The sequence below is a fragment of the Dendrobates tinctorius genome, unplaced genomic scaffold (assembly GCF_039654945.1).
Source record: "Dendrobates tinctorius isolate UK_male_01 unplaced genomic scaffold, ASM3965494v1 ptg000116l, whole genome shotgun sequence".
Lineage (NCBI taxonomy): Eukaryota > Metazoa > Chordata > Amphibia > Anura > Dendrobatidae > Dendrobates > Dendrobates tinctorius.
The window spans coordinates 10,081,965-10,226,143 of NW_027361784.1; the positions used below are offsets into that span (position 1 = coordinate 10,081,965).

At 44.1% G+C, this 144,179-nt stretch overlaps 1 protein-coding gene across 1 annotated transcript; it reads left to right on the forward strand.

Moving 5' to 3' along the window:
* Positions 1-44,349: 44,349 nt before the first annotated feature.
* TRHR (thyrotropin releasing hormone receptor) lies at positions 44,350-100,376 on the forward strand. Its single transcript, XM_073590190.1, has 2 exons — positions 44,350-45,212; positions 99,705-100,376. Exons 1-2 carry the CDS (start codon positions 44,424-44,426, stop codon positions 100,128-100,130), a joined length of 1,215 nt encoding a protein of 404 aa, XP_073446291.1. The 5' UTR covers positions 44,350-44,423; the 3' UTR covers positions 100,131-100,376.
* Positions 100,377-144,179: the final 43,803 nt, after the last annotated feature.

The window sequence follows — 144,179 nt, forward strand, 5'->3', positions numbered from 1 at the left end:
CTGTTTTGCACACACTGTGACCGACTTCTGCAATAGCTTCTCTCCTCTCCTGCCTCCCAAGTTATACAGATAAGTGCAAATTCTCATTTACAGCAGTGCTATATTCAAGAGGGGGAGCCTTCCATTTCACAAACTGTGTTGCTGTCTAATTGTGCATTTCTTCAAGTTACAGTGTCGTCCTTATACTTAAAGAGACAGTACCGGTATTAACACCAAAATGTCTGACCCTCTTCATAATGACCAGGCAGGGTCCACTAACTCTACACCATCATCGTCATCAGCTAGTGTTCCAGTTTCAGAGTCTAATGCTGACAACCGGTTCCAGCCCCTGTCATGGCCACTGAAATGCCATTCTTCACAGGAACCTCTAGTCTCCCAATCTACAGAGGAGATCCCCATACACTTGCTGGGTTCAAAGAAAAACTAATGTACACTCTTGAACTCTTCTCACTTTCTCCCCATCAGTGGGTACAACTTCTCCTGGGTCAGCTTGAAGGTCCAGCGGCTGAAGAAGTCAGTTCCTGGCCATCTACTGAAAAGATCAGCGTAGAACAGATCCTCACCCGCCTGAGAAAAAAATTTGAGCACCAGTCGCCTACCGAGGTTCGTCTAAAATTTTACAACCTACGTCAGGAACCAGGTGAGATCCTCTGGGACTAAGCATTAGCCCTTCAGTCTGCATACAGGGCTTTACAGCCAATAGACAAACTAGATCCTGCTGTTACAGAAAACATAATCACTGACAGATTCATAGAAGGTGTGGATTCCAGACTCGGACAAAGTCAACTCCGCATGCTAGCAGCACAAAACACCAGCATGACTTTCTTAGACTTTAAAGCTCTAGCCTTGCGGGTAGTGGGTAATGACTCACCTTGTCCCAGCTATGCTCCTGCTCCTTGTTCTCTAGAGCTGACTGCTGGAATATCCACTGTATCTCCACCTTCACCTCCTCCATTTATGCAGGCCCCACAGACGGTGCACAGAAACCGCATGACGTTATGTACAAAAGAGAATCCACGGGCGATGTCCTCACCTCCTCCACAAATCATGCCTTTTTACGCACCAAATCCTACCTTGGAGCCACCACCCAGACAACCCACGGCAGAAGAGTCTCCTTTCCACTATCAATTTATCCTCCCGTGCTATCAATATGTCCCCATCTCAATTCCTGCTCCAGTTGTTACTCCTTTGCCAATCCCACCTGAACCAGCAGACTGTTTCATTCCTGCTCAAGAGGAAGATGAAAGGTTGAGGCATTCAGAGCGAAGCACAAAGGGAACACTTCCAGCCCGCTACAGAGACTAAAAAAAAAATAATATCTTGTTTCATATGTATATTTAGTTAGCTAGCCAGTTTAGTAATGTTTACGCCTCTTCACCTAGATAATACCATGCACTTTGCTTATTGTTTGCATTATTTAGCTATGCAGCCGTGGACTTATTAGGGACTGGTGGTTGCCACTAAATTGCCTTTCCAGAGCCTTTCATATGGATGATAGTATATTGCGGAAAGAGACTCTTTCACACTGGCACTTCCACCTTCATGCTTTGCAGATGTTTATTGCATATTGTTCTCCCATATATCTGAGCATGCTTGCCTTGGTGTTGCTTTACATTACCTGTATATTTCCTACTTTAGTAGTCCACCACTCGCACAGTCGCCAAGAACGGCTTATCTTCAGAGTAGAAGTATGTTGTGACCCAGTTCAGAGTGTGTCTGTCCCTAAAAGTAACACTGAATTGTGAGTATCTTCTGTACTCTACTGCTCACTCTCTAACTGGCCCTCTACATTATTTGTGAGCTGTAATTCTCCATTTCTAGTCACCTTCATTTTAGATGCAATGCATTTCTCATTTGCTGTGTTCTATTGCCATCTAATGGTGAAAGTGTACAATGACTGAATTATTGTTTTGTAAGGATCTGAGATGGGAATTCAGTCTCCTATTGTCCAGCTCCTAGTTACATGGTCAATAGGAGGAGCTGATTTCCAGGCAAGTCTAGAATGTTCTTTAGTCTGAGGGATGCCCTCAGGGAGAGCAGAACACACGTGGAGGAGGTTTTTACCTCAAGATCTCCTTCAGGCGTAAAAGCCTAAGTTCCTTCTAACCTGTACAGACATCATTCTATTTCTGACAGGATTCACCACATGTAAAGTATTGCTGACAGGATTCACCACATCTAAAGAATTGCTGACAGGATTCACCACATCTAAAGTCTTTGTGACAGGATTCACCACAGTTTCTACATTCACCTATAAGTACTTGTGTACATGCCATGACACACTGTGGAGCTAACCTCAAGTACAGGCCTGTAACCTCTAATTGCTGCATCTACCTCCCTCTGTAAAATACCAAAAGACACTGTCCATTGCTCTTAAAGCTCTAGACCCCAATCACATCTCAGCATCTAAGGCCTGTTTCACACATCCGTATTTTACCATCAGTCAAAATCCGCCGTTTTGCAAAAAAAACGGATCCGCCATTTTGCTTGGCGGATCCGTTTTTTTTTCCCATTGAGTTGCATTACTGGCGGATCTTGACGGATGGCCATCCGTTGGATCCGTTTTCTGCGGATCCGCCAAAATTTTGGCGTCCGCCGACATGCCTGGACGGACAATGCAACGTTTTTTCGGGTGGCCGGATCCGCATTTTACATTGCAGAGCAGCCAATAATAAGGTCGCAGTGAAAATACAGCTATAACCAAGTGGGTGCTACACCCAGGATCATACCCCACGAGTATCGCCGCAACCCATGCGGCTTCATCAGGGGAGGTACCTTATTATTGGTTGCTCTGGAGTAATTTTTGTGTGGTACAATTGAATATTGGATTGTGGGCATTGGCCATATTGCTGTTCGCTTATTATGGCCTGTGTGCCCTAACCAGTGAATATTTAGGGACACATGCATGGAATTATTTCATGCAGTGATTGTGCAATATTAGGGCCCTTGGTCTCCATGAGCAGGTTTATGGGGTGGTTGTTGTGATTAATTGCAGTGAGGTTGGACCACATGGTTGATATACAGGTTATTACAGCATAATCTATAATTGTGATATGCCATACTTCACTGTTATATATTGTGGGATGCTTCATATATTTTTATTATGTTTTTAATTGTATTGCTGCATCAATAAAACATTGTTTGTGTACTGGTTCAGTGTACGCTATTTGCAGTGGTTCTTTTTCTTCTCTTCTCATGTTTATTATTCCACTGTTGCTGCACCTAAACCTTCATTTATATATTTGTGATTGGTACAGTTGGTGCGCCCCATTTTTGTTATAGATACTAAATATGTGTACTTTTATTGTTTATTTTTTATTTACATAAATAAATGTATTGGAAAAATATTTATTCGTTTTTTTTCTTTATTTACGGATTTTAAAAAAAATATTTTTACACTTTTTAATTTTTTTTGTTTTAACTTTTTTACATTGTCCCAGGATGTGACATCACTGAATTAAATCAGATCACTGATCTGATACGGGTGATCTCCGAGTATTTTGGCGTGCTTGGAGATTTAGTGTTTGTTGATGCAGCTGCATGATTTGTGGCTGCTAGACAGCCTGAATACATGTGAGGAATGCCTGTTTGTTAGGAATTTCACACATGCATTTAGGCTGTCTAGCAGCCACAAATCATGCAGCTGTGTCGACAAACATTAAATCTCTAAGCACGCCAAAATACTTGGAGATCACCCTAACATGCTCGGGAAAACCCGAGCAACGAGTATACTCGCTCATCACTAATCAGGATCTGACAGGCAGGGAAGGATGCCTGTCTGTGTCTGCTCTCAGCAGGCACTCACAAGCCACCTTTCCTGCAGGACACGGAAGGACCCCTCGGCCATCTTGGGGCCAGGTGTCTCCATGGAGACCATCCGGACAACGCGATTGCATCGGGTTGTCCTGATGGAAGTACGCAGGAACTGGTTCCCTGCACGATGCTCCTCTAAACAGCAGGGCTAGAGACGATCGAGGGCACTTCTGAGAGGTGTCAGCCATGCCGGGCATATACTGTGTATATATATATTGTTTGTGTGAACGTAGCTCCCGCAGAGCAGTATATGTTCGCAGCATGACGGGAAGGGGTTTAAAATGCTCACTGCATCACTAGATGAATTCCTCAAGACTTGCAGTTTCCAAAATAGGGTCACCTGTGGGGTGTTTCCGTTCCTTAAGTGGGTCGCCCGCCAGGGCCGTGGGGTACTCGGTACCGGGCCGGTATCTCAGAGGGAAGAGTCACAGTAGCGGTGACCCGGTCCGCGGCCCTGGGCGTCCATGTAAAAGGGGTTAAGAGTGGCTGGTTAAAGTTTATAAGTGGATGATACGTGACGCCACCTGTGGTGCTCGGCAATGAAGGGGTTAAGGCGACGCTGCAGGCAGATCCTCTAGGACAGATGGTATAAGGCAGCAAGATGTAATAGCTCCCCACAGGTAGAGCTGTGGTCCCAGGGCAGTGGTAATAGGTGTTGAGGAAGAGGGTGTAGTGTCTGGCACAGAGATGTAGCAGTGCTGGAGGGTTTGCAGGAAGAATGCAATGACACAACAGGGTGCAGTTTCCGTTACCTTTACTGTGCTTTCTAAGTGCAGTCCAGGGTCCAGATTACAGATGTAACAGAGGCTTTCCAGCTTGGAAGCAACTTAGGAATCTCTCTATGCAGATGGGTTGTGTAGTCTCCTTTCTAGCTCTTTCTGAGGTACTTGCAGTACTGTGTTACACTGAAGTTCCACTTGCATGTTCTCTTTTAGAACTCCTTCATGGCAGACAGCTGTAGCCTCCTTCTTCTGGCTCACACGTTGCTGTTGTGCCTCCGAGTCTTATGTGGGAACAGAGCGTTTACAGCTTTCTATTCCTCCGGTTTCTGCTGCAGGAACATCAGTATCTGTACGACCTTGGAGACCGGACTCCAGACCATGCGCTACAGCTTGAAGTAAGCCTGAACTCTGCTCAATCTTCCAGCTCTTCTCCACACATCAACACATGTTTCCCTCCTCACACAAACTGACTAATTTCCCCTTCCTGGCCCCCAGGGAGCAGCCCTTCCCCAAGTTTTGGTTCAGAGCTCCCTCTGCTGGCCTGGAGTGGGAACTGTGCTGTGTGTAGTATTTAACTGATAGAGAGACCCTTCATTGCTTCTAAGCATGACATCACACTCCCTAGGAGGAAGGTAATGCTACTGTGGCGACCATACTATTGGGGGCGCCATATTCCCCCCTAGTGCAATTCAGTACTCCCGGACTAAAGAAAACATGCAAACATATTAATAAATGAACAATTGTAACTGTTACAAGATTTCAAAAAAATGACGATTAGTCCTTGCGTCAATGTCCATGGTCCATTTCCTGAGCAGTTGGTAACTATGTACAAGATAGTTTTGGCCACACAAAGTCCGATGGCCCAATTGTCCATCAAAAACAAAATAAGATCTTCAAAAAGGGTTCTTACAGAGTCTCTGTAGGCACATAAATTTGAAAAGTTGCATATTTACATGTACAGTTTACATTTTCTATTTGCACTTTACTCTCTATATCTAACTGGGATCTCACCTTTTGTACTACGGGTAGATCTGCGTAGCATGGGTACTTCTAATGGCCTATTTAGGTTTAGTGGGCCTGTTACTGCTGTGGGTAAACTGAGTAGTAGCCGTCTACGAACTCTTAGACTCACTGTGGGCATGACAGATTCACCACTGGCAGGGCGAGGATTCTCTGGCTCCACTGCTGGTGTGGCATCCGCTGCCTGAGCTTCCTGATTTTCAGGGTTCTCTTAAGTCTCTGCTACTTCACTTGCAGTAGGCTGGGGAAAGATCAGGACAGGAACTACGATGGCTTGATCCATTCTTGTCCAGTTTGCAGGAAATTCTCTGAGTACAGTGCTGACCTTTTCTTCTTCTTCTAGGGGTTGAAGGTTGTTTTGATCTCCCATTCTTTCCTTTAGCTGGTCAGGGCACAGTTTCAGATGATCCCTCGGTACTGCTGATGAGGTTTCTCCTCCATCCTTACTGATAAGGCACACTTTGGTGTTGTCAAAGTTTGATGGTAGGACAGTGTAGGGTTCAGCTTCCCATTGGTCATCCAATTTATGCATCCTCCTTTTCCTCTTTAGGACCTGTTCTCCTGGTGACAAGGGGACTGCAGGTACATGTTGATTGTAGTTCTTCTTCTGTTTTTGTCTCACCTGAGCTAGACTCTTTTCTACGCACTCTTGCGCTCTACGGTACTGCTGCTGTTGTTCTGTATCCGTCACAAATAAAAAGCACAGGTAACCATTTTTTTTCCTTAAGCTGTGTGCTTAAGTTTGGTTTTGCCCCCGTGCCCATTAGGATTATTACAAAGTGATGTCTTTTGTTCTAGTTTGCCCCCGGTGGTGGTGAGCGTTATTGCACATGATTATAAAGCGGGTGTGATTGCTCTGGCTCTGCTATAAAAGAGTGTTAGGTGTTGCAATCACTGTTGGTGATAGTGTTCATTTCAACCATCCTTGGTGGAGGAAGGAGCTAGAGAGAGTTCCTTGCAGCACAGTCAGAGTCCTGGTTGGAAGGAGTCACTGAGGGGATTTCCTTGCAGCTCTGACAGAGCTTGGTGGCAGCTATTCAGGAGGAAAGCTGCATTCTGGTGGTGGACTCTGTTGCTGGGAGCAAGAGCAACAGAGCAAAGCTAAGTGGTGTTTCCCGGTTTGTATTTTTCCCTGGTGTGTATTAGTACACCAGTGGGGCCAGTGCCTGCACCACCCAGCTCCCTAGCAAAGGATAGGTGTAGGGAGTGCTAGGGTGACAGGTATCCTGATCGGCGCCAGGTGCGGAATTGGCCTAGGAAACGTTAGGAGTGTGAGGGACACTGACTCAGGGGAGTGCAGGAGGTCTCCACATCCCGGCTCCCTATCGCAGGGCCCACCGTTGTAACTGTTTCCCCTTCCCCCGTGTCTTGTCGTTTTAGTTACCGGCCTGCGGGTCATGTCACACAGGACAGTTTCACGTGCCTTGTCTTGTTGTCTTAGTGACTGGCCTGCGGGTCTTGTCACACAGGACGGGTCCACGTGACATTATCACCAACCTAACTTTTTTTCTGCTGAGCCATGGACCCAATGCAGCCCTTTGCCCAAATGCTGCAGATTCTTACTGATGAGATTAGGGGGCTGTGCAGAGGGTTGGTGCAGCAGCTGCGGCTGTTGGTGGGCTTTAGGAGCTTGGTTCAGGAACAGGCTCAGCCAGAACCCAAGATATCCCTCCCTGACAGGTTTTCTGGAGGGAGAGATCAATTCTTGGTATTTCAGCAAGCCTGTAAACTATACTTCAGGCTATGCCCTCGTTCATCAGGGAGTGAAGAGCAACGGGTGGGAATCATTATGTCTCTTCTTAAGGGAGATCCCCAATCCTGGGCCTTCTCCCTGCCGGACGATTCACCATCATTAGAGTCCGTGGACGAGTTTTTTGTGGCTTTGGCGCTAGTGTATGGGGATCCTGATGGCGTCGCCCTGGCGGAATTCCGACTCCATAGGTGTAAACAGGGAGCCTGGGTTGCTGAGGAGTACTACCCAGAGTTTAGGAGGTGGGCCACTAACACTCAGTGGAATGACCATGCACTTAGAGGTCAATTTGTGCAGGGTCTGTCTCCAAAGTTGCAGGATACTCTGGTGCAGTGCGCCACCCCCAGGTCACTGGAGGCCGCCATGTCTCTTGCCATCCGGGTGGATAGACGCCTTAGGGAGAGACATACACAAAATATGCCCCCTGATGTCCTCGCTAGGGAGGAGGACCCACCAGTGCGGATGGAGGAACCCAAACAGCCCAGTGTTGTTGATACAAAAAAGGGGGTGTCTGCGGCTCGCCGTGGTAGGGGGGTATGCTTTTCCTGTGGGAAGCTGGGCCATTTTATGAGAGCCTGCCCAGTTCGTGCCAAGTCTCCAGACGAACCTATGCAAGTAGGAGGAGCTAGTGTGTGTTCAGGCCTGCCTACGGTTCAGGGAGTGGTGTCGGCATGTTTTTACTGTGGGCAGACTGGTCATGTCCTTAAGGCTTGCCCAATGCGCGCCAAATTATCCGTGTCATCTCAGAAGCCGCCTTCTCCTGGTCGTTTGGAGGGAGACGACCAGGGAGTGTATATTTCCTCCATTTTGCCCTCCCAAGGTAGTATGTCAGCAAAGGTGTTGGCTGGCAGGGTACCGGAGGTGATATCGGTGCTTGTGGACAGCGGAGCAGGAGTCAGTCTGGTGGATGCTCGCTTTGTCCAGACTCATGGTCTTAGGTGTAGGACGCTAGCCCAACCTATAAGCATCCAGGCCATAAACTCTGTTCCACTGAGCCAGGGGAGCTTGACCCAAGTCGCAGAGAATATCCATCTACGTATAGGACATCATGAGGAGTCCTTGTCATGCTACGTCTTGGAGGGAATGCCAGTACCTATCGTTTTAGGCCTCCCTTGGCTGAAAAGACACAACCCGGTAATTGATTGGCAGGCGAAGGATGTAGTCAGCTGGGGGCAGTCCTGTGAGGGCTGCTGCCTAGGGACTACTGTCTCTGCTGTCTTTCATCAACCGACCCCTTCCTCTCTAATGAGAGCAGCAGATGTGCTGCAGGAGAGTAGGGGCAAGTCACAACCCTCGCCATTAGCCAACCCTGGGAGGCGCAGACCTCGTGGTGGAAAGGGTTGGAGGGTGGTGTACCCCTTGGTGAAGTGCGGGGGTGTGAGTGTGGTGACACATGGGGACGCCTCTGTTGTCAATCCCAGAAAGAGTTCAACAAATTGTGACAAACGAATGTGTGGCAATAAGCGTTCAGGTCCGGACCTGTGTGTGAACGAGCATGTATGGGTGGCCACCAAAAAACTTCCAGTGGAAGGGTGTTGCGGAGTCTTACCAACTCGAGTTACCCCCAAACATACACATACACAACTCGTTACCCAGGTCGGCACTTTGGAGATGTGTGGTGCCTCCAGAACATACATTGCCAATACCAGCTTTGCTCGTTTGTCATAACCTGAAGTGCAGGTAGTTACTGGGGTGAACTCTGGACCTGGGCGTCCCCGCTGTAGGTGGTTCCCTGATGAGGAGCGGTCTTGAGGGTCCACAGGCCACTCATTAAGGGGAGGGTACTGTCATGATCCATGCTGTCTTTTGTTCTAGTTTTCCCCCCGGTGGTGGTGAGCGTTATTGCACATGATTATAAAGCAGGTGTGATTGCTCTGGCTCTGCTATAAAAAAGTGTCAGGTGTTGCAATCACTGTTGGTGATAGTGTTCATTTCAACCATCCTTGGTGGAAGAAGGAGCTAGAGAGAGTTCCTTGCAGCACAGTCAGAGTCCTGGTTGGAAGGAGTCACTGAGGGGATTTCCTTGCAGCTCTGACAGAGCTTGGTGGCAGCTATTCAGGAGGAAAGCTGCATTCTGGTGGTGGACTCTTGCTGGGAGCAAGAGCAACAGGGCAAAGCTAAGTGGTGTTTCCCTGTTTGTATTTTTCCCTGGTGTGTATTAGTACAGCGGTGGGGCCAGTGCCTGCACCACCCAGCTCCCTAGCAAGGGATAGGTGTAGGGTGTGCTAGGGTGACAGGTATCCTGATCGGCGCCCAGTGCGGAATCGGCCTAGGGAACGTTAGGAGTGTGAGGGACACTGACTCAGGGGAGTTCAGCAGGTTTCCACATCCCCGTTCCCTATCGCAGGGCCCACTGTTGGAACTATTTCCCCTTCCCCTGTGTCTTGTCGTTTTAGTTACCGGCCTTCGGGTCGTGTCACACAGGACAGTTTCACGTGCCGTGTCTTGTTTCAGTTACTGGCCTGCGGGTCTTGTCACACAGGACGGGTCCACGTGACAGTATCCCAGTCAGCATCTGGTGATGTTACCTCAGGTGTCAGGACTCCCATATCCAAATTGATAGGCAGCTTGCCAGGCCTCGCTCTCATTAGGTAGGCTGGAGTGCAGTTGGTGGAATTCACAGGAATGTGATTGTAGAGGTCTACCAGATCTAGCAACTTCTCTGGCCACAGATTCCTCTCTTCCAAATGCAAGGTCTTCAGTAGATCGATCACCACCTGATTCATCTTTTCACACATGCCATTGGTCTGTGGATGGTACGGTGTTGTCCTGATCTTCTTGCAACCATATAAGTTACAGAATTCCTGGAACACTTCTGCCTTAAAGGCTGGACCTTGATCTGTAAGCACTCGCTCGGGATATCCGTGTGGTCGACAAAAGTGCTGTTGGAATGCTCTGGCTGCTGTCCTGGCTGTTTGATCCTTGACAGGCACGACTACCAGGAATCTCGAGTAGTGGTCAACGATGGTAAGAGCATAAACGTAGCCTGAACGGCTTGGGACCAGCTTCACATGGTCCAGGGCGACCAACTCAAGAGGTTGTTTGGTTATTATTGGTTGCAAAGGAGCTCGCTGGCTGTTACGGTCCTTCCTGCGCAGGTTGCATTGTCCACACTCCCGGCACCAATTTTCAATGGCCTTCCTCATACCAGCCCAATAGAATCTCTCCCGGAGCAAGGCCTCCAACTTCTTCCATCCGAAGTGCCCAGCTGGATTGTGGTAAGCTTCCAAGACCATTGATGCCTCCCTCTTTGGGACTACCACCTGCCAGACCAGCTCATGAGTGCGGGCATTGATACTCCTCCGACACAGCTTTCCCTCATAGATGAACAGCCGGCCTCTTTCCTTCCACAACTGCTGGGTTTCTTCAGGTGCATCTGGAGTAGGGCGTGAGTCAGCTTGTGACAGTAGCTCCTTTACCAGGCGGACTGCAGGGTCGTTATCCTGCATTTCTGCCCAGTCATGATGAGGCAATGGACTTAGGGTGGCCTCTTTCATGATAGACCGTCTGTTTCTCACTCCTTGAGCACGTTGGGCCGCAATTGGCCGGTGGAAGGCAGGTAACTCTATTTCTTTGAGTGCCTCAGGGTCTTCTCCTGCATCTGGCAGATTGGGCATTCTGGACAGCGCATCAGCATTGGCATTCTTGTGCCCCGCTTGGTACTTGATGGTAAATTCATAGTTAGACAGCCGGGCCATCCATCGCTGCTCCAGTGCACCTAGTTTTGCAGTTTCCAAGTGAGTCAACGGGTTGTTGTTCGTGAAGATGGTAAACTTGGCTGAAGCTAGGTAATGCTTGAATCGTTCAGTCACAGCCCAGACTATGGCGAGGAACTCCAGCTTGAAGGAACTGTAGTTGTCAGGGTTCCTTTCAGTGGGACAAAGCTTTCTGCTGGTGTAGGAGATCACTCTTTCTTTGCCATTCTGTACCTGTGACAGTACTGCTCCCAGTCCCACGTTGCTGGCATCAGTATACAAAACAAATGGTTGGTCATAATCTGGGTAGGCCAGAACTTCATCTCCTGTGAGAGCCATCTTCAGTCAAGTGAAGGACCTCTCCAGTTCCTCATTCCATTCAAATGTAGGACTCTTCTTCCTGGCTTTCGTGGGCTGGCCCACCAGAAGATTTTGCATAGGCGTGGCTATCTCAGTGAAGCCTTTGATGAACCTTCGGTAGTAGCCTACCAACCCGAGGAATTGACGTACCTCATGGAGGTTGCTGGGCTTCTGCCAGACCCGGATGACAGTGACTTTGTCAGGATCCGGTGCCACACCCTCTGCACTCACTACATGACCGAGGTACTGCAACTTGGGCTTCAGGAGGTGGCATTTGGATGGCTTCACCTTCAGGCCAAAGTTGGACAAGGCTTCAAACACCACAGCCAGGTGCTTAAGATGGTCTTCATAAGTCTTGGAAAAAACAATGACATCATCAAGGTATAACAGAACTGTCTCGAAGTTCTGGTGTCCAAGACAGCACTCCATTAGCCGTTGAAATGTCCAGGGGCGGTGCAGAGCCCGAACGGCATGTAGTTGAACTTGCAGAGACCCATTGGTGTAGTAAACGCTGCTTTCTCCTTGTCTGCCTCTGCCACGGGAACCTGCCAATACCCACTAGTGAGATCTAAGGTGGAAAAATAGTTCGCAGTTTTAAGTGCGGTTAATGACTCCTCAATTCTGGGTAATGGGTAGGCATCCTTATGTGTAATGCTGTTAATTTTTCTGTAATCAACACACATTCTCATGGTACCATCTTTCTTTTTCACAAAGACTATTGGGGCTGCCCAGGGGCTACAACTGTCTCTGATCACCCCAGCTTCCTTCATTTCCCGCAACATACTTTTGGCACATTGATATTGTGTTGGGGTTATAGGCCGGTACCTTTCTTTAATTGGTTGATGATCTCCAGTGGGGATATGGTGTTGAACCCCCTTTGCCTTCCCAAAGTCTAGAGGGTGTTTACTGAATACCCGCTCATACTCCTGAGTCACTCTGTAAACCCCACTCTTTTGGTATGAAGGGGTGGAGTCAGTTCCCACATGCAGCTGCTGACACCACTCCTCTAGCTGCTTTACAGAGCCATTGTCCTCCACCTAGTCGGATGAGACCAAGGCCTCTGCTGCCTGTATTGCGTTGTTACTGACAGTAAGCAGCTTAGCAACTGTGGCATACTGAGGTATTATGGCCTCCCTCTCCCCACAATTCAAGAGATGTACAGGTACTCTCCCTTTGCGGACATCAACTACCCCTCTTGCTGTCAGGACAGTGGGCCAACTATCAGAGTACACTGGCTCTACCAATGCTTGGTAATCTTTTCCTCTGAGGCCTATGGCTGCTCGACACCAAATTAACATTTCACATCTGGGGGTATCGCAATGGGGAAAGAATCACTCACTCTGACGCTGTCAATTTCTCCGCCAGACAGTTCTACCTGCTGTCTTCGCATCAGGGCCTTGATCTCCTTCTGCAGGACTTGTTGTTCACTGGAACCAGCAGTCTCGGCCACCTGTTGCAACAAAACAATAACCTCGGCAAGACAATTTTCAATCACATTAGTACCTAAGGTCATCATTGGATTACATTCTCGTCGATCAACTATCAGACCTTGAGATTTTAACTCAACTCGCCCCACTTTAATGGTAATCTCTTTACATCCTACTTGCGGCAAAGACTGACCATTGCTGGCAACTACTGTCAGTTCATCAATTGGGCCGTAAGTTCAGAGTCAGCCCAATACCGCATGTAAAGGATATATGGCATAGTTGTCACCTGAGAGCCAGTGTCCAGCAAAGCGTTCATGGGGATGCCGTCAATCACCACTGGGAGGACCGGTCACCCTCCAACATACTTGGCTCGCCAGTTCTTTGGGCCTTGTGGTCCTACTCCTGGGGGTTGGCCCTCTGCCCCATGGGTTGCTCATTTAAATAACAGAATCTTGCGATGTGGCCTGCCTTGCAGCAGCAACGACAGATGGGACGTCCGTCCTGGTCATAGCGATTGTTGTCTCTCCCACGGTGTGGCGGGATCCTCTTCTTCCGTAGCCACGGGACATCCTCTGGACTGGAGGCCAGCTGGATCTTCTCCTTTGAGGACACCTGCATGGACTGCACAGTTTTAGCAAGTGCAGCTATACTTTTGGTCAGCTCTTGGACCTGAAGGCGCAGTTCTGTAGATGGATCATTATGCAGAGTCTGTGCATCAGCCTCCAAAGGGCTGGGAGGGAAAGATGCTGCTTCTTGGTGGTATGTGATTGCTGGGTGCCTATGGGACACTGGACGGCTGACATTTCGTTCATGCAGCACCCGGATAGCCCTGTCTTTGAAGTCTGCAAAGTCTAGGTCAGGGTTTTGTAGGGCTATGATGCACAGCTGTGCTCTGTGGGTACTGGATAGGAGTCCATCAATAAATTGCTCCTTTAACAGTCTGTCTCCATCTTTCACACTGTCTGGGTCAATCTGCTTTATGGCTCACAGCGCCTCCTGCAGGTTAAGAGCATAGTCCCGTAACCTGTCCTGTGCTCTCTGCTTACACCCAAAGAATCTCATTTTTATTTCAGCTGCAGGGCGGGTGTCAAAGGTGATTCTTAGCTTAGCCAGGATGTTTTTAACAGTCTCTTTATCAGTGTCCTGCCAGGCTTTTACTTCCCTTTGCGCTGCACCAGTTAGCTGTCCAATAAGGATGTTCACTTTTTGGTTTTCAGACAGAGGATACACCTCAAACAAACTGCACAATCTCTCTTTAAATTCACTCAGGGTATGTGACTCCCCTGACTACTGCGGTAGCCAGGCTGCTCCCGGTATATAGGGCATGGACAGCGGCATTATGGGGACTACTGCGGTGGGCGCTGATTCTTGCGGTGCTCTGGAGACAGCGCTGGCTGCTGTATTCTGTGGTGCCATTGGAGCCTCAGCTGCGCTGGCCCCTGCATCTTGCGGCACGGTGGGGGTGCGGTGGCGTCCACCGCTGCATCTGCTCTTGCCTCAGACATTCTCCTCCCCCCCAGTTAACGTTTGGCCAGACCCTGGGTTGCGCTGGCTTACCGGCTGCCGCTCTGCAGGCTGGATGATCGGGTGACGCTGGGACTGCAGGCCTCTGCTCCTCATTTCCCAATGCGCTGGCCTCTTCCTGCGCAGCACTTCACTTTTTCGAGGGTTTTTGGCTGGCTCCGCCCATGACGGCCCTTCCCTTTGGCTTCCCGCGTGGTGGCTGACTATATACTTTTTTCCCCACTGTATGTAAAATGAAGAAGAAAAAAAACACAAAGCGCATAAATGAAAATTGTCTGCGTCATTAAAGGGTTAAAATAAGAAAAGATGTTTCTTTCACTTAATTTGTTGGTCCTTCTCACCTTTCCAGGAGCACTTCTTTCTCTTCAAGTTGTACTGATCTCTAACGAAAGGTGTCTCAACTCATAGTCTACATTTTCTTGTATAAATATAATCCCAAGGACACATTATATATAGTCAGGAAGCAGACAGCCATAAAAACAGACATAATGTATATGAATGATTCCAAATATTTCTCTAAAATACAAAACACAGTAACTAGGAAAGTGGTGAACAAGATATACTTATAAAAATATATTTACTATACATAAAAAACCACCAGAAACCAAATGGAATGGAAAAAAATGGTAGACCCTATTATAAATCAAGGGGATCCATCAGGATTTATGAAGATCCATCATAGCTATAAACACTCGTAACGCTAATGTAAACATTAACTCCAATTTCTATGTTTTTTAAGTCCTTTGACTAAACCAAACCACTTACTATTCTTCCTTCTCAGCCATTGATATTATACATGATTTTGTACGAAAGAAAAAAAAAAGTGATGGCACTCACCATTCTGTTGTGACAATTCTTTATTAATTAAAAGGCATTGGCATGGGAGGAACGTACAGAGAGTGGACAACGGCGGTTTCACGCACTTGCGCTTCAACGGGTCATGAGGCTGGAATACAGGCAGGTGGGAATTTAGAAGCACACACATGTGGACACCTCCTGATTTCAAACTTATACTCCCCCAATGGAGTGAAACATGTGAACAAATTAGTCAAACACAGAATTAAAAACAAGGGTTAAAAAATCTCTATCATAATAAAATGTGGAAATACAAACACTGAGCAGTTCCTACAAAAACACCGCCATATCTATTTTCTCATTTAACCCTAAAGGTCCTGTGGCATTCATTCGTAGAATCCACTTAGATTCTCTTTGTAAGAGAATTCTATGATGGTTTCCCCCTTGGGTTGGCTGTGATACTTTTTCTACACCTGCGAACCGCAGCGACTCTGCATTACCCCCATGCACTTTTTTACATATGCTCTATCAGACGAGGGACCCCTTTTCCTGTGGAAATACACTGAAAATGCTCTCTAAATCTAACATACAATGGACGAATAGTTTTTCCTAAATAATAAAAACCACAGGGACAGAAGATGACATACGCAACGTGGGTTGTTTTACAAGAAATAAAGTTCTGGACCTCATGCTGAATTGTTCCGAATTTGTGAGATTTTCCTGTCAATTTAAAGGGGCAGAAGGGGCAGTTCTTGCACTTATAATTGCCTACAGGACTGTTCAGACCTAGCCAGTTTTATTATCACTTTTATATCTGTTGCAGACCAGAAGGTCTTTTAAGTTTTTACTTCGGCGACTCGCAAATAGAGGACCTCTCTTGACAATATCAGTTAAATCCTTGTCCCTCTCTAATAAATGCCAATTCTTTCTGATGACACTCCTGATGTAATTGTCCATTGGACTGAAAGAGAACGAAAAAGTGAAAAGTTTTTTATTTTTTTCTGCAGCAAGGTTTTTATCTGCAACTATTTGAGAGGCATTAAGTTATCAACACAGCGTTTTCTAGAACTGCACTAGGATAACCCCTATTCTCAAAGCGTTTTTTCAAAGCCTGCGCTTGCTTCTGATAACCAGCATATGTGCTGTTAAATCTCTTCAATCTCAGGAATTGTGCATATGGGAGGGAGTTTTTCACATAATATGGATGTGCAAAATGCAAGAGACCATTAGTGGCAGACGGTTTCTGGTAAATTTCCGTGTGCAAGGACCCATCCTGTACCCACAAATTAATGTCTAAAAATTCCAGACATGTGCCCACGAACTGTGTTTGACTAATTTGTTCACATGTTTCTCTCCATTGGGGGAGTATGAGTCGGAAATGAGGAGGTGTGTCCACATGTGTGTGCTCATAAATTCCCACCTGCCTGTATTCCAGCCTCAGGACCCGTTGAAGCGCAAGTGTGTGAAACGGCCGTTGTCCACTCTCTGTACGTTCCTCCCGTGCCAATGCCTTTTAATCAATAAAGAATTTTCACGACAGAACGGAGAGTGCCATCCCTTTTTTTGTCTTTCATACAAAATCAGATTACATGTTTGCTTTTCTGGATTGAGCACCCGTTCTGACAGTATTTTGGCAGTCGGTCCAGGTGTGTGATTTTCGACTTGAATAGCAGTCATGGAACTGCTTTGGGGTTAAGGAGCAGTGCCGAATCTTCTGTCTCTCTTAGATGTCTCTCTTAGATGTCTGGACAGACATCTGACTGGGATGATTTAGTGAATCCTGCTTTGAGCAGGGGGTTGGACCAGATGGCCCAGGAGGTCCCTTCCAACTCTACGATTCTATGATTCTATGTATTTTGTTTTATAGACATGATTTTGCATTTGGGTGGATCTTACTGCATTACCCAAATACTTTTAGCTGAAACACATGCCTGGATACTCTTCAAACAATACACACCATAAAATTACAGATCTTCTCTTGATGAAGAGAGATGGAACTTTCTTATAATTTCTCCAAAGGATTATAATTAACTATTAAACAAATTGTATCACCTTTAGAATCACCAGTTTAGACTTAGAAGACTAGTTGGGTGGAATAACTTCTTTTAAGTCCTAATCATTTTTTGTAAAGGAATAGGACTACATGGCCAATTCTGAAAATAAAATACCCATTCAGACTTTCTTATTCTCATTGAGCTTTTTATTCAGATGTTTTTTTAGGAGTCAGATTGATAGATGTCCTTCATCTAAATGATGTTATATATCTATAAAACAGAACAGAGATCACTGGCCATGTTTTTAGCAAAACAAATTGGACTATGGTGGTGACCATAAGAACCGCTGCTTTGAATTTTCATGGCTTTCCTTTTATAAGGGCTCATTCAAACAGTTATTTTTCTCATATGCAAAAAACTGACATTTGGATCAGATTTTCTATCAGTTTCATCTGTTTTTCTCGTATCCCCCCAAAAAATTGATGTATTTAAAGGCTTCTCTTATGAGACAGTCTGTGAAAACTGAGAGTACGTGGATAGGACATGGATGGCATCCAAGTACTGTCCATATGAACAGCCCCTAGAGTCTATTCGGCACAGGTTCTATCCACAAAAAGGTCTGAATGAGCCCTTAGAACAATCATAATGGATAGATGAATGTCACTTTTGAGAATGTGACTTTCACTTCTAGCCAAAGTGACCATTAATGGATTATTCTGATGTTAGACATTTTTTACAATTCCAGCCACATATATATCTATTGAATGTAAAATCCATGTTTTACATTCAATAGAATAGAAAAGTGAAGTGCCTGCACTGCTTGCATTCTTTCTTCCATAGCTTACCTAGAATTCAATAGAGAGAACCATAGTCACCTCTTCATTAAAGGGTATGGAGAATGTGGCTATTAGGTTCACCTAGCAAGGTGGTTTCACAAGGCCACACAGTGGACATACAGATCCAGAGAATTGACACAGCAGGCTGTAAATCACGTGGAACTACGAGGACTTGGACAACAGGCTATGCTGGATAGCAAACAAACAAGGAAGGCAAAACACACCAGAAGCCACAGAGACAGGAGTGCAAATGTAAAAGACATCGGCAGGTCTGAAGCATCACATAGATGAATGTGACTAGATCCATAGTACATTGCAACATAACATGAACAATCTGTAATAACAGAATGAGATGCTTATGGCAAATGATGGGTTAGCGAGGTTGTCTGAGGGTTAGTAGAATTTACAGAAGCTTGCAAAGCTGAATAGTATCAGTTTAAGATGTTTACAGTAGAGTTGAGCGACTTTGGTCGGATTGGGTTTCGTGAAACCCGAATGAAACTAAATTTGAGTCAGATGAAACTGGTCCAACTAGGGCAAAAAAATGTCGGAGTTTCGTCTGAAACCCGACCCCAATGCAAGTCAACGGGAAATAAAAGTCGGCATTGAGCGGATGACATTCACGAAACCCGATCCTACCAAAGTCGCTCAGCTCTAGTTTACAGAAAATGAGGAGGAGCCGTAGGTGCTAGTTGTAGAAAACACAGAGGCTGAAAAGATAACAAACCCAAAGAAGCTGGGTGCTGACAAAGTCCAGAAACATGGCTGCTGAACACAGTACGGTCTTAACACTCAGACACAAGGGTGTGTCTATATCATCCTTAAAAGGCCTAGGGAGATGAGGCCACTAAGGCACATTGGGTAGCTTGCAAAACTCAATGTGCAGCACAGCAAAGGACATCGGCCATAATGGAGAGAGGTGGAGCCCTGCCCAGCCAAGACAGGTGCATAACAGTGACAGTCAGGAATCAGCATACAGGGGCTATCTAGGAAAAGGTCAAGAATATGAATATGGTACAAATGCCTAACAAAATATTATGGTTAACTACACTCATAAACACATTCAGTAATGTAGAGGTCTTGGATCTTGGGTGGTCTGTCCAGTACATGGGATTTTTACAAATTCATTAATAAAAAAATGAATTTGTGTTTTCTATGAATGCCATTTAAGCCATATAAATGACCTTGTTTTCCTTTGGAAGAGATTAAAGAGTGCTGACGACCCAGAAGTAAAGCCGGTACATGCGCACTACAGTACTTTGCTCTGACCTCAGCAGGGCAGATAGAAGTGGACCTTCGCATGAGTGCGATGGGGGACACTGTGTGGATGACCTAGTATGGGGCATCCACATGAAGCAGGGTCCGGAGGACGGCGATCATGAGGAGAGGAGGCTCTGAAGCAAGGCCAGCAATGCCCATCGTACTGGATCGCGCCGTCTGTGACCTTAATAAAAGGTATGTTTTGGGGTTATGTAGAGATTGCGTGAACCTACAGCTTGTTAGACTCCTGTAAAAGAGGCAGAAAAGGTGGTGGCTGAAGTTGATATTGGGAAAATCTGGAAACAAGTTCCCTTTAAACAGTCCTATCTGTCACCATACTGTATCATGGGTATCACACTCCAAATCATACATTGAAAATACTTAAAAAAACATATTCTCTTTCATTAGATTGTAATATACGATGTGCAGAATGAATAGATTAGCTCAGTGTAAGCAGCTTAGAGAACTGACAGCTACAAGACAGCAGAGACAGGCTGTCTACTTCTGAACACGAACATGACACGGTGACCTGCCAGATGGATGAAGCATGGTTTAATTAATGTGTCATCAGAAAATGACCTATTGTGTATGTCAATGTTTATGTTAAATTACTTTTTTAGTTTAGTTTCTTTGTTTTTAATTTTCTAAAAATCCTGATATATTGCAATTTTCACCCGGGCCACTGAGCCTATTATTAAACTTACAGTGGGTGAAATAAGTATTGAACACATCAACAATTTTCTAAGCCACAATATTTCTAAAGGTGCTATTGACATGAAATTCTCACCAGATGTTGGTAACAACTCATCCAATCCACACAGGCAAAGAAATCCAAACCACAGATGTTCATAAGTTAAGATATGTTTAATTAAGAGAAATGACATATTGAAAAAGTATTGAGCACGCTTACTGAAATTTAAACAATACTTTGTACCAAAGCCTTTGTTGGTGATGACAGCTTCAAGACGCTTCATGTATGGAGCAACTAGTCCCATGCATTGCTCAGGTGTGATTTTGGCCCATTCTTCCACACAAACACTCGTCAAAGCCTTAGGGTTCTGTGGGCTCTTTCTATGAACTCTGAGCTTTAGCTCCTTCCATAAATTTTCTATTGTCTTCAGGTCAGGTCAGATTTTTATCAAAAACGTTTCGGTATATTTGTTCATTCAGAAACTAGTTGCACGCATTGTTGAGTTGTGATTTTGGCCCATTCTTCCACATAAACACTCTTCAAAGCCGTAAGGTTTCATGGGCTCCTTCTGTGAACTCTAAGGTTTAGCGTCTTCCATAAATTTTCTATTGGATTCAGACCTGCTTATTGGCTGGGCCATTCTAGCAGCTTTATTTTCTTTCTCTGAAACCAACTGCTAGTTTCCTTGACTGTTTGTTTGGGATCATTATCCTGCTGAATGTCCACCCTAGTTTCATCTTCATCATTCTGGTAGATGGAAGTAGATTTTTATCAAGATTGTCTCGGTACATTTGTCCATTCATCCTTCCATCAATTTTATGTTCATCAGGCAGGAGAACTGAGCATGCAGCAACAGGTCACTGGATCAAATCCTCAAACAGAGCCATAACATTTATCTGCTCAAACCCGTCAGGCACAAATCTCTTCACAGTTCAATGATCACGTCTAAGGTTTTTTAAAATATCTAATGTTTTCACACCTTATCCAATGCATTTCGCTATCTGATGCTTTTCAGTAGCAGAGTGATCCTTTTTATTTCCCATATTGCTTGAAACCTGTGGCTGATTAATAACATGGAATGTCCTTCTTATGTAGATTTCTTTGACTTGAGCTCACCTAATTATCACAGCTGTTTGAGAATGATTTCAGTGATCCAAAGAGCTTTGAGATACAAAGCATCCATGTGTCTATTTGAAAAACAAAGAATTATGTTACATCTTTATGACATTTAAATCTAATTTGCACAATAATTTGGAATGCGGTGTATATAGTGATGGGCAAAACCCCCAATGTTCGGGATCGGCGAGTTCGCCTGAGTTTTTTTGTAAAGTTCGAGTTTTGGGCCGGATATGACATGAATTTGCGTCCGAACCCCGAACTTGAACTTTACAGATATGGGATGGGGCGGGGGGCTGTTAAAAAAGCAGAAAATTAATAATAAACATTATAATTATACTGACCTTTCCAGCGACGCATCCTCCCATCCCGCTGTCTCCCGGCCGCATCTGCTTCCGGTGCCGCTCATTAGCTTCCAGTAGTATTCACTGTACTCGGCAGTCTTTGGCTTTTCCCGCAGTGTTTTTGCGGTGACGTCACCACATGAGCACTGCAGGAAAAAGCCAAAGACTCCGAGTGCAGTGAATACCACCAGAAGCTAATGAGCGGCACCGGAAGCAGATGCGGCCGGGAGACAGCAGGATGGGAGGATGCGTCGCTGGACCGGTCAGTATAATTATAATGTTTACTAGATGATGGCCCAATTCTAATGCATCGGGTATTCTAGAATATGTATGTTGTTTATTTATGAAGATTTAATAATAATGCAATAATGCACCCCCCTATCCTGGTATGCATGGTCCCCTCAGCCCCCAATCCTGATATGTATGGTCCCCCTCACCCTCCAATCCTGGAATGCATGGTCCTCTCACCCCCCAATCCTGGTATGCATGGTCCTCTCACCACTCTTTCCTGGTAAGCATGGTCCCCTCAGCCCCCTTTCCTGGTATGCATAGTCCCGTCACCCCCCTTTCCTGGTATGCATGGTCCCGTCACCCCCCTTTGCTGGTATGTATGGTCACCCTCACCTCCCTTTCCTGGTATGCATGGTCACCCTCACCCCCCTTTCCTGGTATGCATGGTCCCCCTCACCTCCCCCATTTGCTGGTATGTATGGTCACCCTCACCCCCCTTTCCTGGTATGCATGGTCCCCCTCACCCCCCTTTCCTGGTATGCATAGTCCCACTCACCCCCCCATCCTGGTATGCATGGTCCTCCTAACCCCCTTTCCTGGTATGCATGGTCCCCTCACTCCCCTTTCCTGTTATGCATGGTCCCTCTCACCCCCCTTTCCTGGTATGCATGGTCCCGTCACCCCCCTTTCCTGGTATGCTTGGTCCCGTCACCCCCCTTTCCTGATATGCATGGTCCCCTCACCCCTAGGAAACTGCACATATGCAAAAAAAACATTTATACTCACCCATCTTATCTGTGGTCCAGCGCTGTCCCGTTCTGCCGGAGGCTGGGGAAGCCGGGAGGAGTGTGGCACTGCCGCCGGAGTACGCGCATGCCCATACCACGCTGTCTAGCGCCAGTTTCCTGGAGACACACTGCAAATGTGTCTTCAGGAAAATGGCGCCGGATAGCGCTATGCGCATGCATGATTCTCACGCGCACTCCTGCCCCGACATCCTCCGGTCCCAGTAAGGCTCAGTGCGAAGGACCGAAGATGACGTCACTCTCGTGAGAGCGCGACGTTGTCAACTGTCTTTGGCGCAAAGCCTTACTGGGACAGGAAGATGCCAGGCACGTGGTGAGAGGATGGAAAGAGTCCGGGGGCCGTCTGAAGGTGAGTATATCACTATTTTTTATTTTAATTCTATTTTTCACAGATTTATGGTACCCAGGGTTCAGAGGAGTCTCCTTTCCTCCGGACCCTGGCTACCATCCGCACATTAGGCCGCGACCAATCTGCGACGCGGGATTTCCGTTACAGACAGACAGAATAAGACGATTATATGCATAGATTATTAATTTTCTGCTTTTTTTTTTACAGCCGTCCATGTACCTGAATTGGACCCGAGCTGTAACATGGGTTTCCCAAGGAAACCCGTGTTCGGGACCTTGTGACCGAACACTATGTGCTCGGTATGGTCCCGAACTTTACAGTTCGGGTTCGCCCATCCCTAGGTGTATACTCTCCATATCGTTGTATAAGCAAAAATCAAGAGATCGATAGCTTTTGAAATCCCGATCACTTGATTTTCCCATTTCAATGTGGATTTACAGTAAAACTAATCCACAAAAAACCTTGCTTACATAATTTTATACCGCAAACCGAGATCATTTCTCTACAACGAAGCGTGAAAGGACAGATGTCTTTAATAAAGCTGCCATACTGTATATTTAGGAGCTGAATTTGTTATAACACGGTTATTGCATTGTTATATTTAGTATTTTTTAAAGCTGCAGTTTTTACATAAAAATAGATAAATGACAATGTTGTTTCAGTGTGTGCAAAAGTCCAATCATATAACAATAACAACTCTAATTTAGTCGTAATAAAACCTACCTCTTGTCCCTTAGTACATATTTAGGTAATTTACACCAATATATTTCTTTTTGAATATTGCACACTGTTACTATGGAAATAGGTTTTTCCCAAACATTGCAGATTGTAATAATATATTAAGAAATACCGGTACATATAATGTTTCTAACACCAATTAAAGTGCAATGTTGAAGACGCTGCTTTATAAACTCCTCAACATTTAGATTGCAACATAAAGAGATGAAAATTTGAAGAATTATTGAAAACAGAGAATAGATAGGCATGTTAACGATATGCAAATGATGAAAAAGCGGAAAGAAAATTTTTAAACATCTTGATTTATTCAGTACTGAATATGAGCGCACACACAGAAATCACCACACTTAACCATCTTGGTTGCTATAACTGAGATTATTAACAGTCGGTTGTGTAAGGAATGTTCTTCCACTGAATGCATTTGAGCAAATCATCAAAATCCACTGCTGGCAGCTTCCACTGCAGTTGCCGACCAATGATGTCCCAGTTATGCTCAATGGGAGACAAGTGCAGAGAGGCTGCAGATAATGCTAGCAAGTTTAGACCATGTAGGCTGCTTACAGTAACATGAACAATATGTGATCTGGAGTTGTTGTGTTGAAAAATGTCTCCCTGTACACTTTTGGAGAAGTGACTGTCCCAATGGTTCCACCACATAATCAATGTAACGCTGAGCTATTGGTGTACTTGCAATGAAGACCTTAGGGGTCTGGCTACTGTACATTATGCCACCCCACACTATAATCCAGGGAGTAGGACTGGTGTGACTTCCCTCATGAAAGCCTTTTCATTGTGTGTTCGCTTAGTCTCCTGGCCAATCTCTAGATATCACTGTCTCAGAGACAAAAGTGGGACTTATTGCTAGATAGGATAGACCTCTATTCCAGCCATTTTGTGTTGCACAGGATAGCCTTTTAGAGCGGCGAGTGTGAGGTCAATGGAACATCTGTAGCTGGATGTCTGGTATGGCCCTTTCTTCAAAGTGTCTCAGGATCTACTTTTTAACATGACAAAGTCAATCTATATCTTGCTGTTGCTACTGCAAATAGCATGCAGATTGTCTTCCATCTAGCATATCTGATCACTTGTCTCCCATCAACTATGTCATTAGCAATTGCAAAGGAAGCTGCCAGCAATGGATCTTGATTATTCGCATGGACAAGTACATTCAGCATTACAAAACATTCCTCAGACAACCATAAATAACATCATTAATAGCAGCTAAGTAGTGTAAGTGTGAGGATTTTGTACATGTCCAGCAGTACCATCAGCTCAGAAATGACAGCAATCAGCAGGAAACAGCTACACCGATTTACTGTTTGTAGAAATCTGGCCAGAAGTCGTCATCTTGGTAGAATTGTGGCCAAAAAGCATACCTTCGACATGGAAACAAGACAAAGAGACTCAACAGTGCCCAAGCATTGAAGCTAGGATGCTGAGAAATGGCAGCAGATGCTCTGGACTGATGAGTCAAAAAATGTGAAATATTTGCTGCAAAGGATTGCAGTTGGACAGCGGTACAATTAGTGTCTGCAGGAATAGTGAAGCATGTTGAAGGTTTCTTGCAACTTTGGAGCTGCATGAAAGGTATTTAGCACTTTGATCAAGATTAATGGTGTCCTCAATGCTGAGAAATAGAGGCAGACACTAAAGGAGCATTTACACTGCAATATAATCATGAATTAGTGTTGTTAATAATGTTCTATTTGCGACTAAACAGGTTGCCAATCACCCAATAAACTAGGGTGCTGCATAAATGATCATCATTCTCGGTGGTGCATCGTCCAGTGTAAACAGGTCTCGCACCATGAAGAACCATGACAGCCTATGTGCACTGAGAGATCTAGTATAAATCGAGTAAAATACTTCCCAGCCACCTTGTTCTGCTTTTCTTGGTGCAGCTCCGATTGTTTTGTGCCAGTTGTGATCTGCCAAATCAGTCCAGTGTTTATTGGGCGAGCCAAAGATCACTTTTCAGTGTAAGTCCATGAGATCCAGAACACGACAAGAACAATACTCTTATAGACTTAGGCTGGTTTTCACATTTGTGGATGGAGAAGCTGCGGAGGGATGCGGACTTCCTCCGTGAAGCTCCGCCTACTGCCGCGCCTCCTCCTGTCAGCTCCGCCTATGTCCGCATGCGGCCTGCGTACCCTATCTTTAGCATTGGGTATGCAGGCGTCGTTCTGACGGTGCAGCGATCAGTGTCGAATGCAACAAGTTGGAATTTTGATGCAGTCGCCGCATCGTCAAAACAACACATGCGGAGGCATCCGCATACATCCGCATGACCTGCATACCCAATGCAAAAGATAGGATATGCAGGCCGCATGCGGACATAGGCGAAGCTGACCGGAGGAGGTGCAGCAGTGGGCAGAGCTTCACGGAGGAAGTCCACATCCCTCCGTAGCTCCTCCATCCGCAAATGGGAAACCGGCCTTACGTTGAGAGCTTGTGACTGTTAGATGTGACTTTCGGTCAGCAAGGAGTTGTGGTCACAAAATGGTGAAACAGGACTGGAGCTGCACCGGGGGGAGCAGATGATGGTGGCTAGTAAGCATTTTACTAGGGAACAGACATTAGTGATACCACTAAAGTGGAGAAATAAAAAAAACGCTGGAGTGGTACATTGAAATTGTTGTGATAAATAGTTGCACATTCAATATATGTATATGGTATTTATATATTGTATATATATATTAATATATATACAGTATATATCTTCATTCTAATGCTCTGCATTGTACATATTACAGTACAATTTTCCAAATGAGGACATAATATTGTGTATGACTCGTTTTTCATTGCTTCTTATATCTTTGCAGTCATTTATGAAAACAGTAATTTATCTCAGTTCTATGTAGAGAATCATTATATCAGGACTAATGCTCAATAAACTCAACACTGCTGCAACTCAAGTAATGTCCAATCTTTGTAAATTTTCACCTTCTGTCTATAAATGCTTACCTAGCTATTAAGTGAATATCACTGATCTCTACTATATATTCCACAAGAAACCTGGGAGCAGTATACTCATATCTTGGATAAGAAGAGATTCAAGCAATAATATGGCCTCACAGCGCTCTGCTGAATGTTTCTCACAAGGAATACAGTGAAATTCTACTGAGCTCTGAACTTGCAGTTCCTCAAGCATGTCATAGTAGCCACCAACAAAGGAACCCAAATATGTTTCTAAAAATATGATTATATGTAGATATGTGGCTGTTCAGCTGAGATCAATCATAACATTTCAGCAATTCAAACTGTTTTATCTTATCATCTATTTATAGAATTAGGTGTTCATTTCTCGCCTGTTCTGGGACGTGTTTGTATAATAAGTCGGACCATGGTGACACATTGTAATTGTCTGCTATAAATGATAGGCTGCAGGATGTATAGATTTTCACTGTCAAACATTGAGCTTCTTTCCTAGTGTAAAGATATGTAGATATAAATTATTGTGCAATAAAAGGAATGTCTTCATCAGCCAAGTAACAATAACCTATAGGGCCACACATCAAGTGTTAGAACGGAATCTTCTGTGCTGATATACTTCAGCACATTGAAACCTCCAGCTCCACTCCATCATCCCTCATATGTGTATATACAAGCATATACAGTGGGGAAAAAAAGTATTTAGTCAGCCACCAATTGTGCAATTCTCCCACTTAAAAAGATGAGAGAGGCCTGTAATTGACATCATAGGTAGAGCACAACTATGAGAGTGAAAATGAGAAAACAAATCCAGAAAATCACCTTGTCAGATTTGGCAAATTATGGTAGAAAATAAGTATTTGATCACCTAAAAACATGCAAGATTTCTGGCTCTCACAGACCTGTAACTTCTTCTTTAAGAGGCTCCTCTGTCCAGCACTCATTCTCTTTTGTAATGGCACATGTTTGAACTTGTGATCAGTAAAGAAGACAACTGTCAACAACCTCAAACAGTCACACTCCAAACTCCACTATGGTGAAGACCAAAGATGGAAGAATGCAAGATTGTGCAAGAAATAACACAGCTTCCGGAAATAGTACAAATAAGGGTGGAAACGTTCAAGGACAATTGTAGTGCCAGAACCACCTTCATTACATGAATACAGAGCCAGAACTACCATCAATATATGAATGCATATGAATGCAGTACAAGAATCACCATAAGTACCTGAATGCAGCACCAAGCATACTGCAGCGGTCATATGGAATGTCAAGTCAGCTTACATTTAATTGTATTGCTTTAAAATACAATCCCAGTGTGCCCTTAACAATGATGAGAAGATGCTGGGAGTTGCTGTTACCATTCACATCACACTGCAGATCATACAGGAATCACAGTACTGATGAGATACAGGCAGTGTCAAATTTACATCGGGATAACTCATATGTGACAGTTTCTCTGATTGGATTAATTCCCATCCCCTTTGTATGCACATAGCACAGATGCCCTAATAAGATTTAATGCCCAGAGCTTGTAACAAAAAAATTCCTTGTTCTCCAGTCTTCAGCAGTATTTCCCAACATGGTGCCCTTAAAAATAAAGTATCCACCCACAAACATAAATATCTCCTATATTGCATCCCTGATTGTTAGGATCGACGGAACGCACCAGATATAAATAATAGGAGGTGCGTTCGCCGCCCGGGGTCCACCGTGCGGTAGGTGACAAGACCGCTGCTGAGTAATGGCGGATGCACCAAAAGGTGAAGTACTGCGCTCGGGTTAACGTCACCCGAGCACTAAGAGCGGCTCTGTTCCCACACAGAGTCGCTTAAACAACAGAGACGTATGAGGACGCTGGCCCTGTTCACTTCACAGGATACCCAGCGAGTGGCGTTGCAACCGCAGACGCCAAGGAGGCTGCTACCGCAGCGCGGCAATAACTATGGCCGCTGAACGACGGCGCCGGAATGACCGAGCACCGTCGGACACTAGTGTGCAATGCAGGAGGCACAGTGGCGTGTAACTTGCCACAATCTGGAGCTGACTACCCAACAATCTGTCACCATTCGTATTAACCGAGGGAAGGGGTTTCAAATGAGTCAGTCACCAGTCCATGCATCCATCACCATACACACACAGCATAATATGCTACACTAGCGCATGGCCGAGCCGCCATGCGGGCTTTTTATAGCCATGCGCTTCCGGGACCTTCCAGTGCCCTGGAAAGAACCAATCAGATCCGACACAGGACCTGAACATGTGACCCCTGCTCTCCAGTGAGAGGTCACCTTGCGGGCATGCCCAGTAGCACGGCATGAGGACTTAGCCTCTAGAGTGGTTACCTGCAAAGCAGGTTGCACCACCATTGCTGCACCAGAGGTGGCAGCAACATCCAGGCTGTCAGAACGAGAGTGAGCAGCAGACCTGGCTCGCCGTGATTGCTGAGCAACACCTGGAGCGGTCGGAGGAAAATGGGAGACCGCTGGATGTCTGGCTCTGGATTCCTGTTGAGCAGAGTCAGGAACCCGACACCTAACATTACCCCCCCTCCCAAGGCCCCCGCTTCACTGCGCTCAGAAGCCATGATCAGGAGCGGTGCGTGAATGTTTTCCACCGGCTCCCAGGTCCGAGCCTCGGGACCATGACCCCTCCAGTCCACCAAATAAAATTTTTTGCCACGGACAAACCTGCGCCCCACGATGGCGTTAACCTCAAACTCGTCAGAGGATAAGTCTGATGACCCGGCAGATGGCTCGGAAAACCGGGCCATGTGAACTGGTTTGAGGCGGGACACATGGAACACGTCCGAGATGGCCAAATGTGGAGGAAGAGCCAGGCGGTAGACCACCGAGCTAAGTCGCTCAAGGACCTTGAATGGTCCAATGTATCGCGGCGCGAGCTTGGGAGACTCGACCCGCAGTTTAATGTTTCGGGCGGAGAGCCATACCATGTCGCCAGGGGAGAAGCTAGGAGCAGGACGCCGGTGTGCATCAGCGGAGATCCTCATTCTCTCCTTGGAAGCTCGGATAGCATCCTGGGTGCGATCCCAAATGTCACGTGCCTCCACCACCCAGTCTGCCACCCTGGAGTCGGTGGAAGACACGGGCATGGGCACAGGGACGCGCGGATGCTGGCCGTAATTTAGGAGAAATGGGGTTTGACCGGTGGAGTCGGCCACAGCATTGTTCAAAGCGAACTCTGCCCACGGCAGCAAGTATGCCCAGTCGTCATGCCTGGCCGAGACAAAATGTCGAAGATATGTTATCAAGGTCTGGTTGGCTCTCTCTACCAACCCATTCGTCTCGGGATGATAGGCCGAGGAGAGATTCAGCTCAATGCTGAGTAGAGAACAGAGCTCTCTCCAAAACCGGGACGCAAACTGAGGGCCTCGGTCACTGACAATCTTGTCCGGCATGCCGTGCAGGCGGAAAACGTGCTTGATGAACAAAACTGCCAGGCCCCGCGCTGAAGGTAACCGGGAGAGAGGTACCAAGTGCACCATCTTAGAGAAATGTTCGGTGACAACCCAAATGACCGTGCTGCCGCTGGACTTGGGTAGCCCCACCACAAAGTCCATACCGACCATCTCCCAGGGCCTGTCTGCTATCGGCAGAGGAAAAAGAAGCCCAGCGGGCCGCTGCCGAGAGGACCTATTCCGGGCGCAAGAGACGCACACCTCAATATAGTCCTTGACGTCACGGGCCATATGTGGCTACCAGTACGTCCTCGCCAAAAGCTCAGAGGTCCGTTTAGTCCCAAAATGTCCGCCCACTCTGGACGAGTGAGCCCAAGAGAGGACCACCGGTCGCAGACGGGCAGGGACAAATGTCTTGCCCGGCGGTACTGACTCAAGGGCAACCGGAGCCACAGTCCTCAGGCTCTCGGATGGGACGATCAGCCGAGGCTCCTCCTCCTCTTCCTCCGATGACACCACGGAGCGGGAGAGAGCATCGGCCCGGATGTTCTTCTCCCCGGAGAGAAAGTGGAGGGTGAAATGGAACCGGGAAAAGAACAAAGACCATCTGGCCTGGCGAGAGTTTAGCCGCTGGGCTGTTTGTAAATACACCAAGTTTTTGTGGTCGGTGAACACCTGGAAAGGGTGACGAGCCCCCTCCAGGAGGTGTCTCCACTCCGAGAAGGCCAACTTCATCGCTAGCAACTCCCTGTCCCCGATGGCATAATTCCTCTCCGCCGGTGTGAAGGTCTTGGAGAAAAAGAAGCATGGATTCTTCCGACCTTGCGTGTCCTTCTGGAACAGGACCTCTCCAGCACCGACGGAAGAGGCATCCACTTCCAGAATGAAGGGCTTGTCTACATCGGGGCGATGTAGAATGGGAGCGCTAGCGAAATGGGACTTAATGGTGGAGAAGGCCTTGGAAACCGGTTCCGACCACAACTTGGGATTTGCACCCTTCTTGGTGAGGGCTACCAAGGGTGCTACCAAAGTCGAGAAGTGGGGAATGAATTGGCGATAATAATTTATGAACCCCATAAAGCGCTGCACCGCTTTGAGAGAATGAGGTTCCTGCCAATCCATCACTGCCTGTAGCTTGGCAGGATCCATGGCCAATCCCTGGGCGGAGATGATATAGCCCAGGAAAGGCAAGGACTCCTGCTCAAACACACACTTCTCCAACTTGGCATAGAGAGAGTTCGCCCGCAGGCGATCGAAAACTTTGCAAACCTCTCTCCGGTGGGAGTTAATATCTGGAGAGTAGATGAGAATATCATCCAGATAGACTACAACCGAGGTGGTAAGCATATCCCGGAAGATATCGTTCACAAAGTCTTGGAAGACGGCCGGGGCATTACAGAGGCCGAAGGGCATCACCAGGTATTCATAGTGCCCGTCTCTGGTGTTAAATGCCGTCTTCCATTCATCCCCATCACGGATGCGAATCAGGTTGTAAGCCCCCCGCAGATCAAGTTTGGAAAATACCCTCGCTCCTCGTAGCCTATCAAACAGTTATGATATCAGGGGCAGAGGATACTTATTCTTAACGGTGATGGCGTTAAGACCCCTGTAATCAATGCAAGGACGTAGTTCCCCACTCTTCTTCTGGACGAAGAAGAATCCCGCCCCCGCTGGTGACACTGACTTCCTAATGAATCCTCTTGCCAGATTCTCCCTGATGTATTGAGACATGGCCTCAGTCTCCGGGAGAGATAGGGGATAGACTCAACCCCGGGGGGGCTCAGCACCAGGCAAGAGGTCAATAGGACAGTCATAGGGGCGATGCGGTGGAAGGGTCTCCGCCGCCTTTTTGGAGAACACGTCTGCATACTGTCGATAGTGTTTGGGGAGCGAGGAGAGATCAGCGGGAACCTCGGTGGAGGCAACCTGAACGCACTCCCTCAGACATCTACCCTCACATGATTTACTCCACCCAATAATCCTCCCTGAGGACCACTCTATATGGGGGGGAGTGATACCGCAGCCAGGGAACCCCTAGAAGTACCTGGTCAATACCCTCGGGCATGACGAGGAGGGATATCATCTCCTGATGAGACGGAGCCACTGAGAGTACCAAGGGGACGGTCTGGTGAGTTATCTGTGAGGGTAGAGTGGCGCCGTTCACCACTCTGACGGTGACTGGTGTAGACATCATAACCAGGGGTATAGTGTGCCGTTGGGCAAAGGCTGACGACATAAAATTGCCCTCCGCCCCGGAATCCACGCAAACCTCCACCGCCAGAGTGGAAGAATCAAACCCAAGAGTCCCCTTAAAGGACAGCTTGGAGGAAAACGTCGCTGACTCTAGCGCGCCGCCTCCTACGGCCACTAGGCGCGAGCGTTCTCCCTGCTGCTGTGGGCACCGGTTGGCAAGGTGACCGGACTGCCGACAAATATGACAGCTCACAGGAGCTCGAGCGGACCGGAGCCTGGATCCCTCACGGGAAGCCCCCTGACGCTCGGACGCCCGATCGGAAGATTCCAGAGGTTTAGAAAAACAAGGTGCCAACCTAAACCTCTGCCTACACTGGTCCCGCTCCAACCTTCACTCGGTGAAGCGAAGATCTATTCGGGTGGAGACAGTGATAAGCTCCTCCAGTGTAGCGGGAATCTCCCTGGTGGCCAGAGCGTCCTTCACATGGCCAGCCAAACCTCTCCAGAATGCCGGAATGAGGACCTTATCTGGCCACTCTAATTCTGAGGCCAGCGTCCGGAACTGGATGGCGAAGTGACTGACCATGGAAGAGCCCTGTGACAATGCCAGCAGCCGGAGCGCGGTGTCATGGGTGACTCGTGGTCCCAGGAAGACCTGTTTCAGAGTGTCTAAGAACCGCGAGACACACTGCACCACATGATCACCACGCTCCCACAGCGGTGTGGCCCACTCCAAAGCCCTGCCCGACAGAAGGGAAATAATAAATCCCACTTTAGCCCGCTCAGAGGGGAATCGGGCGGCCAGCAGCTCCAGCTGTATAGAGCACTGGCTTACGAAACCCCTACAAGCAGCACTATCACCCGAGAACTTTTCGGGCAGCGGGAGGTGGGACAAAGTCGGGGCAGGGATGGCTGTGGTCACACGGGAGACAGCCTCTGTGGCTGCCTGAACAGTGACTGCAGTAACATCCGCAGCTGAGGCTGAACGCTCGAGAGCTGCCAACCTGCCCTGCAGCTGCCGGATGTACTGCAGCAGTCGCTGTTCATCCGCCATTACTAGCCAGACCCTGGCACTAGTGTAATGTTAGGATCGACGGAACGCACCAGATATAAATAATAGGAGGTGCGTTCGCCGCCCGGGGTCCACCGTGCGGTAGGTGACAAGACCGCTGCTGAGTAATGGCGGATGCACCAAAAGGTGAAGTACTGCGCTCGGGTTAACATCACCCGAGCGCTAAGAGCGGCTCTGTTCCCACACAGAGTCACTTAAACAACAGAGACATATGAGGACGCTGGCCCTGTTCACTTCACAGGATACCCAGCGAGTGGCGTTGCAACCGCAGACGCCAAGGAGGCTGCTACCGCAGCGCGGCAATAACTATGGCCGCTGAACGACGGCGCCGGAATGACCGAGCACCGTCGGACACTAGTGTGCAGTGCAGGAGGCACAGTGGCGTGTAGCTTGCCACAATCTGGAGCTGACTACCCAACAATCTGTCACCATTCGTATTAACCGAGGGAAGGGGTTTCAAATGAGTCAGTCACCAGTCCATGCATCCATCATCATACACACACAGCATAATATGCTACACTAGCGCATGGCCGAGCCGCCATGCGGGCTTTTTATAGCCATGCGCATCCGGGACCTTCCAGTGCCCTGGAAGGAACCAATCAGATCCGACACAGGACCTGAACATGTGACCCCTGCTCTCCAGTGAGAGGTCACCTTGCGGGCATGCCCAGTAGCACGGCATGAGGACTTAGCCTCTAGAGTGGTTACCTGCAAAGCAGGTTGCACCACCATTGCTGCACCAGAGGTGGCAGCAACATCCAGGCTGTCAGAACGAGAGTGAGCAGCAGACCTGGCTCGCCGTGATTGCTGAGCAACACCCGGAGCGGTCGGAGGAAAATGGGAGACCGCCGGATGTCTGGCTCTGGATTCCTGTTGTGCAGAGTCAGGAACCTGACGCCTAACACTGATAATTGCATCTCTCTAAGCTTCCTGAACAAAATATCTCCCCATATTGACCTTTCACATACTGTCCCTCTCCATAATATCCCCCTACACTGCCCCTCTCTCTAATATCTACCCCATACTACCTTTGGCCATAATATCCCACCACACTGCCCCCTTGCATAATATTGCCCCCACACTTCCCCTATCCATACTGCCCCCACTGTTCCTCTCAGTAATGTCCCCAGCACAGCCTCTCCAGAATATCTTTCCCCATGGTGCCCCTCTCCATAACATCCACCCACCCACACACATAGTGCCTGACTCCATACTATATCCTCCCCAAACTGAGCCCCTTACAAACCATGCCCCTCTTCATAATATACCCTCCAAGAATTAACTAACTCTGAAAAGTCTTAAATTGTCAAATTCTTACAGTGGTATGCAGCACTCTTAAAATTGCTTTGATATTGGGATGATTACAAAACCAACAAAAGTGTTGTTGCAAATAGTCACCAGGGTCGCAAAACCGTGCTGAGGAAAAAAAACTGCACATTAAGTGCCAAAGATGCAAGTGCTTTCATATTCCAAAACTGCAGAGTCCCTAGAGTGCCCAGAAGTACAAGGTGTTCAGTGCTCAGAGACACAGCCGAGGGGAGGAGGCTGAACCCTACCACCACTGAACCATACACAGGAGGGGTAATGTCCAGTCTGGGCCAATAAATGTCTGAAGACAAGTTTATCAAAGGTTTTATGAACTGGCGAGATGAGAGTGACTCTTGATGGACCGGATGGATGGGCCGTGGCTGGATCAGTAATGGGCACAGACCTCCACTCAAATGACAGCAAGGTGGAGACGGGGCACGTCACCGGGCTTATATTATTAAAGATGACCTCGCTGTATCTTTTTGGGTTGAAGATGGACTCAACGTTAACTCCCAAACCTACTGCCAGATTTTAGAATACACTTCCATTAAGCAGTGTGTGATAGGGTCACTGACACTGTATGTGAGGGGAGATATGTGTCACGAAGATTGCCTTCTTCCATGAAATAGAAGCCCCATAAGTTTCTATCCAGCATGCTATGTGCTGAAGGGGTTAATCAGCCTTGATAAGGGGCGAGGTTTTAGGTGATTAGGTCAGAGATGGGCGGGACGCCTACTCACCATATTGTCACCTCAAGGCAGTGGCTGAGGAGTTATATGTTGAGTCATTTTTCTTTCTCTGTTGTGAGTTTGGAGAGGAAAGTCTCCAGACATGGCTACAGGAGGAGCTGAGGACTTTGTGGGTTAACTGCTGGTGAATCCTGCAGGGAAAAGGACTCTATTGGACATTATCTTTGTTTTGACATTAGGCCAGAAAGGCCACGTTTACTTTATTCCACCCTGCTACGGTTTATGCTGTGCTATAAAAAATCAGCAGGTGATTTACCACAAGAGGCGCTCCTGTGTTTACCTCTGCAAGCAGCTGAGTTGAGTCAACCCCTCACACGTAGTACAGGAAAAAGTCTGCATCTTTCAAGAAAACCATGATTTTTCTGTAGAACATTGCTCCTTCACAGCATCGAAGTCTCCACTGCTAGCCTGCCAGAAAAGGTCTTAGATATGAAAGAATAATGACACGGCCCTTTCCTCACTTAACCTAAACCCTATTGATAACTTGTGGACTCTTCTTAAATGGGAGATTTACGGTGAAGAACAGTCACCTCTCTTCTCAGTGCCTGGGGCTGTGGTTGGTGCTATCCAAAAAGTTGATTGTCAACAGATTAAAAAACTGACGGATTCCTTGGATGAAGTTTATGACGGTTATTGAAAAGAAGGGGGGATCATCACTATATTATTCACTGATATATATTTTTAAATGTCAGCTATGTATTTTTGTACATTTTGAGTTGTTCTGTTATTTTCACTGTAACAGATGGAAATAAACAATTGAGATGAGAAAATGTAGGTTTTTCATTTAGTTGCACACATAGATATTCTCCTAAGAGAAAACCTCCGTTTTACTGTCTTAAATATTCAGGTTTCAGCATTGTTAACCGCTTGGATTGACTTACAGCACTGTAGTTATTCAATAATAAAATTATTCATCAAAAATACAAACTGCACAAATAATTCTGCACACAGTGTAATATAGACCGGCTCCACTTTTTGTGAAACTTGTGCTGGATGTGTTTTGCAAGCCACATTCTGTATGATTTATCTTTATGCAACTTTTTAGAACAAATAGTCACATATTCTGATAAAATGAACCTTACATACCTAAAATCACTTGGGGAGGAGACTAAAGAATATTTGGCAAACAATTTTTTTAGTCGCAATTAAGTAATCATATGAAAATATCTAGAAACTGCAAACTCCACTCATTTTAGCAGAAACAAACCAGAAACGCATTTGTAGTTTTCATCCGCGTATTTTCCGCAACCAATGTAAACTTATATGTTGTGGCTTTGAAACATGCACAGTTTACACTGCATAAAAGATAATCACAGTAGGCAGATTTCTATAATCCTTTCTACTTTGAGGGAACTGTAAGACTTTTGAGCAGTAAAAATACGGAGCTTCAAAAACTCATCATGGGAAGTTAACCTTATTATATGTATTTGCTTTTTATTATGTTATTATTTTATGTTTATTGTAGTGTTATAATTATTTGTATTAGCTCTAGAAATGAGAGAATCGTTTGAAATTCGAAGTCAGCAGTTTTGCCAAATTTTACCAAAAAAATAAGATTTGTGGCAAATAGTTTGAGCGCATCTCAATACTGGAAAGCTTGTAATTGCTTGTGAAAATACACATTGGGTACAAGAAAGAGAACATCGCTGATCATAAGAGCTTACACTCTACAGATGAGAGAGGACCTTGAGGAACATTAGAGATTACACTGTACAGGAGAAAGAGATAGGACCCCGCTGACCATAAGAGCTTACACTCTACAGGAGAGAGAGAGGATCCCACTGACAATAAGAGTTTACACTCTACAGGAGAGAGAGGATCCCACTGATCATAAGAGCTTACACTCTATAGGAGAGAGAGGATCCAACTGACCATAAGAACTTACAGTCTATAGGAGAGGGAGTGAGGACTCCGCTGACCATAATAGCGTACACTCTACAGGAGAGAGAACAGAGAGGACTCCACTGACCATAATTTTTCAGTCTACAGAAGAGTAACCATAAGAACTTACACTCTACAGGAGAGAGAGAGGATCCCACTGACCATAAGAGCTTACACTCTACAGGAGAGAGAGAGAATCCCACTGACCATAAGAGCTTACAGTCTACAGGAGACAGTACCCCACTGACCATAAGAGCTTACACTCTACTTAAGAGAGGACTCCGCTGACCATAATAGCTTACATTCTACAGGAGAGAGAGGACCCCGCTGACCATAAGAGCTTACACTCTACAGGAGAGAGAAAGAGAGAGGATTCCACTGACCATAAGAGCTAACACTCTACAGGCGAGAGAAAGAGAGAGGACCCACAGACCATAAGACCTTAACTCTACAAGAGGGAGAGAATTACCCAGTGATTGTGGAGATGGAAAACGACTCTGCCATACAAACAGTGCACCACTGGAAACTGCTGAACTGTGATGGCCCTGGTGCCGTCCACCAGCGTATAAGGTGTGATAATCCGCTAGACGTGATAGCTGCAGGGCATTATTGGGTGAGCCTGACCATTGCCAGCTCTATGATACTTCAGCAGTGTGGTGAATGCTTTTTTGCAAAGCACAAATTGGTTCTCAAAATGTTCGAATTCACGTGAAGCTGCAAGTATCAGAAAATTCAACTTGAGCACGATACTCTGCAGATATCTCCGTTCATCTCTAATAAGTTCCTTATTGTAGTATCTATTATCTTATGTTTTGGGGGTTGTTCTTGCAGTATTATTTATATGTTTATTGTAGTATTATTATAATTACTTCTCGTATTACTGTACTTTCATATTGTACTATTATTTTGTTTTATGTTTCTTTCTTTCTGTATTATTACTATAATTATCTGTATTAGTTCATTATTGTACTAATATGTTATGCTCCTTTGTGTTTTTGGGGTTTTTCTTGTATTAGCTTCTTACTGCATTACTATATATCTTATGTTTATTGTATTAGTTTCCTATTGTATTATTTTATGTTTTATTATATTTTTTTTCAGTATTACTGTAATTATTTGCATTGGCTCCTAATTTTACTAATATTTTATGCTTTTTTGTGTTTTTTTTTTACATCTTGCTACTATAATTATATGTATTATCTCCTTATTGTACTAATATTTTAGGCTCTTTAGTGTTGTTGATCTTTTGCCATCTTGTTACTACAGTTATTTGTATTAGTTTCTTTCTGCATTACTAATCTATATTATTATGTATATTGTGGTATTTGCTCACCACCACCAGTAGATATTCTAAATTCTGAATTTACAGAATATACGGCTTTGTACTAAATCTCTCTTTCAATCTCAGGAGCAGATTTTTTTTTTTTTAGAGGCAGCCTGGCATTAATCAAGGCGGTTTCTTAGATGTGATTTGTGATGTTCTCGCTTCTTGCTGCCTATATTATCCTTGCATTTGACTGGTGAATGCTGAATGTGGAGTGGAAGGGGCTGGTGAGGAGGGAGCTATTCCTCATCACTCTCAGACGTGTGCCAATGGGGTTTGATTCCTTTGGCCTCTGTAGTGATCAAATGAATTACACAGCTTCTTAAGATCTGCCAGAAAGCCACCTTATATCACAAATCTGCTCCAAGTGCTTCTGCTGTTCTGCTGGGAGTAGATGGGTCACTCCTCATCTTTTCTGCTCCAGAGGAACTTGTGAGACATCATATAACCAGCACTGAATTATTACTTACCTCCTTTTGGTATCTTTGACACCACACAATTCATTCAAGAAGAAAAAAAAGTTGGAAAGTAATTTTTGTCTCCAGGACAAGGAGGTATCGTATTGTCTTCAGCTCTTGGAGAACATCCCAAGAAGTTGACTCCTCTCTTTGGATTCCGAGACATGGACAGGTAGGAGGTCATTTGTAACTGTTGCTGATCACTTAGTTCAGATCTTGATGGTTATCAATGCTTTTACTTGAGAGGTTTAGATAGAAAATGATTTATGGGACTTTGTATTTAGGAGGATTATACATTTAGTATTAGTAAGGATAAGTAAGAATTGGAGTGGCACCTCTGCATTAGGTATAACTTATAAGACAAAAAAAATAAGAAAAATAAGAAAATAATAGCCAGCATATTATAATATTATAATGCTCAGTATTATATATGTAACATTCATCATCATAGACCTAATATATAATTTAGCAAATCTACAATTTGCATAATATCTAAACTTACGAACCTCCTATGAGATATTAGCCATTACTGAACAAATATAATAGTCTTCTCAAATAATATCCGACATTAAAGACCTAATATTGATGTTAATTCATAATAGCCTAATGATGGATATCATATCAGGTCTAGGTTCCCATACTAACCTTTTGGAGAGTTTTTGATGCATTTCTGCACCCTTTAGGTAAAATAGGTTACTTGCATTTTTCTGAAAATACGCACCCAAAGCTCATCGTGAGAGAGTAGCCTTATAGATCCCATGTAACATCCAAAAATTATAGACCTGTGTCAAAACTGTATGTTGCATTAACAGTCAGATCATATACATGTGCTACACATTTTATTGTGTGCATATTTTAGGACTTTCTGATTTTGGATAAATTACTATTCTAGCCAAATCAGCTCTCATACTTTGCACTGACGAGAGCCAATAGCTCGAAACACCATGTCTGCAAATTGACATTCTGATTTGGCTTTTATCCTAAGTCATATTACAAGACTCGTTAAAGGGTTGATTGTGACTTGTAGGATTGCTACTACCATCAGGTGGCGCTATAGAGTTCAAGTTCTCTTTTTCTCTGAAGAGGCAATTAGCATATTCTAGTATTAGGCAGTTGCATAGCTAACACCTCCCCAATGTTCACAGAGTTGTAACTTAGCTGAGGTTGTTAATGCAGCAGAGCTGAGTTTTCCATTCGCTACAGGTAAGCCTGCAGGAGTGGATCACTTTTGGAAACTCTGGTATCTTCTGGCTGGCACCACTCCACCACCACCACACGCCTCACGACGAGTCCTCCTGAGATGTTATGGGCACTGGCAAATGACAGAATCAGCTCTGCTACATACCATATATCTTTCCTCTCACACAAGCCCTGTAGGAGCTGTCAGTATATACTAGCACAGGCTAGTATATAGGGTGCTGACACAGGCTGTCACCATTCATGTCAGTAGGTTATGGCTGGCTCAGCAGTCTAATGGAGCATGTGTCCTGCTGATGGATGATTCGGGACTCCAAGAATTGGCATTGCTTGGCAGAAAGCGATTTCAATAGTTAGATGTTCGGAAATTGCTAGTTAAGCACGTTCCTAATACCGAATGTACTATCAAGTTTGCGCACCCTATATCCATATTTAGATAAGGAATAGAACGCGGTAACTTTCCTCAAATAGGAGAAACTTGCAGCTTCAGCCTGAAGGATGGATGAGGCTTCCTGAAATTTTTTTTTGGGAATCAAGGGCACATTTTCAGACTGTCTATTCTAAGCTTGTACTGTCTAAATATTAGGCATGAAAGTAAATTTGCTCCATTAGATCTACATTCTCCGGGACCTTTCCTTCATTGTCCTCCTATGTATTCTTCATCACTAAAGGAAATCTTTTATATATAAAAAAAAAAGTATTTTCCTAAAGCCATAATGATAATCTTCTGGTAAATACTGCTTATAATAGCAACGGTACAGAGCCGCATCCTAAATATATTATATATCACTCCTTATAGGTGTCACTCTGTTTGGACAAACTAGAATCAATCGCTGATATGTACACCAAAAATTGTGGAAACCACAGTAGAAAAATGCGACCATAGATCCATAATAATAAAATTACTTCTCTTTATTAAATTATGAACAAGACAGGACAAAAAATGGGGAACTGTGCAAAGGACAATCAAAAAAGTGCAATAGTATAAATGCTCATACAAGCAGGACCTACCCCAGTCAGCCTGAACCATCATATACCGAGATAAATGCATATATTTCCTGTATTAAAACTCCATATAAGGAGCATTATATATCTTACATAAAGAGGGAAACAATGCCCATAATCTATCATACAGGATAAATCTATACATTATCCCCAAAGGAGGTAACTAAAGGGGTTAACAAGATTAATAATGCTACCCTCGGGCCATATAAAACACATCTTACATATATAGAAAGACGGAAGATGGTGCAGCAAACAATACCAGTGCTGCACAGGCAGGCAAATCACCCGCCCTAGAAAGTAAAGACCCAAAACTGTTACCTTAATGAGGCTCCAGGATGACCGGGAGGACCGCTCGTTTCCCCGACGCGCGTTTCGGAGCAATAAGCTCCCCTGAGGAAGGAGCTTATTGCTCCGAAACGCGCGTCGGGGAAACGAGCGGTCCTCCCGGTCATCCTGGAGCCTCATTAAGGTAACAGTTTTGGGTCTTTACTTTCTAGGGCGGGTGATTTGCCTGCCGGTGCAGCACTGGTATTGTTTGCTGCACCATCTTCCGTCTTTCTATATATGTAAGATGTGTTTTATATGGCCCGAGGGTAGCATTATTAATCTTGTTAACCCCTTTAGTTACCTCCTTTGGGGATAATGTATAGATTTATCCTGTATGATAGATTATGGGCATTGTTTCCCTCTTTATGTAAGATATATAATGCTCCTTATATGGAGTTTTAATACAGGAAATATATGCATTTATCTCGGTATATGATGGTTCAGGCTGACTGGGGTAGGTCCTGCTTGTATGAGCATTTATACTATTGCACTTTTTTGATTATCCTTTGCACAGTTCCCCATTTTTTGTCCTGTCTTGTTCATAATTTAATAAAGAGAAGTAATTTTATTATTATGGATCTATGGTCGCATTTTTCTACTGTGGTTTCCACAATTTTTGGTAAATACTGCTATAAACATGTGCATCAGTCTTACTGCTCATGTAGATGTCCATGCAAATTGATCCAAGATCGGACTGCAGTGCAAGGACTGGCCGCAACTCTCCCGACCCAAGCGTAACAACATCATAGAAATCCATGAAGCTGTCACGGACTGATGGGTGGAGAGCTCGGTCATAGAGCCAATATATAAATAACAAAAGACTGACTGTGATGAGCGAGTATACTCGTTGCTCGGGTTTTCCCGAACATGCTCGGGTGATCTCCGAATATTTGGGCGTGCTCGGAGATTTAGTTTCTGTCACCGTAGCTGCATGATTTGCAGCTGCTAGCCAGCCTGAATACATGTGGAGGTTGCCTGTCTGTTAGGAGATCTCCACAAGTATTCAGGCTGTCTAGCAGCCGCAAATCATGCAGCTACGGCGACAGAAACTAAATCTCCGAGCACGCCCAAATACTCGGAGATCACCCGAGCATGCTCTGGAAATCTTGAGTAACGAGTATACTCGCTCATGAGTAGTCACTTCCAAGCAGAAAACTGGTGTGTACAGGTGCAAACTAAAAGTAGCCATCTCTCTACATACAGTAACTAACAAATAAAGTAGCACTCTGTAGTGCTAGAGTTTTCTGTTTGGAAGCTGTGAGCTGATATTAATAGGTTGAATATTGGTTGGATATTGGCCCCTTCCCAGAATTATAACACCAGCTCACAGCTGTGTACTTTCCCTGAGCTGGTTAATAAAAATAAGGGGGTCCCCACACCATTTTTAAAAAATGTATTTAATTATTTATTAGCTAAACACAACTTCAGAAAACTACACACGCAAAGCACTGATTATACATATATCTCACTGACATCTTTCTATATATTCTATTCTGACACGTCAGGCTGTAAGTTTACTGTACTTGGCTGATGAAATGTCAGATTTCTTTTGAGATGTGTGCGTAAAAACTGGACGGCATGTGCATGGTCCGTGTGCTGCGCTATTTTTTTCTCGCACCCATTGACTTGCATTGGTGAGTGCGATCTGATTCTCGCAGTCTGATCCAAGCAGAGAAAAAACATGCACATGAGAACTGAATCATTGTATATCATTGGTCAGAGTGCAATGTGATGTTTTCTCGTAATGCAGTGCTCCGAATTAGACTCTAATGTGAGCAAGCCTTTAGAGGAAATGTATGCCAACACTGGAAGGACGTATACACAATTCATAGGTTTTTCTTGGTAGGATTTCAGACCAGGACTGAAAGGAGCGCTCTAGGACTTAAACATTGAAGGCCCATCGCAACCCCAGCATGTCTATCACTATATTCTTATACATAAAAGATGGCAGTGTCTGGTACTGTAGCTCATCCTTTCATGCTGTCAATTGGGATGTCCCAGAGAGTCAGTCCCTACTTGATCAAAAGTTGGTCAGTCCCTCAATGGTCATACACTGATGGTACATCCTGACATTCAGCCATCAATGCTGATGTTTCACAGCACAAGGGAAAGGAAAAAAGCTAAACAATAACACAATACATTACACTTTTACAGAGTTAAAAGTGTTTCTAATCTAACAATTCCAACGAAAAGGTCCTCAATATTCATAAATGCGCTCTGTATTTTACTTGACCCACTACTGGCCCTTCTTGGTCTCTATCAATTTTTGCTCCGTCTCTGTCCCTCCATTGTCTAGTTAACACCAAAATAACATATTGTCCATAGTGACATCCTTTGTGGCTGTTTTTAGATGGCCATGGTGACTGTCTGTGGGGAAGTAACAATACAAACTGGAAAATAGAGAAAAAAATCTCCTTTGTGGTGCAAATGAGCTGAAGCAGGGAAAAAATGCAAACATTTGTAACTATAAGTACAATATCGAAACTGATCTCTCCTCGGCCAGATAAGGCCTCTTTCACACTTCAGTTTTTTGCATCAGTTCAAATCCGCCAAAAAGTCAGACAAGCGGATCCGTTCTCAACTGATGTGAACGGATGCCACAGGATCCGTTTTGAGAGAGAGAGAGAGAGAGAGAGAGAGAGAATTTTTTTTTGTCCAGCACCCAGAAAGAATTTCGGGTTAAATGAGTGTCTGGAGGATCCGCCAGAGAAAAAAACGTTGCAAGCTCCGTTTTGAAATCTTTGAGGATGGTGACGGACAGAAACTTTTGGTGGATCCTCAAAAAAAATGGATACAACGGACAGCAATCCGTCACAATCCGCCATTAATGAAAATCAATGGGGAAAAAAACGGATCCTCAAAAGAAAATTGAGGATCGTTTTTTTTTCAAAACCTGGCGGATTGTGACTGATTGTAAAAAACTGAAGTGTGAAAGAGGCCTAAGCGATCACATTGTTCCATGTTATATTCCGATAATAATATATATTGATCGTTTTTCCCCATAGGAAAATTTTGGATGAAGTATTACTTTAAGATGATGTAACAAAGCCGTGTTTATACCTCAAGGCTTCGCTATCGTTTTGAACATGGAAAACCAGAATTTCACTGACCTGAATAACTCAGTATTCCAAGACCCAGAATGGAACAGTGTGGAGTACCAAGTGGTCACTATTTTTCTGGTGGTTGTAATCTGTGGACTTGGGATTGTTGGCAACATCATGGTGGTTCTGGTAGTTCTTAGGACTAAGCACATGAGGACTCCAACCAACTGTTATCTTGTAAGCCTCGCAATTGCCGATCTAATGGTCCTGGTGGCAGCAGGACTTCCCAACATCACCGACAGTGTCTATGGCTCCTGGGTCTATGGATATATGGGATGTCTGTGCATAACTTTCCTCCAGTATTTGGGTATTAATGCTTCATCTTGTTCTATCACTGCTTTCACCATTGAAAGATACCTTGCAATCTGCCATCCGATCAAAGCTCAATTTCTATGCACTATTTCCAGAGCGAAGAAGATAATCGTGTTTGTTTGGGTCTTTACCTCACTTTACTGCATGATGTGGTTTTTTCTACTCGACCTCAACACGACTGTCTACAGAGATGCTACTGTAGTGAGTTGCGGCTACAAAGTTGACCGGAGTTACTATTCTCCAATCTATTTGATAGATTTTGGTATATTTTATGCCGTACCAATGACATTAGCAACTGTGCTTTATGGACTTATCGCAAGAATTTTATTTCTAAACCCCATACCATCTGATCCAAAGGAAAACTCAAAGACCTGGAGAAATGACTCGACTCATCAAAACAAGGTCTACCACTCCAAGTTATCCAGTAGATGCTCCAATAACACAATATCCTCCAGACGACAGGTAAGTACTTTTATTTCTTAAGAATCACAATAATTTGGTATTTGCTATATGCTATATAAACCATTAGCATAAATTGAGTTTACTAAGACGTTGACTATGCATGTTCTCATGTTCTGAAAGTTCCTGAACTGCAGTGGTTACAATGTCTGTAGCATAAGCGAAGCTAGGGTTTTCATTCAGTGTGTGCAAAACTTCTAAGTGGGCCCCTAACCAGGTAACCCTAATTATAACTATGGTGGCTCACCCTAATAGTAGATGTAGAAGAACCTCAGCAGGTGTGCAGGCTGTTACTGAAAATAAAATCTATACAAAGACCAACACTGACATTTCTGCCATATGGTGACCATATAGTGGAAGATACCAGTCCAGCAGAACATATAGGAGGTTACAGTACAGTTATAAATAGTGACTTACAAACGATGGTCTTTCTGATGGAGTCGTGCACTGTTACCATCTTTCCCATCTGGCCCAGATCGACATGACAACTTCTTCCAGCAAGGACGCGGCTGAAGAGATCACTACAAAGTCACATTTGGCTTCTCACATTTCCACAACGGCCTCATCTATTCTCAACCTGCACAAATTCCTTATCCTATTGATAGCCCAATGCTTAGCCACTGTTGGTGTATGTATATAGCCTCCATATAGTATAATGCATTCCCCATAGGCCTTTATATAGTATAATGCACTCCCCATAAAAAATGTAAAGACACATATGCACACTGTGTGTCTTTCTAGGAGTCGCTGCACATGAGACACAGGACAGCCAGGGGATGCACGGACACCGTAGTGTGCGAGGTACAATCGGAGCGGGACCTGGCAGATGATGTGACAGCCGGGGAGTTACCAGGGGGCGGAGCTGAGCTCCATGAACGGACGGGAGCTGACAGCTGAGTGAGCACTGGATATGCAGTCAGGCAAGCCGAGGTCAGAAGCCAGGAAGACGAGTAGTAGCCAAGGAGGAGACAGAAGGATGGTGGGGGACAAGTCGAGGTCGGTAGCCAGGCGGGAGAGCGGGTCCAAAGGGAAAGACAGAGAGTGGTCAGGGACAGAGCCGGGAGTCAGAACCAAAGAGTATGGAGCAGTACCGAATCTAGAGACTGAAGCAGAAACAGAGTCCTAGCCGGGGCATACACTGGAAAACACAAACATTCAGAGGCACAATGATATCAGAATGATAACCTGGGTCAGCAACTCAAGTAGGGGAGGCTGAAGTATTACTGCCACACAACCAGACCAGAAGCAGACCTAAATAGCCCTTCCAGAACCAAGGGGAGGCTAAACAAGATTAACCCCTACCTGACCAGGAAGGGAGCGAAAACCCCGTCCTGAGTCATGACAAAAAAAAAAACGATACTCACCTTTCCTCCTCGTTCCCCCTCTGCTCCAAGCACAAGCACATCTCAGCACAGTTGGCGCCATGTAGTGATCGCACCCGCTGTCAGTATCTGCATCAGTGAAGTCAGATGCAGATGAGGAATGATTGGAGAGGGTGCGTGATGCTCCCCGGTCAATAGCGGCTGGGTGGCAGAACAGGGAGATTGAGCCTACTTGCTCTACCGCAGAGTGTAACTGAATGGGCACGCTGCACACGCAGATATTACCAGTAATATAGCCCCTCAGATTGACCCCTCTGTCCCCCCCCCCTATTCCCCAGTAGCTACACTACTGGTTATAAGTTTCAAGTGTTGAATATTTTACTGCACTTGGGGATTACGATTCCGAAATCTGGGCTTTAAAGGGGTTGTCTTTTAAGATGCAAAACGAAGACACTCGCCAAGTCTTTCAATCAGAATGCAAGGAAACCTTGCTATCATGGACTGTTAATGCAGGGAGATTTTGCTAGTCAAAGTCCTCAACACAGGTTCTCTGTCACCTTTCTAGTCAAACTATCAGTGACTTGCTGGAACTACTGACTCAGTACTTTACTCTCTAATAGCTCTCCCAAGAATCAGTGTTAAGGGGGTTCTTTGTGTCTTTGTTTTTTCTCTATGAGGTCACAAACTAATCAGTATGTAACTTATAATTACCTGCCTATTCTACCCATTGATGATCTGACTGGAGTAAGATAGCAACATAATTATTAAGGCTGAAGGAAGACTTTAAGTCCATCTTGTTCAACCCATATCCTATCCTAACTTGCCCTAACATGTTGATCCAGAGGATTCTGGCATAAAGAACACCACAGCTTATCTTGAATCATACGAGCTGTGACGTCATGCCCCTATCCTGCACCAGCTCTGCACACAGGCAGCATTCAAAACTAAACGCAGCTGCAGTACAAACAAGGATGGATTAAGTAAGGACTTTTCTGAGGGTGGAGTTAGTGTGCGCTGCCCATCTGTCCTTCTCCCATCATCACCTACGGCCTGTGATTTTCCCCATCTCCAGGTTCTAGGTGAGTGTATATCCATCAGTCTCAGTGTATCCTATGTGATCTATACATCAGTCTCATTGTATACTATGGGATGTATACAGTATAGTCTCAGTGTACCCTATGTGATATATAAACAGCAGACTCAGTGTATCCTATGTGATTTATATACCCTATGTGTTGTATATACAGTAGAGTCTCAGAATATCATATGTGATTTATTCAGAGCAGCCTCAATGTAATCCATGTGATGTATATGTGGTGGGGGCCAGGATTGGGGGATGGTCCACTGCTTACCACGTCTGGACGACACAGACACCAGGGGAAACAAGGACAAGGCGGAGGCAGAGTTCAGTTGTAACAGTTCCGGATTTATTCGTCATCCTCCTGACGACCACAACCACGCACCGCAGTCTCTTTACAGTTCTCCATCTCCAGGCCCGGGTACCTGCACCTTTCCTCCAGTCGAAGTAACGTCCCTCGCGGATCTTTCACTGGGGCTGTCCTAGACCAATCTACCGCCAGCGCTTCACCTGCTTGAGGTCATCGTCCAATCGGTACCCCCGGGGCCTCGCCTGTCCTGCGGTCCGTTGGGTCAGGGCCACCCCCCTGACTGTCTCTTTCCTGTCAGTCCCCTAGTTGAGCTCTTCACTGTTCTCCATCTTCTGCCGAGCTCCTCCCGGGACTAGCCTACCTGGAACGCCAACCAGTCCTATTTATCCCCTCTCTCACTGAGAATTCCCCTCCTGGGTTCCTATCTCCCTGCCCCCTATGACTAAGCATTTCCCAAGCCCTAAGCTGCTGTTGAGACCTGAACTACTCCCCCTGCCATCTTGTGGTCATTTCTAGGTACTGCACTCTCTTGTCTGTCTTTCCCAGCTATCACCCTGCTGTCCTTGTCAATCTCCGTCCATAGTGCACCAACCGTCCCCTCCTACTTCCAGTCAAGTCTGTCCGTCAAGTCACCTTCCCCACATATATACAGCAGTCTCATTGCATCATACGGGATATAGATGTGTACCGGAGTCTCAGTATATCCTACATGATATAAGTACACAGCAGTCTCTGTCTCCTTTATGAGATATATACAGCAGTCCCAGTGTATTCTGTGATTTATATAGAGCAGCCTCTGTGTATGTTAGATAATGTGACTTATATATAGCAGTCTGTATGTACCCTATGTGGTGTATATACAGTAGAGTCTCAGTGTATCCTATGTGAGGAATACAATATCCTCTCAGTGTATCCTATGTAACGTATACAGCAGTCTCTGTATATCTAATGCAATATACAGTGGGGAAAAAAAGTATTTAGTCAGTCAGCAATAGTGCAAGTTCCACCACTTAAAAAGATGAGAGGCCTCTGTAATTTACATCATAGGTAGACCTCAACTATGGGAGACAAACTGAGAAAAAAAATCCAGAAAATCACATTGTCTGTTTTTTTTTTCATTTTATTTGCATATTATGGTAGAAAATAAGTATTTGGTCAGAAACAAAATTTCATCTCAATACTTTGTGATATATCCTTTGTTGGCAATGACAGAGGTCAAACGTTTTCTGTAAGTCTTCACAAGGTTGCCACACACTGTTGTTGGTATGTTGGCCCATTCCTCCATGCAGATCTCCTCTAGAGCAGTGATGTTTTTGGCTTTTCGCTTGGCAACACGGACTTTCAACTCCCTCCAAAGGTTTTCTATAGGGTAGAGATCTGGAGACTGGCTAGGCCACTCCAGGACCTTGAAATGCTTCTTACGAAGCCACTCCTTCGTTGCCCTGGCGGTGTGCTTTGGATCATTGTCATGTTGAAAGACCCAGCCACGTTTCATCTTCAATGCCCTTGCTGATGGAAGGAGGTTTGCTCTCAAAATCTCACGATACATGGCCCCATTCATTCTTTCATGTACCCGGATCAGTCGTCCTGGCCGCTTTGCAGAGAAACAGCCCCAAAGCATGATGTTTCCACCACCATGCTTTACAGTAGGTATGGTGTTTGATGGATGCAACTCAGTATTCTTTTTCCTCCAAACACGACAAGTTGTGTTTCTACCAAACAGTTCCAGTTTGGTTTCATCAGACCATAGGACATTCTCCCAAAACTCCTCTGGATCATCCAAATGCTCTCTAGCAAACTTCAGATGGGCCCGGACATGTACAGGCTTATCAGTGGGACACGTCTGGCACTGCAGGATCTGAGTCCATGGTGGCGTAGTGTGTTACTTATGGTAGGCCTTGTTACATTGGTCCCAGCTCTCTGCAGTTCATTCACTAGGTCCCCCCGCGTGGTTCTGGGATTTTTGCTCACCGTTCTTGTGATCATTCTGACCCCACGGGGTGGGATTTTGCGTGGAGCACCAGATCGAGGGAGATTATCAGTGGTCTTGTATGTCTTCCATTTTCTAATTATTGCTCCCACAGTTGATTTCTTCACTCCAAGCTGGTTGGCTATTGCAGATTTAGTCTTCCCAGCCTGGTGCAGGGCTACAATTTTGTTTCTGGTGTCCTTTGACAGCTCTTTGGTCTTCACCATAGTGGAGTTTGGAGTCAGACTGTTTGAGGGTGTGCACAGGTGTCTTTTTATACTGATAACAAGTTTAAACAGGTGCCATTACTACAGGTAATGAGTGGAGGAAAGAGGAGACTCTTAAAGAAGAAGTTACAGGTCTGTGAGAGCCAGAAATCTTGATTGCTTGTTTCTGACCAAATACTTATTTTCCACCATAATATGCAAATAAAATGAAAAAAAAACAGACAATGTGATTTTCTGGATTTTTTTTTCTCAGTTTGTCTCCCATAGTTGAGGTCTACCTATGATGTAAATTACAGACGCCTCTCATCTTTTTAAGTGGTGGAACTTGCACTATTGCTGACTGACTAAATACTTTTTTTCCCCACTGTATATATACTGCATATACATACACACACGTGGTCAAAATTGTTAGTACCGCTCGCTTAATGACAGAAAAACCCACAATGGTCACAGAAAAAACTTGAATCTCACAAACGTAATAATGAATAAAAAATCTATGTAAATGAACAAATGAAAATCAGACATTGCTTTTCAGCCATGCTTCCACAGAATTTTTTTTTTAAAAAAACTCATGAAATAGGCCTGGACAGAAATGATGGTGCCCCTGAAAATAATGTGTCAAATGGGACATGTTAAATCAAGGTGTGTCCACTAATTAGCATCACAGGTGTCTACAATCTTGGAATCAGTGAGTGGCCTGTATAGAGGGCTACAGATACTCACTGTGCTGTTTGGTGACATGGTGTGTATCACACTCAACATGGACCAGAGAAAGCAAAGGAAAGAGTTGTCTCAGGAGATTAGAAAGAAAATTGTAGACAAACATGTTAAAGGTAAAAGTTATAAGACCATCTCCAAGCAGCTTGATGTTCCTGTGACTACAGTTGCACATATTATTCAGAAATTTACGCTCCACGGGTCTGTAGCCAACCTCCCTGGACTTGGCCGCAGCATGCAAATTGATGACAAATCAAAGAGGCGGATAATACCAATGATAACAAAAGAGCCCAGAAAAACCTCTAAATAGATTAAAGGTGAACTTGAAGCTCAAAGAATATCAGTGTCAGATCGCACCATCCATCGTTGTATGAGCCAAAGTGGACTTCATGGGAGATGACCAAGGAGGACACCATTGTTGAAAAAAAGTCATGAAAAAGCCAGACTGGAATTTCCCAAACTACACGTTGACAAGCCACAAAGCTTCTGGGAGAATGTCCTATGGACAGATGAGACAAAAATGAACTTTTTGGCAAGGCGCATCAGATCTATGTTCACAGATGGAAAAATCAAGCATATCAATAAGGAACACTGTCCATACTGTGAAACATGGAGGAGGTCCTGTTATGTTCTGGGGCTGCTTTGCTGCATCTGGCACAGGGTGTCTAGAATCTGTGCAGGGTACAATGAAATCTCAAGACTATCAAGGAATTCTATAGAGAAATGTGCTGCAGAGTGTCAGAAAGCTTGGTCTCAGTCGCAGGTCATGGGTCTTGCGACAGGATAATGACCCAAAACGCACAGCTAAAAACACCCAAGAATGGCTAAGAGGAAAAGATTGGAGTATTCTGAAAGGGCCTTCTATGAGCCCTGACCAAAATCCTATTGAACATCTTTGAAAAGAGCTGAAACATGCCGTCTGGAAAAGGCAACCTTCAAACACGAGACAAAAGGAGCAGTTTGCTCTTGAGGAGTGGGCCGAAATACCTGTCGAGAGGTGCAGAAGTCCCATTGACAGTTACAGGAATCGTTTGATTGCAGTGATTGCCTGAAAAGGTGTGCAACATAATATTACGTTAACAGTACCATCATTTCTGTCCAGGCCTACTTCATGAGTTTTATTTTTTTTTTAATTCTGTGGAAGCATGGTTGAAAAACAATGTCTGACTTTCATTTGTTCATTTTCATAGATTTTTGATTTATTACTACTACTACTGTCAGATTCAAGTTATTTCTGTCATCATTGTGGGTTTTTCTGTCATTAAATGATGGGCACCAACAATTTTGACCACGTGTGTATATACTGGAGTGGGAGTGTCTCCTGTGTGATAGAATACACTGAGACTGATGTTTACATATACACTCACTGGCCACTTTAGTAGGTACACCATGCTAGTAAGGGGTTGGACCCCCTTTTGCCTTCAGAACTGCCTCAATTCTTCGTGGCAGAGATTCAACAAGGTGCTGGAAGCATTCCTCAGAGATTTTGGACCATATTGACATGATGGCATCACACAGTTGGCGCAGATTTGTCGGCTGCACATCCCTGATGCGAATCTCCCGTTCCACCACATCCCAAAGATGCTCTATTGGATTGAGATCTGGTGACTGAGGAGGCCATTTGAGTACAGTAAACTCATTGTCATGTTCAAGAAACCAATCTGAGATGATTCGAGCTTTATGACATGGCGCATTATCCTGCTGAAAGTAGCCATCAGATGTTGGGTACATTGTGGTCATAAAGGGATGGACATGGTCAGCAACAATACTCAGGTAGGCTGTGGCGTTGCAACGATGCTCAATTGGTACCAAGGGGCCCAAAGAGTGCCCAGAAAAAATTCCCCACACCATGACACCACCACCACCAGCCTGAACCGTTGATACAAGGCAGGATGGATCCATGCTTTCATGTTGTTTACGCCAAATTCTGACCCTACCATCCGAATGTCGCAGCAGAAATCGAGACTCATCAGACCAGGCAACGTTTTTCCAATCTTCTACTGTCCAATTTCGATGAGCTTGTGCAAATTTTAGCCTCAGTTTCCTGTTCTTAGCTGAGAGGAGTGGTACCCAGTGTGGTCTTCTGCTGCTGTAGCCCATCTGCCTCAAAGTTCGACGCACTGTGCGTTCAGAGATGCTCTTCTGCCTACCTTGGTTGTAACGGGTGGCAATTTGAGTCACTGTTGCCTTTCTATCAGCTCGAACCAGTCTGCCCATTCTCCTCTGACCTCTGGCATCAACATGGCATTTCCGGCCACAGAACTGCCGCTCACTGGATTTTTTTTCTTTTTCGGACCATTCTCTGTAAACCCTAGAGATGGTTGTGCGTGAAAATCCCAGTAGATCAGCAGTTTCTGAAATTCTCAGACCAGCCCTTCTGGCACCAACAATCATGCCACGTTCAAAGGCACTCAAATCACCTTTCTTCCCCATACTGATGCTCGGTTTGAACTGCAGGAGATTGTCTTGACCATGTCTACATGCCTAAATGCACTGAGTTGCCGCCATGTGATTGGCTGATTAGAAATTAAGTCTTAACACACAGTTGGACAGGTGTACCTAATAAAGTGGCCAGTGAGTGTATATATATACTGTATATATATATGTATGTGATGTACAGTATATATATTAGTCTCACTGTATCCTATGTCATGTATACAGCAGTCTCTGTGTTTCCAATGTCATGTATACATCAGCTGCAGTGTAGTGGTTTACTACTTAGATATGTACTGTACATTTTCTATATTAGTAGTAGCAAACTTAGGGACTGCTCGACAATTTTAAAGTGTGCTCCAAATGGCTTTCTGTATAATTAGGATTATAATGTGAGGAATTTTTTGTTACCTGTGGTGGTGGATATCATGCAAATTATGCATGGACCAATTTTTTGCTCATCAACATTTGTTACTGTTTGTGTATTTCATGTGTGGCCCAAGACAACTCTTCTTGCCACAGATGCCAAAAGTTTGGACAACCCTGTTTAAAGGTGTTATCCAGGACAAAGTGTTTATTTTTTGTATTTTTGTAATATAATTATAAAATTATAAAAAAAATAATAAATAATGTCCCCATAAGTCTACCTTTCTCACTGTGGTTACATGACACTTGCCTTCTTCTTCCAGCGACATGCCCAATCACATGCTTATGATTTTACTCTGAGTGTGTCTTCCCTGAATTTACGTCTCATCATAAGTAATGTAGCGTACACTTCTTCACTGTTTGAATTACACATAAACTGTAAGCAAGTTTTCATTAGCCTGTTTATGTGATGTCACTTATGACAAATTGCACATTGGAGGAAAGGCTAAGAATGCGCGCTGTAAGCAAGTTTTCACTAGACTTTTTATGTATGTGATGTCACTTACGACAACTTGTAAATTTGAGTAAGGGCCAAACACATGCACTGGAAGCAAGTTTTCACTAGACTATTTATGTATGTGATGTCACTTACGACAACTCGCACATTGGAGGTTGGATCAAGCGGGTAAAAAATCATGTTCATGTTTTTCCATCAAATAAATTTGAAGTGATGTGAAAATAAGTACGGAAAGCATTCAGACCCATTTAAAATTTTCACTCTGTTTCATTGCAGCCATTTGGTAAATTCAAAAAGGTTCATTTTTTTTCGCACACTCTGCACCCCATCTTGACTGAAAAAAAACTGAAATGTAGAATTTTTTGCAAATTTATTAAAAAAGAAAAACTGAAATATCACATGGTCATAAGTATTCAGACCCTTTGCTCAGACACTCATATTGAAGTCACATGCTGTCCATTTCCTTGTGATCCTCCTTGAGATGGTTCTACTCCTTCATTGGAGTCCAGCTGTGTTTAATTGAACTGATAGGGCTTGATTTGTAAAGGCACACACCTGTCTATATAAGAGCTCACAGCTCACAGTACATGTCAGACCAAATGAGAATCATGAGGTCAAAGGAACTGGCCAAGGAGCTCAGAGACAGAATTGTGGCAAGGCACAGATCTGGCCAAAGTTACAAAATAATTTCTGCTGTACTCAAGGTTCCTAAGAGCACAGTGGCCTCCATAATCCTTAAGTGGAAGAAGTTTGGGACCAGCAGAAGTTTTCCTAGACCTGGCCATCCAGCCAAGCTGAGCAATCATGCGAGAAGAGCCTTGGTGAGAGCGGTAAAGAAGAACCCCAAGATCACTGTGGCTGAGCTCTACAGATGTAGTAGGGAGATGGGAGAAAGTTTCACAAAGTCAACTATCGCTGCAGCCCTCCACCAGTCAGGCCTTTATGGCAGAGTGGCTCGACGGAAGCCTCTCTTCGGTGCCAAACATACGAAAGCTCGCAAAGAGTTTACTAAAAAAGACATGAAGGACTCCAAGACTATGAGAAATAAAATTCTCTGGTCTCATGAGATGAATATAGAACTTTTTGGTGATAATTCTAAGTGGTATGTGTGGAGAAAACCAGACACCGCTCATCACCTGCCCAATACAATCCCAACTGTGAAACGTGGTGGCAGCATCATGCTATGGGGGTGTTTTTCAGCTGCAGGGACAGGAAGACTGATTGCAATTGAAGGAAACATGAATGCGGCCAAGTACAGAGATATCCTGGATGAAAACCTCTTCCAGACTTCTTTGGACCTCAGATTTGGCCGAAGGTTCACCTTCCAACAAGACAATGACCCTAAGCACACAGTTAAAATAACAAAGGAGTGGCTTCAGAACAACTCTGTGACCATTCTTGACTGGCCCAGCCAGAGCTCTGACCTAAACCCAATTGAGCATCACTGGAGAGACCTGAAAATGGCTGTCCACCAACGTTCACCATCCAACCTGATGAAACTGGAGATGATCTGCAAGGAAGAATGACAGAGGATCCCCAAATCCAGGTGTGAAAAACTTGTTGCATCATTTCCAAGAAGACTCATGGTTGTACTAGCTCAAAAGGGAGCATCTACTCAGTACTGAGCAAAGGGTCTGAATACTTATGGCCATGTGATATTTAAGTTTTTCTTTTTAATACATTTTCAAAAATTTCTACATTTCTGTTTTTTTCCGTCAAAATGGGGTGCAGAGTGTACATTAATGAGAAAAAAATGAACTTTTTTGAATTTACCAAATGGCTGCAATGAAAAAAAGAGTGAAAAATTTAAAGGGGCCTGAATACTTTCCATACTCACTGTAATTGGAAATTGTGGCATTACAACTCAGCTCAGTCATATTTACTTGAATGGATAGCAGTTGCAATACCAGTAACAACCTATGAACAAAGTTGGCGCTGTTTCTGATAAAATATCAAATTAAAAAAATTCCATGTACTCCATTTTATTTTCATATATGTCTTGCCTTTATTGAATTACCGATTTATCTATGCATTTTATTTTTTTCCTAAGATCAATAAAGGTTTCGGATGGCTCATGGGTGGCCCAAAACAAATGATGTAGTGGTTCTTACATTAAGCCTACCACTTTCTATTTATTCATCTGGCTCCTCTTCCATGGGAATGGATGATCACGTTAGTGTCAGCACATTATCATCTCTGTGCTACGTTTTCAGTATATTGTTGAATGTGCTCTTAATGAATTCAGCTTCTTCTCAGCAAAAAAGGGCAAAAGGTGATGTCATTCTGTTTGTTTCTAAGACAATATTCACAGTAATGATCATATATGTCGTTCAACTCCTTTATGGGTCAGAGGTGGTGGATACAAAGTTGCTAATAAAAATAGATTAAAAAAAGGCATTATTTTTTGTTTCACATTTTAATGTATTTTTGAATGGAAGAATAAAGAACATTAACACTGAGGGTTGGTCGTGAGCAAAGAGATAATAATATAAAATAGGTATATGGCACTCATGAAATGGTGCTCGAGTAAAGGTTCCGCTCCGTACAAATATTGAAACTAAGCACTCGGCACTGAAGAATTCAAGAAAAAATGCTTGCGTTTTATTTATAAGGCAATCCAATAAAGTAACGTTTCGACCCTACATGATGGGTCTTCATCAAACTCTGTGTAACTCAAAAATTACAGTGTAAATTCAAAAAAATTGAAAATATATATATCAGAAATATTTATTTAAATTCATAGAAAAGAAATCATCTCATGACTCTAGTGTTTTAGACAATCAGTGTCCTTCATCATAAGAAATATGACCTCGTATCAATATATGGCATATAATGATGTAATTTATCCAAATATTACATTCATTTATTTTACACTGTATCCAAATAAGAATTAAACCTTTTATTTCAGAGATGTATACATGCATGACGCCAATCATAAAGAGTGCAAATTCCATAAAGTGGAAAGCACTTGTCAGACAAGCAGTCAGATTCGTCTCCAGTGATGAGTTCTTTAATGTCATAGTGGGAAACGCATTTGTAGAGAAAAAAAGATGAAAAATAAATTATAACTTATAAGCTTACCAGATTGCAGAGAATAGATTGCATTTTGCACTCTGTTGGACGTATGCCACATGTTGATGTGCGCTACCTACGCTGGAAGTTTCAAACTCCCTAACCGCAAATGCTCGCGGCATGTGACATAAAGGCTATCGCCCCGTGACCTAAGCCATCGCTGGACGTGTTATCTGGTGGAGATAGATGGACAATTCCTTTGACCGCGGGATCATGTGACCCATCTTTAGTGACGTGCTGTTCTGTGATACACCTCCAATGACGGCAATGGTACCACCCATCACTTGATTTAGGAGTTTTTCTGTCACTATGTGTTTCCATTCCGCCAACTAGTTAGTTAAGGAAATGTTATATAAGGCAAAACGAGCAATGGTGCGTAACCACACTTGTCAAAACCGCATATTATATAGCAATGAAATATGTGATCAAATATAAAAGGGGGCATGAACGTACAAGTGGAGCGCTATGTAGTAATATGCAATAATATGTCTGTATTGTATAGTAAATCGTACCCCACAAGGACATGGGTGTACCACCACTCTGGGATGCGGCAAGTCCGTCTGCATGTGCGGCACATTCAGAAGACAGTGACAGATGGCGTCATACCCAAGTGAAGAGTGGCCGTCACCAGGTTCTAACGATTCTGTAGGAAAAAGAGAGATACAATAATTAGGAACAAATCTTAAATATAACTAGATACGTCATAGTACCTGTTTAAACTTTGTAAATTGTGAATCCAGAACACATTTGAAAAACGATATGGTAAGGGTTAAACCGTTTTCCTACACCGTAGGCTCGACTTATGTTGAGATATTCAATCGCATACATGTTATGTAGTTTCCCCTACATATATTAGGCCTCGTGGGCACTTAATCCCATATATTACATTAGAAGATTCACAGGTAAAAAAAACCTTTACCAGATATCCCCCTCAATAGTATGTGGGTGGTGGATTTTATCCCCCTTTATTATATGATTGCACTGTAGACACTGTAAACATAGGAAAGTCCCATTCCGATGTGATGATTAGAGTTGAGCGGATATTTCTAGTTCCCCTCTTACTCGGCAAGCTAAAGATATTCACTCAACTCTAGTGATGATAAAAAACGTTGAGTGGGTATTTTCGTGGCTGAACCTACATCAGCCCTCACCAATTTGACCCTCAAATTTTTTGGTATCCTAAAATAAGGCAAGAAGGGGTTCTGGAATTCCTCAACCTCTGGATAACCCTGAAACCCTGAAGAGGGAATCTGTCACCTCATTTTTGCCCTATCAGCTGCCGGCACCGCCATCAGGGGCTTATCTACAGCATTCTGTAATGCTGTAGATAAGCTCCAGATGTAACCTGAAAGATAAGAAAAAAGAGTTAGATTATGCTCACCCGGGCGTTCGTCTGCTCCGATGGGTGTTGCCATCCGGTCTGGCACCTCCCATCTTCATACGATGATGTCCTCCTCCTTTCTTCTCTCTCAGCTCCTGCACAGGCATACTTTCTCTATCCTGTTGAGGGCAGAGTAAAGTACTGCAGTGCGCAGGTGCCGGACCTCTCTGACCTTTCCCGGCACCTGCGCACTGCAGTACTTTACTCTGCCCTCAATTGGGCAGATAAAGAACACCTGCACAGGAGCTGCAGCAGAAGTAAGAAGGAGCATGTCATCGCATGAAGATGGGCGGCGCCGGACCGCGACATCCACCACACCCGCCCCTGCCCCCCGGTGAGTATAATCTCTCTCTTTTTTTTTATCTTTTAGGCTACATCGGGGGCTTATCTACAGCATCACAGAATGCTGTAGATAAGCCCCTGATGGCGGTACCGGCAGCTGATAGAGCTACAATGGGGTGACAGATTCCCTTTAAAGACTAAAGATACACATGTCATGCCAGCATCTATTATACAATTTCAATTAAATGTACAGTACAGTAACCATTTCCTGTCCAAAATGACATTTTGCTGCAAAATTTGAGGGTCAGTTCTATATCCCATATATGTGTTTTCAGCATTACTTTTACAAGAACTGAGTTGAAATCTGCATCACAGAAAAAAATTGACATGTCAGTTCTTGAGATGGATCCCATGTGGAAACGGCATTGGGTATACACAAACATATAAGTCCCATTGACTGCAGCAAATCCACTTGTTGAAGTGTTTTACTACAAATCCATTAGTCAGCTCTAGTTTTCTGCCATATATTTACATTTAAATTAGCCTTGGATTTTTCAGCCTGAAAAATCGTTTTTCTTATGACCACATCCTTAGTCCTTATCAGTACAAGAAATGAAGACTATAGAAACCAGACAGTCTTTAAGTTGAGTGCATATTAGTTTATGTCATTCCACAATACCCTGAAGCTGGCCATGTAAGGCTCATGTAATCTAACTGATCTAATACTGGAGATGCAAGGGGTGCTGAGGTATGGAGAGGCTGTTTACACTGCTTTCTTCCATGTCTTATTTGTCTTGTTTCTGTAGATACTAGGCATGCTGAGGAAACAAGAGGCTGCTCACACTGCTATCTATCCTGTATTTCTGTATGCACAGTGGCTGCTGTGACCTGGAGATAGCATAACAGTGTAAGAAGATGGATGGGACCAGGGGTACCTCTCTTGCGCCGGTCAGGAACTGTCGGGGCTGTCACCATTGTTGTCCGGGGGAAAGCTTTGCAACCCGGAATGACCTTTGCACTCTACAGCAGTGGGCGTGGCTAAGATAAAAAAGCCTGGGCATGGGAAAGAGAGGGGAGACTTGACGGGAAGACCCAGCGCGCCGCAGGGGAAGTTTGGTGCTCTGTCCTCTGGGCACCGTGACAGCGCAGGTCCGTGCTATATATACCCTGCGGCCAGGTACAGTGACTGTGACCAGAGACCTGCCGTGTGCCCGATGGCTCCCACAACCGAAAGTGCCAATCACTCCGGGCCAGTTGTTACCACGCGCATGCCGCCTAAGAAAGACCAGGTGACTCACCTAGTACTGTAACCTTCCTCACCTGCATACTACTGTCGAGCTATATTAAGCCCTGGCAGTGTTAGAGACTGCGCTGCACTTCGCACGACGAATCCTGGACCCAGGACCCTGCACAAGACAGCGAGGACTCATCGCCACCGCCGGGAATGGATCATCATCTCCTTCCTTCAGGACGACACTGGAATCATCACGCGCCAATTACGTAGGCGCCACCGTTAGAACCTAAGAGTCTGGAAGCCGTCAGACTGATAAGTTAACCCTTCATGAACAGTTGCTATACTTATTACAATTGGTACTTCACCCTGCCCACCTATTGTGCTCTTATCACTTGCCATACCCCTGCCTCTCCTTTCCCCTCCCTGCGTGGAGTATCCCCCTGTTTAAGTAAAATCAACGTTAACCCTTGCTCTGCATGTTGTCCGTTACTGCATCCGCCAACCTGCTCACAACAGTATGTGGCATAGATATAGACAACATGGCACCCAAAAAAGTTGAGCTGTTGGTGCACAAGTCAGGTATCCAACCTATCAAATACTAAATTCAAAAAACTTGGCACTCGATTTGTGAAGATTAACAGTTCCTTTTTGTTGTGCATCCAGACAAATAAGAAATTTTGAACGTTTTCGGTCTGTCACAGGACCTTCATCAGAACATTCTTTATCGAACACTAGAATATACGTAAAGTAAAAAAGACTCAAGTTACAATTATGTCACATGATGCAAAATGAAATGCAAAATATAAAATGTTGCAGTAAGTTCGTCGAAGAAAAGGCTTAAGGTGGAGATGGTGACTGAAGAAATTCAATCCAAGTGTGATCAGTGAGAGGCAGGAATTCCAATGGTAATACCGTCTGTACTGAATCAAATGTTAAGGGAGGATAAGCGTACTAACATAGCAGTGATTAACTATATCACTATAGGTTCAAGATATGTGAGGTACCATAATGGAACATTAAAAAGGATATCGTTTCCAAGGTAAGGAGAATTCTAGAAGATGAGGGCACTACGAATAGATAACCGGTGATAATACAGCAGTGGAGTGAGTACCTAAGGAGTAAGCCTTGAGCATATGTCCATGCCTTAGTGGGCTAAATCTCCAAGGAGGGTATTCTATTGTGCTGAATGAAATGATATTAATCATCACACAATTGAAAGTATGCTGCAGACCCATCCATCAGAAGTTGGATAGGAGACCTTATCAAATCAGGAACATGATATACCTGGATGAGTGAGGGCGTTAAAGATGAATAGCAATGCGTCTATTTAGGTATTCACTCCACTGCTTTATTATCACCGATTCTCTATTCGAAGTGCCCTCCTCTTCTAGAATTCTCCTTACCTTGGAAACTATATTCTTTTTAATGTTCCACTATGGTACTTCACATATATTGAACCTATAGTGATATAGGCTATAGTAGTACTCTTATCCTCCCAGAACTCACAACAGCAGACACTGGACAAAGGTCAATGTCATTTTCAGCTGTGGTAATCCTCTTCACACTCAGAAATATGCATCTTTGTTCCCTTCATTTTGGAGGCTAATAATCTTCTACCTGTTGCCAGATGGACTCTTACTATAGAATTACAGAATGTTATAGTTGTTATAGGAGGGTCCTCGTGTCCAACCTCCTGCTGAGTGTAGCATTCACTAAACCATCTCAGACATGTCTTTGCTCAACATAATAAGCCTCTTTGCATTACTAGGTGATGGTGATCTTTTGCTCTCTCTCATGCCAATGGGCTGGTCTCCTCCAGGTAGAACAAACTACACTGACAGGTCTACAGGAGCTCTTTTCATGTTCCCCTCTGAATATTTCCTTAAGGTAGCACATCAATTAGCAAATGTTGCTTAACCATACCTACTAGACGTCTATGATGCTGATATATCCTGCAGCGTCTCTGTCTTATTTTTCTATTTGGTAGGCTGCTAGTCTACATGTGTCTGTTCTCTACAGCATGACACACAGGAGCTTGTAAGGACACTGAACACACCCAGGGGACATGGGTAATTCTAATGCTAATCATACACACCCCATGACTAGTGTTGAGCATTCCGATACTGCAAGTATCGGGTATCGGCCGATATTCACGGTATCGGAATTCCGATACTGAGTTCCGATACTTTTAGCATATCGAATACCGGAATCGGAAGTTCCCATAATGCTAGGAGCCAGTTTGATTTGATTCAGCCAATGACAATCCTCAGAGGTGTGGGCACATCCTGTTAGGCATGTTAACTAATGGCATGGCTGTGATTGGCTGCTGAAATGATGTCATGATGCACTATAAAAGCCGCCGCCGCCATTTTGGGTTCACTCTGCTGTGAATTCAGTTAGGGACAGGCTGCTGTTCAAGACTGTGAGGGACAGTTAGAGATAGCGATTTTCAAAATCATATTGTGCTTTACCAAGGCTACATAATCAACCACTGTAGCTTTCTTTTGCCTTGCAGCAGTGTTCACAGCTGTCAGCTGTCTGCAAGGTCTGTGTGAGTGCAGCTCACGCTGTGTTGTGTGTCCTGCAGCCACGTCTGGTTGTAGGCCGCTCAGCTTGTGTCACTGCCTCATACATATTTTTCTTTTTTTGCTGCTCATTTTTCATTCTCCTATTAGTGTGCATCCATCCGTATCCATATACGTTGGTTGCAAACACTATAGGAGTAGACAGCGGAGCCTCTCTGCAGCCTTTCAGTGCTAGTGCCCAGTTTTCTGCACTGTTCACGGCTGTCTGAGAGGTCTCTGTGTGTGAGTGCAGCTCACGCTGTAGTGTGTCCTACAGCTACGTCTGGTTGTAGGCCGCTCAGCGTGCGTCACTGCCTCACACATATTTTTGTTTTATTGCAGCTCATTTTTCATTCTCCTATTAGTGTGCATCCATCCGTAACCGTCTACATTGGTTGGTTGCAAACACTATATAGGAACAAATAGAGGAGCCTTTTTTCTGGCTTGTGCCCTTCAGCCGCAGCCAGATTAGTATGACCCTATTTTTTGGAGCCTCATCTTTTGCATTGTAGGTTACCTTCCTGCATTGTAATAGCTCCAAAAAGTTTGTGATACTATCGCTTTCAAATCTTTGGTCACATCCTTTTTGTTTTTTTGAAAAAAACAAACAAAATAAAGTTCACCAAACACTCGATTTGACAGTTGTGTAGGCCACATTAGCTCATATTAAAGTGTAGTCCACACACACACTTCATAAAATTAGTGTTTCTTATACCTGTTAGCAGCTGTTCAGGAATAAGCACACTAAGCCCCCCTTTGTACTTTTCTGCCTATCTTTATCAGTCTACCAAGATGAAGAAGGCAGGGAGTAAGGCACGTGGGCGTGGGCGCAGAGTTTCAGCAGGGAGACGACGTGGGGATTCTGCAGGGAGAGGACGTGGGGATTCTGTGCCTGCTGCGGGCACCAGTGAGTCAGCATCCCCCAGTTTTAGCAGGCAACAGTCCTTTATGCGCAGCTTTGTAGGACCTCGCCGTACCCCACTGCTGCGGGAGGAACAAATTGAAGCCGTTGTCGGATGGATGGCAGCTAACGCATCGACTTCAATGACTTCCACGTCCTCTCAGGGCCAGAGCACTGAAGAGCAACCATCTGTCTCTTCACCACCTGCCAAAGTGCCCAGGCAGTCAGAGAGTCCTGGACAGGAGCCATCACAGTCTCTACTTCTGTTCTCTGAATCTGTTGGCTTGGAAAGAGGGGGCCAGCCAAGCAGCATTCAATAATGTGAAGAAGAGGGAGTATACAGTGATGCGCAACTGCTTTGTCCCTCTGAATCTGAAGAGACGGGTGGGCCAGTGCCTATGGTCAGCACACCTCAGTACGCATCAGATGATGACGAGACTCAGGTGCCACTTTCTGGTGCGTACGGTGCTGGCGAGACTACCCAGGAGAAGCAGGTGTTTGAAGAGGGGAGTGCAGTGCGTGGACTTTTTTTGACACAGTTGCAGATGATATTTGCTTTGTCAAATGCAAGCTGTGTCATCAGAAAGTCAAAAGAGGGAAAAATGTCAGCAACCTCAATTCAACAAATATGTGGAAACATGTGCGGACCAAGCACGTGGTGGAGTTACAGAGACACACTGAAGACGTAGGCCAACCTACAGAACCACCTACCACCTCTTCAACTCGTGCTGTAGCTTCTTCCTCCAGCTCACACACTGCTGGTTCGGCTTCCTCACAGGATCGCCATGGAAGAATCTCTGGCACTGTTGTCCAGAGACCCAGTGACATTCCACCCACATCACCACGTTCCCGTTCATCCTCACACTCCCAGGCCACTCTACAGCCATTGGTAGCATAGGCATGGGAGAAAAGGCTGCCATACTCGGCAAACCATCCCCGAGCACAGGCTCTGAATGCTGGCATTGCCAAACTACTGGCCCTTGAAATGCTCTCATTCAGGCTGGTGGAGACTGACACCTTCCAGAACTTCATGGCATTGGCAGTCCCACAATACACCGTGCCCAGCCGCTTTTATTTCAGCAGGCAAGCCGTCCCTGCCCTGCAAAAGCATGTGGAGGGAAAAATTAAACATGCGCTACTAAACGCCGTCAGTAGCATGGTCCACCTGACCACCGATGCGTGGACCAGTAACCATGGACAGGGACGATACCTTTCCCTCACTGCCCATTGGGTCAATGTTGTGGAGCCGGGTACAGATCTTGAGAGTGGCGCTGTACGTGTTCTGCCAACTCCAAGGATTGCAGGAATCCAGTCTGTACACATTGACTCCTCCTCATACTCCAGTTCCTCAGAATCAGCGCTGCAGGAGCCTGTTACGACCGATATGAGCACAGCCGTGGCCAAACGTCAACAGGCCGTACTGAAATTAATTTATTTGGGGAATCGATGCCCCACAGCGCAGGAGCTCTGTAATGCCATCAAGCAGGAGAGCGACGTGTGGTTTGTGCCAGCGAATCTCCAGCCAGGCTTGGTAGTGTGTGACAATGGCCGAAATCTGATGACAGCTCTGGGCATAGGCAACCTCACTCACATCCCATGTCTGGCACATGTGCTGAACTTGGTCGTGCAGAGCTTTCTGAGGGACTATCCGGATCTTGATGCACTGCTGCTCAAGGTCCGCATAGAGTGCGCTCACTTGTGGCGTTCCAGCACGGCAAGATCGCGCATTGCAGCTCTGCAGCGCCGATTACGCCTTCCGGAACATCGCATCATGGGTGACCTACCCACCAGGTGGAATTCAACGTTACACATGTTGGAGCGGTTGTGTGAGCAGCAGACAGCAGTAATGGAGTACCAGCTGCATCAGACGCAAACAAGTCGCACTGTGTGCCGGTCACACTTCAGCACCACTGGGTGGGCCTCTATGAAGGACATCTGCCTCGTTTTGCGTGCCTTTGATGATTCCACACGGATGGCGAGTGCAGATGATGCACTAGTCAGCATGACTGTCCCCCTTATCTGCCTGCTTCAAAAAACACTGCAAGCACTAAGGGAGGAGGTTTTGGAAGAGGTGGAGGATGAGGAGTCACAAATGCCATCTGCTTCTGGACAGTCTGCGCTATGTGGTTCCTCACAAAGGCCTAGGCAGAGGACACTTTGTGAGGAGGATGAGGAGGAGTCAATGGAGGAGGAAGACATCTCTCCAGAGGACGGAGGCACACAATGCTCTAGTCAGTATGTACAGCGAGGGTGGGGTGATGCAGAGCAGGCAGAGGTGACGCCTCAAGCAGGGGACAGCGTTTCTTGGGCAGTTGGGAGTCTGCAGCACATGGTTGATTTCATGCTGCAGTGCCTGAGAAATGACCGCCGCATCACCCACATTCTCAACACGGCTGATTATTGGATGTACACACTCCTAGATCCTCGCTACTGGGACAACTTACAAAGCCTCATAACACCGTTGAACCGGGAGCGTAAAATGCGGGAGTAGCAAGAGACACTGGTGCATTCCATCATGTTCTCCATTCCACCTGAGAGCAGTGCTGCTAGTGCTTTACAAAGCACCTCTGTGCGTCGAGGCAGTGGAGGAAGCTCTGCACAAAGAGGAAGCAGAGGCAGCGCCTCAGCACAAGGCAAGACCAGTATGGCCCAAATGTGGCAAAGTTTTGTGTGCCCGCGACAAATGTCTACACCATCACAGACGGCTCCAGTCAGCAGGAGGCAACGTTTCTGTCAGATGGTGACAGACTACATGTCTTGCCCTGTCAGTGTACTCCCAGACGGCTCTTCCCCCTTCAAGTTTTGGGTCTCTAAGCTGGATACATGGCCAGAGCTTAGCCAGTATGCATTGGAGGTGCTGGCTTGCCCTGCTGCCAGTGTATTATCGGAACGCGTCTTTAGTGCCGCAGGTGGTGTACTAACAGACCGTCGCACGCGACTATCCTCCGATAACATTGACCGGCTTACTTTTCTGAAAATGAACAAGGCCTGGATCTCGCCAGAATTTGCCAGTCCTCTTCCAGAATAAATAATTGGTTGGCAACAGTATCCAGGTCTCCTGTTGTGTTCATGTTTCTACCACCTGAACTGTAATCCCTGGGCTTCATCACAGCCAGTTGTTGCTCAGAAGTGGAGTCTGCACAGAGAAAAACACTAACTCCTGTGTTAGTGGGGTTCAGTAACGCCAGCTGCTCCCCTGCTGTGTGGACAGCAAAGTCTCCTGCTGCCTCCACATTCAAACTACTACTGATTTTTAACCGCACTCCACTTAGGCCTCTGGCTCCACTGTCTCTAGTATTTCCCCTGGCCTCCAACCCCGCCAGTTGCTGCTAAGAAGTGGCGTCTGCACAATCCACACTTGTTCCTGTGTTACTGGGGCTCAGTCACGTCAGTTGATCCCCTGATGTGTGTCCGGCAATGTCTCCTGCTCTGTCCACATTCCCATTACTAGTAGTGGGAATGTAGACAGAGCAGGAGACATTGCCAGACACACATCAGGGGATCAACTGATGTGACTGAGCCCCAGTAACACAGGAACAAGTGTGGATTGTGCAGACGCCACTTCTGAGCAGCAACTGGCGGGGTTGGAGGCCAGGGGAAATACTAGAGACAGTGGAGCCAGAGGCCTAAGTGGAGCACGGTTACAATCAGTAGTAGTCTACAACCTATATAAAACTTGCTGCAATTAGGCCCCAGCCTGCTGCATGATTGATCCTGGGCTTCAACACAGCCAGTTGTCGCTTGGAAGTGCTATCCGCACAGAGAAAAACACTAGCTCCTGTATTAGTGGGGTTCAGTAACGTCAGCTGCTCTGATGCTGTGTGGACGGCAAAGTCTCCTGCTGCCTCCACATTGACACTACATCCGATTTTCTACTTGCTCCAAGTAGGCCTCAGCCTGCCGCATGATTGATCGTGGGCTTCAACACAGCCAGTTGTCGCTCGGAAGTGCCTTCTGCACAGAGAAAAACACCAGCTCCTGTGTTAGTGGGGTTCAGTAACGTCAGCTGCTCCCCTGCTGTGTGGACGGCAAAGTCTCCTGCTGCCTTCACATTGACACTACATCCGATTTTCTACTTGCTGCAATTAGGCCTCAGCCTGCCGCATGATTGATCCTGGGCTTCAACACAGCCAGTTATCGCTCGGAAGTGCTGCCCGCACAGAGAAAAACACCAGCTCCTGTGTTAGTGGGGTTCAGTAACGTCAGCTGCTCCCCTGCTGTGTGGACTGCAAAGTCTCCTGCTGCCTCCACATTCAAACTACTGATTTTTAACTGTGCTCCACTTAGGCCTCTGGCTCCACTGTCTCTAGTATTTCCCCTGGCCTCCAACCTCGCCAGTTGCTGCTCAAAAGTGGCGTCTGCACAATCCACACTTGTTCCTGTGTCACTGGGGCTCAGTCACATCAGTTGATCCCCTGATGTGTGTCCGGTAATGTCTCCTGCTCTGTCCACATTCCCATTAATAGTAGTGGGAATGTGGACAGAGCAGGAGACATTGCCGGACACACATCAGGGGATCAACTGACGTGACTGAGCCCCAGTAACACAGGATCAAGTGTGGATTGTGGAGTCGCCACTTCTGAGCAGCAACTGGCGGGGTTGGAGGCCAGGGGAAATACTAGAGACAGTGGAGCCAGAGGCCTAAGTGGAGCATGGTTACAATCAGTAGTAGTCTACAACCTATATAAAACTTGCTGCAATTAGGCCCCAGCCTGCTGCATGATTGATCCTGGGCTTCAACACAGCCAGTTGTTGCTCGGAAGTGCCGTCTGCACAGAGAAAAACACATGCTCCAGTGTTAGTGGGGTTCAGTAATGCCTGCTGCTCCCCTGCTGTGTGGATGGCAAAGTCTCCTGCTGCCTCCACATTCAAACTACATCACATATACAACTTGCTGCAATTAGGCCTCAGCCTGCTCCATGATTGATCCTGGGCTTCAACACAGCCAGTTGTTGCTTGGAAGTGCCATCTGCACAGAGAAAAACACATGCTCCTGTGTTAGTGGGGTTCAGTAATGCCTGCTGCTCCCCTGCTGTGTGGACGGCAAAGTCTCCTGCTGCCTCCACATTCAAACTACATCACATATACAACTTGCTGCAATTAGGCCTCAGCCTGCTCCATGATTGATCCTGGGCTTCAACACAGCCAGTTGTTGCTTGGAAGTGCCGTCTGCACAGAGAAAAACACATGCTCCAGTGTTAGTGGGGTTCAGTAATGCCTGCTGCTCCCCTGCTGTGTGGACGGCAAAGTCTCCTGCTGCCTCCACATTCAAACTACATCACATATACAACTTGCTGCAATTAGGCCTCAGCCTGCTCCATGATTGATCCTGGGCTTCAACACAGCCAATTGTTGCTTGGAAGTGCCATCTGCACAGAGAAAAACACATGCTCCAGTGTTAGTGGGGTTCAGTAATGCCTGCTGCTCCCCTGCTGTGTGGACGGCAAAGTCTCCTGCTGCCTCCACATTCACACTACTACTAATTTCAAACTTGCTCCAATTAGGCCTCTGGCTCCACTCTGTCTCTAGTATTACCCCTGGCCTCCAACCCCGCCATTGCTGCTCAGAAGTGGCGTCTGCACAATCAACACTTGTTCCTGTGTTACTGGGGTTCAGTTACGTCAGCTGAACCCCTGATGTGTGTCCGGCAATGTCTCCTGCTCTGTCCACATTCCCACTACTATTAGTGGGAATGTGGACAGAGCAGGAGACATTGTCGGACACACATCAGGGGATCAGCAGACATTACTGAACCCCAGTAACACAGGAACAAGTGTTGATTGTGCAGACGCCACTTCTGAGCAGCAACTTGCGGTGTTGGAGGCCAGGGTAAATACTAGAGACAGAGTGGAGCCAGAGGCCTAGTTGGAGCACGTTAAAAATCAGTAGTAGTCTACAACAGATATTAAATTTGATGAAATTAAGCTTCAGCCTACACCCTGATTGACCCTGGGCTCCAACATCGCCAGTTGCTGCTCAGAAGTGTCTTTGGCACGGGTACTCCCTCCTGCCCAGCCTGGTTCCAGCACGCCTGCTGTTTCCAGGTAGTGTCAACGTCACTTTGTCACCAATACATTGTCCTGTCGTGTTGTGGTCGGGTTAGCCGAGTCGGTCCTTCCTATGTGGGCTGCGGGTTCTGGTAATAAAGGCTGGTTCCGTAGTGCCAATAGGACAAAAAACCCCTGTAGGACTGTGGGTTTCGGTAACTGTGGCCAGCTCGCAGCCTTGCAACTTTGTTTTTCATGGGTACCTTCTGCTACCCATCCGGGTTCCAGCACCGTCAGCTGGTCCTCGCTATTTCCATTGACTCTTGTAGCTTCTGCTATACATCCGGGTTCCAGCACCATCAGCTGGTTCTCGGCAGTGCCTTTGGCTGAGGTGCCTCCTTCTCGGTATCCGAGTTCCAGCAACGTCTGCTGCTCCTTGGTCGTGCTTTCTAGCACAGGTACCTCCTGCTTAGTAACCGTGTTCCAGCACCGTCAGCTGGTCCACGGTTGTGCCATTGGCTCTTGTTCCTTATGCTGCCCCTCCAGGTTCCAGCACCGTCAGCTGGTCCTCGATAGTTCCATTTGCTCTTGTTCCTTCTGCTTACCATCCGGGTTCCAGCACCGTCAGCTGGTTCTTGGCAGTGCCTTTGGCTGAGGTGCCGCCTTCTCGGTATCCGAGTTCCAGCAACGTCTGCTGCTCCTTGGTAGTGCTTTCTAGCACAGGTACTTCCTGCTTAGTAACCGTGTTCCAGCACCGTCAGCTGGTCCACAGTTGTGCCATTGGCTCTTGTTCCTTCTGCTGCCCCTCCGGGTTCCAGCACCGTCAGCTGGTCCTCGATAGTTCTATTTGCTCTTGTTCCTTCTGCTAACCATCTGGGTTCCAGTACCGTCAGCTGGTTCTCAGCAGTTCCTCAGCCTTCTTGTACCTTCTGCTACTTTTCCAAGTTCGAGCTTGTGGAAATGGTTTTTGGATCTCTCTCTGGATCTACCTGAAGACGACGACCCTGAAGACCACACCGAAGAAGACCAAAATGATGACCCTAAAGAAGATGGCCAAGAGGACAAAGAACATGAAGACAACCACCACCAAGATGCAGACCAGCAAGAGACAGAAGACCAAGAAGCAGAAAAACCAAAAGCAGAAGAACATTAAGCATAAGACTAAAAATCAGAGCAAATGATATTATCTAAATTATAAGCAGAAGAAGACTAAGCAGTGTATGGGGGTGAGTTCGTTCCTCCTCGTGGTGCCCCTGGAAAATGCCTGCTGCTGCAGGCCAAACTGAACGCGGACAAATCCTGTTGTAAATCTTTTGTGACAGGCAGAACAGAAGATGTAATCTTCAAACTTTTATAGATAACAACTACAGGAATGACTGTCACAAATAAGAATATAATGAAGAAGAATAGGAAGAAGATGAAGAAGTAGAATATGAAGAAGAATAATAGTTGAATAAGAAGAATATGAAGACTGTAAAAAAAAAAGAATAGGAAGAAGGTGAAGAAGATGAATAAGGTGAAGAAGAAGTTGATGAAAAAGATGCTGCTGCTGAGGATCATGAAGGAGAAAGTGTGTGAGAAGTAAAAAAGAAGGTGAAGAGCATGGAAGTAGTGAAACATACATATCTGACAAAATATAAAAGAGGTTAACATAGTCAATATCTTTGTAACTCCAAACGTCTTAAAAAAAAAAAAAAATTATTCCTGCTATTCCATTTGATTGGGCTAAACCTCTATGCCTTTAATGTCTCCTCCACCTCCCCCAATACATTCTACATTATTCTTAGTTGTTTTTCTACATGTAGAATTAACCTACAAGGAAAGAAAGGGTTTTTTTTAATTCCGATATTTCGGTCCCATTGACTTGAATGGGACTTCTGCGAATGGAATCGGCGATACCTGATACTTTTTGGATATCGGCCGATCCAATCCGATCCGATATTTCTCAATATCGGACGGTATCGCTCAACACTACCCATGACTAAAAATTTTACAAAGAAAGCTTAAGACACTGCTACTTCTACTTAGCAACACTTTTTCTGGACTTATTTAGACCATTGCTATTTTTACTATATAATATATGTTTCTCCCACATAATTGAATCACCAACCCTTTGCATCACACATAGAGCACATCCCTAGATCTGTTGCACTTTTCTCGCCAAGAAAATTGGATCTTACTCTGATTAAACTCTGATCAGAGTGTGATTACCATAATTGGACCATTTTTCTCTGATGGAGAGAAAAATAATAATGTGTGCTTACCCTAAATATGATTTTTACACAGTAGTGCAGTTACCAGGTGGTATCGGGCAAATTATAATGCAACAACCAGCAATGGAAAAATACAGTCCAGGATAGTTGAGAATGTAACAGTGGGGGGGTTCAGGCAGCCGCAGTCATCCAAAAAGAAAAAAAACTATCAAAAATTCTTAAAGCTAAAAAGTAATGAATGATTGATAAAGGCTTTGTACATTGGGCTCATTCACCTTTTCTGCATGACGTATTTACCAGACTAGAATATTATATTCAATTTCTTTTGTCGCAAACAGAAAAATCAAATTTGTGATTTCCATAGTAACCAATTTCTGAACTGAAAACCAGCAGAATTGGAGAAAGGTAGAAAACAGTATATAGCGCCATTGAGTGGAAGCCGCTAAGTGCCAGTATGAAAGAAAACATAATTGCAGTAAAAAAGAAAAAATATGTTCCAACCCGTATGAAGGTAATTTACATATTGCAGAACAAGGGACCGTGTTTGCTCACAAGTCGATGAAACAAATCCATTATCACAGCCCAGAAGAGAGTGGCATTACATCGAGAATCCTCACAGTGAGCAAACAGGAGCAATCGTGAGCTACATGACATGAAGAAGATGCAACGAATTATAGTATTATCCTATTATAGGAGGTGGTTCACAAAGACAATCCCTGTCCACCTCTATTTTGAATACATCTAAGAGGAAAAAGACAGCACAATAGGGTTTTACCGAAGTAAGATAAAGGTGTTAAGGATATATTAACCGGATTTAGTTGTATATACACCACATTTCCATCACTTACACATCCAGCTAATGCAGGTCCAACAGATCATCAGACCGGAAAAACACAGCTAAGGGTTTGCGGATAATCTGCACTTCTGGTATCCCATATAATAAACCCAATTCCAGACGAAAAGTACACGCGCCTTTTCTTTATTCAGTTAACGCGTTTCAAAGTACTACATCCTGATGAAGAAGTCTGTAATACTTCAAAATGCGTTGACTAAATAAAGAAAAACCGCGTGTACTTTCCGTCTGAATTAGGATTTATTATATGGGATAACAGCAGCACAAATTATCCCCAAATCCTCCTTATCTGTGAATCTCTATTTAGGACATATTGGTTTCATAGTGGAGGGTCCAAGCTTGGAACCCTATATTCTACAACCTCGCTTGGAACCCTATAAGCATGTCAATACTACGTCGGCTGTCAGTCAGTGCCGGGGTGGGGTTATATCGACCACTCACTGTATACTCACTGTACATGTGCCAATCGCACCTCCATGACTGATAACCAGAGGCTGCTGGGAGGACTAAAGTTATTTTCCTCCTGGTAGCCAGCTTTCAGTGCAGCCTGGCAGCTTTACAATGCTATTAGCCTGTAGATTAATCCCACATTTACAGGTTAAAAACATTTGGGGACATGACAGCTTCCCTTTTAATCCAAAAACAATGAAGATTTACAGCACTCTAACTTCATTCAAGTTGTTTATTCATCAGGCATGCAATGTTTTGTGGGGAAGGTGACTTGATGGACAAACTTGACTGGAAGTAGGAGGGGACGGTTTGTGCACTATAGACAGAGATTGGCAATGACAGAAGGGTAACAGCTGGGAAAGATAGAAAAGGGAGTGCAGTACCTAGAATTGACCACAAGATGGCAGGGGGGAGCGTAGTTCAGGACTTGACATCAGCTTAGGGCTTAGGAAACCACTTAGTCATGGGGGGCGGGGAGATAGGAACCCAGGATGGAAATTCCCAGTGAGAGAGGGGATAAATAGGACAGGTTAGGATTCCAGGCTAGGCTAGTCCCGGGAGGAGCTCAGGTGGAAGAGACTCAGTACAGAAGACTGACGACGATGGAGAGCTCGACCAGGGGGACTGACAGGAAGAGACAGTCAGGGGGTGGCCCTGACACAACGAACCACAGGACAGACGAGGCCCCGGGGGTACCGATTGGACGACGACCTCGGGCAGGTGAAGCGCTGGCGGTAGATTGGTCTAGGACAGCCCCAGCAAAAGATCCGCGAGGAACGTCACTGCGATTGAAGGAAAGGTGAAGGTACCCGGGCCTGGATACGGAGAGCGGTAAAGGTGCTGCAGTGTATGGCTACGGTCGTCAGGAGGACGGCCAATAAACTCGGACCTGTTACAACTAAAAGCTGCCTCCGTCTCATGTCTGTGTCGTCAGATTGCGGTAAGCGGTGGACCACCCCCCAATCCGGGCCCCTACTTCATTTGGCGTAGTCGGCAGGATCGCCGCCGCTAATACTACAACCTCAGAGGCAAGCCTGCGACGGAAGTACCCCGAAGAACCTGAAAGGACTTGAATTGCTCACATGTGGATTACAAATTTGAGACTTTGTTCCGGATCATTGGCTGTCATCTGAGGAGCGACGACGGGCCCACTGGAACAGCCACCGAAGGAATCTTCAGGGAGTCTCCCCGCGGATTCATCGGGCATGGAGGCTGGGTGAAGATCCACGGCTGTTGAAGGAGCTGCGGGAAAGCCTGCTGGGAGCCGCGGCGCCGGGGAAGGTGAGAGATCCCCCGGCCTTGCCGGCGGCACCCCAGGCAGATCCCGTCCCCACGCTCCGTGCACCAGACAGACCTCAGGGCCCCGACACCGCCCGGCATCCCACTCTTCGGTGACCCCGGCTCCGGACGACTACATGGTCCCCACCAGGCCGACCGTCGCCACTGACAGTGACCCCGAACCACCCCGCCGTCCGGCAACTCGTCCTGTGTCGCCGGCGAGGAACCGACCAGCGGCCATCCCTGCCGCACTTCACACCTACCTGTCTTGGCCTGCCGCGGCCGTGACTTTGCTCCAGTCCGCCGAGCTGGCTGGGCCGTTTGTCTCCGCGGCCTCCTTGCTGACAGTCGCCGCTGCTGCATCTTCGGCCCTGACTGCGGCCTGCTCCGCAGCCATCTCCGATTCACTCGCGGCGCCTGCCCGGCAGCACCGGTGGCCACTTCTGCCACCATGTCGACCACGCTCCAGGTCACCGCTGCAACCGGGCTGCCGGCCACCGCGGCTGACTCACTGGCCTCTGTGGCCGCCGCTGTTCCATCTGTGGCCTTGGCTGCAGTCGACTCGCCGGTGCCCGCGGCCGCCTTGGTTCCGGTTGCGGCCTCCCCCACGGCTACTACGCGGTAGCCGTGATCGCCGAGCCCGAAGGCCCCAAGCCCCATGGAAGGACTCACAGTGACACTTCAAGCACCCCTGGGACCTCACAGCTGTGGGATTCCCCCTGCTGGATTGGCGCAACATCAGCCGTCAGGAGGTGGCCCGGACTACCGGTATTTGGCTGCACCGTTGTGCAGGCCCCAAGAGGACAGTTCGACGTCCAAGATAAGGGACATGTTTTATTGTTGATTGTGGGTTATGGGAGAGGAAGTACTCATGTTAAAGGGAGGGGGAGTATTTATGTTCTGTTTTAAAGTGTTATGTTGAAAGAAAAGGAAAAAGAAAAAACATAAAAAACTAACAAAGGAAAAGGGGTTACTCCAGTTGAGTAACTCCTATTGTTATTAAAGTAGAGGTAACGGTATGCTAAAAGTTGATTTAATGAGTAGTGTGTGTAACAAAAAAAAAAAAATTGTGTGTAACAGGTCCTAGGTACGAGGCAGATGTGACGAAGACGCCGACCATGACTCTTTTTAAGTGAAGGACGAACAGACGAGAGATATCGCACCAGACAGTGGTCCGTCAGTCAGGTCCCCGACACCACGGACACCCCAAAAGGAAGGGCGGGCGCCTGGCGAAAGGCCTCGGTCATGGCGTTCTGGATAGTTGAAGGAAGTAGTAAGGGAGATTCGTGGGAGGTACACGCCGTAGAGTAGTCCGGGTGGACCTCGCCAACCTGAAAGAAGTTGTCTCATGGCGTGCGCACCGGCAAATAGCAGTAGGCTGCTCGGAGCATGGTGCTTCCAGTTTGGTTCGGCCTCCGTGGGCGGAGGGTTTGGCCCAACGACCAGTCCGACAACAGACTGGACAAACTTTAGGACGACGTAGGTAGGGCGTACGATTGTTGGGACGACAATAGACAAAGGAAGGAGGAGTGTGGGGAAGGTGACTTGACGGACAGGCTTGACTGGAAGTAAGAGGGGACGGTTTGTGCACTATAGACGGCAGCTATTCTTGATTGGTTCATGGGACCAACCGAGGTGCAAGAACATTGTTGGGAATGACAAGTTGGTGAGATTCTGCTAAACAGCGCCATCGTGTGGGTTCTTGGATATATTCCTTTCATCATTGCTATTTAAGTTTCCTGTTACAAAGTAGTGAATGCTCATCTACTTTTGGTAGGGCCCTACAATTTCAGGTAAAACTGCCGAGAGCGGAGTAAATTCTGATCCAGGCTGTTGTAGATGGGTATCGGCTGTATAAAACTTTCTGCATCCATTGCAACCACAGAAGCTCTGTGCATTCGGGTGTCTGGAAGGAGTTAAAGGATGTGCTGCTAACATCTTAGTGAGAGCTACCATAGGACACTGTGGTGTAGTGACCACTGTGTCCGCTAGGGGGCGCTGTATGGATGTCCTAGGAGAGAGGATGAATGGCAGAATACTGAATGACCACTGTGTATCTCAATGTGGGTGGCCTTGAGATGGAGACTTATGTGTGTGTTGATCAGCAGTGATACTGCTGAGGTGCTGTTTCAATGTGTCAGGGAGAAGTCTCCAGGTAGCTGGTGAGACAGGAAGAACTAGTTACCTACAAATCCACCCAGGGGTGTGGTTAAGAACGATATTGTTAAGTGTGTGAGAATGGTTCAAGGACCTGTGATGAGGTCATAGCCATGTGACCCAGTGGGCGTGGCTACGGACCATATAAGGTGGCCAGGGTAGGTCACACGAGGTGAATGCAGGGACCTGGTTGGTCCATTTTGGAAGGCCCCGTCTGGGAGAAATGGGGGCTGTCTTCCTGACAGCAAGGAACGCTGCGTTGAATGGCTGCACGTGCCTGATGATTCCCTGGAGGGAATGGACATCTGCAGTGTGATGAAGGAACTATGAGGAAACCCTGACATGGGTGAGATAACTGAGGCTGAAGAGCCTGTGTATGCATAACCTGTGTGACCACAGGGATTACAGAGATGAACTCTGTCATGGACGCTATGCTGACTTTATGAAGTTTATGTTGCTGCTGTGGGTTTATGATGCTAAATAAACCGCATGGACTATGATTGTTTATGGAAAACCTGTGCCGGATCTGGTTTTGTGCCTGCTAAGCGAGCATCCCCTATTTGAATAACAACGCTACCTTACAACACATTGAGAAGTCTTGGGGAGTTCTTTCCCGGATGGCTGATCAGCGTATAGTATATTCTTACCCATAGGCTGGGATAGAGCCAGGACCAGTAAAAAATAGACGCCAGTCTCACAAAAGTGAATTATACCAGTATATACTGAATATGAGCCTTTCATAGAATCTATCCATTCGCGCAATTAAATAAATAGTTTCATATTCTATTTTTTATTTATTTCTGTTCTTACAATGGTTATGGTGGCGCTGCTCGTCTGCGGGATTCATTATTTACAGGTTACACCACGCTATACTTAACATGACCTTTCTTCTGTACTGGCATATTTAATTCTTACTGTATACATTAGACTGAAGAAAAGAATTTGTATATAAACACTTTTCCTTCCATAGTTAATTATGTACTAGTGAAATTCACACTTTGGTGTACAAAGTAATTGCTGGGCAAAATAGCAAAATTTAGGAATTCCTCAAAAAACAAAAACTCAGTTCCTACAGCTGTTCACTACACTGTGCTGGATTATTATTTACTTTTCCACTCTAACACTATTATCCCATATTAAAGATTTGTTGCTGATTTCCTCACTAGAAATTGTGCCAAATTACAGTACAACATACATCAGTGGAGTTATCAAAACCCAAATTTCATATAGGAGATACCAAATCAGCAGTATTCTTAAAAGGGCATGTTTGGATGTGGCCCAGCTATTTTTCTGCGAATTCCCAGTGTATCTATATGTACAGTGTTATTGTGAATATGTTGCATACTGTATTTCTCCCTAGATAGCGACACATACAGAAGTCCTGCAAACATCATAGACAAGCTGCTTCTTTGAATATCCAAGACATGCCACTAATACGACACCAATTTATACACTACTTATACATTGTTGTGGGTTTTCAGTCTGCACAAGAGATCCAACACATTTGAACATTACTTTAGGGATTTCTCAGGCACAGAAAAAGAAAAAAAAATATGGCTGTCCCTTTAATAGGTTCCCAAAAACCCCTGATAACTATATTTTCAATTTTAGGTCCTCTTCAATCCCCTATACTTGCCATGCTTCTTACATTCTGATTTTCCTCCAAGATCTATGTCTGTTCCCCTAGAAAACATTTCCCAAAAGACATTGTCTCTGGCTTTTCTGTTAGAACTTTACCTACCCCACATCTCTCTCACTCCCACACTTAGTGCACGTCCACTACATTTACAAAGCACCATCTTGAGACATCTATATAGTCTCAAGATGGATACATTGCAACCCATAGGCCCTGTCACACTAAGCGATATCGCTAGCAATATCGCTATAACATGTCTCACATATTTAAAGTGTGTCTTCTCCCAACAGCAATTATAAGATCTCTTCAGAGGTGTTCAATGGCATTTAGCTCCAGACCCATTGCTGGCCACTTCAGAACTCTCCAGTGTCCTGTTTCCATCCATTTCTGAGTGCTTCTTGAAGTATGCTTGGGACCATTGGCCTCCTGAAAGACCTGGGACACAAACTCAGCTTTCTGACACTGGGCACTACATTGCAAATCCATTGGTAATCAGATTTCATGACGCCTTGTACATAGTCAAGGCACACAGTGCCAGGGGTAGCAAAACAACCCCAAAACACCTTTGAATCTCCACCATATTTGACTGTAGGTACTGTGTTCTTTTCTTTGTGGGCCTCATTCTCTGATTTGGTTTACTAAAAAGCTCTATCTTGGTCTCATCTGTCCAAAAGATGCTTTCCCAGAAGGATTTTGGCTTACTCACATACATTTTGGCAAACTGTAGTCTAGTTTTTTATGTCTCTGAGTCATCAGTGGGGTCCTCCTACTATAGCATTACATTTCATTCAAATGTCAATGCATAATTCGCACAAGAAAAAATCCGGCACTCTTATAAGGCAAAAAGAATCACTTTTTATTTTTTCAAATGGGAATCCAAAAAGGTTTATTATACTGTAACGTTTCGATCTTAAATAAGACCTTATTCAGACTAAATAAACAGACAGAAACAAATAATACATAATCAGTCAGTGTGAACTGGTTTACACATCCATATATATACACATGAAATCTAATGCATCACATATTGATATAGAGACAGAAACAAATGGGTATTAAAACTCCAATCCAGTGGTATTTACATATCAAAGAATTTCAAAGGGAAATCTGTCCCAAGAAAAAAGGGGATATCACAAAAAAGGGGAACAATTCACAAGAACAAAACAAGTATAAGCCTATCAGGCATACAGTTGTGGCCAAAAGTATTGACACCCCTGCAATTTTGTCAGATAATACTCAGTTTCTTCCTGAAAATGATTGCAAACACAAATTCTTTGGTATTATTATCTTCATTTAATTTGTCTTAAATGAAAAAACACAAAAGAGATGTCATGTCCGCCATGTCTGCCAAGTCTGTTTTGTCTCAAGAACTCCTGGAGCGATGTGCATGCGCATATCTTGTCTGCTATCCTGCTTGTTCCCTAGAGCAGTGTGTACACTCACCTCATGTCTGCTGAGCTGCAAGATGCCTGCGTTTCTGTTTTGCCTTCTGTGATCTTCTCGTCATGTCTGAAACCTTGATCATGTGACGTTTCCTAGGATCCTGCACTGTCTGGTTCTTCAATCATCTCGTCATGTCTGAAACCTTGATCATGTGATGTTACCTAAGATCCTGCACTGTCTGTTTCTGCAATCATCTTGTCATGTCTGAAACTCTGATCATGTGACCTTTCCTAGGATCCTGCACTGTCTGGTTCTGCAATCATCTCGTCATGTCTAGAATCCCTGATTATGTGTCCTTCCTAGGATCCTGCACTGTCTGGTTCGGTGATCATCTCGTCATGTCTGAAACCCTGCGCTCTGTGATCCTGGAGCATCTGAACTAGGAAGTTCTCCCCTGGACCTGACCCGGAAGTGGAGGTGCTGTGCCCTATATCAGACCACCCGTTCCTTTGCTCAGGGCCTGAGTATTGTGTTGTGTCCCTGCATGGCTGCTTGGTCTGTGGGGCGCTCCCTCTATTCTGTGCCCTTGCACCTTGCTCTGTAGTGCGTCTCTGCACACGCTCCGTGCTCGTATTCCGTCTCTTGTCTCGTGCCTTGTCTAGTGTTTTGTCTTTGCCCTGCTTTGCTTTGCTTTGCCTTGTAGTCCTTGTTTGCTCTGATTCTGTTCCGTGTTTCTGTCCATGTTTCCTGTCTCGCTTTGCTTTGTGGCTTCAGGTACCCGTCTCTGTACACTGTCCCTGACGTGTCTCCTTACACGTGCAGGCCTCCATTCTGTCCCTGTTCCTGGCGTGTCTCCCTACACGTGCAGGTCTCCGCTCTGTACCCTGTCTAGTCCCAAGGTCCTTCCTTGGCCCGGCTCTGGGCTTCGGCCTACGCTCCACTGCTAGACTCTGTCTCTGTCCCTGTTCCTGGCGTGTCTGTCTACACGTGCAGGTCTCCGCTCTGTACCCTGTCTAGTCCCAAGGCTCTCCCTTGGCCCGGCTCTGGGCTTCGGCCTACGCTCCGCTGCTAGACTCTGTCCTTGTCCCTGGCGTGTCTCTACACGTGCAGGTCTGTCCCTGTCCCTGGCGTACCCCTAGGTACGCGCAGGCCTCACCTCCTACCTGTCCCTGGTATGTCCTTTGCATGCGCAGGGTCCTGTCCTCTACTCTATACCTTGGCTCTGATGTTTCGTGCGCTCTTGCACTTTTCGTACTAGGCCTTGCCGTGCGGTATCGCACGCGTCTCTGTCCTGTACCTTTGCCTAGCACTGCCTTGTGGCTCCGTGCCTCTGTGCATGTGCCTGGTCGCCTGTGCCTGTCTGGTGTGCCTCAGCCGTGCCGCCTCTAGCCGTGCTCGCCTGTGTGCCTCAGCCGTGCCCCGGCCAGTGCTATAGTGGTCTGGCGGCGTGGCCCCGCAGCGGTGCCGCCTCTAGTCGTGGCCGCCTGCAAATGCCATCGTCGGTACCACCTGCCGGTGCCCCCAGCCGTGGTCTCCATGCTCTCTTGCATTCACGCTGGTTCTTGCACTGTGCCTTTTCATGCTACTCTTGCACAACTCTTTTGCTTACTTTGCTCTGCTCTGAACCCTGTCCTGCCTGCCGGATTCCGTAACCTGCCAACCGCTGCCAGAGGTCCGGACCTAGATGATTGCGGCCTGATGTCGTGGAGCTCACGTCCGCAGTCTAATTCTTGGATCCTGTCGGTCAATGCCAGCACCCGGATTCCGATGCCACCGTACCCTGTGCCTCTCCCTGGCGTGTCCTCTGCACGCGCAGGCCTCCGTACCCTGTGCCTTTCCCTGGCATGCCCCTTGGCATGCGCAGGCCTCCGTCCTGTGAACCTGACCCTGGCGTGTCCGTTGACACGCACCATGTCACTAACCCTGTCTTGTTTCCTTGCATGGATCCCTGGCTGACTTCCGGATGTCCGGATCCTGCCGATCACCCTCAGAGCTACTGAACCTGATGTCCCGGTTGATCGTGGACTGTTGTCCGGAGTCCAATGTCCTCGTGCCTCTGCCTACCATCTGCACGTACCATGCTTGGACCTCGGCGTGCCCTTGCACGCACCCTGTTATATGAACTCTGTGTGTTCACGTTTGCTCTTGTTGCACCCTGAAGAGTTCCTCAAGCCTTGGACCTCGGTGTGCCCTTGCATGCACCTTGCTTTATGTTCTGTGTGTTCACGTTTTGCACTTGTTGTACCTGAAGTGTTCCTTAATGAAGTTTCCTTGAACTAATGTCTCCTCTCACCTTGTCTTGTTTCCCTGAGCCGGCCGTCTGGTCCAGCTGCCGTGGTGGCTCACCCCCTTGGTCTTGCCCCTGACACTCCCTGTATAGGGGGTGGTTCTCACTAGGTCAGCTCGCCCTAGGTGGGTGGGTGCCACGGCCCAGAGGGTCCACTCTTTCAAAGAAGAATGACTCAGCGTAAGCTGACACTCGTCACAAGAGAATGAAGCAAAACATTGATCATTTCACACAAAACTCCAAAAATGGGCCAGAGAAAAGTATTGGCACCCTCAGCCTAATACTTGGTTGCACAACCTTTAGCCAAAATAACTGCGACCAACCGCTACCGGTAACCATCAATGAGTTTCTTACAATGCTCTGCTGGAATTTTAGACCATTCTTCTTTGGCAAACTGATCCAGGTCCCTGATATTAGAAGGGTGCCTTCTCCAAACTGCCATTTTTAGATCTCTCCACAGGTGTTCTATGGGATTCAGGTCTGGACTCATTGCTGGCCACCTTAGAAGTCTCCAGTGCTTTCTCTCAAACCATTTTCTAGTGCTTTTTGAAGTGTGTTTTGGGTCATTGTCCTATTGGAAGACCCATGACCTCTGAGGGAGACCCAGCTTTCTCACACTGGGCCCTACATTATGCTGCATAATTTGTTGGTAGTCTTCAGACTTCATAATGCCATGCACACAGTCATGCAGCCAGTGCCAGAGGCAGCAAAGCAACCCCAAAACATCAGGGAACCTCCGCCATGGTTGACTGTAGGGACCATGTTTTTTTCTTTGAATGCCTCTTTTTTTCTCCTGTAAACTCTATGTTGATGCCTTTGCCCAAAAAGCTCTATTTTTGTCTCATCTGACCAGAGAACATTCTTCCAAAACATTTTAGGCTTTTTCAGGTAAGTTTTGGCAAACTCTAGCCTGGCTTTTTTATGTCTCGGGGTAAGAAGTGGGGTCTTCCTGGGTCTCCTACCATACAGTCCCTTTTCATTCAGATGCCGATGGATAGTACGGGTTGACACTGTTGTACCCTCGGACTGCAGGGCAGCTTGAACTTGTTTGGATGTTAGTCGAGGTTCTTTATCCAACATCCGCACAATGTTGCTTTGAAATCTCTTGTCAATTTTTCTTTTCCATCCACATCTAGGGAGGTTAGCCACAGTGCCATGGGTTTTAAACTTCTTGATGACACTGCGCATGGTAGACACAGGAACATTCAGGTCTTTGGAGATGGACTTGTAGCCTTGAGATTGCTCATGCTTCCTCACAATTTGGTTTCTCAAGTCCTCAGACAGTTCTTTGGTCTTCTTTCTTTTCTCCATGCTCAATGTGGTACACACAAGGACACAGGACAGAGGTTGAGTCAACTTTAATCCATGTCAACTGACTGCAAGTGTGATTTAGTTATTGCCAACACCTGTTAGGTGCCACAGGTAAGTTACAGGTGCTGTTAATTACACAAATTAGAGAAGCATCACATGATTTTTCGAACATTGCCAATACTTTTGTCCACCCTCTTTTTTTTATGTTTGGTGTGGAATTATATCCAATTTGGCTTTAGGACAATTCTTTTTGTGTTTTTTCATTTAAGACAAATTAAATGAAGATAATAATACCAAAGAATTTGTGTTTGCAATCATTTTCAGGAAGAAACTGAGTATTATCTGACAGAATTGCAGGGGTGTCAATACTTTTGGCCACAACTGTAGTACAGATTTCAGGAAATATGGTCAATCTGAGTTACAGAAATAATTAATTCACATATAGACATTGTGAACCATACGACTCTATATTGATTAGAGGACAACTAGTGGAGGGGTATGGAAAAAGCTAAATTGAATCTCAGCATATCTTAATTTGCGCTAACATTGAGCCTGTAGGACAGGATGAATTTCTTTGGAACTTGATCAAGGATGTCTATCCACCATACAGACTATCCTGCATTACAACCTTTCATCAATTTTTCTCTGGCGTCCGCACCATGGACAAAGGAACATCAAGATCTCTGGAGATGGACTTGTAACCTTGAGAGTGTTGATATTGTTCAAAAATTATGTTTCTCAAATCCTCAGACAGTTCTCTTCTCCAATTTCTGTTCCCAGTGCTTACAGTAGTATGGCACACACAGACACACAATACAAAGACTGAGTCAACTTCTCGCCTTTTATCTGGTTTCAGGTGTGATTTTCATATTGCCCACACCTCTTATTTGCCATAAATAAGTTTGAATGAGCATCACATGCGTGAAACAAAGTTGCTTACCCGCAATTTTGTAAAGGGGCCAACAATTTTGGCTGGCTCATTTTGGGTGTTTTGTGTGAAATGATGTCCAATTTGCCTTTTTCTCTCTAGTTTCTGTTTTGTTATACACATGTTTATTTCCTTTGTGTGCATTATAACAAAACATGTGTAATTGCCATAATTGTATGGGAAAATACGTTATTTTCTAGAACAAATTGAAGGGTGATATTTAGCCTGGTTGGGGCTGCAAGCTATTTAAAGGGAATCTGTCAGCAGGTGTTTACTCTTTAGGCTGCGTTCACACGTCGCTTTTTTTTGCGTTTTCGCAGCGGTTTTTAACGTGCGATTTTGCTGCGAAAACGCAAAAAAACAGCATCCCATGCAATCTTATGGGATTCTGCAATGCTGTGCTAATGCTGCAGATTTTCCCATGGTGGAATCGCATCGTGGAAAAATTCGCAGCATGCTCATTATTTTGCGGAATCGCGGCGATTCCGCCCACATAGGAATGCATTGTTCTGCTTACTTTCTGCATGTGGCTGTGGCCACCATGCGAAAAGTAAGCAGAACATTTGCAAATGGTACCCACGGTCCGGAGGAGAGGAAACTGTCCTCCGGGCTCTGGGTACCATATCCCTTTAAAAAAATAGAATTAAAAAAAAAAAAAAATCGGGTTATATTCACCTTCCGATGTCCCGCGCAGCATTCCCAGGCTTCAGCGATACACGCGGCAGCTCCCGTTCCCAGTAATGCATTGCGATAATGACCTTTGCTGACGTCGCTCTCTCGTGATACTGTGGCGATCTCGGTCATCAAAGGTCATTGCCGCAGTGCATCACTGGGAACAGGACCTGCCGGAGCATCGCGGAGGCCTGGAGATACTGCATGGGACGCCAGAAGATGAATATAACCGGATTTTTTCCACTGGAATTCCACTACATGTGAACCCAGCCTTAATCTAATAGCATCATTATGTGAGGGCTGAGAGCCTGATTCTATGAATCTATGACTTCCTCAGTGGCTTACTGTAGTTGTACAATCAGTGTTTTATCAGTGGGAAATTATAACTACCTGACTAGGTCTCATGTGCAGACCAGTCAGGCTAATCTATGTAACCACACCCCCTCTAGTGATTGGGGTGTACACAGGAAGCTGCCAATCAGAGGTGTGTGCAGAGTTATACACAGCTCCAGCATTCTCACCATTGTTACATCTACAACAGAGAAACCAGGGAGTTTATCAAAATTGCACCAATCAAGCCCAGTAGGTGATACACTGCTGAAATTCGGGTCTCACACTCTACATGATGCTGCTCTTGGATTCCATTAAAAAAACTGCTCACATATTCTCTTTAGGCTCCTGAGATCCTGCTGTCCACTGCCAGTTAGGGATACACTATCTCTCATGTTCTCCTCTTTGTCTTAGCTCCAGTGTTTCTGATCTCGGCTCATTTATTGACCATTATCCTGCATGACGATCTTGTACATACCCATACCTCCTGGTTCTGACCAAGCTACCAGACCATTCTGTCTGCCAGCCTGTACCACTGGCCAGCGGCTACTTTGATTACTCAGCTCAGGGTCCTTGTACAAGTCAATATCGATGTACAGCGCTTAAGGGCTCTCCTAGGACCTTATAGTTGGAGTAGCCATTTCAAAACCTGTCCATGTGTGTCATTTTTTAAAGTTCACATTCGACTACAGACAGTGCGCCCATAATAGTAATAACCTATCCACAAAATTCGTGATAAAGTACTGATCAATGGTAATCTAACTACTGGAACACTGGGACCCCCACCAATCCTGAGAACGGGGCTCTTAAATTTCCACTGTTGGAATGAAGCGGTGGACACAATTCACCACTTCATATACCATAATCTTTATATGACAGCCGTAGAAATCCAAAAGTGTTGGAAATAACCCATTAACTGACCTCCGTAAAAAATTGTCTTTTATTGCTGCATTCCCCATTGATTAATAGTATTTTTATGTATACAAGAAAACATGATGCAAGGAACATATCTCATGTTAAATTCTTACATAGATCCTCTAATGGCACCTGCAGCACCCTCTAGAGCCGGGGTTACTCGGTACTGGGCCGGTCAGTCCTTCAGGGAATATGTCACGGCAGCGGTGATCCGGTCCATTACCCTGGGTGTGCAATGTAAATAAAAGATGGGGGTAGTAGTTTATGGGGAAATATATTCGTGATGCCACCCGTGGTGTTCGGCAATGAAGGTGATAGCCGATGCTGCAGAAGAGAACGCTGGGGCTGTTGGTGATGCAGCAGAGTTGTTACAGCTCTCCACGGGCAGTTATAGGTGTTAGAGAAGATGATGGTGGTTGTGGTGCAAGGCAGTAAAAATTCTGACACAGCGGAGTGCAGTTTCCAAACTTTTGCTCACAGTTCTCCAGTTACATTCCCCATCCGGGGTGCTGTGTCCTCCGGGTTGATGGTCCAGCCAGCTCTCAAGTAATTTGGGGTACACCGTGTCAGAACCCCCTTCAGATGTTCATTTCCTGGCCGTCTCACTGCGCTGGCTCCCTCCTCTCCTGCCCTGCGCTTGCCACACAGTCTCCCAAGCCAGCAGCCCCAGATCTTGTCGGGCGACATGCTCTAGGTCCCCTTGATCCTATACAGCTGCCTTTTCAGCGATTGTGTGTGGATGCAGCTGCAGCACATGCAGATACTGCAGCCTCCGGTTAGTTAGCTGAGTCCTCAGTTTCTCCACTAGTCTGGGGCCGGTCCCCTACTACGACCTGGTCCCTCCACCCAACTACAGTCGGCGTAGATTTGGGCGCCATGGGTGGATTCCTTACTTCCCGTGCCCCTAGGACCCCTTCTTTTTATCCTCCACTGAAGCTTATCTTTCTGTTCCTTCTGTCTTTACTTTCCTTCTACTGTCTTCTGGTCTAGGGACGAGCTCCTTTCTGCTCAAGTCCCCAGCACCAACTGTTTCACTCTCTGTCACTCCCTTAAGCTTCCCCCTACTGCTTTTTCCACCCACACCCTCTACCCAGTCCCTCCCTGCACCTGAGAGGTCTGGTGTTGGGTTGGATGCAAGTGTGTGGGTCCTATGTAGTGACCCCTCCTTATCTGAGAGTGGCGTACCACACCTCTGGCTGAGGTGCAGTACCTCTGTGGCGGACTGGACCCTCAGGGGCTCCACAGCACCCAAAAAAACTTCTTACACTCCGTACCCCCTACATTTAACACTTTTTATATTTAGCTTAATGAAACAACCTTTATGAGTTTTTCTGGTGGAGATCTCGCAGGTTTTCCTGTTTAGGTTATGGCATGTGAACTCACTGTCAATGTACACAAGATGTCCACAAAGTGCATGGAATGTAAAAGGTTAATATATAACATTTTGGTAATTTTCTTACCCAGTAATGCTTAATGGTAAGGGTCAGAAAATCTCTTTAAAACCTTACAGGAAGGCTTCGGTGTGACCTTCACCTCTGCACCCACTTTAGATGCGGTTATCAGGTGTATTGGGGGATCAGAACAGGTAAAAGTCAATCAGATACTTTCTTTTGCGTAAAAGTAGCCAAAGAGACTTTGTACTAGCTAATAAAGTCGGATCTCAATTGGAAATCCCTTTCTACTACTGTATGCACCAGTATGGGATGTGACTCAATCTAGACCAATATTTATGCTAAAACTCAATATATTGAATTTACTTCAGTCTGGTCACCAGCAATCTCTAGTATAGAAAAACGTGTAAGATCGATTGCCTGTGGAGTCACATGGTACAAAAACTACTTGGCAACTTAAGGGCCTGTCACACTAAGCGATATCGCTAGCAATATCGCTATAACGTCACTGTTTTTTGTGACGTTATAGCGATATTGCTAGCGATATCAATATGTGTGATACTTACCTCCGACCGCTCCCCCGCTGGTTATCGCTGATCGCGCGAGAACGTCCTGGACCGTTTCTCATCGTCAGCTTCCTGCTGGGCTTCCTGCTGTGGAGACGAGCGACGCGTGGACGCGGGCGGGAGGACATCAAGATCGCCTCGTCTGACAGGTAAGTAGCGACCCCAGACCCCTGCGATGTCGCTGGTGAGATCTGCCTGTGTGGCAGCTCACTAGCGACCACTTAGCGATGCACCAGCGATCCTGACTGCGTCATATCGCTGGTCGGGATCGCTGGTGCATCGCTAAGTGTGACAGTACCTTAAGTCTACAAAGTTTTTTGGAAAAGATTATTTTCCCCATCTAGCGCTTACAGTATGGAATATCTCTTTAGTTTAACAAACTCTTAATTTACATCCAGTCTTTCTTCATTAGGAGCCGATTTACGGTAGCACAGAAGAGTTTACAAATGCATTAATTATTTCCTGCAAACAAATATTCCATCGAGATGTAATAAAAAAATAATCTTCTACTTAATTCTCTAATTACCTCTAATTATACACAAAACCATAGAGCATATGTACTTTTCCAAGTGCAAAGTTTTAGAACTAAGTACTAAAAAGGAAATTGTAACTTTTCCTTTCATAGAATTATAAAATAAATTCAAATCAAACAAATGCTAATCCAAAGTATAAAGATTAATTCGTAGGCCAAAAATTAATCTACAGAACAAGGACTAATCCACAGTACAAGTTCTAATCCATAGAACAAGAACTAATCCACAGAACAAGTACTAATCCACAGAAAAGAACCAATCCACAGAACAAGTACTAATCCACAGAACAAGAACTAATCCACAGAACAAGAACTAATCCACAGAACAAGAACTAATCCACAGAACAAGGACTAATCCACAGAACAAGGACTAATCCACAGTACAAGAACTAATCCACAGTACAAGAACTAATCTACAGTACAAGAACTAATCCACAGTACAAGAACTAATCTACAGTACAAGAACTAATCCACAGAAAAAGTACTAATCCACAGTACAAGAACTAATCCACAGAACAAGTACTAATCCACAGAAAAGAACCAATCCACAGAACAAGTACTAATCCACAGAACAAGAACTAATCCACAGTACAAGGACTAATCCACAGTACAAGAACTAATCCACAGTACAAGAACTAATCTACAGTACAAGGACTAATCCACAGAAAAAGTACTAATCCACAGTACAAGAACTAATCCACAGAACAAGTACTAATCCACAGAAAAGAACCAATCCACAGAACAAGTACTAATCCAGAGAACAAGAACTAATCCACAGAACAAGAACTAATCCACAGAACAAGGACTAATCCACAGAACAAGGACTAATCCACAGAACAAGGACTAATCTACAGTACAAGAACTAATCTACAGTACAAGGACTAATCCACAGAAAAAGTACTAATCCACAGTACAAGAACTAATCCACAGAACAAGTACTAATCCACAGAAAAGAACCAATCCACAGAACAAGTACTAATCCACAGAACAAGAACTAATCCACAGAACAAGAACTGATCCACAGTACAAGGACTAATCCACAGAAAACGTACTAATCCACAGTACAAGGACTAATCCACAGTACAAGAACTAATCCACAGTACAAGAACTAATCCACAGTACAAGAACTAATCTATAGTACAAGGACTAATCCACAGAAAAAGTACTAATCCACAGTACAAGAACTAATCCACAGAAAAGAACCAATCCACAGAACAAGTACTAATCCAGAGAGCAAGAACTAATCCACAGAACAAGAACTAATCCACAGAACAAGGACTAATCCACAGAACAAGGACTAATCCACAGAACAAGGACTAATCCACAGTACAAGAACTAATCTACAGTACAAGAACTAATCCACAGAAAAAGTACTAATCCACAGTACAAGAACTAATCCACAGAACAAGTACCAATCCACAGAACAAGTACTAATCCACAGAACAAGGACTAATCCACAGAACAAGTACCAATCCACAGAAGAAGTACCAATCCACAGAACAAGTACCAATCCACAGAACAAGAACTAATCCACAGAACAAGAACTAATCCACAGAACAACTAATCCACAGAACAAGGACCAATCCACAGAACAAGTACCAATCCACAGAACAAGAACTAATCCACAGAACAAGAACTAATCCACAGAACAACTAATCCACAGAACAAGGACCAATCCACAGAACAAGTACCAATCCACAGAACAAGTACCAATCCACAGAACAAGTACTAATCCACAGAACAAGTACTAATCCACAGAACAAGGACTAATCCACAGAACAAGAACTAATCCACAGAACAAGGACTAATCCACAGAACAAGGACTAATCCACAGTACAAGAACTAATCCACAGTACAAGAACTTATCTACAGTACAAGAACTAATCCACAGTACAAGAACTAATCTACAGTACAAGAACTAATCCACAGAAAAAGTACTAATCCACAGTACAAGAACTAATCCACAGAACAAGTACTAATCCACAGAAAAGAACCAATCCACAGAACAAGTACTAATCCACAGAACAAGAACTAATCCACAGTACAAGGACTAATCCACAGTACAAGAACTAATCCACAGTACAAGAACTAATCTACAGTACAAGGACTAATCCACAGAAAAAGTACTAATCCACAGTACAAGAACTAATCCACAGAACAAGTACTAATGCACAGAAAAGAACCAATCCACAGAACAAGTACTAATCCAGAGAACAAGAACTAATCCACAGAACAAGAACTAATCCACAGAACAAGGACTAATCCACAGAACAAGGACTAATCCACAGAACAAGGACTAATCTACAGTACAAGAACTAATCTACAGTACAAGGACTAATCCACAGAAAAAGTACTAATCCACAGTACAAGAACTAATCCACAGAACAAGTACTAATCCACAGAAAAGAACCAATCCACAGAACAAGTACTAATCCACAGAACAAGAACTAATCCACAGAACAAGAACTGATCCACAGTACAAGGACTAATCCACAGAAAACGTACTAATCCACAGTACAAGGACTAATCCACAGTACAAGAACTAATCCACAGTACAAGAACTAATCTATAGTACAAGGACTAATCCACAGAAAAAGTACTAATCCACAGTACAAGAACTAATCCACAGAAAAGAACCAATCCACAGAACAAGTACTAATCCAGAGAGCAAGAACTAATCCACAGAACAAGAACTAATCCACAGAACAAGGACTAATCCACAGAACAAGGACTAATCCACAGAACAAGGACTAATCCACAGTACAAGAACTAATCTACAGTACAAGAACTAATCCACAGAACAAGTACTAATCCACAGTACAAGAACTAATCCACAGAACAAGTACCAATCCACAGAACAAGTACTAATCCACAGAACAAGGACTAATCCACAGAACAAGTACTAATCCACAGAAGAAGTACCAATCCACAGAACAAGTACCAATCCACAGAACAAGAACTAATCCACAGAACAAGAACTAATCCACAGAACAACTAATCCACAGAACAAGGACCAATCCACAGAACAAGTACCAATCCACAGAACAAGTACCAATCCACAGAACAAGTACTAATCCACAGAACAAGTACTAATCCACAGAACAAGGACTAATCCAAAGAACAAGAACTAATCCACAGAACAACTAATCCACAGTACAAGAACTAATCCACAGTACAAGAACTAATCCACAGAAAAAGTACTAATACACAGAACAAGTACTAATCTACAGAACAAGTAATAATCCACACTACAAGGACTAATCCTCTGAACAAGTACTAATCCACAGAACAAGAACCAATCCACAGAACAAGTACTTATCCACAGAACAAGGACTAATCCACAGAACAAGGACTAATCCACAGAACTCTTGAGGTAGGGCTAAATTAACCCTTCACGGTTGATCCAGTGATTTCCAAATTAGTTCATAGGGCATTGCTAGCAACTGGGAATGACCACACGGAGACGGGGGTCTCTGTACGGGAGGATCGAGGCAGATCACTGAGCCCCTTTACTGAATCTCACATTACATAGCATTCTGCTTCATAATGCAAAGTATACAGCTACCAATAGAATCGTAATACATTTAAGCCAATAGTATTGCAAGAAAATCGGAATATGTCCCTAGCTGCGTGACGTAGAATATAGAACAATAGCACATTCTTTTAGGGTCTCATCTCATATCTCATATCTTGTACAAGCTGGAACAGTCTGGTTTCATAACAGCCGTGAACTTTCATCTAGTTAAGTTACAAAATTTAACTCGTAAACAGCAAAATGGCGTCGCAAGCACAAAAATGGATCCCGGAGAACAAGATGTCCTGTACATCTGAATACTGTACTTCACAGTACAAGGACTAATCCACAGAACAAGGACTAATCCACAGAACGAGGACTAATCCACAGAACAAGGACTAATCCACACTACAAGTATTAATCCATAGGACAAGGGCTAATACACAGAGCAAGTACTAATCCACAGAACAAGAACTAATCCACAGAACAAGGACTAATCCACAGAAAAAGTACTAATCCACAGTACAAGAACCAACCCACAGAACAAGAACCAATCCACAGAACAAGAACTAATCCACAGAACAAGTACTAATCCACAGAACAAGAACCAATCCACAGAACAAGTACTAATCAACAGAACAAGGACTAATCCACAGAACAAGGACTAATCCACAGGACAAGGACTAATCCACAGAACAAGTACCAATCCACAGAACAAGTACTAATCCACAGAACAAGGACTAATCCACAGTACAAGGACTAATCCACAGTACAAGTACTAATCCACAGAACAAGTGCTAATCCACAGAACAAGTACTAATCCACAGAACAAGGACTAATCCACAGAACAAGGACTAATCCACGGGACAAGGACTAATCCACGGGACAAGGACTAATCCACAGGACAAATAGTAATCCATACGACAAATATTAATCCATAGGACAAGGGCTAATCCACAGAGCAAGTACAAATCCACAGAAGAAGGACCAATCCACAGAACAAGGACCAATCCACAGAACAAAGACTAATCCACAGAACAAGGGCTAATCCACAGAACAAGGACTAATCCACAGTACAAGGACTAATCCACAGTACAAGGACTAATCTACAGAACAAGGAATAATCCACAGAACAAGGAATAATCCACAGTACAAGGACTAATCTACAGAACAAGGACTAGTCTACAGAACAAGTACTAATCCACAGAACAAGTACCAATCCACAGAACAAGTACTAATCAACAGAACAAGTACTAATCCAGAGAACAAGGACTAATCCACAGTACAAGTACTAATCCACAGTACAAGGACTAATCCACAGGACAAGTACTAATGAACAGAACAAGGACTAATCCATAGAATTAGGAATAATCCACAGAACAAGTAATAATCCACAGTGCAAGGACTAATCCATAGGACAACTGCTAATCCACAGTACAAATACTCATCCACAGAACAAGAACTAATCCACAGAACAAATGCTAATTCACAATACAAGGACTAATCCACAGAACAAGTTCTAATACATAGAACACATACTACTCCAAAGAACAAGACCTTTTCAGCAAAACAAATACCAATCCATAGAGCAAGTACTAATTTATAGAACAAGTGCTAATCTATAGAACAAGTACTAATCCAAAGACAAAATGCTAATCCAGAGAATAAGTGTTAATCCAAAACAACAAGTAATAATTCTCAATATAAGTACAAATTCTAAAAACAAATACTAATCCACAGATAAAGTACTAATCAACAAAGTACCAATACGAAGAATAATTGTGCAAGGAATAATCCACTGAACAAGTACTAATCCAGATACTATATTCGTGTTAAAATCCACCACAAAGTGTGTTACACGCAAATTTGTTTGAGATTTTGATGCGGATTTACCACATTGTAAATTGTGAAATACAGAGCATAGGATCATGTTTATATTGCTGCTTTTTTACTCTGATTACAATGCATTTTCATGCTAAAATCCGGGTGAAATCAGCCTTAATTGTGCCTTCTAATGCAGTCATTGACATTTTTCCTGAGTAGATTTGAAGTCTGCATTGCAGGGGAAAAAAAATCAACATTTTGTGAGTTTTTGCATATAATCTGGGGGCGATTTTGGCGATATGACTCGTTTCTATTTTTTATAAACCAACCTACTGTAAACTTTAAGGCTAAGTTTTCCTGATGAGTATTTAGCTCACTTTTATGCTGCAGATTTTCATCACATATTAGCTAAATTAGGTTACTGGCATTTTTTCATTGCATTTTTGTGTGAACTTCCTGATTCCTGAGCTGTACTGATACTGTTATGTGTGGATTACAAGCAATTTTACTGTATTTCAACAATGGGAACATAATTTTTTTTTAAAAAAGTGTTTCTTATCAGTGCATTTTTCTCAAGAACATAGTTGTACCAGGTGCCAATCTCTGTTTGCACAGAGCTGTCTCACACTACTCTTGCTGGCAATTCAGTGGCTTTCCCTGATGTCTGTTGACGGGGCATGTCTGCCGATGTCATGCTGATTGGCAGTTTGCTCCCCACTGCCCAACTGCGGAGAGCCAACTGTCACTCAGCATGACATTGACAGAGCAGCTAGGAAGAGGAAAAGATGCTCTGTTGACGTGGAGCCTCAGAATTACTGATAAGTGACCACTTTGATCTGGCGCCAGGTAGAACAGGCAGGTACAGTGGTGAAAATAAGCATTTGATACCCTGCCGATTTTGCAAGTTTTTCCCTCTACAAAGAATGGAGGTCTGCGTAATTTTTATCATAGGTACATTTCACCTGTGTGAGAGAGAATCTAAAAATAAAAAACAGAAAATCAAATTGTATGATTCTTACATAATTAATTTGGATTTTATTTCATGAAATCAGTATTTGATACAACAGAAAAACAGAACTTTATATTTGGTACAGAAACCTTTGCTTGCAATTACAGATGTCAGATGTTTCCTGTTGTTCTTGACCAAGTTTGCACACACTGCAGCAGGGATTTTGGCCTCTCCTACATATAGATCTTTTCGAGATCTTTCAGGTTTCGGGGCAGTCGCTGGGCAACATTGAGTTTCAGCTCCCTCCAAAGATTTTCTATTGGATTCAGGTCTGGAGACTGACTAGGCAACTCCAGGACCTTGAAATGCTTCTTACGGAGCCACTCCTTAGTTGCCCTGGCTGTGTGTTTCGGGTCATTGTCATGTTGAAAGACTTAGCATTGAAGATGGCTCATAACTATTCCTGAAGGAAGGAGGTTATAGGCCAAAATCTCTAGATACATGACCCCATCCATCATCCGTTCAATATGGTGCAGTCATTCTATTCCCTTTACAGAAAAGCACCCCCAAAGTATGATGTTTTTCCCACCATGCTTCACTGTTAGCATGGTGTTCTTGGGGTTGTTCTCATCCTTCTTCTTTCTCCAAACACGGCAAGTGGAGTTGATACCAAAAAATTCTATTTTGGTCTCATCTGACCACATGACATTCTCCCATGCCTCCTCTGGATCAACCAGTTTGTCATTGGTGAACTACAAATGGGCCTGGACATGTGCTGGCATGAGTAGGGGGACCTTCTGTGCTCTGCAGGATTTTAGTCCATGATGGCATAGTGTGTTACTAACGGTAATGGTTGAGACTGTGGTCCCAGCTCTCTTCAGACCATTGACCAGGTCCTCCCATGTAGTTCGGAGCTGATTCCTGACCTATCTCAGAATCATCCTTCCCCCATGAGGCGAGATCTTGCATGTAGCCCCAGACTACCGAAGATTGACAGTCATCTTATGTTTCTTCCATTTTCTAATAATTGTGCCAACATTTGTTGACTTCTCACCACACTGCTTGCCTATTATCCTGTAGTCCATCCCAGCCTTGTGCAGGTCTACAATTTTGTTCCTGGTGTTCTTAGGCTGCTCTTTGGGCTTGGCCATGGTGGAAAGTTTGGACTGTTTTTGAGTGTGTGTACAGGTGTCTTTTATACAGGTAAAGAGTTCAAACAGGTGCAATAAATACAGTACAGGTAATGAGTGCAGAGTAGGAGGCTTCTTAAAGAAAAACTAACAGGTCTGTGGGAGACAGATTTTTTGCTGGCTGGTAGGTGACCAAATATTATTATTATTATTATTATTATTATTATTATTTATTGTTATAGCGCCATTTATTCCATGGCGCTTTACATGTGAGGGGGTATACATAAAAACAAGTACAATAATCTTAAACAATACAAGTCATAACTGGTACAGGAGGAGAGAGGACCCTGCCCGCGAGGGCTCACAATCTTCAAGGGATGGGTGATAATACAGTAGGCGAGGGTAGAGCTGGTCGTGCAGCGGTTTGGTCGATCGGTGGTTACTGCAGGTTATAGGCTTGTCGGAAGAGGTGGGTCTTCAGGCTCTTTTTGAAGGTTTCGATGGTAGGTGAGAGTCTGATATGTTGTGGTAGAGAGTTCCAGAGTAGGGGTGATGCGCGAGAGAAATCTTGTATGCGATTGTGGGAAGAGGAGATAAGAGGGGAGTAGAGAAGGAGATCTTGTGAGGATCGGAGGTTGCGTGCAGGAAAGTACCGGGAGACGAGGTCACAGATGTATGGAGGAGACAAGTTGTGGATGGCTTTGTATGTCATGGTTAGGGTTTTGTAATGGAGTCTCTGGGCAATTGGGAGCCAGTGAAGGGATTGACAGAGGGGAGAAGCTGGGGAATAGCGGGGGGACAGGTGGATTAGTCGGGCAGCAGAGTTTAGAATAGATTGGAGGGGTGCGAGAGTGTTTGAGGGGAGGCCGCAGAGCATGAGGTTGCAGTAGTCAAGGCGAGAGATGATGAGGGCATGGACTAGGGTTTTTGCAGATTCTTGGGTGAGGAATGAACGGATGCGTGAAATATTTTTGAGTTGAAGTCGGCAGGAAGTGGAAAGGGTTTGGATATGTGGTTTGAAGGAGAGATCAGCATCAAGGATTACTCCGAGGCAGCGAGCTTGTGGGACTGGGGAGAGTGGGCAGTCATTTACTGTAATTGATAGGGTCGTAGGGGGGGTCAAATACTGATTCTATGCAATAAAATGCAATTTAATTATGTAAAATTCACACAATATGATTTTCTGGTTTTTATTTTTAGATTCTGTCTCTCATAGTTGAAGTGTATCTACAATAAAAATTACAGGCCCCTTTATTCTTTGTAAGGGGAAAAACTTGGCAGTGAATCAAACAGTTATTTCCCCCACTGTTAACCCCTTTTAAGAGAGCAGTGTTAAACGCGCTCTATGAATAGTCCGTTCTCCATTGTGATATTATAATAGAGTTGGTTAAGTATCACTGGAGATCTCTAGTCTGTAATAATCTGCACAAAAGAGCCAAAAATACACATTTTATTCAAGGAATGTTGCAGAATTACCCTGACTTTACATGTGGATATACATTAGTTAAAGTCTTGGGTGCCTACGTTGTAACAATCCTCTTATACTTTGCTATAAAATGGGGTGAAATTATTTTTCAATACATTTTTTTGGCTCAGAATCTTCCATTATAAGTGAATTCTTCTTGGCCATGTGCCCAAAATAGCGGCTTTTATTGTATCTGTGAGTGATTATAGTGCGCCGTGTTGTGACAAGCGGTGATTTACCGCAATTGTTCGGATACGCTGCGGTTCACTTAGAAGAAGCCATTTCTTTAAAGCCGCGTTGCAGTATGTTGCTTCACCTTTTACGTTTTTTTACTTCTCATACTATATAATTGCAGATTCTTCACTGATGAATTTTGTAAAAAAAAAATATATATATTCTTCCAGAAAACACCAATACAGATTGCCAAAAATGCTGGAAATAAGAATCTTTGAAAAAGCACCGAGGAAATTACCAAATAGCACCAAAAAAAGGAGATTCCTGAAGTGTCTTCTGCTTGAAAATGGACATTTTTGGTCTCCTGATAAATATGTTGTATGAACACACCATTAAAGGGATTCTGTGAGCACAGAATGACTGTTCAAACTAAGTCCCGCCTCTCGGTGCTTTACGGCGGGGCCGATCATTTACATACACCTTCCCCCTTTAAGCAGTGCATGTTGATCTAATTCAATAATGTATGGACATATTATGGTACTGTTATTAAGCACTGAATGGTGGCATTATTTAAAGGGATTCTATCAGCAGATTTTTGCTACCTCATCTCAGTGCAGTGAATTGTAGGCAAAGAGAAGCTGAATCCAACAGTGTATCACTTAGATTACTGGGTGCAGCTGTTCTGACTCAATCAGACACAATCAGAGCTTGCGGATTTAGAAAGAAGCAGAGCTGAGAAAGCTAACCCCGCCCACAACACAGCTAACCACACCAGGCTTTCAGTGTACAAAGTCCATAGACAGTGAGCTGCTTATCACAGGGGATGAGGGCATTTCCGGACTGATGTAGTCCAGCAATATTAATTTCCTAGTGATAAATCCTTCACAGTTAGTACACGACATCACGCACTTTGACATCAGTGTGTGGTTTTATTTAAGCACCATATGGCACTGTTGGGGAATGGGGATTTATTATGTTGGTACTATTTAGGCACTATATGACATTCTGGTCATATTACGGTACTGTAGTCACTCCATGTGCTGCCATATGGTGCTCTATGCAGCTTCCACGCAATGTAACTGCTTAACACGATGCCCACTGGAGAATAGTCACAGTCACTTCTTGTAACCGTCTGGCTTCTTTGGAAACCTGAAGCATTTAAAAAACGCTCAAAAGACTGATATATTGTGGATATATTATGGTGGTATTACTTAAGCAAAATATGACATTTGGGGTCATATTAAGGTACTGTTATTTATCACTGTATGAGGGTATTATTTAAGGAACTGTTGGGGACATATTAAGATACTGTTGTTTAGTCATTATACAGCACCCCTGGGAAATATTATTTTGCTGTTAAATAGCACTGTATGATGATATAATTTAACCACCATATGGCACCATTATTTAAGCACTATATGGCAGTACTGGGGCACATTATGGTGCTGCTACTTAGCATGTATGCTAGTATTATTTAGGCACAATATGGAACTGTTGGTGACATGTTATTGAGCACTATATGGTGATATTATTTATGTATAGTAAAGCACTGTTGGGGACATATTATAGTACAGTTAATGAGCACTTTGTGGTAGTATTATTTATGTACTAAATATCATTGCTAGACACACTGTATGGCAGTAGGTGCCAGGGGAAAATCTCTATCCCCGAAGATGAGATTTCATAAATTGTACAAAGGAACTCTAACTCCATTTTCATTTCATTTTTGTATTATTATCTGGTACTGGGATTTATTTTTCTATGAGTTTTTTCATTCTTATTATTTATCTGTCCTGTCATATATAAGAACTGATAGAACATTGGTATCTTTGCACCATTATGTGGCCACATTCTCGGACTGGCCCACTGGTGAACAGGAAAATCCTCCGGTGGGCCCCTGTGCGTTTTATTTGAACAGTACTTGGCACAATACACTTGATTCACGATATACAGAGAAAATCAGCATCTTATTTATTTATCAGTCTACCCAGATTATTAACACAGAACTTTGTGAATGAGAATAAAGTCATATTTGCATGTTAGCTGAAAAGTGGCGCCCCTGGAGTTGAGGTTACTGGTGGGCCCTTGGCGCACACCAGTCTGACATTGTGGAGTCATATACCTCGATATATTCCACATCACTATTTCATTTCTTTTCTCACTTTTTCTCTCCGCAGGTCACCAAAATGTTGGCTGTGGTGGTGATTCTGTTTGCGTTTCTGTGGATGCCGTACAGGACGCTGGTCGTGGTCAATTCTTTTCTCTCCCATCCTTACCTTGAAAATTGGTTCGTGCTCTTCTGCAGAATTTGTATTTACTTGAACAGCGCCATCAACCCAGTGATCTACAATCTCATGTCCCAGAAGTTCAGAGCGGCTTTCAAGAAACTCTGCAAGTGCAATAAAAAGCGAACGGAGAAGCCGGCGAATTATGGGGTGGCCCTTAATTACAGTGCTATCAAGGAATCGTCTAATGGGGGGAGTCCGGATCATTTCAGTACGGAGCTGGATGACATCACTGTCACTGACACCTACTTGTCTGGTGCAAAAATGTCCTACGATGACACATGTCTACCTGCAGACGTCACGTATAGCACCACATAGCAGGTAAACCAGCCAATGACATGCAGATGTAGCAGGACGGAGCGCAGAAGAGCTGACAATCATCTGGAAGAAATAAAGTTGATACCTGGAATTTTACATGGGACTGTATATAAACCCCCGAGTTAACTGGGCATCCGAAGTGTTAATTGAATGTGTGACTGGATGTAACCACAGGTTATAATGGGTACTGTGATATCTGTGGAAGAAAAACCAATGCAACACATACTGGAAACACGAACATGTGGAGGGGGCCTAAGGCTGTGTTCACACTACATTTTTTTTGCTGAGCTTTTGGAGTGTAAACTGTCCATTTTTGTGGCGTTTTGAGGATTTGGAGAGTTTTTACCTCGAGCCTATGTGCACACGGAGTCTTTTTTGACGAGTTTTTTTTTTTTTTAGAGAAAACTGAGCAGAACCTCCAGGTTTTCGAAGATTTTTGCATGTTTGAGGAGGATTTCCAGAGTTTCCTCTCAGTTTCTACTCTAAAAACTCATCAAAATACTCTGTGTGAACTTAGCCCGTTACTGCTCTAAAAAATCCTGAAAAGGAACACCTCTATGTGAATATTCCCTTACGGAACCACCACTTTCCATGGGGTTTTGAGAGACTTTGATGATGCTCAGGAGATTGGACAACTGTTGTGGAAACCTCCTTTTTTTCTGGACCTTTAATGCGGACAGGACCTTTAATATCTTTATCCTCCGCTCACAGCTGTGCTCGTTTCTCTTCTTGAAAGCTCTGCTACATCTGTATGTTTATAAGGCTGGGACTAAGAGACGACTTTGGCCGCGATAAAGTTGGTGTTGCCAAAAATTGCTATGTGTCATTGCTACATCGAAGCATTTGCAAGTGACCGGGGTCTCATCGTGCCCCTTAGGGTGCTGAGACCGCGACAAGCAAGTTGCAAGAAATCCAACCGAGTCCGATTTTTGGGGACTTGCCTGTGGTGGTTGCGTTGGGAGCTCAATCACTTGATTGCTCTGCGATGAAGCAGTAGATATCTTTAGTCGGTGACCCGTTTTGCGGCCCAAGTTACCGTTTAGCCCCAGACTAATGGTGACAATCATTATCATGATACAAAACAATCCCAGCTATTGCTGATTAATAGGCTACCTCTAACCAGGAGAGGTATTTTTACTGCTATCACAATATGAGTACCATATCATCTGCTCTATGTCTTCTAACCAAGAAATCAGAGCGCTGCAACCAGAAGAACTATGAGACAGTAGTCAAAAACTGTGTTATCGAGACAGAGAACGGGTATCCAAAGTTTAATCAGACACCAGCACATAGAGTATTACCTTGTTATTCTTGCAACCACCACCAGGGGGAGGTCACTCCTCGAATTTACAGTTCTTATTGAGGTCATTATTGTCTGTATAGAGTTAGCTCCCCCTGGTGGTGACCACAGTCAGAAGAAAAGTATAAAATAAACAATCACAGAATCGTGGGGGGTCACATTAATTCTAAACATCTTTTTTGAGTGGCATGACATAAACTGTACCTTTTCATTCAAAAACATATGACTTGTCAAAGATAGCTGAGACCCAACCGTTATCACCGAACTTATGAGCAGGTGAGAAGTGTCGATCTTGGGAGAACCACTTTAAGGAAATTCAAACTAGTGTTGTTTATGGCAACTTCTAACTGCCTAAATGGGTGGCAACTCTTATCATGTGTCAGTGGGTATCAGAACAGAGAGCATTATCTGCAAGAGTATTATTTAGCATTATGAAAATTGTGCTTTGCTTACCCTACCCAGGTCCAGTGCTGAGTCTCCACCTCTGCTCTCAGTGTCTTTTATTGGCTTCATTGCCGATGTCGTCTCAATAGCGCTGCAGCCAATCAGATAGCTCAGTGGCCGTGCCCGCGTGGAAGGAACGTCCCATTCCGAGCCATTAAGCACACTGATTGGCTGGTGACGTCAGCACTGCAGAAACCAGGAGCAGCGGTGTAGACTCAGCGTTGGACATGGGGAGGGTGAGTAAAGCATTATTTGTTTTTCTAACAAACTGTACCTAGGGACTGGAATTTTACAAAAGGAGAAACCCCTTTCAGGTAAGGCTCCACTTTGAGTTGCTTTAAACTTGATATTCGGGAACTGTGTTATAAACGGTCCCATAACATTACTAATGCCAAGTCTATAAGAAGAAAGGTGCATTTTACTAAAATGTCTGTTCTGACACCCACTGATGCATTATAAAAACGCCAAAGGGCCCGATTTATCATTTGATTTTTTTTAAGTCACTTTTAATCGTCCTTAGCTTTTGTTGACAATTTTGTGGCGAAAGGATTGCTCCTTATTTTTGTCTTTATATTGTTTTGCGCCTTTTTAGCACAAAATGTCACGTTATGCTAAAACGTTGCAAAATGTGTGCAAAAAAATTTCTGAAATTACACGTGGTTGGTGGGAACGAAGTACAATCGAGCCAAAAATGTGCTACTTTTCAAAAAGACGCTATTGATGAATCGGCAAAAAAGCATCTAGGATCCCGAACCCCATCCATAATGAAGAACTTGAAAAACATAACAGGAGAGCACATGTATAATAAACTTTAAAAGGGGGCAAATTAAAAGAAGAATAAAATGCAAATGAAAAACAAGTAAAACAAAAACACTAAAAATCAGACAAAAAAGAAAGGGGCAAATCCAATAATGAATCAGGCCGAAAAAAAAGAAAAGTGACTTCAAATAATAGGTAAATGATGAACAGGGCCCTAAGTGAGTCATTTGCATTTTAAAGGGACTCTGTCAGCAAGGTTTTGCTACCTAGTCTGAGAGCATCATAAGGTAGGGGCAGAGACCCTGACTCCAGCTAGTTTGCTATATTTCTGAGCTACTTGCTGAAGGTTTGATAACATCACTGTTCTATCAGCAGGAAATTATCACTAGAGTCCTAGTAAATCTACTGCCATGTAGTCCAACACCTCCTCCACCACTGATTGGCAGGTTTCTACCTCTGCACAGTGTACAAAGAAAGCAGCCAATCGGTGTGGGCGGGGTTATACAGAGCTCACCATTCAGAGAACTGGTAGATCTGCAGCAGAGAAATTTTTAATAAAAACTGCAGCACCTAGTAACGTAAGTGACACTTTACTGAAAACAAGGTCTCTGTCCCTACATCATCCTGCTCCTCTCAGATGAGGCAGTAAAAACCTATTGAGAAATTCCCTTTAAAAGGAGAATGGCGGCACATTTTTACATCTGGATGTTGGGATATGGCTATATAGGTGCTCGTCCCCCAAAAAATTTATATTTCTTTTTCTTTTTGTACGAATGTGTACCTGCCATCTGATATATAGACAGTCATGGACGCGGATTCTACATTTCATGGCAATGGTCGCTCGTTCTGATGATCAACAGGGTAAGAGCCACTGTTCACATTTGAGTTTGGAGGCTTTGTCTCAGATTTCGGAATTTTATCCAACAGAGCGGAACGCTGCAATATTTTTTTTCCGTGACGGAAAATTGACTGACCCCGTTCTAGTCGGTGGGGTCCATCAGATGATGGCTCCGTCCCCTGCCTGAAACCCGTGAACTGTATCTGTGGCAGAAAGCCTGTAGAATTGCCAGCCGTGAACGTCGCCTGCTGAGTCCGGGGACAACGGTGGCAGCACTTCTGCTATATTCGCTGCACTTACTTCTGCGGATACATCCATGGATATGGATCTGTACATACTGTACGTGTGATAATAAGTGATACCAGTGGTTGTATGATATCTGCTTTTCTGAAGCTTTCGTAAAGTCGCGGGAGAAAAGTGCATTACTGATCATCAGTAATATTGAAGACAAAGGTGTGTAAGGAGCACACGAGTACCCCGGCCTCATCTATGGGATTATGATTTGTTGCCTCCTAGTTTGCAATATTTCTGTCCTTATAGAAAACTTTATTTTTCATGTTTATGAAATGGAACAGAATTGCAAGGAATATCAGAAATGATGGCTTCATGTTGGGAGCGTTATTCTTCATCATCGGTGACTTTTCACCCATCCCTGCCGTTCTGGCAGACAGTCTCGCTATGGACAATGGTCTATTGTTTTAATCTAAGGGTCTTTCACACTGCGTTCCTCCCCATGTTCAGTGGTCCTATCGGGGCGTACATACGAACCCCTCACAAAACGGGTTTCGGTTGCATGCACCGAAGGGACCATTGACGGTGCTGATGGAGTCACCATGTGCTGAGACGTGCTTCATTTTCCGGAGTGGACGCCTACTGGAAGTGAACATCCAGACATAGTAGGCTGCATTCATAAAATACCTGCTTCTTCTGCTGCAGATCTAGCAGTTCTCTGAATGCTGAACTGTGTATAAACCAGCCCTCACCACTGATTGGTAGCTTTCTGTGTACTGTGCATAGGCAGAAAGCTGTCAATCAGTGGTGGGGGTGGGGTTTTATAGCACTTATGAATATGGAGAACTACCTGATATCAGGTTTACTAGTTCTCTAGTGATAATCTAGAGATCATAAAACCGTGATTTTATCAAAAGTACAGCAAGCAGCCCAGTAAGTAACACATCACAGGAATCAGAGTTTCTACTATTACATTATTCTGGTGACAGATTCCCTTTAAATATGTATCTATTTCTATAAATGGTACCCATGTAGTATTACATGTTACCAGTAGTGGCCGCTACAGGAAGAGTGTGCACCTGCCAGCAGCTTTCACAGTGATCTCTGATAATCACCAGTGAATCTCTAGGGACAAGGGAAAAAACATCATAACAATGCTGATATTTCATTATCTTTACCTGCACATTTTGAAACATGCAACTTTCAAAGACAAAATAATATTCTGCAAAAAAGCAAAAAAAAAAATCACACTAGAAAAACTTATGGATACTTTCCCTTAAAGAAATTCTTCTATTAGTAATAAGTTCTTTCCTTAGAATTTCAGCTACATTTTTTAACTAAAAACTTCAATGTCCTTTGTCACGGTGGTAACACGCGAGCATTCCCAGCGCAGTGATACTGTGTTTGCCGCTCTGCTCCTTCCCATGTCAGTCCGCAGTGCTGAGTCCTTGTGCAGCTTTTCCAGCCCTACTGCATATCCTTGCTGTCTCCATCTGGCTATAGGGAAGAGCAGACAGATCCTTAACTCTGCTGTGCCCTGCAGGGTTTAACTTCCACAGCCTATCCCTAGGCAGCAGTGAGTTTACTAGGCAGCTTCTCCCACCATTCCTTGCCTGAACGTTGGTTCCTAGTTATTTTGTCTTCTAGTATCCTGGTTATGTGCTTTGTATTAATTCTCCTGTTATCCACCTGGCTTTTTTAACCCTTCCTGTCTGACCTCTCCTCTCCTGACCTCAGCTTTGTACTCTGATCTTGTGCTGCCTGCCCTGACCATGGATTGTCTGCCCATGTCTTTTCCTTTGGCCTCCTGTACTTCATACCCGTGTCTCTGCCCTTCCAGTCAGCTGCTGCAGTCAAGAGGACTTCCCTGGAGTGCTACCTGGTGTCTTCCGGCAGACCATCCTATCCTGACCATCTTAGGCCATAGTGAATACCAGGTGGTCACTTAGTTACACTCCTCCAGGGTAAGCCTGGCCTGTGGTGCAGTGGGTCAACACCCACCAGTGTTACATTCTCACTCTACTGGCACGCGTGTGGCACTCTTGCCTGGTCCCCAGTTGGGGTTACATGGGATGTGATGTGACTCCAGCACTTGAGTTAAAAAAATAAAACTCAATGGGTAATTCACAGCAAAATGTAGTCAAAATGCTAAGGAAAGGTCTCCAAATCAATAGATGAATTTATTAAAAGGAAAGTATCTGTAAACTTTTTTTAAAAGTTGAATTAACTTCTATCATCATTATCACAGAATATATTTTGGTTGTGAAAGTTGCATTGAACAAGGAACATGTGTCTCAACCCTACTCTAGCTAAAGATTATGACAAGTAGTGGTAAATAGCTCTAACATATTCATATCCAGATTTGGAAGGTCCAGGTCTGGAGATGTACATTACCCCCAGCAAATGATCCAATACAGAGGCTTGCAAAAGTATTCACTCCCCTTTGTCATTTTTTTGTGTTTTGCTATCTCAAAGAATTTCACTGGATTTTTTTTGAGGGTTTGCAACAGTTCATGTAAAGAGCATGCCTACAACTGTAAACATTTGGATTTCTTTTTATTGTGACGCAAACAACAAATAGGACAAAATAACTGAAAACTTCAGTGTGCATAACTATTCAGCCCCTAAAGTCAGTATTTTGTAGAGGCTCCTTTTGCGGTAATTACAGCTGCAAGTCACTTTGTATAAGTCTCTATGAGCTTTCCACATCTTGCCACTGGGATTTTTGCCCGTTCCTCAAGACAAAACTGCTCCAACTCTTTCAAGTTAGATGGTTTCCTCTGGTGAACAGCAATCTTCAAGTCACACGTTTCCCCTTAAACTACTGGAGTGTTGTTTTAGCAGTATGCTTTGGGTCGTTGTCTTGTTGGAAGGTGAACCTCCATTCCAGTCTCAATTCCCTGACAAACAGATTTTGCTCAAGAATATCCTTGTATTTCGCACCATCCATCTTCCCCTTTACTCAGACTATTTTCCTTGTCCCTGCTGCTGAAATACATCCCTACAGCTTGGTGCTGCCACCACCATGTTTCACTGTGTGGATGGTGTTCTTATGGTGATAAGCTGTGTTGGTTTGGCACCAGACATAGCGTTTACCTTGGTGGCCAAAAAGTTTAGTTTTGGTCTCCTCTGACCACAGCACCTTTCGTCCATACATTTGATGAATGTCCCACGTGTCTTTGGGCAAACTAAAACCAAGCTTCACATTTTTTGTGTGTAAGTAAAGGGTTTTTCTGCCAACTCTTCCATAAAGGCCACCTCAATGGATTGTATGGCTTATTGTGGTCATATGGACAGATACTCCAGTCTCTGCTTGGGAACTCTGCAGCTCTTTCAGGGTTACCTTTGGTCTTGGTGCTAACTCTCTGATTAATGCCCTTCTTCAAATTCAAATTCAAATTCAAATTTATTATTATCGCCAAGTACATATTACATATATACAAGGAATTCTTTGTGGCAAAGAGGCAACATAATATATAACAACAGATACAACAAGTAACATCTAACAAGACAGATACAGTATATAGTCTACACATGACGATTTAATTGTTGAACAGAGAGTGGATAGAAGCTGTTCATATGGCGGTTGGTACTGCATTTGGGGACTCTGAAGCGACGTCCTGAAGGGAGTAGTTGGAATGAGGAGTGTCCCGGGTGAGAGGGATCGGATGAAATTTTCAATGCGTGGGATCGAATACTCTTATCATAAAGATCCTGGATTTTAGGCAGGGGGGAGCCTATAATTCTCTCTGCTGTTCTGAAAGTCCTTTGTAAGCGGAGTTTGTCATGCGCAGTGGCTCCCCCATATCAGACTATCAGAGAGGAACAAATCACAGATCTGATGACAGCATTAAAGAATAAGATCAGCAGATTCTTAGACAAACCATATCTTTTCAGCTGACGCAGGAAGAACATCCTCTGTTGTGCTTTTCTTATAACAGCATCCACGTTTTTCCCCCATTTAAGATCATGAGAGATGATAACACCAAGGAATTTGGTCTCTGTGACCCTAAGAACCACTTCGTCATGGATGTAGATTGGAAGTATCTCATGTTGATCTTTCCTAAAATCCACAACCATCTCAGCAGTTTTTTTAGTGTTGAGTACAAGATTATTGGCTTTACACCAGTCACATATTCTTTCCACCTCACTCCGATACAAGTCTTCAGCATTTCCCCTGATGAGACCAATCAGTGTCATATCATCGGCAAATTTCAAGATTTTTACTGAGTCTGCTGAAGAGATGCAATCATTCGTATAGAGAGAAAACAGTAACGGGGACAAAACACACCCCTGAGGTGCCCCGATGTTTGTGACCAAGGTGTCCGAAGTGAATGGTCCAACTTTTACACTCTGTATCCTGGCTGTCAGGAAGTTATAAATCCACAAGCATAAGTTGAGAGGGACTCCAAGAGCTACCCTTTTCTTATGAAGTAAATTCGGATCAATGGTATTGAACGCTGAGCTAAAGTCCATGAAAAGAATCCGGACATATGAGTGCCGTTCATCTGTATGATCCAAAATGTACTTCAGTGCCAGATTGACAGTGTCGTTTGCCGAACGATTCTCCTTATAGGCAAACTGAAGCGGGTCCCATAGCTTCTGCGTGAATTTTATCAGGTGGGACATCATAATTCTTTCGAAGACTTTCATAGCTACAGATGTGAGTGCTACTGGTCTATAGTCGTTCAACTCAGAGGATCCCACTTTCTTGGGGACAGGGATAATTGTGGAATTTTTCCAACACTGAGGTACAACGCACTCTTTCAGTGACACATTGTATATATTTGTCAGTATAGGGGCAAGCTGGGTAGCACATACTTTCAGACACATTGGAGATACACCATCAGGGCCAGGTGCCTTTTTGACCTTAAGTCCCTTCAGGATGCGTATCACCTCTGCCTCGGAGATCACTACTTGGGTGTTGCACAATGAATGATCTTTGTATGAACAGACTGAGGAGCTTAGAGATGAATAGCCACTGTGTGTAGAGCTTGCCTCAAATCTGCAGTAGAATTCATTTAACTCTGCTGCCAGACTTCTGCTGGGGTTCACTATAGTGGGGTGGCTTTTATAATTGGTGACCTCTCTTAATCCTCTCCATGCAGATCTAGTATCTTTTGATGAGAACCTTTCCTCCAGAATCTTTGCATACTCGTGTTTGGCTAACTTGATCTCTTTAGATAGCGAGTTCCTAAGTTTCTTGAATTCAGTAATATCGCCTGCTTTATAAGCCTCCTCTTTTCTCTTACGGATCAACCTGACTTTATTTGTAAACCACGGCTTGTTGTTTCCCCGAAAGTGGACAGATTTGGATGGAATAAACGTGTCTTCACAAAAACGGATATATGAGGACACTGCATCAACCCATTCATCCAGACCCGAGCATGTTTCCTGGAATACCTCCCAGTCCGTGCATTCAAAGCATGCTTGAAGTTGCAATTTTGCCTCCTCAGACCATGTCTTCTTTGTGTAAACTGTAGGTTTGGATGTTTTCAACCTTTGCCTGTAGGCTGGAATTAAATGAATTAGACAATGATCTGAAAAGCCCACTGCTGCTCTCCTCACTGCCCTGTAGGCCCCTTTTAAGACAGTATAGCAGTGATCAAGCGTATTGTTCTCTCTCGTGAAGCAGTTTATATGTTGAGTAAATTTGGGGAGATCCAGGTTGAGTTTTCCTTTGTTAAAGTCCCCCATTACGATCACAAATGCTTCAGGAGATCCTTTCTCCCATTCTGATATTTTGCAAGCTAATTCACCAATAGCAGCTTTAACAGATGCTTGAGGGGGAATATATACTGCAACCAGAACCATAGATTGAAACTCTCTTGGAGCGTAAAATGGTCTACAATTGAGTGCAAGGTACTCTAGATCTGGAGAGCAACCTTTTCCCAGTATGTTAACATCACAGCACCAGCTAGTGTTGATGTAGAGACATACCCCACCCCCCCTTTGTTTACCTGAAGCTACACAATCACGGTCAGCTCTGTAGATAACAAAACCAGGTAGATCCAGACTACAATCAGGGATGGTGTCATTCAACCAGGTCTCAGTAAAACAAAGAGCAGCTGAATTGGCCATATCAGATCTCATGTTACAAAGTAAGTTCAGATCCTCCATTTTGTTAGATAAGGAACGGACATTAGCCAAGTGGAGTGAAGGAAGAGCTGTTCTGAACCCTCTCCTCCGAAGGCGTGCCAGGACTCCTCCTCTCCTACCTCTCTTGCAGTACACCTCCACAGGTTTCACAGAAGTAATGAAGAAGTAATGGATTTTATGTACTCAATTGTTGAATTAGCAATCATGCTCCAAGAAGGGGAGTCCATGAGAAATTGCGGATGATTCCAGAATAATAAATCGTCCCTTGAAATCATAAGAGTAGGTTTACAGAGTGCAGTGGCCATGACTACACTCAGCTTGTAGCTATAAAGACTGAACAGTCACAGCTTAGCAGAGTTAAATGTACAACTTTCCATAAAGGGTGCTCCCAGCACTGCTGGGGGGGAGGGCATGGGTGCAACAAGACAGGGACATCAGGGGACACGCCAACAGTCAGTCCAAACCTGCCCAGCTCACCCTTTCAGCTCCACCTGGATCACAAGATCTCCAGAACATCTCCAGCACTGCACACTCCACCAGCTTTCCTATCCCGGGATCATCTGCATGCTGGAAATGGGTACAAGGCAGGTAGCCAGCAGCTTCACTCTCTCCCAGCTGAAACCAGGCACGGAGCTCCACGAGGACAGAAAGACACCGGTCCCAGCTGGTCGCAGTCTCCACACTACTCCCAGCTCTGCCGAATCCTGTAGCCCTACAGCTCCATGTGGACCACAAGATCTCCAGAACAACTCCAGCACCGCACACTCCACCAGGTTTCCTATCCTGGGATCATCTGCATGCTGGAAATGGGTACAAGGCAGGCAGCCAGCAGCTTCACTCTCTCCCAGCTGAATCCAGGCACGGAGCTCCACGAGGACAGAAAGACACCGGTCCCAGCTGATCGCAGTCTCCACACTACTCCCAGCTCTGCCGAATCCTGTAGCTACGCAATGGTGAGTGAACCAAAGGGAGAATTAACAATTAAACGGGGTAAAAAACTAAAAAACTCAGGAGCCTCATGCCAGAGCAGCCATCTCTCGGCGCTCCTCCTCCTTTTTTTTTTTCTTGCCCGGGCTGAGAGTTTTGGTGGGTGGTCTTCTCTTTGCAGGTTTGTTGTGGTACCATGTTCGTTCCATTTGATGATAATGGATTTGATGGTGCTCCAGGTGAATACCAGACATTGAGATATTTTTTATAATCCAACCGTGATTTGCACATTTCAACAACTTTGTCCCTGACTTGTTTGGAGATCTTCTTGGTCTTCATGGTGCTGTTTGGTCAGTGGTGCCTCTTGCTTAATGCTGTTGCAGCCTCTGTGGCGTTTTAGAAAAGGTAAAGTGTGTATACCGACGGACATGTGACACTTAAATTTTACACGGGGGATGTCCTGTCACTAATCATGGGACTTATGAAGGTGATTGCTTGCACCAGAAATTTTTAGGGGCTTCATTGCAAAAGGGGTGAATACATATGCACATGCCAATTTTTAGATATTTGATCCCACACATTTTATATATGCTTATATATTTCTCACTTCCCTTCACCAATGTAGACTATTTAGTTCTGATGCATCACACACAAATCTGATTAGCAAATTTTTAAGCACAGGTTGTAATGTTAAAAAAATAGTTAAAAAGCCAAGGGGGTGAATACATTCGCACCACTGTAAAGCTAACTAAATAGTAGTATTTTTAGGGCCCTTTTCCCCCTTATTTCTAAATAAAGATTCACTTGTGACTATATGTGATCACTAATAAAGTTGCTGCCTCCAGTACACTTCTCCTGTAGCGCCCACTACTGGTAATATGTAGTATTACATGGGACCCATATAAATAGTCATCAGTTTGATACTGAGTCTTCTGGAGTGGGAACTTCTTTTATCAGTGATTCTCCACTCTGGCTGATAGTGCAGAGTCCAAAGCTAGATAAGGAGAGTCAAGGAGAACGTTCTGAAGTATTAGAGCTCTAAATCCTAGAACACTAAATATAATATTACTTTGGCCCATATCTTATACAGTCACTACCAAGGCTGTGCCAGCACATGACATCAGATAATTGTGCTTGTAATATTTACAGTGCATGGGAATGAACGGCCGCCGCAAATGTTCTTATCAATCGTGAAGTCCATAATACCCAGGTCCATTTTATTTAGCTAAATGCAATTTTTGGGCTTAAAAATATATTTTTGTGTTGTGATGAGGAGATGATATCCGCTGTAAATACTCCTGGTGTGATGTAACATGCAGAAATGAAATACTGTGTACTGTGATGATCCGAATATGCTTCTCTGCTCAACATCCTGGAGGTTTTATGTTTGTGCTATAAAATAATATAAAGAAAAGACAAAAGGTGTGAGTCTCATTATTTACTGGTGAAAAGAGAGATTAGGCCGGTTTCACACTAGCGCATTTTCAACGCGCGCACGGCCGGGGGTAGCTCCGCCCCCGATCCGGCTCTCTGCCCGGCGTGCCCGCCCCTTCCTTGTAGCGCCGCCTCCTAGCGGACAGCGGCGCCTGCGATCGGCGCACCCTATCTTTAGCATAGGGTGCGCCGATCGTGCGCAGGCCGTGCGCTAGTTGCGCTTTGACCTGCGCTGCGCACTTTTGACGGTGCGCCGTGCGCGCCAAAATCAAACTTTTCGGATTTTGGCGCGCACGGCGCACCGTCAAAAGTGCGCAGCGCAGGTCAAAGCGCAACTAGCGCACGGCCTGCGCACGATCGGCGCACCCTATGCTAAAGATAGGGTGCGCCGATCGCAGGCGCCGCTGTCCGCTAGGAGGCGGCGCTACAAGGAAGGGGCGGGCACGCCGGGCAGAGAGCCGGCTCGGGGGCGGAGCTACCCCCGGCCGTGCGCGCGCTGAAAATGCGCTAGTGTGAAACCGGCCTTAGACAGACAGACAGGTAGATAGACATGTAGATAGACAGACAGACAGACAGACAGACAGACAGATAGATAGATAGATAGATAGATAGATAGATAGATAAGCTTGAGAAATCTACCAAAACATTGCTGCTAATGGATCAGTAAAGCCATGGTTTTCACTTTAATCTTTGGAGTGCTGCCTGTTTTTTTTCTGATTTTCTAGTTTGGAGGTTTGGACATCACCTTAACAGATTTTATTGCACCCAGCTTCTTTTAGTAGTGCTGCCAAATTTTCTTTAATTATTTTAGATAGATAGATGATAGATAGATGATAGATTGATAGATAATAGATAGATGATAGATAATAGATAGATGATAGATAATAGATAGATAATAGATAGATAGATGATAGATAATATATAGATGATAGATAATAGATAGATAATAGATAGATAGATAGATAATAGATAGATGATAGATAATAGATAGATAATAGATAGATAGATGATAGATAATATATAGATGATAGATAATAGATAGATAATAGATAGATAGATAGATAATAGATAGATGATAGATAATAAATAGATAGATAGATAGATAGATAGATAGATAGATAGATAGATAGAGGCTCGGACTGGCCCACAGGGGAATCCCCACAGTGGGCCTCAGTGCAAGTCTAGGCTCCCAACCTTACTGTATGGGCAGCACTTGTCATAATTCACTTGATTCTCTCTGTACAGGAAAGAGCAGCATCTCATCATTCATCAACCAAACTGCCCGGCTTGTTATTATACAATATGGGGTAATATAGGTAAATTTGTGAACCAGGGTCATGTAATATTTGTGTGCAGGTAAAAAGTGGGCTCCCAAAGTCAATGTTACTGGTGGGCCCTTGGCACCCCAGTCCAATACTGGATAGATAGATAGATAGATAGATAGATAGATAGATAGATAGATAGATAGATAGATATTGAACTTAGAGCACCAGACATGGCATTTTTCAGGCCTTGTCGCTATGCCACAAATAATGAGAATATTGTAAAACATTGGCGGCATATCAGTATGCAGTTGCAGAACCATTTTTAATTAATTGCTATGGTCAACTTCTCCAACTCTTGTTTGCAATAGTTTCCATAGATCTCCCAATATCTTCAAATATTCAATTAACCATCATTCTATCAAAGGATATGTGATAAATGTATGATTGCCGGTGGTCTAACTATTGGAACCTCAATGATCACCAGAACAGGGACCCATAGTCTTCACAGGAGTGGTGGTTGCACATGATCACTACAGGGGACCTTAGGCATCCAGTTCTTAGAGGGACTTTGTCAGCACAGAACAACTGTTCAAACTAAGTCCCGCCACTCGATGCTTCACGAAGAGGCCAATAATTTTAATATCTTCCCACCTGATTGTTTTCCCTCAATCTCCTCCCCTCTACTGGTTTGATTCACAGCTGTGGCTTCATAGAGCCAAAGAAAGGTAGAGATAGATGGAAACCAAGCAGGTAGTTAGATATATATAAATGATAGGCCACAACGTGATGCACCAAGCGCGTGTATTGAGTGAACAGTCACACTGTGGCTTGTCCTGATGAAGAAGTCTGGAACTTCGAAACGTGTTGACCAATAAATCGCATTCCTAGATATCTTTCCCCTCTCTCATATCTTTTCATACCGGCAATGCAGAACTAAGCCTATCATTTAATTTACTAGTCATTCTGTGCTGACAGGGTCCCTTAAAGGTGCCCATACACGTTAGGTTCCCATTGTACACATGATCATTTAGCTGACAGCTATGGTTCCCGACTCTTCCATACACAGAAGGGCTTGGCCGAGCACTCATATGTTCTCTATGATAGAAACATCGCATGGCCTTTAAGTCTCCTTACACTGGCATGTCAGGCACATCACTCTCTTCAATGAGAAATGTTAGGCTTTAGATCCTTGTCTACAGGGAGAACAAAGGGATCAGCTGGAAGAGGCTGGATTCTTCTCTCCCCTGACATAATCTGTTGGGGAAGACTGAGGAGAAACCCCTTACACATTAGATTGTTAGGCAATCCAGACAATTTTTGGTGGATTCAGCCAACTTTAGTCTAATGTGTAAGGCGGCGTTTAATATGAGTTGGATTTCACTAGCCAGACACCCAGCAACAACTCCTTTACTATTTATGGTTTATAAAATAATGATATTATATAGATAGACATCTGTCCTTATAAATGAAATGATTATTTACTCTCGATAACTTCTTCTTAAGGCCTTAATACTATTAGACTAATGTTGGCTAAGTCCACCGATATTGACGTGATCGACTTACGTCTAACGTATATATCGTGGCCCCTTGACTCTTCTTCGACAGATCTGGCGTGGCCAATTTTGAACTGTTGATTATGTTGTTCTCTAGAGATAACCCATCACTAAAGATAACTGAAGGTGGATCTCTGAAAGAGAACATCGGAACGTGCCTGTGTATGAGAGAAACAGTCAAGATTGTTGTTGGACGAGCAATTAGCTGGGCCATCATTCATCGGACAACCATCTAAGGCATATGGGAACACTAAGAATGAAGCTGTCCTCTTCTGATGAGGACACTGACTGGCCAATATTATTGGCATTGAAGCCATCACAGGGGTTATCTATAGGATTTCCTCTTCCCCCCAATAGCACGCTTAGACTTTCAAATGGCAGCGGATGATGTGCTGCCACATAATTTGGCAATTTTGATGATCAGGAATTTCAGATGTCATCCACATGGCAGCTGTAATAAGTGTCATGCTACTGTTTCTTCAAAGAGATATGACTAAAGAGATTTTCCCAAGGAAATGTTTTGTGTCATTAGGATATGTTGTTGGGGTCTGCCAATCAGTACCCCCCCACTAGTCCCAGCTGCAGGTGGAGAGCGGTCCACTCATACATCAAAAGACGTTTTTAGAAAATGCAGGCAATTATTTCCAGGGATATTTTTATTGCAGGGCACAATTAGCTATGTACATTACTCATGGCTCTTATGTCGGATTACAAATAGTAGATCAATTTTGCTTTTTTGTTAAATAAATGTCAATGAGACCGACTAAAGGATTTCTATCAAGAGCTTCTGCTGTCTTCGGAATTAGGAGCCAATGTTCTACAAATCTCTTGTTTAAGATATGTATAAAAGCTGAAGAACTCTTAACATCAGTGTTTAACTATATTATTATTTGTGATGACTCAGAATATGACTCATAATATAAATGAGGCCAAAATTATATTATTGTGAATTTATAGGTCAAGATGTAGTGGTAGCTTCATATTTCTCGCAAGTCTTGTTTTGTCCTCAAAAACCAAAGTTCTCAAAATAAATTCAGGGACCTTTTAGAGAAAGTATGTCCGTGGGAAAAAATAAAAGTGGGACCCCAAATGCTGAATTATTCAACCAACAGTCACTCTTGGTCAATTCAGATGACTACAGCTGTCTACACTACACACATTCTTCTGTAGACAGTTGTGGGTGACCATTGGCATTACTACTACAAGGTGACTAAATAACATTACTATACTAGTACTGAATAAAAACCACTACACATTGACCAATATTACCACCGTACAATGATCATATATTGGGAAATATCAGCTGTAAACATAAATTTTTTATTGTACTCCTAAACTTTTCTATCAGGCCCAGAAAGCCATTAATACTTCTCCCAGCCACTTGTATCTACAAAGTATGTTGTCCAGACACATTTAGCTACTGGCTTTTCCAGCGGCAAAACTCTGATACCAAAAATTCTGTATTTGATGCTACTCAATTTGTCCCTTTTACTGTACCTACTGTGTTGCACGGTGCCCATAAATGCTGCACTGTACTTGGTGTCACAACTATATTTATTTGTAAAGTGGCTCTATCCATGGTTGTCTGTCAGCTCTAAGAAGGGCCTCCATGGACAGGCTTTGTACTAGGTACTCCATCCATCGAGTCCTAGAGAAGCCCAAAGCCCTGGCCTTCATGCTTTAACCCATAAGTCCTAAACAAGTGGCCCATGGGGACCAACGACACCATTACTTCCTTTTAGCAAAAATCTATGTCCCAGGATGCACATTCAACTGAAATTTATCCTGCACAGAGACCGGCACTCTGCTTCGTAATATCAGTCACCGGCCAACGAGAGGCTGGCAGCTGACGTTGGCCTGTCCGTCACAAGCAGCATATGACATCACTGCCTGTGCAAGAGATGAGGATGCTGTTTGTCAAAGGAATAAAGTGCAGAATTGGAGGCATTATTACAAGATAAGTATCAGCATGTGGACATTACAAGACAGGGACCAGTATGGGGACAGTAATAAAAGATATGGCCCAGGATGGATACATTACTAGATGGGGACCAGGGTGGAGGTATTACTGCAATATGAAGATCAGGATGGGGGACATACCTGCAAGATAGGAACCAGGACGGGGACATTACTATAAAATAGGGAGCATAATGAGGACATTACTAGACGATGAGGACCAGGTTGGGGATATTATTACAAGATGGGGACCAGGGTGGGGGTATTAGTGTAGTATGAAGACCAGGATGGGGGACATTGCTACACGTAAGGGACATTACTAAAAGATGGGGAACAGGATGGGGACATTATTGCAAGATAGAGACATTTTTACAAGATGGGGCCATGATTTATGGGCATTACTACAAGATGAGGACGAGGAGGATGGGGACATTGCTACAAAATGGAGACGCCAGGATGGGGACATTGCTACAAGATGGGGGTCCATGAATTGTGGACATTACTGCAAGATGGAGGCCAAAATAATGGAAATTACTACAAGATAGGGACCAGGATGGGGGGGACATTACTATAGGATATGGACAAGGATGAGAACATTACTATAGGATAAGGAGAAGGATGGGGGCCTTACTACAAGATGAAAACCAAGATGGGGAACATTACTACAGGAAGGGGACCAGGATGGGTACATTATTACAAGATGGAGGTCAACATTACTGTATGGAGCCAATTGAGGGACAAAAAATGGGAAAAGTTAAAAAAATTGTGGAAAATATTTGCCACTAAAAATGGTGTTTTATGTACAATAAAGTAGGCAAAAAAGTACACATTTGTTATCTCCCATATCAAAATACCCAAACAATAAAACTGTACCAAAACTCATAGGATTAATTACATAAATAAAATTAAAAATGTTCACAAAAATGATCAAAATGTCATATAGAAAAAAAATGGAATCACTGAAATGTCAACTATTCCTGCAAAGAGTGCAGCCTGTCAGGTTTATTTTTTTTCTATGTGCGGCCCATATACCCAGCCGAGTTTAAGACCCCAGCTTTAACCCATGTACAAGAATGTCTATTTACACAGGGACCTATAGATGAATCCTCGGAGTAGCTGTGACTGGTGTAGAAAGCTGGCAGGGAATAATCTGGTATTTAGATCAGAATCAGGCGGTACAAAATGGTAAATCAAAAGAATAGTCTGTAAATGAGCTGGTTCCTGCAAATTACAGTGGGTGCGGAAAGTATTCAGACCCCTTTAAATGTTTCACTCTTTGTTTCATTGCAGCCATTTGGTAAATTTAAAAAAGTTCATTTTCTTCTCATTAATGTACACTCTGCACCCCATCTTCACTGAAAAAAAACAGAAATGTAGAAATGTTTGCAAATTTCTGAAAAAAGAAAAATTGAAATATCACATGGTCATAAGTATTCAGCCCCTTTGCTCAGTATTGAGTAGAAGCACCCCTTTGAGCTAGTACAGCCATGCGTCTTCTTGGGAATGATGCAACAAGTTTTTCACACCTGGATTTGGGGATCCTCTGCCATTCTTCCTTACAGATCCTCTCCAGTTCCGTCTGGTTGGATGGTGAATGTTGTGGACAGCCATTTTCAGGTCTCTCCAGAGATGCTCAATTGGGTTTAGGTCAGGGCTCTGGCTGGGCCAGTCAAGAATGGTAACAGAGTTGCTCTGAAGCCACTCCTTTGATATTTTAGCTGTGTGCTTAGGGACATTGTCTTGTTGGAAGGTGAACCTTTGGCCAAGTCTGAGGTCCAGAGCACTCTGGAAGAGGTTTTCATCCAGGATATCTCTGTACTTGGCTGCATTCATGTATCCTTCATTGGCAACCAGTCATCCTGTCCCTGCAGCTGAAAAACACCCCCATAGCATGATGCTGCCACCACCACGTTTCACTGTTGGGATTGTATTGGGCAGATGATGAGCAGTGCTTGGTTTTCTCCACACATACCACTTAGAATTATCACCAAAAAGTTCTATCTTCATCTCATCAGACCAGAGAATCTTATTTCTCATAGTTTGGGAGTCCTTCATGTGTTTTTTAGCAAACTCTATGGAGGCTTTCATATATCTTGCACTGAGGAGAGGCTTCCGTCAGGCCACTCTGCCATGAAGGCCCGACTGGTGGAGGGCTGCAGTGATAGTTGACTTTGTGGAACTTTCTCCCATCTCCCACCTGCATCTGTGGAGCTCAGCCACAGTGATCTTGGCGTTCTTCTTTACCTCTCTCTCCAAGGCTCTTCTCCCACGATTGCTCACTTTGGCTGGACGGCCAGGTCTAGGAAGACTTCTGGTGGTCCCAAACTTCTTCCATTTATAAGGATTATGGAGGCTACTGTGCTCTTAGGAACCTTTAGTACTGCAGAAATTCTTTTGTAACCTTGGACAGATCTGTGCGTTGCCACAATTCTGGCTCTGAGCTCCTTGGCCAGTTTCTTTGACCTCATGATTCTCATTTGGACTGACTTGAACTGTGAGCTGTGAGGTCTTATATAGACAGGTGTGCGCCTTTACTAATCAAGTCCTATCAGTTTAATTAAACACAGCTGTACTCCAATGAAGGAGTAGAACCATCTCAAGGAGGATCACAAGGAAATGGACAGCAAGTGACTTAAATATGAGTGTCTGAGCAAAGGGTCTGAATACTTATGACCATGTGATACTTCAGTTTTTCTTTTTTAATAAATTTGCAAAAATGTCTACATTTCTGTTTTTTTCAGTCAAGATGGGGTGTAGAGTGTACATAATTGAGAAAAAAATGAACTTTTTTGAATTTACCAAATGGATGCAATGAAACAAAGAGTGAAAAATTTAAAGGGGTCTGAACACTTTCTGTACCCACTGTATGTTATCATGCCCACAGTGGCGTGATAACATGGAAAGAGGGTTGGCTAGTCTGGGGAACTTACGCCCCATCGACTAGTCAAAGCCCTCATTAGCATAGGAAACGGGGACATTATAAATGCTTTAACTGAATTACATTATACAGGGCTGGTTAGGGAGGGAGTTTGTTCAAACATAGGTGAATGCTGCTGGGATGGAGTGCACGGGGGACCTGACAGGTTCCCTTTAAGCTAAGTCAACACAATGTACTAGAGAAAGAGATAATCTTCATAAAAATCTAGAACAAATCTCATCTCCCTGGAATTGAAAGATGCAAGATGTATTAATAGATGTATTGTAAATCATAGCATATGTCAGGAGTTACTCACCCCGCTAATGATGAGCTCCATTACATTCTGTAAATAGATGGCGTTATGTAAGAGGGCTCCTGCTTCCTTCATGCGAGTGACAAAAGTTAGAAACTGAACAATAAAGCAGTTTTATCTAGCCTACGACAGTAATAATTAAAAAGAAAAAAGGCACTGTATATTCTGAAGTCTGAAAAATATACCATGAATAGACTGTTATGAGTAGGTATATACTTGCTTAACAGGATAAATGGCAAACCATTTGGATAAACAACTAATATAAAGGGAGGAAAAACTGAGCAGGAAGGTCATAACAATGAGTAGGACAAAAAATTGATGGTATAAAAACAACATGTTTATTGAGATGAACAATAAAAAAGTAGGCAAAAAATGGCACATGCAGTGCATAAAAGAACCTACAACCATTCAAAGGACCAATAGTAAAAGAACAATTCTCACATGCAAAAATTAGTGAGTGATGCAAACTCAATAAATGTAAAAGATGTCAACGAAATGTTAATATAAACACATACATTTGTCCAGTAACGGACCTGCTACATGGTAAAAATCTGAGGACACCATGATCATATACAGGAGTAATTAGTAAAGGGGCAAGTGCATATAAATCATGGATAATGCAATAACAAGTAATAATAGTAGTGTGCTATAGAATGTACTGAGATGGCAATAAAAATAAAATCAATATTGTGCAATAGGTAAAACCACAATGGGTATAAAACAATGGTATAATTAAAGCATTAATATGGCACAATAATTATGTGAAACCAGCACTCAGATTACTAGACTATGCCCCGGTATGCCTTTAAATAGCTAATACAAAACAATGTAGTGTTAATCCGACATGGCAAGATAATGAGTGTTACCTATGGCAGCAGGTGAGTGGATGCAGGAATGCACCCCGATGCGCGTTTCGTAATAAATCCTTCCTCACCTCCTGACCTACAGTGGTCGAAATGTTACATTATGGCAAAATAAAGATCAAGTTTTATTTTTCACCTGGATTGGATGCTGCTCCTTTATTTTCTTAGGGGAGGCTCTGTCATCTGTAAAATCTCTAAACTTCATTTATTCTTTGCTTTTCTTTAAATGTGGACTTCTCTGATATTCAAGCTCACAACCCCTTGGCCAACCATAGTAGAATATTTTCTTCTTACATATCTAAATGATGTTCTTCTTCTTTACAGGTACATTGAACTGGTATAGAGACCAACAGTACACATCCACATTACAGTCACTGGCAAAAATTTTGAGATTGACGCAAATTTTGTTTTTCACAAAGTTTGCTGCTCCAGTGTTTTTAGATCTTTTAGGCAGATGTTGCTATGGTTACAGAAGTAAAATTATAAGCATCTCATTGAATTTGGTTTGGGCTAAAACATCAAATTGATTCAAAGAATCAATATTTAAAGTGTTGACCCTTATTTTTCAGAATGTCAGTAATTTGCCTTGGCAGCCGGATATCAGTTCTAGGCCAAATTGTGACTGATGAGAACTTTTGTTGCCTAAGCAGTGCTTGGAGTTTATCACAATTTCTGTGTTTTTGTTTATCCACCCACTTTTTAAGGATTGACCACAGGTTATTAATGGGATTAAGATCAGGGGAGTTTCTTAGACAAGGCTCAAAATTTCAATATTTTGTTCACTGAGCCACTTAGTTATCACTTTTCCCTTGTGACATGGTCTCCATCATGCTGTTCATCATTGTGGATCGTTGGGAAATGTTGCTCTAGGAGAATGTTTAGATACTATTCTTTATTTATGATAGTGTTGTTAGGCAAAATGGTGAGAGAGCCCCTCCCTTGGATGAAAAGTCAAAATGGTGAGAGAGCCCCTCCGTTGGACGAAAAGTGACTCCATGCATTAAATGGTCTCTAGATACTTTACTGTTGGCACAAACCAGGATTCATGGAAGTGTTCACATTTTCTTCTCCCAAAAATCATTCTTTCACATGTCCCAAACCAGCTGAAAAGTGACTTATCAGAGAAACTAAATTTATCCCAGTCCAAAACAAGTAGTTCCTACAGAATGTAAGTCTGCTTTGCTGCCCCTCTTGACACCAGACCAATTTCTAAAAGCCTTTGTTTCACTATGTGTGCAGATGCATTGACACCTTCCTGATACCATTCTTGAGCAAGCTCAGCACTGATGCTGAACTGATCCCAGAGCTGAATCCTCCTTAAAAGATGGTCCTGGCACCTGTTGGACTTTCTTGAACCACTCTGAACCCTTCTTCACATCATTTCAACCTCTCTTCTTGGAGTTCTTCATGATCCAATAAATGTTTACTTTAGGAATAATCTTACAAGCAGCAATGTCCTTACCTGTAAAGCCCATTTTATTCAAAGCAGTGATAGCTGCATGTTTTCCTTGGTAGCCATAGTTTTCAGAAGACAATAATTTCAAGCTCGAGACCAATTTTAAAACAACCAGAATGCTCTTATAATTCAATCAGCATGACAGAGTGATATCAACTGCTTTGTCTTTGTTGATGCTTTCTCCTGCTTTCTCCTATCTTTGTGGCAGGGCTGAGTTTCAGTAGAAATGGGGAATTTGTGATTGAGTTAATGTTCATGACAATGAATGACTTTTCCTTTTTTTGCAATTCATCTGAGGTCTCTTATTAACAAACCAGATTTAATGAAAAATTTCTGAAAAGAGCTAACTTTGTGAAAATCAAAATTTTTGTCTGTCCCAAAGCTTTTAGTCACAACTGTATATACCAGTACATTTCTACATACGGAGCTCATTATAGTCAGTAGGGAAAGTCAGGCTCCAATGGTGTGTGACTAATAATGAATATGTCCCCAGCTGCTCTGTGTTGCTCCTTTCCTATAATGGAAAATGACAAGGGTTTAGAAGTAGTGTGAACACAGCCTTAATAACATTTTCTTTATATAGCCAGGGAAGAATGAAATAGTAAATGGGTGTAGTTAAGGGGTTATGGTTAAGGACGTGGGCTAAAATTTTGCCACTCTTTTTTATCTTTGCAAGATATGTAGAACAGTCAGTAAGGCTAGTTTCACACTAGCGTCTCCGGACGCAGTGCAGGGCTGCCGCTAAGCTCTGCCCCTGGCGGCGCCCCCTCCGGTCAGCTCCTCCTCTGATCGCATGACGCTGCATGCGACCGGCGTACCCTATATTTAGCGTTGGGTACGCTGATTGTGCTCTGGTACACTTTTGCCGGTGCATCAGCAAATGCAACACAGTGCGTTTGGCGCACGTTGGCGCAGCGCTAAAAGGGCGGATGCGCTGGCAAAAGTGTACCCAACGCTAAATATAGGGTACGCTGATCGCATGCAGCCTCATGCGATCAGAGGAGGAGCTGACCGGAGGGGGTGCGGCCGGGGCGGAGCTTAGCGGCAGCCCTGCGCCCGGAAACGCTAGTGTGAAACTAGCCTAATACATTCATCTATGCCAATAGGCTCCCACATTGATCTTGGAAGCACATGTCCTGTTCATACAGCACAGTTTGCTGCCGAGAACGATGATTTAAAGCAGGCTTAAAAATTATTTTACCCAACGTATGAGTGTTTTGCTTGTTTTCCTGCTGATTGCAGCATGTTCACACTGTTTAAACAAGTGTTTCTAGGAAGGCTTATTCTCAGTGTAAATGCACCCTACGTGTGCACTGTCCAAAAGTTGGACAGCTTAAGTAAATCAGTCCCAATATTTCTGGCTGCTCTACATTTAATACATATTTACAGCTGCCTGCAAAGCAATTGTGATCTCAGCGTAAGGCATTGTGATGATATTGTTAAAACTCTTCCTATGGGTATAATTATAAGAAATTATATGAATCTCCATTCATAGGGTGAAAGCTATAGGAAACCGATCCCGGCGTATGTACAGAGTGTGACAATGTGTTGACAAGCATCAATACCGGCTGAATGTCGGCATTCACAATAGCGAGTTGCCGCATACTGGCTACAACAAATCCTTATCTTCTGTACTCTAACACATTATGACCCAGTTCATTAATGTTTCCTGGGGTTAGATTTGACATCATCTGAGAAGTGCCTAATTTTCTAATTTTTCATTTCATTTTTTATTTTGGGGGGGGGGGAGAAAATTACGTCCAAATCGACTTTTAAAGGCTCTTTGCTATTAAAATAATTATGTAAGAGATTTTATTTTCTAGCAGAAACTCAGTTATGTTTTGTGGCTGTAATCATTATGGCTCGGTCTTTGTTCAGACTCATTTTCCTGTGTACTGTGAGTAATAAGCGCAGCACAATGATAGGACGACAGCACTGCAAACACGTATTCTAATGTACGGATGTAGCCGGGTTCAGATCAGCAGGTAACTAATCCTTTTGCATCGCTTAATTAATTAGTGGGCGAGATTTATTAAAACTAGTGAAAATGGAAGCGGAGGAGTTGCCCACAGCTAGAAATCATGGCGGGGCCTTGAGAAAATATTATGCTTGTTCATTTCAGTCTTTAAAATAGTCTTTGGATCTTCCCGCGCTAACTAGCCCTCACGTGGTGGCGTGCTTGCTTGAGGTGAAACACGTTTTTGAAGAGCATGACACTCCCCATGTGACCACATAAGGCTTAGTCAGTGGTGGAAGATCTGAAGAGTAGGCCAATCCGAGGCAGGGAGCTGCTGAGGCAGTACAGATATGAGGCTAGCCAAGGGAGGCTGTCCGACGGCAATATACATCGGAGCAAAATAGGAACGCAGTGCACGGACTGGTCAGCGACTCTCCCCACCCGAAAGTGACAGCTGCAGAAATACATGAAGCGGTTGCGCTCAGGTAGGGAGAGCTGCCGGCCAGTCCATGCACAGCTCTACAATATTGCTACAATTTATACGGTCTGACCTCGTCCTAGGAGAGGGGAGTATAGTCTTTTATTATTTTGTAACCTATTTCTTGCCCATCTTTAATTATATTTTGGGATCTGGAGATTTCAGAGAATGATAAACGTTAGCCAGGGTATCACACACTGGCTGCATGATTTCAGCCGCGTATGCTTGACATATTTTAGAGGCTGATGGTAACAAAGTCGCATGGGAAACTAGTCGAAAAGGCAGGTCCCCAACAGCTTCTCCCCGCCCGCTGCCAATGAATGACAGGCACGCTGGGAGAGATCTGTCACTCAAGCGGAGCGGTCGGCAGAGGCTGCCAGGGACTGGCCTTTCCAAATAGTCACCCATGCGGCATTTAAAAAGAGATCTGGTAGCTTGTATCAGCAGTCAGTTTCCCTTTAGCTCTAAGAGTTGTGGGGGGTTTTAAGCCACTTTTCTTTTGTTTTGTGGTATTGATTGATATTTTTTGCTAAAAAAATTTCAAAATGGGTTCATTAATTTATTAATTTTGTGCAAAGTAAAAAAATGCCCTTTATTTTTGCCTTTAACCTTTTTTTATGACTTAACACAAAAAAAGCTCAAGTTTTTCAAAATGTCTCAAACATTGCGTCAACATTTTCTGACATACAGAAAATCATTCCAAGGGGAAATGGAGCATGATGGAGAAAAAATGTGAAGGGTCAGAAATAATGAATCATATGAAACATCCAGAAAGCCTAAACCCTGCCCTTAATGGCAAAAGTAAAAAAAAAAGACAAAAACATAAAAAAAAGTAACTTTAAAAAAAGGTGCAAATGAAAAGATGAATATGGTGCAAGCAAAAATCAGAGTCAAAACTTGCGAAACTAGCCTAAAAAAGGCACAAAAACAAGGATAATTTGACCCCTTTGTCTATTCAGGAGATTTGGAAAATTATTTTGGATTAAGACCCCCTTCTGATCATAGTAAAAACTGTATTAGGAAATGAATTAACTATTAATGATTAAGTATGGAATGGACAAGGCAACTGTTAGGTGGATTCATAACTGGCTTAGTGATCGGACCCAAAGAGTGGTCGTAAATGGCTGCACATCCAGTTGGAAGAATGTCTCAAGTGGGGTACCACAGGGCTCTGTCCTGGGCCCTGTATTGTTCAACATCTTTATCAACGATTTAGATGAAGGAATTGAGGGTAAACTGATTAAATTTGCTGATGACACAAAGCTAGGAGGGATAGCTAATACTAGAGAAGAGAGAGAGAGGATTCAAAAAGATTTAAATAAACTGGAGAAGTGGGCAGCAACAAACAGAATGGTTTTTAACAGGGAGAAATGCAAAGTACTACATCTGGGCAATAAAAATGGAAATAGCATATATAGAATGGGAGGAATAGGGCTAAGTGACAGCACATGTGAAAAAGACTTGGGTATACTAATAGATCACAGACTGAATATGAGTCAACAGTGTGATGCAGCAGCAAAAAAGGCAAATGCAATTCTAGGATGTATTAACAGAAGCATACAGTCTAGATCACGTGAAGTCATTATTTCCCTCTACTCCTCTTTGGTCAGACCTCATCTGGAATATTGTGTCCAGTTTTGGGCACCACATTTTAAAAAAGACATCAACAAACTGGAGCAAGTTCATAAAAGAGCGACCAGAATGGTGACCGGTCTGCAAACCCTGTCTTATGAGGAAAGGTTGCAGGATTTGGGAATGTTTAGTTTGCAAAAGAGAAGACTGAGAGGAGACTTAATAGCTGTCTACAAATATCTAAAGGGCTGTCACATTGTAGAAGGATCAACTTTATTCTCATTTGCACAAGGAAAGACTAGAAGCAATGGGATGAAACTGAATGGGAGGAGACACAGATTAGATATTAGAAAAAACTTTTTGACAGTTAGAGTGATCAATGAGTGGAACAGGCTGCCACGAGAAGTGGTGAGTTCTCCTTCAATGGAAGTCTTCAAACAGAGGCTGGACAGACATCTGACTGGGATGATTTAGCGAATCCTGCTTTGAGCAGGGGGTTGGACCAGATGGCCCAGGAGGTCCCTTCCAACTCTACGATTCTATGATTCTATGATTCTATTGACATGCTACAGCTGACAAGTTATCTGGAACCTGCCATAGGCAAAGCCGTCAATCCTGTACTGATAATGGAAGACCAAGTGGGTGGAACCAAAAATATCACATCCAGTAACACATCGCGTGCATAATATCACCAAAAAAAAGGCAATAATTGTTCAAAATCCACTTAAAAAAAATCATTCATTGTATAATTTCTCTTAATTAGTTCCATTTCAAGATAAAAGATTTTAATGATTTCTTTGTTCCATTCACACGTTATCACAACAGCCGAACGTCTCGCTGTCAGATTATTTACAATGCTCAAATCAAAACCAAGTAAGGCAGAAAATGCAGGATGAAAAATGTATTGTTAATAATCATCCATTGTTCTTACAAAGCACATCAATTATCTTTACCCCTAATTAAGCAAATGCTAATGTCACACGGATGAGATTTCATAATTACCCTGACATTAACGCGCGCTACATTACTCACCAGGAGAGGTGCCGCTAGCAACGTGAGGATGGAAACGCTGCTGGACTGGTCTGATGTTCACAACTGATAGGAAGAAACATGGCAACGTTCTAATAGAAAGTAGTTCTGGTACTTTTGGTAAAATATTTCTTCAAAATATTGGGACGAGTTCAGCAAAGGCCACCCAATGGAACATATAGCAAATCGGTCTGATGCGCCTACTTCCCTGAAGACAGTCCAAGTGGCGATATATTGGCATGGCTCTGCTAAACCTGAGGTTACCATGATGGAACCTTCTTATATCAAATTTTGCTTCCAAGAACTATTCACCGATAAAGTTAATGAACCCTCCCCGAACCTTTTACTAAAGCTGGTTGTACGCGAGATAGCTGTTGGCACACCGCTATCTCTCCCGACTCCTCCATAAAAATGAACGAGCTGCACACTGAATTTTGCCCCCAGTTTTATTCCTTAACAATCACCACTTTGGGTTTTTCCATTTTTGCCTTTCCGTTTTTCACTCCCCTTCTTCCCAGACCCATAACTTTATTTTCCTGTCAATATGGCCAAGTGAGGGCTTGTTTATTTGCAGAACGAGTTGTACTTTTGAATATCCCCATTGATTTTACCATATAGTGTGCTGAAAAACAGGAAAAAAAATTCCAAGTGTGGTGAAATTGCAAAAAAAGTGCAATTCCACAATTGTTTCTTTTACCATGTTCACTAAATTCTGACCTGCCATTATAAGAGATTTGAAGATGCGATCTTCTGATCGATTGTGCCACACAAAAGCAGAGCTGCAGTCCTGCTATTGTGGCGCCCCTGAGGCTCAGTCGCCACAGAGGTACTGCACCTTCTCCTAAGGTGTAGTGCCCCACCATCCAGGTAAGGTGGGAACTCCCTGCCACACTCCAACACCTGCATCCCACACACAGGATAGTTCAGCAGGGACACCTAGCAGCTTCAGGCTGGGGGTAGCAGAGCACCCTTCGTGGAACCCTGCTTCGTAACACGAGAGGTGCTGGGAGGTGGGTGGAGTTAGTATAAAAGACTGGAAAAGATAGATTTACAGTTAGTTGAGTCTGGGGTGAGTCCCAGAGGAGAGCAGGCTGGCAGGAGGTCAGCCTGTCGGGAGCTCAGGCGGAGGGAAGACAGTCAGTCTGGAGAGGCTGAGGACTGGTCTTAGTGGAAGAGCCCCTGAAGAAAGGAATAGAAGAAAGAGTGCTGCAGCTGCCTCAGTGACCTGAGCCAGCTGGCATGGGAGAGAGAGAGAGAGAGAGACGTAGAACTGTAATCTGCATTTCCATAAGAGAGAGAAAGACAAGTACGGAACGAAGTGGAAGGAGAACAGAGAGGAGTGGGATGGATAGGAAACCTGCCTATAGGTTCTCAGCGCACAGCCGGGGCCCGGTCCCCGAGGTTGTATGGACACTTATGGTTCTGCAGCAGACACCGGTGGAGTAGTTGGCTGTAAATGCACTGCTCCCAACCAAGACTCGGGACACAACAGCAAAACGGATAGAGAGCCGGGATTCAGGAGAAGAGAGTCCCCGAAGCAGGCTACAGCTGTCTGTCATACAAGTGTTGTTAGGAATATCTGACAGGAGGAACATCTGACAGGAGGAACTTCAGAGAATCACGGTGCTGGAGCTCTTCACACCAATAGGCGCAATAGAGGAGTTGTTCACGTTCAGCAAAGGCACATGTTGGAGGGGTGCTGGCGGGGAAAGCCCTATCTTGCCTGGAGGTTGGCTGGGCCTCTATCCTGGAGGACATGGTACTGAAGCGGGCATCGGTGTGCACTACGAACTGTGAGTAAAGCTTAGACACTGCAAGCCCTGGTGTCCTCCATTCATTCCCGCATCAGCACCGCTACATCTGGGTATCAACATCTACACCATTCTGTGCCCCTACTCCTCCATTGCCCTTACACACTGCCCTGGGACTACAGCTCCACCTGTGGGGAGCTATACCATCTTAGCTGCATCACACCATCAGTCCCAGTGGATCTGCAAGCAGCGTTGGCTTACCATCTTACTTGCCAAATACCACGGGTGGCGTCACGAACTTTACATTACAAACAAACACCACCGCCATTGATATTGGGGCCCAGGGCCACGGACCGGGTCACCGCTGCTGTGACACCTCATCCCCCTGACACCGGCCCGGTACCGAGTACCCCACAGCCCTGGGTGAAGCGCGGGGGCGACCCACTATTTGTAGCAAAAATGGTCATATGCTATGAGCGCCAGTTCAGAAATGACAACCACAGGGGTCTCCTTCAGACCCCAGGTTGTCATGCCAACATATCAGCGGTGATAATGTGCCGATGAGCGGAGCTAATGACATGCATCCAGTTTGCACAATTCAAATTCCGCTGTCAGAGATTGACAGCTGATCAGATCAGCTGTCATTTGCTGGAAAAGATGCAAGCTCAGCGCCGGAGCCTGCACCAGAGAGAGTGTGGCGACCTATGACGTACCTATATGTCCACGGACTTTATTTGCATATTCGTACCTATATGTATGTCATAGGTCATAAAGGTGTTTAATAAACACTCCCATTAAAGTTTTTATCTTCTCTACATATTGCAGTCATCATATTATATAACACTGTGTACTTACAATTGCTCATTTTGCCTTTCTACCCAGTTAATTCTTCTCTTTTCCATTAGGTCTATGACATGACATGATTAAAAACTGTAATTGAATCCTTCTAAGCTCTATGTAGAAACAAGAGGTAAATTTTCCTTGTATGAGTCATATGTCACTGCAATAGTCAATGGCAGGGGGAGGAGGGAGCAGCTGGGTCAGTAGTTTTATGAGAGTAATGATTTTTGCAGGTAATGAGACTTCCTGTTTCTACATAGAGCAGAGAAAAGAAAATAATTATCTGGGTAGAAAGGTAAAATAAGCAATTGTAAGTACACAGTGCTACAGCGGTTACATTTTTTTTTTTTTTTTTCGTATATGTACCTACCTACTGTCAATGTAATGCCTTTATGCATCTGTATCTGTACTTGTTCCTGCCTTGCTGCTGTAATGCTCTGAATTTCCCCATGGTGGGACGATTAAAGGATTATCTTATCTTATCTTATAATATGATGACTGCGATATATTAGGAGGATGAGAGGAGGATGGCTTCTTTAAGGTACTGGCTTCTTTTGTCCTTAAAAGGAATCTATCAGCAGGTTTTTGCTATGTTCTCTGAGAGTAGCATGATGTAGGGGCAGAGAACCTTATTCCAGTGAGGTGTCATTTACTGTGCTGCTTGGTGCAATTTTTATAAAATCACAGTTTACTCTGCTGCAGATCTAGCAGTGCTCTGAATGCAGAGCTCTGTACAACCCTGCCCACATCACTGATTAGCAGCTTTCTGTCCATCAGTGGTGTTTTTTACCTTCATCAGGAAAAAAAACAATTTTTTTTTACTCCTGATAAAGGAGTTTATTCAGTTCTGAAGCGCATAGATTAATAAAACTGGTCTTTGCTCAACATCATCATCTCCATTGAATATCTCCATGACCACCAGCGCAGCAGATATATCTGTATTACCCTTTCTACTATTGCCTATTGGATGTACTGATTGATTCTCAGTTAAGTTATTCTGCAATCAGCAATAGACAGTTTAGCCCAGAGGATACAGAAGGCAAACAGTCCAACATGTGTAATGAAACCCAATAGCAAAAATAATTTTTAGCCTAAATTATATGTATTTAAAGGTAACCTGTCATGTAAAAAATGCTATGAACCTGCAGATATGGGGTTAATAGGGTTCTGACACCGCGCTGCGCTGGCACTGAGACCCATGCCGCAGGGAGGAATTTAACTTTATTCCTCCTGGCAGTGTTCAGCTTTCATTCATAGGGGTAGCACTGGTGTGATTTCGGTCACCGCTCTGTGTAGGGAGTAAGGACTATAATCGCGCCTCCTGCAGTGACTGACAGCCGGCCCTAACTTTGAGCTGCTGTCAGTCAGTGCCGGTGGCATCATCTTCTGTATGGTGACGGCAACTAAATGGAGCAATGGTCAAGCATGAACACCAAGGCTCTGGTACTTAAATTGGGGTACCTGCTATTATATAAGGGGGTGTGGATATGAAGCCCAGTGGATAATCCCTCTTCCTAATGTCAGATAAGAACCAATAAAGTATTGGCTTTAGCGTGGATGTCCATAGTCCGCCATATTGAGTCTGTCCAGCTTCTTTTCTTCATCTATCTTCTCATGTCCTCATTTAGCTTTCCATGTTTGTTCTTCTGTATTTTTAGCGATCACCTAACATTTTTCTTTTCTTATGTATTTAGTTTCAGGGACAACTACAGGCGATATCCGTCATTTTGACGACTGATCAGATAAATCACTCATAATCCATGTATAGATAGCAGTGTACTATTGTATTCCTGAGAGAGTCCTTGAATTTAATGAATGACATTGACTGAAAATGACAAGGCCCTTACCACCGGAGGTCTTGGATGTGAATCTAGATTAAGCCCCTCATGGCTTCTTTTGTATTTCTTTGGGACAAACATAAAATTGTTGAGAGCATCATAGAACAGCAACTGCATATAACATGTAATATAATGTGGCAGACCACTGAGTATTCAGAAAGATCTTGAACCGAGGACGTGCAAGATCGACACTACGAGATTTCATGAGGGTTCTACGAAAGCCTAAAGTGGCTACTGAAATAGAAACTGTTGTGTTCACATCTGCGTCATTGCTCCTGTACATTGTGTAAGCCAAAGCACTGTGCTGGGTTCATTGTGCAGCAATAGATCAGAAGGAACACAGTGCACCGCACTGACCTAAAGTGTGCACCCACCAACCTCGAGTGTGAACCCCACTGACCTAAAATGTGCACCCACTTACATAATATATGCACCTACCTTTCTAAAATGTACACCTCACAGACCTAAAGTGTGCATCCCACTGACTTAAAATGTGCAAATCACTGACCTAAAGTGTGAACCCCACTGACCTAAAATATGCACCCTGCTAATTTATAATGGACACTCCAATGACCTAAAATGAGTACCCAGTGTCATACAATGTGCACCCCACTGGCATAAAATGTGCACCTCAGTGACCAAAAATGTGCACCCCAATGACTTAAAATGTGCACTCCACTGGCCTAAAATGTGCGCCCACTGACGTGAGATGTATGCCCAAAGACCTAAAATGTGCACCCACAGACCTAAAATGTGCACCCCAATGACTTAAAACATGCACCCAGCTGACATAAAATGTGTACCCACTGTTCTAAACTGTGCACCCCATTGACTTAAAATGTGCACCTACAATGATTTAAAATGTGAACCCCTACTGACCTAAAGTGTGCACACTACAGACCTAAAGTGTGCACATCACTGACCTAAAATGTGCAACCCACTGGCCTAAAGTGTGCGCCCACTGACCTGAAATGTTTACCCAATGACCTAGAATTTTCACCCTACTAACATAAATTCTACACCCCACTGACCGAATATGTGCACTCCATTGACCTAAAATGTGCACCCACCTAAGATTGCACCCCACTGGCTAAAAATGTGCATCTCAGTGGACTAAAATGTGCACTGTATGCACCCCACTGACCAAAAATGTGCTCCCAATTGACCGGCAATGTGCTCCCACCTATTGTGACTTCTCTCTCTGGCTTCACTCTGGTGATTACTGAAGATAGTGGAGCTGGTCAGATTGAGAGTTTTCTTTCTGGGCTCCCTCTGGTGGTTACTGGAGGTAGTGGAGCTGATCTGATTGACAGAGGCTTGCCACCTGATAATGAGGAGGACGAATGGAGATCGGGGGTTTCTGATTGGGATTTAAGACAGCTGACTCCTTCTATCCCTGCTGGTGATTATTTTTCCTGTGCCTCCTGAGGTCTGATGTCTCCTGCTCTTTCCCTGCATGTTCAGCTAAGTGGTTCATTTGCTATTCTGTTTGCATTTGATCTGGTTTTGTTTATCTCTGCTTTGTGCGGGTCAGCTAGCTCCGGCTGGGGCTGTGTTGAATCACCGCCCATATGTTACTGCTTGTGCCAGTTTGTTTTGTCCCCTTTTATATTGGTCTCTTTTTGCTTTGCTTTCAGAATATACCAGAGTGCTGATATAGTGGGGGGCAAAGTCGTGCGACTTCAGTGTTTTTGTGCATCAGACGTGTTGGACTTTTTAGTTAAGTCGAACGTATGAAATATATATCTCATAGGAATCAGAAATAGTGCGAACATATAAATCCCTTAAAACGAATTATTTATTTAATACATTAAAAAACACCTATCCCAGTGAAAAATGGTCAATGCCAAAATTAACCAGACCTACGCTGGGATGCTACATAGCCCTACTATAAGGCTCACTGATACCTTCCTAGCCGTGGAGGTTGGCACCCTAAAAACGAGAATTGGCGCCCCCACTCAACGTGGACTATCCCTCACTCCCCTACCAGTCCCTATTCAGACAGGAGGGAAAACAATAATCTGATAGTGCAGAAATGAAAATTCAGAATGCCCTAAGCTCGAGCAAAACCTCAAACAATTGATATTGTCCTGATAGAACCCCCACGTAGGGGTATATTAACCAATAAATTGCTTGTCATGTATAGGTATGCCCATCTGATATTATAGCAATGAACATTAGAGTTGCCTTAGGCTAAAGTAGGACCCCAGGATAATATAAACGATAAAAAATCTAATACCTCCTCATCATGATCATATGTGACAAACTGATATGTCCGATAGACAGATAATACAAACTAACCCCTCTCAAGGGTATACTCTGAATCATAATATAATAAACAAAGTCACTTATCATGTGTAGATCAACCCCGACGCGTTCCCCCGCCATTAGAGATTTCGGTAATTGTAGATCTACAGGTCTGGTTTATAAAGCCACATGCACATGTCCCAGGGACTATGTGGGTAAGACCACTAGGGAATTCAGGGTTAGGGTGGGGGAGCATTTGGGGGATATCAAAAATAAGAGAGATACCCCGGTCGCAAGACACATGAATGTAGTACACCAAGGCTGTGTGAGCGACATCTCCTTCACTATGATTGAACTAATAAAGCCGAAAGTGAGGGGAGGCAACCTGGATAATATAATCCTGAGAAGGGAATGTGAGTGGATTTTCAGGTTACAGTCCCTCTTCCCAGATGGGATGAATGAGTGCATGTCATATACCTGCTTCATGATATGGCGACTGTTCTCTAATATACAGTGGGGCAAAAAAGTATTTAGTCAGTCAGCAATAGTGCAAGTTCCACCACTTAAAAAGATGAGAGGCGTCTGTAATTTACATCATAGGTAGACCTCAACTATGGGAGACAAACTGAGAAAAAAAAATCCAGAAAATCACATTGTCTGTTTTTTTTTCATTTTATTTGCATATTATGGTGGAAAATAAGTATTTGGTCAGAAACAAGCAATCAAGATTTCTGGCTCTCACAGACCTGTAACTTCTTCTTTAAGAGTCTCCTCTTTCCTCCACTCATTACCTGTAGTAATGGCACCTGTTTAAACTTGTTATCAGTATAAAAAGACACCTGTGCACACCATCAAACAGTCTGACTCCAAACTCCACTATGGTGAAGACCAAAGAGCTGTCAAAGGACACCAGAAACAAAATTGTAGCCCTGCACCAGGCTGGGAAGATATAATCATAAACTCTACACTTTTGAATATTCTGTACCATCTGCTCTTTTTCGTTGTGCCCCGCCATGTGATACATATACCCTTTGCTCCTCCCTCTCTCTGAGGGTAAAATGAATGCTGGTATTGGAGCTTAACTAAATCTGCTGAAACCGGAAGTCCCGGCGCCATTTTGGATGCGCCCAAACCGGAAGTTCCGGCGCCATTTTGGATGCGCCCAAACCGGAAGTCCCGGCGCCATTTTGGATGCGCTCCAGTGTGGAGCGCACGCCGGGGCTTCATCTACCTGTTATGTATCTGAGGCGTCTTGATGACGTGGGACGCTGGCGCCATCCTGGAGCACACGTGGGGCCTCTATCCACCCGCTATGTATCGTAGGTGGTTGTGATGACGTGAGCTGTTTTACGCTGAGGGCAGCTACTATTTATGGTATCATGTGGAGATATTTGGGCTATCACTACCTTCTCATATGTGATTTGCCCACCTGATAATGGGTGGGGCTGATTTGTGGCTTTGCATCATGGGGGTTATTTAAATCCACTCATTCTTGACCACCGGTGCTATCATGCATCATCTGGGTATCATACATGGATATGACGTTTATTGATTCCTCCTGATGAACCGCTACAGGCGGGGAAACGCGTCGGGGTTGATCTACACATGATAAGTGACTTTGTTTATTATATTATGATTCAGAGTATACCCTTGAGAGGGGTTAGTTTGTATTATCTGTCTATCGGACATATCAGTTTGTCACATATGATCATGATGTGGAGGTATTAGATTTTTTATCGTTTATATTATCCTGGGGTCCTACTTTAGCCTAAGGCAACTCTAATGTTCATTGCTATAATATCAGATGGGCATACCTATACATGACAAGCAATTTATTGGTTAATATACCCCTACGTGGGGGTTCTATCAGGACAATATCAATTGTTTGAGGTTTTGCTCGAGCTTAGGGCATTCTGAATTTTCATTTCTGCACTATCAGATTATTGTTTTCCCTCCTGTCTGAATAGGGACTGGTAGGGGAGTGAGGGATAGTCCACGTTGAGTGGGGGCGCCAATTCTCGTTTTTAGGGTGCCAACCTCCACGGCTAGGAAGGTATCAGTGAGCCTTATAGTAGGGCTATGTAGCATTCCAGCGTAGGTCTGGTTAATTTTGGCATTGACCATTTTTCACTGGGATAGGTGTTTTTTAATGTATTAAATAAATAATTCGTTTTAAGGGATTTATATGTTCGCACTATTTCTGATTCCTATGAGATATATATTTCATACGTTCGACTTTTGAATTTTTTCTTGATATAGCCAGCTTTTTATCGGCTCCCATTAATACTGACTTATGGGCACAGGATGCCAATCAGGTCTTTTCCATTAGTTCATCCCCAGAAGATTTAGACAATCCTCCTCTGAGAACCCTCTTTAAAGAACTTTATAATGCATATAAAGAAAATATTAAATCTTGGTGGGAGATTAGAGGCTTAGAGAGCTATATTAAAAATAAGATTGTCCCTAAGGGCCTTCGCATTAATATACAGCCCTCACCCCGAACCACTAGCCCTCATTTATTGGCGGTTTGGACTAAGGAATCTGTTGACTCATCAATCCGGTTCATGCAGCTTCTCCTCATTGAGGAGAAAAAACTGTTCGAGGAATCTACTAAAAAATTGAATAACCTTATTGAAAGAGTCCAAAAGTTGAGATCTGACTCTGATTTTGTACGAAGGGAAGAGATTCTCAACACATCAGTTGAGAAGTTTCAAACCAATCTTAAAGATCGAAAACACTCGCAGTTTATACGTGATCTTGCTGAATTCAAAGACAACAGGGCATATGAGTATCAGATTAGTAACTCAATAGAGGTATCCTCATCAGATATTGATACATCTGACACCGAACGTACAGAGAATTCTAGTGGTTTTAAGGGAAGAGGAGGGCAGAGTAGATCAAAATGGCGCCCACCAAGAAATCAATACAGACAAAGGGGAAGGGGAAGGGGAGCACAGCATCTGTCCTTAGGTCCTTCCTCATCTGCATCACAATCTTTTTTGGACAGAGGCCCTGCAGTGGGCTACGATCTGAGGAAAAGACCATAATTGATCAGGGTCAGATCATAAATCTGTCATCACACAATCTGTCTGGGGATGAATGTCTTGTTTTGCAGAAAGGTCTCAATTTTGTGCCGACAAATAAATATAACTGCTTCAGCTGGGTTAAGGATCTTAATTTGTTTGGTCGTAACCTTAAGTGGAAACTCTTTTTCAAGCAGCATGATCGTGAACAGTGCCTCAGGCTTGGTTTATCAGAAGAGGACATGGAGGGTCTTGATGCCCTGACCAGCCTCCTGAGGGAGAATGAACAGCAGCGGGGGGTTGGTCCGTTCACCACCTTGAAAAATAGGAGTACCAGAATGCCACCCAATAAGGAGGTAACAAGTATTGATATATTTATTAAGATGGTGGAGGATGATCTACGGAAAATTCCTTGTGTCAATCGTGATGGCATTTTTAATCTTTCACATGCTGAGAATATAGCCCTTGAAGGGTTGGAAAAGAACGCTAATATAATAATTAAGGCCTCTGATAAAGGTGGAAATCTGGTGGTGTTGGATCACGACAAATATCGTGCGATGTGCTACTCTTTGTTAAATCTTGATGATACATATGAGGTGTTGCATGGCGACCCGACTGAGGAATATAAGAAAGAATTATTGATAATCTTGGATGAGGCAAGGCTTAATAAGCTAATATCGCATAATGAGTTTCAGTTTTTGTTACCTAAGTCGCCTGTGATTGCAACGTTTTATGCATTACCAAAAGTGCACAAAGGGCTGGATCCATTAAAGGGTCGACCTATTGTCTCAGGCATAGACTCTTTGACCCAGAACAGTGGTGTCTATTTGGATAGGATTCTAAGGCCGTTTGTGGCAGCACTTCCCTCATATGTACGTGACACATCGCACCTACTAAATATACTTGAAGGGGTTACGCTTGAAGAAAACACCATGCTAGCATCCATTGATGTGGAGGCACTATACAGTTGTATCCCACATACAGTGGGGCAAAAAAGTATTTAGTCAGTCAGCAATAGTGCAAGTTCCACCACTTAAAAAGATGAGAGGCGTCTGTAATTTACATCATAGGTAGACCTCAACTATGGGAGACAAACTGAGAAAAAAAAATCCAGAAAATCACATTGTCTGTTTTTTTTTTCATTTTATTTGCATATTATGGTGGAAAATAAGTATTTGGTCAGAAACAAAATTTCATCTCAATACTTTGTGATATATCCTTTGTTGGCAATGACAGAGGTCAAACGTTTTCTGTAAGTCTTCACAAGGTTGCCACACACTGTTGTTGGTATGTTGGCCCATTCCTCCATGCAGATCTCCTCTAGAGCAGTGAGGTTTTTGGCTTTTCGCTTGGCAACACGGACTTTCAACTCCCTCCAAAGGTTTTCTATAGGGTTGAGATCTGGAGACTGGCTAGGCCACTCCAGGACCTTGAAATGCTTCTTACAAAGCCACTCCTTCGTTGCCCTGGCGGTGTGCTTTGGATCATTGTCATGTTGAAAGACCCAGCCACGTTTCATCTTCAATGCCCTTGCTGATGGAAGGAGGTTTGCACTCAAAATCTCACGATACATGGCCCCATTCAATCTTTCATGTACTCGGATCAGTCGTCCTGGCCCCTTTGCAGAGAAACAGCCCCAAAGCATGATGTTTCCACCACCATGCTTTACAGTAGGTATGGTGTTTGATGGATGCAACTCAGTATTCTTTTTCCTCCAAACACGACCAGTTGTGTTTCTACCAAACAGTTCCAGTTTGGTTTCATCAGACCATAGGACATTCTCCCAAAACTCCTCTGGATCATCCAAATGCTCTCTAGCAAACTTCAGATGGGCCCGGACATGTACAGGCTTAAGCAGTGGGACACGTCTGGCACTGCAGGATCTGAGTCCATGGTGGCGTAGTGTGTTACTTATGGTAGGCCTTGTTACATTGGTCCCAGCTCTCTGCAGTTCATTCACTAGGTCCCCCCGCGTGGTTCTGGGATTTTTGCTCACCGTTCTTGTGATCATTCTGACCCCACGGGGTGGGGTTTTGCGTGGAGCACCAGATCGAGGGAGATTATCAGTGGTCTTGTATGTCTTCCATTTTCTAATTATTGCTCCCACAGTTGATTTCTTCACTCCAAGCTGGTTGGCTATTGCAGATTCAGTCTTCCCAGCCTGGTGCATGGCTACAATTTTGTTTCTGGTGTCCTTTGACAGCTCTTTGGTCTTCACCATAGTGGAGTTTGGAGTCAGACTGTTTGAGGGTGTGCACAGGTGTCTTTTTATACTGATAACAAGTTTAAACAGGTGCCATTACTACAGGTAATGAGTGGAGGAAAGAGGAGACTCTTAAAGAAGAAGTTACAGGTCTGTGAGAGCCAGAAATCTTGATTGCTTGTTTCTGACCAAATACTTATTTTCCACCATAATATGCAAATAAAATGAAAAAAAAACAGACAATGTGATTTTCTGGATTTTTTTTTCTCAGTTTGTCTCCCATAGTTGAGGTCTACCTATGATATAAATTACAGACGCCTCTCATCTTTTTAAGTGGTGGAACTTGCACTATTGCTGACTGACTAAATACTTTTTTGCCCCAATGTAGATGGGGACTTGAAGCAGTTACTCATTTTCTGCAAACCAGAGCAGTAGAATGTCGGGCACACAACCTATTTATTAAGGATTTGCTGAAATTTGTCCTTACTAGGAATTATTTTCTTTTTGACTCCAAATACTTCCACCAGCTCAGGGGGACTGCAATGGGGAGCCCCTGTGCCCCCAGTTATGCAAATATCTTCCTGGGCTGGTGGGAGGAGACTGTCATATTTGGTGATGAGGATGAGTGGTGGATTCCATTCCTCAGCCTCTGGGCCAGATATATTGATGACATATTTATATTTTGGTCTGGCCCAGAGGCTGAATTTAACCGCTTCGAGCTTATTAACGTTAACACAGTGGGACTTAAATTTACATATGAATGTCATATGCACAGCATTAATTTCCTTGACTTGACGATTACTAAAATGGCTGATGGAGGTATTAGTACTTGCACATATAGGAAGCCAACCGCCACTAATAATCTTTTGAGATGGACAAGCCATCACCCAGAGCCATTGAAGAAGGGGATCCCTAAGGGGCAGTTCCTGAGGATCCGAAGGAACTGCTCTGATTTAAATTCTTACAGAAGACAATCTAAGGACCTATATAATAGGTTTAAGATGAGAGGGTATCCCCTACAGATATTGGACAGACCGCAACATGAGGCGTTACTAAGTGATAGACATTCTTTGCTTCAGAAAATAGGACCCAGGAATGATACAAATGAAAATATTGTAAGGCTTATTGGAACTTATGATGCTCAGGCGGATAAAGTATATCATGTCCTTAAAAAACATTGGGGTATCTTGTTAGCTGACCCCAACTTGAGAGGACTTGTAACACAGAAACCAAGTGTTACATATAGGAAGGGGAGGTCTGTTGGAGATAGGCTTGTCCATAGTTTCTATCAAAGGCCAAAAGGGGCGGCTACATGGCTAGATAGGAGACCCCTTGGTTTTTTCAAATGCGGTAATTGCTCCAGGTGTAAATATATGTTGCAATGTAAAACCTTTACAAGCTCATATAATGGGAGAACCTTCTACATTAGAGATTTCGGTAATTGTAGATCTACAGGTCTGGTTTATAAAGCCACATGCACATGTCCCAGGGACTATGTGGGTAAGACCACTAGGGAATTCAGGGTTAGGGTGGGGGAGCATTTGGGGGATATCAAAAATAAGGGAGATACCCCGGTCGCAAGACACATGAATGTAGTACACCAAGGCTGTGTGAGCGACATCTCCTTCACTATGATTGAACTAATAAAGCCGAAAGTGAGGGGAGGCAACCTGGATAATATAATCCTGAGAAGGGAATGTGAGTGGATTTTCAGGTTACAGTCCCTCTTCCCAGATGGGATGAATGAGTGCATGTCATATACCTGCTTCATATAATGGACTAAAAGTATGCCTGATATGGTGACTGTTCTCTAATATATATATGTATTCTGGATTAATGGGGGTTTTTTATTTTGAAGGGCATATCTGAGGATGCCTATTAGGCATACACTGCATTGAAAAGCGGAATATATCTATTATTTGTTTGTGATGTTTATCTTTATATAGAATTTTTTATCCCCAATATTGTCTTCCTAATAAATAGTCACTTGGCGGTATTCTAGTATATATGAGTGATATAATCATAAACTCTACACTTTTGAATATTCTGTACCATCTGCTCTTTTTCGTTGTGCCCCGCCATGTGATACATATACCCTTTGCTCCTCCCTCTCTCTGAGGGTAAAATGAATGCTGGTATTGGAGCTTAACTAAATCTGCCGAAACCGGAAGTCCCGGCGCCATTTTGGATGCGCCCAAACCGGAAGTTCCGGCGCCATTTTGGATGCGCCCAAACCGGAAGTCCCGGCGCCATTTTGGATGCGCCCAAACCGGAAGTCCCGGCGCCTTTTTGGATGCGCTCCAGTGTGGAGCGCACGCCGGGGCTTCATCTACCTGTTATATATCTGAGGCGTCTTGATGACGTGGGACGCTGGCGCCATCCTGGAGCACACGTGGGGCCTCTATCCACCCGCTATGTATCGTAGGCGGTTGTGATGACGTGAGCTGTTTTACGCTGAGGGCAGCTACTATTTATGGTATCATGTGGAGATATTTGGGCTATCACTACCTTCTCATATGTGATTTGCCCACCTGATAATGGGTGGGGCTGATTTGTGGCTTTGCATCATGGGGGTTATTTAAATCCACTCATTCTTGACCACCGGTGCTATCATGCATCATCTGGGTATCATACATGGATATGACGTTTATTGATTCCTCCTGATGAACCGCTACAGGCGGGGAAACGCGTCGGGGTTGATCTACACATGATAAGTGACTTTGTTTATTATATTATGATTCAGAGTATATCCTTGAGAGGGGTTAGTTTGTATTATCTGTCTATCGGACATATCAGTTTGTCACATATGATCATGATGTGGAGGTATTAGATTTTTTATCGTTTATATTATCCTGGGGTCCTACTTTAGCCTAAGGCAACTCTAATGTTCATTGCTATAATATCAGATGGGCATACCTATACATGACAAGCAATTTATTGGTTAATATACCCCTACGTGGGGGTTCTATCAGGACAATATCAATTGTTTGAGGTTTTGCTCGAGCTTAGGGCATTCTGAATTTTCATTTCTGCACTATCAGATTATTGTTTTCCCTCCTGTCTGAATAGGGACTGGTAGGGGAGTGAGGGATAGTCCATGTTGAGTGGGGGCGCCAATTCTCGTTTTTAGGGTGCCAACCTCCACGGCTAGGAAGGTATCAGTGAGCCTTATAGTAGGGCTATGTAGCATTCCATAACCATATCATGGAAGAGAAACCCATTAAACTAATAGAAAGCACTTAAAAAAACAGTCTTATAGGTGGGTTTACGTAAGGAAATTAGAGGACAATCGCAGAAAGACTCAAAAATCACAGGAAGAAAAAATACGATCAAATAAAGTCCAAAGACAAAAAATTATTTGAAAATATGAAAAACAATTTTATTGAATGTACAGGAAACAGGAAAAATGGGGATTGTGTCAGAATGACCATTAGGGCACATAGGCTGAAAAAATGGAGCATACATTCGGGTGTATAGCCCAAGGGATTAGAAATACATCAACATTGATGGGCTAACATGATGGTAAGTATATTGCACCTATCCCACATTAAAGTAATAATACCAGGCAGGGTACGAAAGAATGTATATAATCACATCACAAAAAGTCTTTTACCTGTCAGTATAGTAGATAGAGGTCCACCCAAGGCATGCCCCCTCCCAACGCACGTTTCGGCAGATGGCCTTTCTCAAGGGATAAGGGGAAGCAGGAAGTGAAAGGTATTTAAAAAGAGAATCTACCAAACTGTGAATCAAAAGAATGTGACAGATCAGGCCTATAGCATATAATTGGCCATAATGCCTCACACAAGATGGCGTTGATCTACCAATCAAACTATGAGTCAAAAGCATGTGACAAATCAGGCCTGTAGCATATAATTGACGATAATGCCTCACACAAGATGGCGTTGATCTACCAATCAAACTATGAGTCAAAAGCATGTGACAAATCAGGCCTGTAGCATATAATTGACGATAATGCCTCACACAAGATGGCGTTGATCTACCAATCAAACTATGAGTCAAAAGCATGTGACAAATCAGGCCTATAGCATATAATTGACCATAATGCCTCACACAAGATGGCGTTGATCTACCAAACTATGAGTCAAAAGCATGTGACAAATCAGGCCTGTAGCATATAATTGACGATAATGCCTCACACAAGATGGCGTTGATCTACCAATCAAACTATGAGTCAAAAGCATGTGACAAATCAGGCCTGTAGCATATAATTGACGATAATGCCTCACACAAGATGGCGTTGATCTACCAATCAAACTATGAGTCAAAAGCATGTGACAAATCAGGCCTATAGCATATAATTGACCATAATGCCTCACACAAGATGGCGTTGATCTACCAATCAAACTATGAGTCAAAAGCATGTGACAAATCAGGCCTGTATCATGTAGAACAATAGTGCCTCACGTAAGATGGCGCTTATCACCATGGTAACACCCAAATAGTTTATTCCCTATCACAAAATACTGTAATTAATGCACATAAATGCAACTGAACACTAGATAAGAGGAGAAGGAGACACTGACAACAGCCAACACTTTGTTTTTATTAAAATACGCTATCAAAATGCAAATAGAAGATGCAGCAATAACAATGGCCACAGGATGAGTCACAGCCTGTGCCTCATCCTCCCATGATAACACGCGCATTGCCATAGTTACTGAAAACAGGATCGCACTGAGTACTCCTCCCTATTGTGAATCATCACTGACGCCGCGCCCGTCGCCCCAGAGGC

Excerpts from the sequence above, each read along its gene's own strand:
- TRHR (XM_073590190.1), top strand. The coding sequence starts at position 44,424 with ATGGAAAACCAGAATTTCACTGACCTGAATAACTCAGTATTCCAAGAC. Across the intron at positions 45,213-99,704 it reads CAATATCCTCCAGACGACAG|GTCACCAAAATGTTGGCTGT; the intron begins GTAAGTACTTTT and ends TTCTCTCCGCAG.